This window comes from Rosa chinensis, chromosome 2, assembly GCF_002994745.2.
Source record: "Rosa chinensis cultivar Old Blush chromosome 2, RchiOBHm-V2, whole genome shotgun sequence".
Lineage (NCBI taxonomy): Eukaryota > Viridiplantae > Streptophyta > Magnoliopsida > Rosales > Rosaceae > Rosa > Rosa chinensis.
The window spans coordinates 88,320,786-88,460,001 of NC_037089.1; the positions used below are offsets into that span (position 1 = coordinate 88,320,786).

Below are 139,216 nucleotides of genomic sequence, written 5' to 3' on the forward strand. Positions count from 1 at the left end.
AAAACATCCTCCCCTAACTGAAGATAGGGGCAGACAAAGAGATTTATCGCCGCCACCATAATAGAGAAGTAAGCGAGAAGGTTTGTCGCTGTCGCTCACCGAAGAGAGGAAACGATGATATTTCTCTCTCTCGAGAGACAGAGCCATTCTATCGGAAGAAGTTGAGCTTTAGTCTGCATGGTCACAATCCCGCTACTATTTCAAACCTCAATTAATCCGGCCCAAATCCTATTAGTGACTCTGCTATTATTTCAAATCTCAATTAATTCAGTCCAAATTCAATCGAGAAACCATGAATCGAGTCATATGACCTAATTTAATCTTAGTTTTCTTTTTCCTTTTTTGTTTGTGGAGATTAATTTCTGATACATCAAATCCAAAAAGAAACCTTTCAGCATAAAAAAAAAAAGAAAAAAGAAAGAAGAAGCGTGCATCAAATCCAACCATTCCCGTCACAGAGAAAGAAGCAAAAGAAATCCATTCCTGCTGCGAATCAGGATCAGGAAACCGACGTAGACTGTAACAAAGAGCCATGGCTCGAGCCAAGCCGCGCCTGAACGCGCGAATGTGAAGACCACACTCGAGATATCTCTACACCCTCTTTCTATGGTTTGTGTGTGTGTGTGTCTCTCTCTCCCTTGCCCTTCCAACTTCAATTCAATTCAATCCAATCCACAACCCTCTCCTTCTCTCTTTCAATCCCTAAACCTCATCGTCTTCTACTGAGGCCAGACGCTCCCCCCCCTCCTATTTCAGGTCTTTTTCTGTGCCTTCATTGCTTAGGGTTTCGCTATCCTTTCTTGTCAAAGGCTTAATTTATGTGGGCTCTGGGTGCCCGTCTCTCAATTTGTATGCGATTTTTAATTTCGTATTTCAATGTCTGCAATTGCTTTGGTTTCAGCTGTTAATTGCGTCTTTATTTGTTTCAATTAGGCGGCTTACATTTGTTGGTTGGCTAACACTTTATTTTGGTAAATTATTTTCCATTAACACTTTAACTGTTCTCTTACTCCCTTAAACAACAATTTACATGACATAAAGCGTTTGACAATTTACATGACATGTATCCAGTTCCCACTCATATACTAATTCCAGTTAGCTCCATTGATTTGTCCACCATATAGTTGCGATTTTGGATTGAGTCTGTCAGTTTGGATTGTAATGCACTTCTGAATTCGAACCCCTCTCTGTAATTATAATGCACCTCATAAGATGGCTCTTCTTACCCTGCTCTTAAAACAGAGAGACAGGCTATTTTTGTGAGTTACGAGTCAGATTAAGTAATCTCTTTACTGTCTTTGGATGTTTGCTCTTAGGTTGCATTGAAAGGGACGCCATTTGTTGAAGGCTATACTATATGATTATATAATCTTTTTAAGGAGCTTGTTTTTGACATCTGGTACCAAATGGCGGCTGATCAACGCAGAAAAAGATTAAATGGTGCTACCCTTGTCGGTTGCAATTCTAGGGAGCAACATAGAGCAAAAAAGAAAAATATGGGAGTAAATGAAGATGATTCAAACATTAATCCTCACATTTCTCTTGAGTGGGATGGAAGTCAGAAAATGGTGGTTGCCAAAAGGGATCAAATTGGCATAAGTTGGAATGATCTGAAGCCGTATATTGATTCTACTACCACTAGCCACAATATTCCGGCAGATGTTTTTGTTGTTCCTCATGGCATTTATGAATTGAAAAATTTGGAAGATGTGCTTTCATATGAGGTAGCTTTTACTTCATGGGTATCCACAATTGTTGAATCTGAATTCTGTTTCATAGGTGATAATTGTTTTTCTTCTCAAAAGAAAAGAAAAAGGGTGATAATTGTTTTTTGTTTGAAAAATGTTGCAGGTTTGGCAGACACATCTTTCAGAGAACGAGAGAAGTCATCTTATGCAGTTTCTTCCTAGGGGATCAGAGGCACAGCAAGTTGTGAAAGCATTGCTTGCTGGGGATTACTTCCACTTTGGAAACCCTTTCCTTAAATGGCAAGTGTTGTTAGTTCTTACTTGTATTGTGTGGATAAGTTGACTACTTTCAGGATCCATATGCATTTTTGAACTCATATATGCTGGGAAACAGCACGTTGTGCAAGCGTTTTTCTTCATATGAACTACCCCATTTCACTGCATTAGTTTAGGTTCTTATTTTTTTTTTTAAAGAGTAAGGAAACGCTCAGATGCTGAATATATAATATTCGTTGGTACGTTTAATCAGTTTCTACGTGCTTTGGTTTTGTTTGAGAAAATACTCGGTAGTGATTGAGAATCTTCTGATATTACATAATAGTTATTCTCTATCAATCAAAATGTCTTGTTCTCTGTGACCAATTTTGTAAACGTTGCGGTCTTTCCTGTAATTTCTTTGAATTGTTAACCATATCATGAAACCAAGGAAAGAACTTATATGTGGTTTGTGAGTTATTGAAAAGTAGAGCTCCTTTCATGATTAATATTGTAATTCGATGGTTCAATGATGACCTTTATCTGGAATGTATTCTTTCAGGGGTGCTTCACTTTGTTCGGGTAATTTCCACCCGGATGCCATTCTTCATCGGGAACAGTGTCTAATGACTGATAAGAAAGTGTACTATAAGGAGTTGCAGAAGTATCATAATGAGTACGTGAAGCTTTGCTAATTTCTTATAATATGTGTAATAGTATCGCTTAAAGGTGATTTTGCTTTGTACCAAAAAAAAAAAAGCTTCTTCTTCTCTAATATATACAGTCACACTGTTTTGTGCAGTTTGATTGCGTATTTACTGAAGTTGAAGGAGATATATGCAAGATGTGAAGATCCTGAAAAGGAATTTTTGCAGAAAATATGGAGGTCGGTGGGATTGTAGTTTCTGTTACACATTATTTGCACATATAAATTAAATTTTGTATGGTGTAATTGCTAAATTTAGCAGATTTTTCTTGATGTGGATGGATGATAATCTGAAAATCTAAATTTGTGGTATCTTGCAGAAATGGTAAGAAATAAAAAATAGAAAAAAACAAATTACTTGAGTTTTGAAACCTGCACAGGTTATTGAGATCTATGATCTTTTATTTTATTTTATTTTTTCTAATATTTTTTTAATGTAAATATATGGGGTTAGTTATTAGTATTACGTTGTTGTTTTAGTTGTCATTATTAGCAATACTCTTATTTTTAAATTTATGTGTAATAATTTATCATTCCTGATTGATAATCTCGACTCACCTTTTTGGTTGTTCAGTATTTATTGTTTTATTGTAATTAGAAACTTGTGTGCTTTTGGATTTATTGGATGCTAATGCTAGTAATTATGAGTGTTCTTTACGTCTCTTTCAAACTTTTTGGTTCTTGGTTCATGATCTTACTTTATCAATTGATTATCTAATTTCATTCTGGTGTATTTTTCATGTAGGTCAAGAAAAGATATGGAGAAACACAGTTCTTCACATGCAAATGAATCCAGGTTCCGTGATCTTGATGAAAATGCCACGCCTACATCTGAATCTGGTTCTTGGGTTGCAGATGACAAAGCATGCAGTAGTGATAACCAAATTTCATCTGTGATCAAGGGCGGGGAACTTCAGAACAGGTAATTTAGCTTTCTTATGTGCTTTTCGTCCTTTTCTGTTTTCTTAAATTATATGTCTACCAGGCTACTTTCTTTAATATTTGTAGTTGCTATATCTTTGTTACCCATTGATCATTTTTGGTGTCAGGTTCTGTGAGAAAGGCTTCCTAAAGGACAAAAATAGACAAAAATTGCTTACAGAAGATGATGCACTTAATGTAGGAGCAATCCCCAAGAAAGGAGACAAGCTACACAAGCGTAATAATATCTACAATAACGATGGTGCTAAATACATGTCATATGTTAAGGTTGGTGTTCCTTCATTATTTCTGTAATTAACTATACCATTCCAGGGTAACCAAGAAGTCTCCTTTCCGGCTAGAGTTGTCCGTCCTCCTTTTGGGATTCTTCATTCACTAGTTTGTAGGTGTAAATAATGGTCTTGTGGATTTATTTAAGTGGTCCTGGACTAAATCCAGATATCCATTCTTTGTTTGGGTTGAATTTTTTTCGGATAACTGCTAGTGACTTGGCAGTTATTATTATTAAACTAAAATCATGCACTCCATTTGTATTCTTAAATATATATGGGCCAACTGAAGAACCCCTGGAGATCATGCTCTGGGGTTGGATGCTACTCTCTTTCACACATACATCTGTTTTGTTAACTTTTCTTAATCAGCAGTATTTTTCTTGTGTACACCGCTCTGGTTTTTATAGTCTCTTGCTGATTGTGCACTTCTAATTACTTCAGATTAGCAAGAAGCAGCGTGAAATTGTTAAGAGCATGAAGCAGTCTGGCAGAAGCATTCAGTTCAGGTCTCTTAACAGGGTTTTAGGTAATGACTGTAATATACAACCTTATCAAGTCTTCGTGGAAGAAGAGCAGAAGAAGTTGCACGAGCACTGGTTAGTGTGGATATATATATATATATATATATATATATGTTTTGAGTTTTTGGACAAAAATTTTATTGCCTGTCTTCTAAAAGTTTTGTATATGTAGGTTGCAATTGGCAAGAAAAGATCTCCCAGTAGCTTATGCAATTTGGATGGAAATGCGTTTGCAGAGACGGAGAATGACAGTGTCTTTGGAGACAGACATGAAGGAAAGGCTAGAGTCTGTGATGGAGGTTTGTGATTATTGCCTCTGTCCTCTTCCATTCTCAGTTATTGTGTGTTACCAGCTTGAGGGACATCTAGCTGATTCTTATTAAACCTGTTTTGCTGTTGTTGTGTGATATTCAATTTGTTGTTTTGTGATTGGGTGTTCAGCAGGATGAAGGCAATGAGAACCATAGTGTGTTTCAGGATGAGCTTGGGGTGGAGAATCATGAATCTACCATGCATGATGATGAAAAGTCTGTACCTGACTTGCCACAGGGGGAGGATTTCCACATGGAAGAAGATGAGAAGTCTCAGCTGTTTACTGATGGGCATGTGTGCAACATCACAGATATAGAATCAGAAAAACATTTGTGCAGAGAATCAGATAATGATTCAGAGAAAGACATCATTACAGAATCTGATCATTCTCCTCCAAATTTATCTGAGTACTCAGGGAATCTGAGCATTGCACATGCCGCTGTAAGTCAGGAAGCACATTTGTGTTCAAGTGGAGATGCATGGAAGGCAGTCAGCATGCCACATTCTTACTATGATTCTACCACAAACCATGAATATGCATCTGTCAGTGAATTGTCAGTTACGCTTCCACAAGTTAATGAAGAGCATCAGACACACATACTAGATCTGGAATCTGATTTTCCTGTGGGAAACATTGGGAAAGATGTATTGCACAGACAATCAGATAGTGGCTCCTTCAGTTCTTACCCAAACCAAGATCGAAATGAATTGCTTCAATCTCTCTTCAAGGGACAGGGCATGTTATCCTACCCTTTGCAGAAACAGGCTGGGTTGGATTTCCGGCCACCAAACAATGTGTTTATGGGTAATGGTCAGTTTCCCGTGCATTTTGAGGAGCAGCAACACCAGTCACTGCCTCTGGAGCTGGGGCAGAAGAGAGAGAATGGTGTTTACATACCTCAAAACTTAACTGAGAGCATTTACTCTGATGGAGGTAGATACTTAATTCCGAGGCAGGAGCATCTTACTCCGGTCAATTTTCAGGATTGGAATGCCAGTAGTGTTCGGATGCCAGGACCTCTCCAATCTCACTTAAGTGGTGGAGATATGTTGAGTCCGAATTGGTTTTCTGGTGAGCATCCAGTTCATGGGGGATGGTCTGGGTCAGATGCTGCTAGCGTCACAAGTCACAGCATTGGGAGTGGAAGTACTGCGGATGAGAGCTTATTTAGTGTTCTATCTCATTGTAACCAATTACGTTCAGGTAACCCTTATCATTCAGTTGGCTCCACTGATCAGTTCATTTCACCTAGGAACTACGGAATGGTGAGTGGGGTTACTCCGAGGATTGGCAATGTTCTACCACAAGCAGCTCATGCACTTGATTATTTGGGTGGCCGCGAAGCAGCTACTTCTGTGGTGCATGATGATTTGCAATGGATGAACTTACCTCATCAGAACTCTGGTTTACGTGATCCAGTGGGTAAACCATTCTTGAGGTCATGGAACCAATGACATCTATTTTTTGCCGTATTGGGACAGTGCATGTGCTTGATTCAGAGGCAGGACAGGACAAGAAATGCGTATACAAGATGCATGTAAAAGGAAATTTTGACTTGCTATACGTGTTGCAGAGGAGGAGAGGAATGGTGAGGAAGCATGTGAGGTTACTGGAGATTCACAGAAGATGAAAAAGCAAAGCTGGAGATAGGTTTTGTACATACCTATACAAGGGCCATAGCGACCATGTATATATGTTAGATGGGCAGGCAGATAGCAGCAGGGGAGTTGTGGGATTTTTGGACAAATCCAGGTACTCTAATTTATTAGCTGAGTTACAATTTAGAATTTAGTTTTCATGGGGATTTTTTATTTCTTTTCTCTGTTCTCGAGAATCTTTCAATAATTTTGGAGGCTTGAAGTTTTTGTCGAGGCAAATGCTGGTTACATAATTAAGCTCTATTGAGTTGGGTATCGTTTCTTTGTTTGTTGGTATTACCAAATTCTCTCTCCTCTCTTATGGAATGTTGAGTGCAAGTGTTTTTAAAGCTAGTGTTTGCAGCGTCTGAACAGAATGCATTTTCAAGATATTATACCAAACACTAAATTCCATTGAATGCTGTTGAATGCTTCACTGCAAGATGGAAAATATTGTTAATTTTGTTCCACCTCTTGGTCGCAGTGTAGTGGGCTTCTCATCAATGTTTGGGTGGGGCCTGTTTTCCCCTGATTATCCATGCTTGAGAGCATCATAGATCTTTGTCCGATCACACACCGATTACAGCAACGTTCGCACCAAGTTTGGTAATCTTTGGAAATTTGGTTTTACAGCTTGAAAATCAAGATGATGTTGTAGTTGAAAACTCGAAACGCCTCTCCATTGTCAATCTCCTGTCCAACAAATGTGCTTCATGATATATTAGAGACGCAGTTTGATATATCCTTGAATTTGAGTGTCAATATATTGAAGTAGGAACAAGCATTAATTATGATAAAAATGGATCATCGTAAAAAAATGGATTGTTGTAAAACTCATCATGTATGCCGATTCTTGGCATGTGTAATGGAGCATCGCATGGAGGGGAATCATGAAAATGCAAAAGTCAGGCCACAGCTTAGCACAATTAACCAAGGCTAATAATATATGACACACGATTCGATTCGAGTCGAGTCGTCATGACTAACTAAGAAAGGCGTCCAGTCAGAAACAAACAAGCAAGAGCAACAAGTACGTCTCCAGCCAGTTATATATTATGAACCATGAAGAAGAGAAATGAAAGAGACGAAAGAAATGCGGAGTAGGCAGTGGAGCGGAGCGGCATTGTAGGCAACTGTTACAGAGTCAGACGGAGCGAGAGAAAAGAGGAGGTGGCAGTTACAACTTTCTCTTGCCTTAAAAATGAGTGTGTGTCTTGATTGTCTGATTTAAATAGTAGTACACCTTTTTCAAGTTGGCAGACAATTCTGCAATTCAAGATGGGCAAGAGCAAGAAGAAAGAGATTATACGATTAGAGCGTGAATCCGTCATTGGAGTTACCAAGGCCAGACTCATCAGCACCTTGGCCGCTGAAATCGGTTTGTTCCTAGCTACTTCCTCCTATTCCATCACTTCGATCCCAACTTTCTTTCTGCCTTTTCTGTTTCCATTTCCTTCCTCTGCTACATTCTTTTTCTTTACAAAAAACATAACCCAACACACAACCAAATAAATGACTACTAATTAAGAAAATTAGGATCAACTTAATTAGAAAATGCCAGTTCCAGTTTACTTAAATTATCTACAACAGAAAATGAAGCTGATCTATCAATCATTTACTATATATATTAATTAATTGTCGCCGACAGTAGTCTTGGTTTTGATGCAACCATTTAATATTTGGCATGCTACTACTAACTGTTCAAAATTTTGCAGAAAACGATACTCAGGATCGGACTGAAGAACAGAGAATTCCTGATCGGGATGAGTTTTTGAAGCTATGCAAGAGGGTTGAGTACACAATTCGGGCTTGGTATCTTCTACAATTTGAGGATTTGATGGTATGCCCATGCTTTTCAGGATCTTGTTTGTATTATTTTCTCATTACCTCTGACTTTCACTGATTGAGCAACAATGTTTTTTTTCCGACACATCACATGCAGCAACTCTACTCCCTCTTTGATCCTGTACATGGAGCCCAGAAGTTAGAGCAACAGAAACTTAGTGATAAAGAAATTGATGAGCTTGAACAAAATTTCCTCACGGACTTATTTCTGGTTCTATGGCTGCTTCACTTTAACTTGTTTTCCTCATATCACACATACCAACTACACAATACTTGCTGCATGTCACAAACCTAAATGATTATATTTTTGCACAAGAAATTCTGTTTGAATGTACAATAACTGAAAAGCCTGCACTTTTAACAAGGGATTTGCTTAAATCCTTTTACCACAGCCTATATAAAGAAAATTTTAAAATTCTAGTTATGGTACGTACGTACAGGTGATGGAAAAGAGTAATTTTAAGATTGCAAGTAATGAAGAAATTGACGTTGCGACTTCAGGGGAGTATCTTCTACATCTTCCCATTGTGGTTGATGAGTCTAAGGTTTGTACTTGGTAGCTAAATTGTAAACCTATTTTCAATTTATTTGTGCAATATTATATATATCTACATTTGTTAATGTTCCTTTGGCTTTCTACGTGCTTGTCACAATTGCTGATACTGGTATATATTCTGCTGAATGTAGCTTGACAACAAACTTTTGAAGAAATATTTTGAAAATAATCCTGCCGAAGACATTCCAGATTTTTCTGATAAGGTATTTTAAACATGGAAAAAGAGACTGCAAACATTTAGAAGTTGGAAGCCTTCTAAAATCTCAAGACTATATGCTCATATTTAGCTCATCAGTCTTATCCTTACTTCATTTTGGAAATACTCTCTCTCTCTCTCTCTCTCATCAGTATTGTCTTCTCACTTCAGTATGTCATCTTCCGACGCGGCATTGGACTAGATAAGAAAACCGATTTCTTTATTATGGAGAAGGTGGACCTGATCATTTCACGTTTTTGGAAATATCTTTTACGAATAACTACGTAAGTACTTGTTCAAAAGTTGTCTGTTATTACTTTACTAGAATTCACATGGTTTTAGCAATTTGATCATTTTTTTTTTTAATTTTGAATGTTAGTGAACTACTAAGTCATCTAAACTCAATTCTAAATTTGAAACATCCCCCTCTGCATTTTTAGTGACTGTTAATACAAGCCTTGTTGTGGAAATAGCTGTGTAAAGTTGCATTCTTGGCTCATGTTATTTTCTCGCAGGTTAGACAAATTTTTCAAGAAACCAGCCCCTAAGAAGAGGGATTCAGAATCTGATACAGATGAGGATGACTTCTTTGTTGAACGAATCCGTCTTGAAAACATGGAACTAAGGTGTTTTACGTGGCTTTTGTTGTAGTTTACTGCTTAGCTGCATGCTTGCCATTATATGCAGTTGGATTGATCTTACCTCACTCTTGATTACTTGGTTTTGGATGGATGCTGAAATTCTCTATCGTTATAATAGTCGAGTTTTATGTCAATATAGGATTGTTGGAGAGAAAAGATCTCACATTGAAAAAGTGACAAATAAAATATAACTTATAAGTGTGTGGATCTCACCCAATTGTACCGAGGCCTTTTATGATTAAAACCCAACACCTATCGGGTGGGCCTTTTATGATTAAAACCCAACACCTATCGGGTGGTTAAGTTGGGACAATATCGGTACAATGGTGTGCCACAGGCCACGCTTGTTGCTGTTTAACATGGTATCAGAGCGGGTCTCTCTCCAATTGCGTCTCCAATTGTCATGAGCCCGAATTTGGGTTCCTTATATTGCCATCGGAAAATTCCGATTTCACGTGCAGACCTAGAGTTAGGTTGCACGTGAGGGGGCGTGTTGGAGTGGAAAGATCCCACATTGAAAAAGTGACAAATAAAATATAACTTATAAGTGAGACTTGTGTCCCAATTTCCAATGTGGGAATCGGATTGTTAATTAATTTCACGTGCAGACCTAGAGTTAGGTTGCACGTGAGGAGACGTGTTGGAGAGGACAGATCCTACATTGAAAAAGTGACAAATAAAATATAACGTATAAGTGTGTGGATCTCACCCAATTGTACCGAGACCTTTTGTAATTAAAACCCAACACCTATTGGGTAGTTAAGTTGAGACAATATTGGTATAATGGGGGGCCACAGGCCACGCTTGTCACTGTTTAACTAGGATGCCTAGAATAGTTTCCAATCCTAAACGCTTTCCTTCCTTTGTTTAGTCCATTATGGACTCATGATATGGAGGTAAATATTAAACATGCATGTTGTACTGTTTAATGATGGAAGGCTGCAAGAGTTTTCAATCACAAAATCAGTCCAATTTTTTTTTTTAAAGGTTCGTTAATTGCTTTTGGTCGACTATTGTGCCTTCCCTCAGTTAGCACAACACATCAGCAATTACACCATTTTCAGAATACTGATTCCATATGCATTGAACATGGATGGCCTTAATAATTGGAACCATGACTTTTGATTTGATTTGAATTTTGGTGTCATTCTTATGGTGATTGTTGCCACTAAATGACAATTTATATGTCGTGCCTTTCAGCATTCAAAATTTAATTCTACCGAACACAATCCAGGAGCCAACTTTTGATAGGATTATCGTTGTTTACAGGTACTAATCATATTGTTTTGCATAATGTTAGCCTGAACACCATTTGCTTGTTGCATTGATATAATTGTATTTTCTTCCTTTCCGAAGCCTTTTGCTCATGAGTATAATGAATTTTCATCCAAGAGGAATACAATTAATGCACAGAGAATATCTTACATTGGAGAAAGCTCAATTCATGCATGGTACTCATAAGGTATAAGTAGTGGACCCTATTTGCATGCATGGGCAAAAGGGATTGATTGCCCTATTTGATATTGGTGCTCTAGGAAACCATTTGTTGAAATATAATATATTGATAAGTAGAATATTGACTCTTTAGGCAAGCAACTACTGACGAGGATAGTCCAGAACGGGCTATACATATTAAACATTTCAAAAATATTCCAATGGCTGATTTGGAGATAGTTCTTGTGAGTCTCTGATTCTCGTCTGGCCTTTATAGCCTTTTTATAATATTTTGTTTATAATTTTCGCTTGAAGCATGTATGTACAATTGATGACCTGAATCTTTTTCCCTATACAGCCTGAAAAGAAGAGCCCAGGTTTAACACCAATGGACTGGCTCTCGTTCATTGGCTCTGCTATAGTTGGTCTGGTCAGTTTATTGAAAGCAATGATTTTTGTCTCGGTGCACTCTACTTGGTTTATTCTTGTATATTGTGGAATGTGCAGCTTAATTTGTACTAATCCCCTCTCTACAGATTGCTGTTTTTACTTCAATTGAAACGACTAAAGTCGATCTTTGGGTTATATTTGCAATTCTTTCCACATTGATTGGTTACTGTGCTAAGACATATTTCAGGTTACTCTTCTTCTTAATTTCTTATAGTTCATGTTTCTTCACATTAATTGCTAGTTCTGGGGGATATTGTTTCCGTTAATTAGAGACAAGAGGAGCCTCACGTTAACTTATTCTAATCAATGTTTCGGGAGTTGTTACTTATGTATACTGTTGTCATCAATCAAATCACATGCTCATGATTAAATGTTGTCTATGTCTTCATTGATGCTAGATAAACACCAGATTAGGCACACACATCTGATGTAAAACTTCACATCCCTGGATGAGACAATAATAACTGGCACTAGCGTTTACATTATAAACAATTTGAGTGTACCGGCTCCATTCAATTCACTTCATAGTTACTATACTTGCTTATTTCATTTTAATTACTAACACTTGTGAACATAATTTGTCTCCGTAGTTTTCAGCAGAACCTAGCCGATTATCAGAACTTGATAACACAGTCCATGTACGAAAAACAACTAGATAGCGGAAGGGGAACTCTTCTTCACTTGTGTGATGATGTGATTCAACAGGAAGTATGCTGCGAGCTTGACTGTGTGAAATTTTATGAATTTGATAGGTTTAGTTATGTACTCATTTTCACTGCATTTCTTGAATGTGCAGGTCAAGGAAGTAATAATTTCCTTCCTTGTGTTAAATGAAAGAGGGAATTCTACTTTACCAGTATGCATCTGTTATATCTAGCTCTTTTCTATTTCGTTTATCAGTTTCCTAACAATCAGATATTGCAAGAACTTTATGTGCATTATATCTTTGGGCCATCTATTATTTTACAATAGGATCTGGACAAGACGTGTGAGTGGATGATGAAAAATTGGTTTAACGACGAGATCAATTTTGATGTGGACGATGCAGTTAAGAAGCTAGAGAAATTGGGAATTGTTACTAAGGTAAGGCTCCCCTACATGTTCTGTCGTTAATGTGAACAATCGAGTTCCATTGATTTGAACAACATAACAGTGGATGATAATTCTGCTTAGATTGACTAGCTTTGCTTCTTTGTTCTTTCTGACTAAACAGTGATCTGCAGAAATAAGGAATACTGCTCGTAGGATGGTTCAGAATAATAAACTGTCTGTAAACGTGACTATGATTTATGAATGGTTATAGGATAGCGAGGGACGGTATAGCTCTGTTGGGCTGAAACGTGCTAACGAGATCATTGGCACCACCACCGAGGAGCTTGTCCTTAAGGCAAAAGAAGATGCTGCTGCTGCTGCTGATGCTAATACTCCTGCTTCTCCTTCAGCAACGACTCCTGCAGTCGGCACTCCTGCAGTCGGCGCTGACAGCGGCGGCAGCGACAACGCAGACGAAGATAACTATGCTGCCGACACCGACGAGGATAAATATGCTGCCGACACCGATGTACTCCTAAATAAGTGATCATGCACCCTCTCTAAACTTCGTACTCCTAAATATTGGCCACTCGAGATGCTGTTTACAGTCAGCCTTAGAGGCTACATCATGTTTGGTAATCTTTGGAAATTTGGCTTTACAGCTTGAAAATTAAGATTATGTTGTAGTTGAAAAGTCGAAACAAGATCTGAAATATCTGCAGATATTTCATTTCTCTCTCTCTCCAGTGTCAATCTCCTTCCAACAAATGTGCTTCATGATATATCAAGGAGTCAGAGACACAGCTGTACGTTGATATATGCTTGAATTTGAGTGTTACTATATCGGTTATGGCTGTTAATTATATTGAACCTTTGCAGTTGGAACAAGACATGAATCAGCATTATGATTGCCCCAAATAAAAAATGGATTATTGTATAATTCAGTAGGCAGGGAGATTATATACGCTGCTTTTTTTTTTTTTTCTGATTGAAAAATTGATAAACTTGTCGATCTCTTGGCATGTGGTAATGGAGCCATAGCATCAATAATCCATTCTGACCATGAAAATGCAAAATAATTTCTCCATATTAATCCACACGAATTGTAACACTAACTAATGAATTAAAACAAAAATGCAGAATCACGATAATACAACGCTTATTAAATCTCGCGTCCAGTAGTCCGAAACAAGTAAGTAAGTGCAACGAGATATCTGAGTTACATGCATTAGAGTATATAACTATATATGAAGAAGTGAAAAACATGAAAGAAATTAATATTTCCCGCCTAGAGCGGAGTAGAGAGTGACCGGAGCGCCATTGTAGGCAGCTGTTACAGAGTGAGACGGAGACTCACTAATGATGGAGAGAAAAGAGGAGGTGGCAGTTACAACTTTCTCTTTCGCCTCAAAAAACTAGCTACTCTGTCTTGTTTGTGCTTCTCTTTCTCCTTCTGTCTTGGCACTAAACGAATAGTGTGTAATAGCACTCCGGCCTGCACTAACCAGCCTCTGATTTAAGGTAAGTAAATAGCAGAGTGTGACCACCTTCTTCAAGTTGGCAGACAATTCAAGGAAAAGAAGAGCAACATGGGCAAGGGCAAGGGCAAGAAAGACATTATTCGATTAGAGCGTGAATCCGTCATTGCAGTTATTAAGCCCAGACTCATCATGACCTTGACCAATCTCATCGGTTTGTTCCTACTTCCTCCCATTCCATCACTCACTCTTAATTTATACCTAAATTTCTGCAAATTTTGTTCCTGTTTCCTTTCTCTGCTACATACTTTTTCTTTACAAAAACCCAACCGACAAAATTGTTTTGGTTCCTCGGAGGTCGATAACTACTTGAGAACTGGCCTGATCACTTCAAAATGACCATGAACATAGAAAATGCCAGTTCTGCACTTTTTATCTCTCCAGGTAACTTAAATTAACTGGGATATCTGCAACAGAAAATGAAGCTGATCTATCAATCATTTAATATATTAATTTTTGCCAACATGCAGTCTTGGTTTTGCCGCAAGCATTTATGTTTCCTTAATTTGGCATGCTATTAACTGTTCAAAAATTTTTGCAGAGCAAAGTTCTGATCGGACTGAGTTTTTGAAGCTATGCAAGAGGGTCGAGTACACAATTCGGGCTTGGTATCTTCTACAATTTGAGGATTTGATGGTATGCCCATGCTTTTCAGGATCCTGTTTGTATTATTTTCTCATTAACTCTGACTTTCGCTGATTGAGCAACAATGTTTTATTTGACACACAGCAACTGTACTCCCTCTTTGATCCTGTACATGGAGCCCAGAGGTTGGAGCAACAGAAACTTGACGATGAAGAAATTGATGTGCTTGAACAAAATTTCCTCATGTACTTATTTCAGGTTCTATGCATGGCTGCTTCACTTTAACTTGTTTTCCTCATATGACCCATACCAACTACACAATACTTACTGTCACAAACATGAAATGATTATACTGTTGCAGAAGAAATTCTGTTTGGATGTACGATAACTGAAAAGTATCTGCACATGTTGACATTGCTTAAAAATCCTTTTACCACACTCTACAAAGAAATTTCCAATCCACAGATAGTATGGGATTTTAAACTAATTCTAGTTATGGTACAGGTGATGGAAAAGAGTAATTTTAAGATTGCAAATAATGAAGAAATTGAGGTTGCGGCTTCAGGGCAGTATCTTCTACGTCTTCCCATCGTGGTTGATGAGTCTAAGGTTTGTACTTGGTAGCTAATTGTAAACCTATTTTCAATTTATTTGTGCAAATTTTAAAGAAATCTAGATTTTGTTAATGTTCTTTGCCTTTCTACGTGCTTTTCACATTTGCTGATACTGGTACATTTTCTGCTGAATGTAGCTTGACAACAGACTTTTGAAGAAATATTTCGAAGGTCATCCTACCGAAGACATTCCAGATTTTGCTGATAAGGTATTTTAAACATGGAAAAAGAGACTGCAGACATTTAGAAGTTGGAATCCTTCTAAAATTTCAAGTTGCCGACCATGTGCTCATCAGTCTTATCCTTGCTTGATGTTGGAAATACTCTCTCTCTCTCTCTCTCTCTCATTTTCATCTTCATTGCTTTCTCACTTCAGTATGTCATCTTCCGACGCGGCATTGGACTTGATAAGACAACCGGTTGGTTTTTCATGGAGAAGGTGGACATTATCATTGCACGTTTTTGGAAATATCTTTTACAAATAACAAAGTGAGTACTTTTTCAAAAGTTGATTTACTGGAATTCACATAGTTTTAGCAATTATGATCATTTTTTTTTATATTTCAAAGTAAGTGAACTATAAACTCATCTAAACTCAATTCTAGATTTGAAACATCCCCCTTTCCAATTTTAGTGACTGGTAATACAAGCCTTGTTGTGGAAATAGCTGTGTAAAGTTGCATTCTTGGCTCATGTTATTTTCTCGCAGGTTAGACAAGTTTTTCAAGAAACCAACCCCTAAGAAGAGGGATTCAGAATCTCATACAGATGAGGACGATTTCTTTGTTGAACGAATCCGTCTTGAAAACATGGAACTAAGGTGTTTTACATCGCTTTTGTAGTTTACTGCTTAACTGCATGCTTGCCATTATATGCAGTTGGATCGATCTTACCTCGCTCTTGATTACTTGGTTTTGGATGGACGCTACAATTCTCTATCTTTATAAATATTTCTTTTTCCAAATTTCTCTTCTAACTTTTGATTTTCAAACTATACTCTGGAGAATGATTTTTGATTCATGAGTGTCTTGCTATAAGTTGAATGGAAAGGATTAATAGAAATAAGGTTAAATGTACTGAAACTCCTCCTACCCCCTCACACTCACAGAGATGCTAGTTTGGAAAAAGTTCAACATTCCAGATCGAGGACGCTGTCCATCCATTTTCAGATTTCTGATTCCATACGCATTGAACATAGATGGCATTAAAAATTGGAACCTTGACTTTTGATTTGAGTTGAATTTCGGTGGCGTTCTTATGGTGATTATTGCCACTAAATGACAATTTATATATCGTGCCTTTCAGCGTTCAAACTTTGCTTCTTAAGAACACAATCCAGGAGCCAACTTTTGAAAGGATTATCGTTGTTTACAGGTACTTTATTTAATAAAAATGTATTAATTATTGTTTTGCATAATGCTAGCCTGAACACCATTTGCTTGTTGCATTGGTTTAATTGTATTTTCTTCCTTTCCGAAACCTTTTGCTTATGAGTATAATGAATTTTCTTCCAAGACGAATACAATTAATGCACAGAGAATTTCTTATATTGGAGAAAGCTCAGTGCATGCATGAGAGTATCATAAGTTATAAGTAGTGGACTCTAGCTATTTGCATGCATGGGCGAAAGGGTTTGATTGCCCTTTTTGATATTGGATAGGAAACCATTTGTTGAAAAATAATTTATTGATAAGAAGAACATTGACTCTTTAGACAAGCAACTACCGACGAGGATGGTTCAGAACGGGGAATACATATTAAACATTTCAAAAATATTCCAATGGCTGATTTGGAGATAGTTCTTGTGAGTCTCTGATTCTCATCTGGCCTTTATAGCCTTTTTATAATATTTTGTTTATAATTTTCCCCCGAAGCATGCATGTATGTGCAATTGATGACCCGAACCTTTTGCCTTAATTTACAGCCTGAAAAGAAGAACCCAGGTTTAACACCAATGGACTGGCTCTCGTTCATAGGCTCTGCTGTAGTTGGTCTGGTCAGTTTATTATAAGCAATCATTGTTGTCTCGGTGCACTCTACTTGGTTTAGTTTTGTATATTGTGAAAATGTGCAGCTTAGTACTAATCCCCTCTCTACAGGTTGCTGTTATTACTTCGATTGAAACGACTAAAGTCGATCTTTGGGTTATGTTTGCAATTCTTTCCACTGTGATTGGTTACTGTGCTAAGACATATTTCAGGTTGCTCTTCTTTTCTAGTTCATGTTTAAGTATATTGGTATTGAGAGAGATTGATGAGAGAAGTGTGTTTCATTATAGAGAATAGGAGCCCTATATATAGGGATTACAAAGTGCATAATCTAATGTTACAAGGAATACCAATCCGTGTAGGATTGAGAAATCTAGAACCTTCTCTCCTATTCCTATTCCTAGTTTGATAAGGCACACTAAACTTGATTTTCCTTCAACACTCCCCTTGTGCCGCTCAAACTTGGTGGTGACGCTTCATCCGTTGCCTCGTTAAAAACCTTGCCAGGTAACAAAACCCTGTGGGACAAAAATAATCCTGGTCGAAGGACAAAAAGAGCACAACACGTCCTTCACTCTTCGAGATCGAACATGTAGACATCATAACTCCCCCTGATGTCGATATCTCCCCCTGATTGCTACAATCGTGGGAGTTCGGATAACTTTCTCAATCCGATACTCTTCACATGTTTCTCGAAGGTGGATTTAGGTAACGACTTAGTGAATAAGTCCGCTACATTATCCTCTGATCGGATTTGATTCACTTCAATCTTTAGAAGTGATTGTTGTTGCTGATTATAAAAGAACTTAGGCGATATATGTTTGGTGTTGTCGCCCTTGATGAAACCTAACTTCATTTGTTCAATACAAGCTGCATTATCCTCATAAATGCATGTAGGTTCATCTGTGGTAGACTTCAAACCACAACTTCCTTGAATGTGTCGAATTACAGACCTTAGCCATACACATTCACGTACAGCTTCATGTAGAGCAATAATCTCTGCATGATTTGAGGAAGTAGCAACAAGGGTCTGTTTTGTAGACCTCCAAGATATCGCAGTGCTTCCCATGGTAAAGACATAACCAGTTTGGGAGCGACCTTTGTGAGGGTCAGAGAGGTACCCTGCATCAGCAAAACCCATCAAGACATCATTGTCGTTTTGATGGAGGGAGATAGGAGGACGCCGACCACCATGAGCGGTGGCGGCGCCGGCGGCGGCAACATGGCCGGCGGCCATTCCATGGACGGGGGCGTTTTGCCTTTTGGAGTCCAATCCCAATTTTCCGTCATTCCTTTTCTCTCTGTAGGGATAGAATAGGCCTATATCAATCGTACCTCTTAGGTATCGAAAGATGGTCTTTACACCAATCCAATGGCGGTGTGTTGGCGCAGAGCTGTGTCGAGCTAACAAGTTCACTGCGAATGAGATATCCGGTCTTGTGCATTGAGCTAAGTACAATAATGCGCCTATTGCACTCAAATAGGGCACCTCGGCCTCTAATGGTTCTTCGTCCTCATCCCTTGGACGAAACGGATCTTTTCCGGGCTCAAGACTACGGCCGATCATGGGAGTACTCGTAGGCTTTGCTTTATCTTCATTAAAGCGCCTTAAGATTTTCTGAGTATATGCAGACTGATGGATCAAGATTCCATCACTACGGTGCTCGAGTTCTAAACCGAGACAAAACCGTGTTTTCCCAAGATCTTTCATCTCAAATTCGGATTTCAAGTATTTAGCAGTTTCCTTCAACTCATCTAGAGTTCCAATTAGGTTCATGTCATCGACATAAACTGCTACGATTGCAAATCCGGAACTTGTTCTTTTAATGAACACGCATGGGCATATTTCATTGTTAATATATCCCTTCCCAATCAAGTAGTCACTTAGACGGTTATACCACATCCGTCCAGATTGTTTTAATCCATATAGTGAGCATTTTAATCTTATTGAAAACGCGCTCTGTGGTTTAGAGCCACTTGATTTGGGTAATTGAAGTCCATCTGGAACCTTCATATATATCTCTGAATCTAGATCCCCATAGAGATTTGCTGTAACCACATCCCTAAGCTGCATGTCAAGTTTTTTCGGAAACTACCAAACTGACAAGGTAGCGGAACGTTATAATGTCCATTACGGGAGAATATGTCTCCTCGTAGTCGATTCCAGGGCGTTGTGAGAAACCTTGCGCCATAAAGCGGGCTTTATATCTTACCACCTCATTTTTCTCATTACGCTTTCTAACAAATACCCATTTATGGCCAACAGGCTTTACACTTGGGGGTGTCTGCGTTACAGGCCCAAATACCTGTCTCTTTGTTAGTGAATCCAATTCAACCTGGATCGCATCTTTCCATTTAGGCCAATCTGCTCTTCGTTGACATTCTTCAACAGAGCGAGGTTCGATATCATCATATTCTATAATCCCTTTCGCAATATGATATGCAAATGCATCATCAATTGCCATAGAATTTCTATCCATCATCTCATGTACACTAGTGTAATTTATGGAGATCTCTCTATTCTCTGGAGTTGGTTCTGACATTGGAGCGTCCCCCAATGATGTCTCTTGGACATAACCATAATCCGGAATATTCTCATGAGATGGATTATTTACATCGATGATTAATGGATTATTTTGTGCCAAACTCGCTTTCTTTCTTGGGCGAGAATCCATCGAACCTATTGGCCTCCCGCGCTTCCTGGCAGGAGCCGTGGGCCTAGCCACAACGTCACTACCACTTTGGACGTTGGCGCCATGCTCAAGTGCCCTTGAGGTGGCGTCATGTCCTCTAATTTTAGGGACATCAATCCTTGCAGGCACGTTTGCAGCAGGTATGTGTGATCTCGTCACTTTAGCGATATCAGAAAACGCATCAGGCATCGATTCTGCTACGTTCTGAAGATCGAGAATTCTCCGCACTTCAATTTCGGACTGTGCGGTTCGGGGATCAAGATGAGACAGAGTGGGGACAGACCACGACAATTCCGGTCGTTCCTGTTGAACATTGATGTTCTTATCTCCCCCTAACGATGGGAAGACTGTCTCATCGAAGTGACAATCCGCAAATCTTGCGGTAAAGAGATCGCCTGTCAAGGGTTCTATGTAGCGGATGATCGTTGGAGAATCATAACCAACGTAAACGCCTAATCGTCGTTGAGGACCCATTTTGGTGCGCTGTGGAGGCGCAATTGGCACATAAACTGCACACCCAAATATGCGTAAGTGTGAGACATTAGGCTCATACCCAGTCACCATCTGGGACGCAGAAAAGGGTTGAGTGGCAGTAGGCCTCAGACGAATAAGCACAGCTGCATGCAATATTGCATAGCCCCAAGCAGAAATAGGGAGATTGGTGCGCATTACCAATGCCCTAGCGACCATTTGTAGTCGTTTAATGGCGGCTTCTGCGAGACCATTTTGGGTGTGAACATGAGGAACAGGATGTTCAACATCAATCCCAATGGACATGCAATAATCATCAAAAGTCTTTGATGTAAACTCTCCAGCATTGTCTAATCTTATAGACTTAATAGGATGATCAGGGTGGTGAGCCCTCAACTTAATAATCTGTGCTAGGAGTTTAGCAAATGCAGCGTTCCTAGTGGACAATAACATGACATGTGACCAGCGTGTCGATGCATCAACCAATACCATAAAATATCGAAATGGTCCGCATGATGGTTGAATAGGTCCACAAATATCACCTTGGATTCTTTGCAAGAATGATATATTTTCTTTAGTGTCCTTTGCATAGGATGGTCTCGATCCTAATTTTGCTAAAGAGCAGGCTTTGCAGAACGAATGATGGGCTTTAGAGACAACCAATGAGGATTTTGGTTTAGCCATGAAGTCACAATTGACTTTAGAAGTAGAAGGAGGAATCAAACAATGATCCATGGCGTCAATGCCATGTTGTTGCCGTAGGGGGTAGACGGCGCCGGCCCTAAGTGGCCGGTCTTGCACAGTCTTGGCGCCGTGAGGCGCAGGTGCATCTCCTCGAACCAATTTTTGGTTTTTACTTCTCTTCGTTCTGAAAAATGGATGTCCGTGTGAAGTCTTTAATATACGGATCATCATATCACGACCTAGGTGTCCCAGACGGTCATGCCAAAGCCTATATGTGTCAGAATCCCATAAATCATCTCTCATAACATGATTGGATTCAATTATGCGTATAGTGGTTGCATACAACCCACTAGATCGACACATAAGTTTCTCTAAGACTCTTTTATGTCCGTAGTCATTAGAGGTGATGCAAAGGAACTCTTGTCCATTCTCACAATGCGTTTCCGCATGAAAACCATTGGCTCTTATATATTTGAAGTAATAAAGTTCGAAAAATATGTCCATGACATGAGATAAAATAAATCGATACTTTATTAATAATAGCCAATGATTACATCAAAGTTTCGTGACCATAATCTAATCCAAAGAAAAATCAAACATTAGACAAATTGTAGTCACTCAATTCGTTCGGTAATTCCAATTAAATATGACCAGGGAAGTAGAGAGAGATGTCGGTGGAGCAAAGCTCTCTTAAGTACCACTAATCTCAATTACTTTCCTAGACATCATACTTAATTGAGTACGCCTAGAGGAAAAGAGATAATCCAATAAGTCATTTTATTGATTAAGGCATAATTGCCATTACATAATTCTTGGAAATTAAAAGACTATTCTAAATAAAAATCTGCGGCATTCTATCTTCATCGCCAGATTTAAAGTCTTTTATAGCTCGATATCTTGATTACCATTGATCAAGTACTCCATAAATACCATGAAGAGGATGCTCTCTTGATTGAGGTGTATTGACACAATACATATGGTCCCTAGAACCAATGGCGTTGGAATAGTGCAATCATGGCCAAAAAATGGCGCCATGGTGTCCAACCCTATACCCTCAACGTCATGACTCCTATGGTCATGTTAGGGTTTTCTCAATCAATTTGTTATTTTGTGTTTTTCCACAAGCATGCATAAATAATATGATGCAGAGAGCCTCCGAACAATATTTCATAACTCTTTCAAAGTTATAGTGAAGCAGATATTATTCCATCGTGCTTCTATGTTCGGAAAGTTGTGAATGTTACTAAAACGTTCACTAGGCGCAACCCAAAGGTTGTTAGCGTTATCCTCATTCATGTACTCAAACTGGAGGGCCATCTTCATGTGGCGCTTCATCAAGGTAAATGCCCTGGAATTTTCTATCTCAGTTTGTGAGTCTTGAGCGGTTCCTTTAGAACAGGGCTCTTGGATTGTAGGCAAATAAATATCCTGTGCCCGTTGAATCCAATGGAGTAAAATCGAGCTCGTTCAAGTCTTACATCCTGAAAGGAAAGCAAGAACGTATTAGTTTCGGAGTCAATGCTTCCACGAAAACTAATATAAGATTTCTGAGCCTTAATGCTACCAAGAAATCGATTTCCAAGAATATTTGGATTAGACCGAAACAATGATGTTTAAATGGTCAAAATCTATGCTCACGAACGCTCTTAGTCCGTAGCATACGAACGCTCTTAGTTCGTTAAATCGATGCTTACGGACGCTCTTAGTCCGAAGTCTTACGAACGCTCTTAGTTCGTTAATTGCGTGAATCCCCACGATTCCGCTTTTCAAGAATCGAACCCACGTTATAAGAAAGGTGGGATGTAGAAGAAGGGAGGTTTTCAAGTCCCCGAGAAAAGAAGAAATATTTAAATTTCGAATTATAGGAACTTCAAAACTTACTCTTTTGAATACTTACTTGTTGAAAATTCGGAGCAGATTCTGTTCTGAACAGCTTGTACTTCGATTGGTGTACAGATCTGAATATATCTCCGATAAGGCTGAAATTCGGAGGTTAGATGGAAGAGACAGAGACGAACAACTTTGATGAAGAAAGTTTTTCGATCTGAGCTTCCGAACTAGACGTTTCGAGGCTTGAAAGTAGACGGATGTGCACAGGAACGGAAAAAAGATGCAGTGGGTGTGCGTTGGCTTGTTTGCGCAGCAGGGATGCTTCGGTGGCAGCAGGCTGGAACGCAGGGCTGCAGGAAGGGGGGCAGCAGGGGCTGCTGTGCAAGGATTGCAAGCGCGCGGGCGCGCGGGCTGCAGCGAAGGCTCGGCTAGCTCGGGCTAGGAGCTGCTTTGTGAATGAGTTTTGGTTTTCTGCTGTTTTGTGGTTAGAGTCGTGCTGATAACGTGTTTAAGTATATTGGTATTGAGAGAGATTGATGAGAGAAGTGTGTTTCATTATAGAGAATAGGAGCCCTATATATAGGGATTACAAAGTGCATAATCTAATGTTACAAGGAATACCAATCCGTGTAGGATTGAGAAATCTAGAACCTTCTCTCCTATTCCTATTCCTAGTTTGATAAGGCACACTAAACTTGATTTTCCTTCAACAGTTCATGTTTTCTCACATTAATTGCTTGTTCTGGGGGATATTCTTTCCACTATTAGAGAGTAGAGGAGCCTCACATTAACTTCCTTATTATAATTAATGTTGTGGGACTGGATACTTATGTATACTGTTGCCATCAATCAAATCATATGCCCATGATTAAATGGTTGTCTAGGTCTTCATTGATGATAAACACCAGATTAGGCACACATATCTGATGTAAAACTTCACGTCCCTGGATGAGACAATAATAACTGGCACTAGCATTTACATAAATAATTTGAGTGTCTACCGACTCCATTCGATTCATTTCATAGTTACTTGCTTCGTTTTAATTACTAACGCTTGTGAATATAATTTGTCTGTAGTTTTCAGCAGAACTTAGCTCAATATCAGAACTTGATAACACAATCCATGTACGAAAAACAACTAGATAGTGGAAGGGGAACTCTTCTTCACTTGTGTGATGATGTGATTCAACAGGAAGTAAGCTGTGAGCTTGACTGTGTGAAATTTTATGAATTTGATAGGCTTAGTTATGTACTCACTTACACTGCATTTCTTTAATGTGCAGGTCAAGGAAGTAATAGTTTCTTTCTATATGTTAATGGAACAAGGGAAAGCTACTTTACCTGTATGCATGTTATATCCATTTATCAGTTTCCTAACAATCACTTATTGCAAGAGATTTATGTGCATTCTATATTTCGGCCATGTATTATTTTACCATAGGATCTGGACAAGTGGTGTGAGGACCTAATCAAAGAACAGTTTAACGACGATATCAATTTTGATGTGGACGATGCAGTTAAGAAGTTAGAGAAATTGGGAATTGTTACTCAGGTAAGGCTTCCCTAAATGTTCAGTAGTTAATGTGAACAATCGAGTTCTATTAATTTCAACAAAATAAGTGTGGATGATTTACATTCTGCTTAGATTGACTAGCTTTGCTTCTTTGTTCTTTCTGACTAAACAATGATATGCAGAAATAAAGAATACTTGTAGGATGGTTCCGAATGGCTTTTAGTTGCATACTGTCATGGATCAAACCCTAAATTAACTATCTGTAAACGTGACTATGATTTATGAATGAATATAGGATACCCTTGGACGGTATAGCGCTGTTGGGCTGAAACGTGCTAACGAGATCATTGGCACCACCACTGAGGAGGTTGTCCTCAAGGTAAAACAAGATGCTGCTAATGCTCCTGCTTCTTCTGCAGCTGCTGCGGTTGCTGCCGCTGGTTATTAATAAGTGATCATGCACCCTCTCTAAACTTCGTACTCCTAAATATTGGCCACTCGAGATGCTCTTTACACTCGGGCGCCATAGAGGCTACATCATCATCATTTTTTATGGACGATTTTGCTCAGTTATTTCCCTTGGGAATTTCATTTCTTCCACTTGAAGTTGTTTGTTAACAATAATGTTTCTTTTAGGATAAGGCTAGGCCATCATCTTTGATGGAAGATTATAATCAATCATTTCGTTAAGGTTTCGTCCTTAACATACAGTATTTGATTCCTTCTCAGTTTCCAATATCTCTATTACAACTTATTTCCGGAGCTCACAAATAAGTCCGGCCATTAATTGATAAAGAATTAAAGATCACAGTCAACATCGTCTAACTATTAATCTGGAATCTAGTTGTTACTCGCACACTCTGAAGAACTATCACATAGGGCTGCATAGTATCCATTGCTGACGACTATGCATAGTGCAGCAAATCATTTAAGAAGTATCACATACTACGGATCATTATCAATTTCTATACTTTCGTTCCAATTCTATTTACAGGGAAAATCCCAAGCCAGAAATAATGCAGAATAAAACAATAGAATTGCTCTGCTAGTTCTAGCTTTCTGACAGATGGGGAAGTAGCAATACGTACGGTGGCCTAAGAATTAATAAGAGAGTTGTGCCTAAACGTTGCAAACCAACATAGCTATGGCAGCCAAATTAGCTTCCGCAAGATTTGCATTTGTAGTTTGTAACACTTGGGCAAGGATGAAAACAAAATTGGTGTGATTGCAAAAGTAGAGGATGAGTAAGTATGAGAAATAGACACGAGAAACAGTGTAGTTTCAGTTCCAAGACAAGAGAAAGCCACAGGCCACAATCATCATTCAATTAGATTATCCTGATAGTGAAAGCAAATACCCCATACTGCTGAGGGGTCATTAATCAGGACAGGGCCGTGATCTCTTGCGCTTCTTTATACTCCTCAGTCCTCACACACTGGCATCTTCATCCTTCCTTTCCTGCATGCAGTACGTACGAGAATCTCAACAACATATATATATGTCAAGCAATAGAAACATATTGATCTAAAAATTGTGGAGACAGGTATCGATCAGTTTGTCGGGTGCTACAGCTTGACAATTGAATATAATGCATCAAACCTCATTTGAACTTAATACAAATTAATTAGGAGCAGCAGCATGGCTGTGCCTTTCTAGGCTAATAATATAAGTCAGAAACTTGTAGCTAGAAGAAAAGAAAAACATTGTGTCTCAGGCTCCATCAGCTGGCTGCCTCTGTTTGGAGATTGTGGATCTCTTGGAGAAGCAGCGACCTGGCCCTGTTAACGGTGTTAAAGCAGAGGCATATATGTTGATCAAGTTCGTTGATAAGGTGGAGGAAATTGGGGTGGCTCTTGCGCAGCTGCTTAAGCACCTCCTGAATGGGATGCTTGTCTTGAGCTCCCCTCTCCAATCCCAGCCGAATCAGAAGCTTGTCGCCCTCCACCGCCGTATGTAGGCGCCGCGCCAGCCGGTCAATGGTCGCCAGATCATTGTTCAGCACACACGTCCCCTTGGCCGCAGCATCCACTTGTTTCATATGCGCAACCTCCTTGTTTGCTCTGCTGCCGCTGCAGCACAAAGGCCCCGCCACAACAAACGCCGCCAGAGCGTGGGCCGTGATTGCGGCCGCAGAAGCCACTACCCCAACGGCAGTTCCAATGAGGCATATAGCGGACGCAACATTGGCTCGGCGAATGCGGCGAATTTTGGAGCGGGAGGCGCGGAGGCGGCGATCGAGCTGCTGCTTGAGGTCGTTGAAGAGGCGGCGCGTGTCGTCGAAGTTGTGGGAGTCGGGGGCGGGGAAGGGGTTGTCGTGGCTGTCGAATTGTTGGAAGATGTCCAAGGCGTGACTGCACTGAGATTGGTTGAGGCTCGAGTCTGGTTCGAAAACGTCGAGCAGTTGATGGAGAGGGGCGTAAAGGTGACGTGCTCCATAGACGCTGCGGTGGAGGAGCAGACAGAGACGGGTGGCGTCCTCGCTGTGGCGGAAGTAGTCGGAGACGAGAAGAGTGAGGGAGTTGGACTCGGCGCGGCGGAGGGCCTCTTCCACGCACTGTCGGTTGGGCTGAAGCACTCGCTCCAATACCAGTTGGTCTTCCTCATCCCCATCCTCATGTTGTTGATTGACGTGAACCTTAGACCAAATCTCATTGTAGGAAGTGCTTTCGACGGCGAGGCTGTACTCGTGGGACAAGGGTGACCTAGCAGGGCTGCCCTCGGACGTTGATGTTCCTGCAACCAAATGAAATCGATCATACAGCGAGCAAGCAAGCAAAGCAAGTAGCACAAGCAGGCGTACCTTGCGATTGGGAAGGTGGGAGAGGATGAGATGGAGACATGGATTTGCAGCAGCTGAAAATTAATGCAAGACTCGCTAGCTCATAATAACGGCTCTGAATTGAAATAAAATTAATGGAAATGGCATCGCAAGGCCACCATAAGCAATAACTCTAGCTCGAATTCAGCAACCACCGATGCGGCATGGTCATCTTCATCTAAGCTGGGTGCCCAAAAATGTAGAAGAAATAAGGGCAACAACTATACCCAGTTCTGGGGGCAGTGCAGCAGGGCACCAGTGGCTTAACTCAAACCATAATCAACCTTGAATTTAATATCAATAATAGTTTTACAACAAGATACATCTGTGTAGCATAAACAAAACAATCAAAAAAATAATGCAGCTGTTCTTTATACACTTCTTCCGAGATGTTACAGAAAATGAAAAAATTCAAATAAAAGTTATTTTTCTCTTCTTTATTTTTTCTAAAACAAAAAGAAAGAAAAATAGTATTGCACAAATATCACACTCTTTAATGGTTTTGGGTGGATGCACAGAATGGCCTTTATTTTATTGCTCTGAATAACTGACTTCCTGGGATCACAGTCGAGGTTCCTTCCCCCATGATTGTTGTCAAGCTCTTCTCTTTCTCAAGTATCCCCTCTAGTTCCATTACCACATAGCTCATCGCTGGTCGCCTTTCACTCGAAGCTTCTACACATCTTATTATCAACTGCATCAACTTTTCCATAGCTTCAGCTGTGAAGCTCTTCCCCAATCTCTCATCGATGATGCTGGAAATATTGCCGTCATCTTGGATATTTTGCACCTTTATCAAGAGGAGCACAAAAGAAAACTAGTTTAAGATCTTTCAAACACTACACAAATCATGAAATCAAAACGATGTAGCCATTTTGATAATTTTCTGGTAATCTATTCTATAATATATCAAGCAAGATACAATCTCCATTACAAAACATAACAGTACATGTCATGTTCTAAGGTTGAAGAATATAAATTTTAAGTAGACACAAAACATTTATAGCAGCTACTAACCCTGACACAAAACGCCAACCATGTAAAGAAGAGAGAGGCCAATGAAAGCAAATAAGTGTTTAAGAGATGAGGCAGCTACATACCCATTCAAAAATGTTCTGATTCGAGTCAGAAGATGTCAATTTTGCTGCTTCTCTGCCGCTTAACAACTCCATAAGGAAGACGCCAAAGCTATATACATCACTTTTTTCAGAAAATCGTCTAAATTCTCTTACCCTGCAAAATTGAATGTAAATCTGGCTTAAATCTAACTATTCTTAGCAATCTCTCAACAATTACATAAAACATATCAAATTACACGAGTAAGTAATACCCCTGCCCCTCAAAAAGCAGGAATAAGAAAAGGGAGAGTAATACTCTGGAGAAAGGAATATCTCATCAGTAATCACTTGAGAAGATGGGCCTGCCATATCTTTTCCCAAGAAATTGCGAATTCCTGCATCTGCAACCTTGGCAATGAAATTTTCATCTACAAGAACATTGGCTGTTTTAAAGTCCTTATGCACCAGACGAGGACTCAAAGAGTGAAGGTAAGCCAAGCCTGCAAACAGAAAAGATGAATGAGTCCCCATAAATAAGAGAAGTTTGCTTCAAGGCTTCTACAATGATAAGTAGGAAGTTTAGAACAATTGAAAGTCTTAGGTATATTACAAAAGAACTTCGGGGGACCAATACTGATGTTCTAATATATCTAAAGAGAAGAAAACCTGATACCAGGAAAGCCACAAATGCTCACTGATTTTGCAGAGGATCACCTTTAGCTGCCCCTAGAGCTATTGATAGTCGATTCTTGAATTCTAGCTTTTCACGAACATGCTGACCAGTGCCTGCAAAGGAAATATAGTGAATTATCATATGCTCAAATCTAAGTGTTACAGATGGAGCAATTGCATAAATTATGAGGTAGGATTTCAACCAATTGCAGCACTGCATGCATATCATAAAAGCAAAGAATGCTTATTCAAAGTACAGATAGATCACCAGCATATTTTGTGCTCCTGAAATAAAAAATGATGAAAGGATAGAGAGTTACCATATAAGTGACTCGAAACACTTCCACTATGAATATACTCATACACAAGAAACTGCAGATTATTTTCCTGGCAGTAGCCCAACAGAGTAACAATATTCCGATGCTGAATAGCTGAGAGATAGTTTACCTGATATGACAATGCTAAGTTTAAAAACAGAAACACGAACTCAAAGGAGAAAGGATGAAAGAAAGATCCTCATTCACCAATCCATCAAATCCATGAGTTAAGACATGTTTGTGAGGAAAGAAAGTGAAAACACAAGCTCCCAAAGAAACTTGTTCAGAATATACCACCACAACTTGTACAAAAAGTTTTTTTGATTTACTTTTTGTTGGTCAACCCGAAAGCTTTTGGGACAGTTGGAGAAGAGATTTTTTGAACGGACATAGCTAAAACAGTTGTCAATGGCATCTGATTCATAACAAGGAAAATGAGTGTAGAGGACCTAGGAAGATTCTTCAGCAAATAGTTAATCAGCATTCTAACCATACAAGTGGCATAACTAATACACTGAAAGCAAATTCCATACCAACTGCAAGCATTGATTATGAGAAGTAGTCATTCCTTCAAACATGTATGAAGCCAATAACAAACTACCTATCAGACTTCAAAACATATTCATTAATCATAATGCTGCAAAGAATCAACGAGCTCTGAAAAAAAAAATTGCTTCATGAAAAAGACCACATAAATTCACACTAACAACTTTCTTTTGAGTTGATTGTTTTCTTTTTCCTTTAGGAATGAAAAACTGTAGGAAAAGTGACTATTACCTCATTAATAAACTCCTGACTAGGTAATCCAGATCGCTTTTTGATGGCTACAAGCATCCCGTCATGAAGAAAACCCATATACACCTCCCCAAATTTTCCTACCCCAATCAAATTTGTATCACTAAAATTTTTTGTGGCCAGAGACAATTCTTCCATCTGAAAACGCCTTGTTTCTCGTATTGACAACTCAACTCCACCATGTCTTCCCACTGCAAGTTATTACAACAGATACTTAAGCTATTGCTTTTTACAAAAAAAAAAAATTGTTTTCACTAAGAAACATATATGATGCAAGAGTTACCTTGAACAGATGGATCAGAAGAACCTGTCTCAGAAGTTCTCGAAACACTCCTATTGCGAAGACAGAACCCGATAAGTATGATAATTATCCCCACCAATGCCACGGCTCCTGCAGCACCTCCAAGTATTGCTGCAAGAGACGCTGACATTTGGTATGGGAACGGCTTCAACTATGGGGGGTAGTATTTTTGGAAAAGGAATTATCAGACATTGAACCTGGACGCCAAAAGAAGAAGATCATGATTTAGCCAGGGGAAGGTATGCACAGAGAACAAGTGACAATCTTTATATCCATTAGAGATCTTCTCACCTTTTGTTTTTCAGTTTGTAATATTAGCCAAATGTCTTTAAAAATTCTTTTGAGTGGAATTAAACCGGGCGAAATCAGTGTTTCTGAATAAGGTAATTAACTAATTACACCTGAAAGTTCCAAGTGCTGACTACTCTAGTGAGTGGAGGTCAGAAGAAGGCATGCAGTGGTATTATTGAAATCACATATAGAGGTGACTGATCATAAATAGAATTGCAATACTGAGGCAACATATATTGGATTGAGTGCACAACACAACATTTTTCAATATGGTTGTGATAGCATAGTCATCTGAAAAATTCAAACCTGTACTGCCAGAGAAGTAACCCAGCCAGATGCCTAAAAACTGGAGCTTCATTTGCCAATGACAACAGGAATGAGCCTCGCAAAACAATTGTCAACCAAATGAAAAGTCACCCACATTCCCAAACGGAAAGGCGAGCTGAATACAAACAAGTGTTTGTGGTAAAAAGAGGAGCAAGCAAATCAGAGATGGTCAGCAAGAAAAGAAGAGACACCCAAATCCAAATAACAGGGAATTAAGAGGTAAAGTGATGTCCACATCAAATCAAAAGCAGAGAAATCCAGGTATTTGATCAAAGTGGAGACTTGCAGTTGCTATAATTATATATAAATATATATGCAGGTCGGTCGAAATGAATATGAATATGTAGGCAAAATAGAAGCCGGGAAGCATCAATCTTTGATTATATTAAGGGGAAATGCAGTGATGTGTATCATATATCGTTGGATACAGACAATGCCGACAGAAAGTGACCTTGCGCCGACAACACTCCCCTCTTCGGCTCTACCAAACCACCCAATTCAACTTCATCAATGTAAACATATATGACAGTAGACCCACTACTAAACTAAATTAAATACAAACTAAAGCCCTTTCATATTCTTCTGATAACTCAGAGAGAAAAACGTACCCATGCAAGGAAAAGAGCATATATATATGAACACAAGGAGAGGAAGACTGTGTGTGTGTGAGGTTTGTCTGTCAATCCTTTCAATCTTGTTAAAGAAAGAAGAAGAAGAAGATTAATTTAGGAATTTTTTGTGTGGGCTGTAAAGCAGAATAATAGTTGTCTGTCTGGCTGGTACTGCAAGTTGAGAATTTGAGAGAGGGGGTTTTATATTTCTATTTCTATTTGGCTGTTGTGTACAGCAGTACAGGCATCTTGGCTGCAAGTCTGTCTGTAACAGCTTTGCACATTACACTATTAGTTCTAGTCTTCTACTAATTGGAATACTAATAGAGTAATAGTAGAACAAAAACAAAGCCAGCCACAGAGCACCAATACAAGATGGACAGAAACCTGTGTTTTTGATCTTGATCCAAAATGTACATTCTTTAAGCAAATAAAAACTTTTTAAACAAAAAAAAGAAAAGAAAAAAGAATACACACAATCATATAATGTACTACAGGTATACGGTTTTTATTTAGGGTTAATTACATATAAGTGCATATTTGAATGTTCTTTTAGCCATAAGGCCACCAACTATTTTTTTCCCTCATAAGGCCACTATAATAAAAAAGGTATTAAATTTTGGATATAAAAATTAATATATTTACATAAATGCCACTAGAGTAAAAAGTTAACAATCATCATTTATACCCTAAACCCTAAACCCTAAACCCAACAAAAATAAAAACCCTAAACCCTACCCTAACCCCAAACCCTAAACCCAACAAAAATAAAAACCCTAAACCCAACAAACATAAAACCCTAAACCCTACCCTAAACCCAACAAACATAAAACCCTAAACCCTAAACCCTAAACCCTAAACCCTAAACCCTAAACCCTAAAACCCTAAACCCTAACCCTACCCTACCCTAAACCCTAAACCCTAAAATAAAACCCTAAACCCTAAACCCTAAACCCTAAACCCTAAACCCTAAACCCTAAAACTCTAAACCCTAAAATAAAACCCTAAACCCTGTGCTTGGAACGCTGAGACCTCTCGCCGTTCAGGTCGTACCTTAGGTTGATAAAGAAACCAGGCGGTTAGTTTTCTTAGGTAGAAGGGTAAAATGGACAAAGAAAAAATAATTTAAAGAGGCAAGTGGCCTTATTTGCACAAAACAATTTAGGTGGCCTTATGGCTAATATAAGTTTCAAAATGACACTTGTTTGTAATTTTCTAATATAAAGCAGAGTAGTGAACAAAGCGAATAATAGAGAGAGTCTGATTCAAAGCAGCTGGGGCTTGTGATTGTGTTGTGGGGTTGGTATGCGCGGGCAGCCAGCTATGAGCTATGTTGACATTGCTTCTAATCAGGATCACTAGTGACATAGCCTTCTTAATAAATAATACACACGATTCCAAACCAAAAGCAAAGTAACCTCTATGCCTCTCCCTTTCCACTTTATTTTATTTCTTATCTTCACGTAAGCTCTTCGGATTCTCATTCCTCTATCATATCATTAGGATGATGATTACTCTTGTTATTAGTTTATAAAAATGGAATGGAATGGAATGATTGTTGTGTGAAAGGGAGTGCAATTCGCAGGTTTGGGCTTTTGACCCTTCTGGGTCTGGTTCTTTGTCAGACCAATTTCAAATTTCTGGGCCCAGATTTGGAAATGAACGTTGGGCTTTACATACAATAGTTGCATTTTGTGAAAGGGGAACTTGGACTTTGACTTGATTTGGCATATTTCAAAGGCAAGTGGAGGAAACAGAAGCGAGTCCTTCCAATTCCAAGAAGAGGGAGTGAGGAGGTAGAGGAGAAGGAGAAGAAGAAGAGGCCCTGACATTTGCTTCTGCTGTCAGGGAGTGAGGAGGTAGTGGATCATATATGCTCCATTCCAAATGCTTTTTCTGTCATGGATTAAGTTAAAGGTAATCGATCAGACATTTGTGAAGATCATAACAGCCCGAAAGTCATGCAACTTCTACTCATCAGTTCGACTAGAGTATTGTTGACACTCTGGATGGCTGGATGGTTTGGAGATCTATCAAGTCTGCTTCCATCCATGACCACTAAAGCAGTATTTTCTTCACTATCATACCATAGGACGACAAATTTTTCAAATTTTACAGGCTGACCCAGCTGGGCAAGAATTTATTGAATCCTATCATGCATAAAAACACCCCAAGTTTCTGAGCAATCATCTCAGGCTAAAACTGGAGTTTTGGAGGAAGCATTCTGCTGCTGGAGATGTTCCTAATGTAGGTATTCTTGTATGTTTATGATTCATCTATTTTTTTTAGGCATAACATTAACATCTTCTGTGATTTTGTAATGTTTGATGACTGCTAGCTACATGATCCTACTGACTTGTTTCCCACTTTCCATCAATTATTGAGCGAAAAGATGGTATCCATTGAACTTTATGTTTTCATATATTTGGCTGGTTAGGTCGGTTTGCTTTCCCTCCTTCTGGATGCTTAATTAGAGTACCTCTATCAAAGTCTCTTTTTTGTTGCAAGTATGATCATCGATACATTTTTTTTTTCTTCATCCGTCATCATATGTCCTGACTTCATTTCAATTGTATTTATCTGAATTGGTGTTTCCCCTCACTTGTTTCTATTTCAATTCCAAAGAAAAAGTATAATTCCCTTTGTGAAGGCTTAATTGACCTGCCTCATGCTCCCTCGAATTCTGGTTTCCATTCATCACCACGGATGCCTAGTCAGAATGAGAGTGGAGTGCTTTTCAAGCTTTCAGGCCTCAAAAATCTTTTGGGGTCATCACAAGTTAGTGTTGTAACAGGACCAATATAGCATGGAGGCACTTGAGCAAAGCAGCTTTGCCTATTCAGCATCTGCTAGTCACTCTTCTTGAGTCAATGGATCTGCTGGAGCATGAGTCCATGACAAGGGCAGTACGTGGATTGCACTTCTCCTACTTTGGACCTTCTCCTACAAGGGCAGCGTGTAAGGAAGAACGTTCGTTGTGCACTTAATTAATTGCGCATCATCTTCTCTGAAATAGAACAGAGTCTATTCCAAATTAAGGACAGTGAGATAGAAAGGTTTCATACCATTTCCCGCATCCATGCTGATAAAGTGGAGGCTTTGCACACCTCTGATCATCGCCTACAATCACTTCGTATATATGGAGGCTAGCTAGCTCCCGAGTCAATTAAGGAAATGCTTCTTCAGTAGGAGACTTGTCTAAGGACGTGATTGAGTCTAAGGAAAGGTTGCAAGCTGCAGCTGAGAAAGCAGAAGCAACCATGCCATCAAAGAGAGGTAGCTTCAAGCCTTCAAGTGCAGTGCCTTATGTCCTACATTATCCATGTCGTTTGCGCTGCTTGGCTACAGTGTAAAATCCATGAACTTATGAAATTTTGTTGGTCTTGGGCCCTTAATCATCGTCAGTTGGAAGTTGGGCCTTTGGCACAGTAAAGTGTGAAATGGATTGTTCCAGCAAGAATCCTCGAATCTTTAACGATGAACGCAAACTCACGCTTCAATGGACACCAAGCAAATTAAAGAATCTTTTCTGGTTGACTGCAATCACAAACACATATATATATATTTTTAATCTCATTTTTCGTTACAACCACATTTTTTTGTTTTTTTGATAGGGCAAGTAGAATTTCAGAGTAGACAAAGCAAAATCGTATCAGAGAGTGTGATGGTGATGGTGACGGTGACGGTGACGGTGCTGGCAGCTTCTTCTTTCCTGATATCGCTGGCTATCAGTGGCCATCTCAAAGTGAAGACAGAAGAGCAATGAGGTATGGTCTACTTGCTAAATATTCTCAGTGGCGTTACTGTTCCAATTTTGATGCATATTAATTTTGGTTTTTCAGCTCCACCATAGCCAAATTGCCCTCTCCTTATCTTAATTCTGGGAATCATATACGTTGGGTAATTAGGTTTTCGCTATAGAGAGATAGATTGATTGAACAAGGACGGACTAGGATAGCAGGAGTGTAGGCGATACTGGCAATGGAGGCAAAACCAAGCAAGGAAAAGCCATCAAATCCGGTAGACAAAGTGACGATGGATCATGTGCTTTTGGCACTCGGAGAGACCAAGGAACAGAGGGAGCTCAGAATTCGTAATCTGTTCAACTTGTTTGACACTGCAAATGCTGGGTATTTGGACTATGCCCTGATTGAGGCAGGCCTCTCTGCCCTCAAGATACCCCCTGAGTACAAGTTTGCCAAGGATCTGTTAAATGTTTGTGATGCAAATCGAGATGGTCGTGTGGATTACCAAGATTTTAAGCATTACATGGACGATAAAGAGCTCGAACTCTATGCCATCTTTCAGGCAATAGATGTGAAACACAATGGTTGCATCCTACCTGAAGAGCTATGGGATGCACTTGTAAGAGCAGGTATATCCATCCCTCCACCCATCTACACATACTAGTGATATCTGTACCGCTCCATCTTTACAGTGTTTATCATTTTTACTATACATCTTCCTCGATCGTTTTCTTTCATTCATTCACATGTATTTCCCTAATAGAAATTTTATATCTTGTTGAATATTCAAACATGTCATGATGAGATTTTGTTTGTTATTTATCTGTTCCGTCCTTTGAATTACAGCTAAACAGACTTTCATTTGGTGTTTTGTTTTGTACTTCGTTCTATAAGCCACACCAGTCCCTCTGTTGCAGGGATTGAAATTGATGATGAGGAACTTGCTCTCTTTGTTGAGCGTGTTGACAAGGATAATAATGGTGTTATAACATTTGAAGAATGGAGAGATTTTCTTCTGCTTTACCCTCAGGAGGCAACCATCGAGAATATTTATCATTATTTGGAAAGGGTATGCCTTGTTGATATTGGGGAACAGACTGTTACTCCAGAAGTCATGAGTAAACATATCCATGCAAGTAGATATTTGATTGCCGGTGCAGTAGCAGGAGCAACATCGCGTACAGCTACCGCTCCTCTTGATCGCTTGAAGGTTGTTTTGCAAGTACAGACACAGCAAGCTCGTATTATGCCTGCAGTAAGGGATATATGGAGACAAGGGGGCATGCTGGGCTTTTTTCGTGGCAATGGTTTAAATGTCTTCAAGGTGGCTCCTGAAAGTGCCATCAGGTTCTATACTTATGAAATGCTGAAAAGTTATATTCTCCATGCTAATGGTGAAGAAGATAAGGCTAATATTGGGATGACAATTCGCCTTGTTTCCGGTGGTTTAGCAGGTGCTGTGGCACAAGCTGCTATTTATCCCATGGATCTTGTTAAAACACGAATACAAACTTATGCTGGCGAAGGTGGAAGGACTCCAAGTCTTGGATCTCTGTCTAAAGAAATATGGGTTCAGGAGGGACCCCGGGCATTTTATAGAGGCCTTGTTCCATCTCTACTTGGGATTATCCCTTATGCTGGCATCGATCTTGCTGCTTATGATACCTTGAAAGACATGTCCAAGAAATATATTCTGCATGACAGCGGTGAGGATTTCATTCGTATATTAGCATCATTACTTTAATTTGTTCTAGTATTCTGGTGTTTTGGACCAATTCTGCCATAATATGTTACATGCCGTAATGTCTTTGTAGAACCTGGTCCTCTTGTGCAATTGGGATGTGGGACGGTATCAGGTGCTCTGAGTGCTTCATGTGTTTACCCATTGCAGGTTGTCAGGACAAGGTGCATTGTGGAAATAACGATAGCTTGCTTGCAACATATCGCTTCTTCTGTTATTTACTTCATGTGTGGTATTATCTTTCAACTAACTAATTCTGCTACTTGATTTTAGAATGCAAGCTCAGCGCTTGAACAAAGACTCTGCTTATGAGGGAATGGCTGATGTGTTCAGGAGAACCTTGCAACGTGAAGGGTTTAGGGGATTATACAAGGGAATATTTCCCAATCTCCTTAAAGTAGTTCCGTCTGCAAGTATAACTTATATGGTTTATGAGTCTATGAAGAAGAGTCTGGACCTAGGATAGACTTGACACAGTTCGCAATGTCATCTTGATGAAGATGTTGATGAGGAATAAGGTAAGTCCTACTGATCTAACAAATTTTTATTCCCGACATAAATCACAGTGCTAGGCATGGCATTAGATTTTTTGAAAGGGCTTTATTGGCTTGTCCCTATATTTGGGTTGTCCCAAAAACCTATATTAAGCTTTGTGTTCAATGGGACACCATTGTATTGCAGCTCCCAAATGTCTGTAACTTGAGCAACCATTTGGTCATATATGATGTGAATACTTTCACCCATTTTCATGATTTTATCAATAATAGGGTGGAGCTCTATAAGCGGGTACTTTGGGCCATTTCATGATTTTAAAATTGGTTTCACCAATCCTTCCTAATAAACCCAGAAAGTTGAATACTTGAGTAGCAGCCCGGGGATTTAAAAAAAAAAAAAAAAAATTTAAAGGAAGTTCATTGAACCAATTCACAATTACAATCGTTTTGAATGACATTCTTTGTAAACTCGAGAGCTATGACAAATCCTAGAGTTAAGATAAAACAAACCAGAATAGAACCATTGCTCTAAAACACATATATAAAAACAAGCAAAAACTGAAGGTAATTCTTCAACCTCCTTATTGCCAACAATAGAACTATTGTCACGACTTTGAGTTTTGTAGATCAAACTATCATAATATGCAATTTGATCATGCAAGAAATCAGTAGACCAATCAACTCTAGACTTGTCCCAGCTTGTAATACACTACTTGTCAAGGCACGCAATTATGATACTCACAATGTGATTACACTGAAACTCTTTATAAAATCTTTCTACATCTACCCGAAAGTAAAAATAGCATACCCAAAAGACTAACAGCAAAATTGAGCTAAATATCAAGCAAAACACTTGCCCAAATCCAAATCATTGGAGAAATCAAGCCCAACTGGGCTCTACTTTGGGCCCAAAAACAGCCCATCCACAAGGCCCAATCTTCTGATCTGGACACCCAAAAGCTGGGCACCCGGGTATGGCTGACCACCACCAACCGAGGCCACATCTGCACCTTCGGCGTCATCAAAGCCGCCGCCATAAAGGACGTCATCTGCAGCCGCTTACGCCCGACTCACCACCGACCTCCCCAAACCACCAATCATCCTTGGCTTATGAGACTTAAGGCACTCTAATCAACATTCCCCTACAATCCGAGATCGGAAAATCAAGGACGACGACACTCAGACCATGCCAAACCCCGCCTAGCCTAAACCGGCGACTGATAGAAGACCTCATGATTCCTAGATTCCTACAATATATGCCACAAAAATCAGAGATCTGAGTATTTCATGTCAAAGTAAGCATCTTAAACCTAATTAAGTAGTTTATTGTATCACATAATTTAATCTAATTCTCGGATTGCATGTGTTGTCTTTCGATCACTTGTAACCTTTTAAACAACTTCTTTTGTGATAAGTTCATTCGAATACATTTGAGTATTTGTTTAAATCTTAGCTTGGCGATTAAGTTGGCTGGTGGTTTGGCGTGTGTGGCATCTTTCTAATCTCTCACCTGCAAGGAAATTGTGGACACTAAAAAAGGGAGATAGGATTATAAATTTCTAGTTGATATTAACTTTGAAGATTAGCTTTATTTCCATAGATAATCGATGCTTTTGACTAACTAGCACTTAAAATTAGCAATAGCTAGCAAGCTACTGCGAGTGAAGCTTCGTCTATCATTTTCTGATGCCACCTTTTATCTAGATAACTTTTGCCTTTGTACCAATTCTCTTCTTCTTCTTCTTCTTCCACTAATTTAATCTCTTCTTCTTCTTTTTCCACTAATTTAGTAACTAATGATAACGTTGCATATGTCATGCACCCGTGCGAATTAAGTTTGAACATAGATCATGCATGCATGCGTTGTCAGGCATGATCGATCCTACTGAGTGCGTTTGCTAGCATGGAATTAAATTGCTTTCTGTAAAGCTAGCTAGGTTCCCTTTTCAAATCTTTCCACGTAAAAATAAACATACAAAGTCTTGGTCGAGAAGAAAAACAGGAATTTCATTTAAATAACTAATATACTTGACAACAAAGTATCTTAAACCTAATCGAATAGCCTCTACGTCATATTTATGAATTTACGAAAATTCTTTTATGCACGTCAGTACAAGTAATTCAGCAGGTCTTATCTCTTAATAATATATCACTTTTTGAAACTTTGGCACATGCAGTTTTAAGATAAATACATGGAAATGCCGTTGCTTTGGTCCCGTTGAAATCTCTGGCCCCCCGCACGCTGTTTTCTTTCTCTTTCTCTCTATTTTCTTTAATAGAAATTTCTGTGTTAATACGTGCCAAGAAAGAAAGAAAGAACGCTGTCGTTTCTGTACGTTGCTCTAGAGATTCTCATCCGATCCCGCGCGCTGGGAGACAGATCCCAAGCTAAGCCAGGTTAATTAGCGAGGGTACTTATGTACGTCAATTGGTTCGGTTGGCAACTGGGACGGGATGGGAGAAAAGAGAGAGACAGAGAGATATAGGAGCTAGCGAGAATCATATTGATCAGTATGATCAGAATATTGGAATGGCATTTGATGCTCTTCTCCATATTCAATACAAGATGATGTACGAATAGCTGGGGGTTTGATCTGTTTAATTAGTGGGACAGAATTCATCTCTTCTCAATATATACCCCTAGCTAGCTTCCGGCCTCATAATTGATCGACGTACTGCTTGAGAGCTATAAGATCAACTGCTTAATTGTTCTTGAGTTTCTTAATTACCTTGTTATATATGAAAGCTGCTGCTTCTTCTGCTAATTTCCTCAAGATCCATTCGAAACAACTGTACGTGCGTTCGTATTCATTCTTCAATCTCCCAAACTGCTAATTTAGTTAGAAGAAATTAAAAAAGAAAAAGTTTTCTTTCTCGTTTGTTTAATGACTGCTTTTGTAGCCTAGAAAAAAGGTCGATCATCAATCCGATCATGTCATCTGTTCTAGCACGAACAGGGCGACATCGCCAACGTTATGAGAACAATTTTCGCCTTGTTTCTGGGTACGTCCGTACGTATACTTATATATATGCCCTTGTTAATCTTGTCAATTTACATTTTATTTTCATGTTCGCCCTAAATTATTTTGTGATACTCTTGTTAATTTATTTTCGAGCTTTCTCTCTTAGCTTAATGTTTCTGGCTAAACTTATTGGTGCATGTATGCATGTTTATTTTTACTGTTGGCACTGCTTAATCTCTGATTCATATATTGGCATCATATTTTTCTCATCCTCTCAAGTTTATGGAAATAATAACCACGTGGTGTGGTGTGGTGGATGAGCGGCCTAGTCTGGAACCCCCAGGTCTAGCGTTCGATTCCCAGCTCCACCCCGTGGCCAGCAGATTTGAGGGACCTGGGTTTGTTAACACCTAAGGTTCGTGCGTCTGCGGTGCAGTGATTAGTCTGGCAATGCTGGGATACACTGCATGGGTGGGAGTGTAAAGGCTCTACTGTCGTCTTGCCCCTCAAAAAAAAAAAAATGTTTATGGAAATAATAATAACATTAGAGTGCCTACTGATCTTTTAGGAGTGCTAGCTAATAAGAGCTCAATCTGTATTATATATATGGATAGGATTATGGTGTTGTACAATTATTGCTATTCTAATTTGTACGTAGATCATTACTTGCTGATCATTAATTATATGTACGGTTACATACAACAGATGTATCCCTTACCGGATAACAGAAGACATCAATGATGAGGATCATAGCAGCAGCAGCAATACCCATATTGAAAACAAGATACAAGTTCTCATGGTTTCTTCACCTGACCGCGACGACCGAGTGTTCCCTAAAGTACATATCTAAATGAATTTGTGTCCAATGAACTGAAATATGTTTAGCATGAATCAGTTAAATCTCAGACGGCCATGCCAGCTGGTTGTTTGTTTGATATTTTTTTTTTTCAGTTTAATCAAAATCTATTTAATTATCAACTATATATCTATACTGGGGCGGATCCACATAGAACCTAGCTTGGGCACTTGCCTAGACTGGATTTTTAATTTTACATTGATTTAGTGTAGGCAAGAGATGTGAAAATGACAAAAATAAGGCAAAACAAGGTGAATTAGGGAAGAAAATGGCAGAAATTAGGCAAAAACATGGCAAAATCAAGCCAAAATCTTCACAATTGCCTCTAAAATCTGCAGCTTCTCTCTAATTTTCCTCCTTTCCCCTCCTGCCATTGACTTGCCTTACCTGGAAAAAATTTCTGAATCCGCCCCTGTATCTATATACGTGTAGGGTGGATGGGAGGATGATGAGACTGTTTTAGAAGCTGCTTGTCGGGAAGCTTTCGAGGAATCAGGGGTGAAAGGAACACTAAGAGTATGTTCCCGCCATTGTCTTAAATATATCCTGCTTAATTTGCTTTGCTTAACTGCTGGAGTGCTGGTTATTAGCAACTTCTGTTTTTGTTAATTTCTTTGCATGCATACAGGGTTAGTAGTTACTTGGGAGAGTACGTACGTAGTTTTTTTTTAGAAGTTGTATTCACCACTTATGTACATAAAGAATCGAAGCTGTACATTCTATATTAATTTGCATGCATACGTAATTAATTATGAATGAATTAGCTAGAAAGTTTTACTTTACAATTCAAGCTAGCTTATGAATTAATTATAATATGTGTATATAGCAGGAAACTCCTCTGGGAGTTTGGGAGTTCAGAAGCAAAAGTAGGCAGAACATGTGCAGCCTGGAAGGAGGCTGCAGAGGCTACATGTTTGCATTAGAGGTAACTGAAGAGCTTGACACCTGGCCAGAGCAGCAAAACCGTGATAGAGAATGGGTTAGTGTGTGTGTGTGTGTCTATATATATATATATATATATATATATATATATATATCTAGATGCAGTAGATCAATAACAACTATTAATCACTGATATATCTTGGATTTATATGTATCTATCTATATATATTGTAGCTAAACATAAAGGAGGCATTTAGAGTGTGCCGGTATGAATGGATGCGTAGGGCACTGGAGCAGTTTCTGAGAGTTATGGCGTCAGATAAGGATGATGATGATGATGGTACTGTGGGAAAAGCAGCTGTAGTACCAGCTGATGAAGTAGTAGTGGATGATCAGATCATGAATCAGATGACAGAATTATCAGGAGAGTACGATGATCATGAGAATACATTAGATGAGGACTTAATTGACCCGAACCTTGTGGTCCTCGTCCAGCCATGATCTCCATGCCAATGCCATTGCCGTCGCCGGTGTTATCGTTGCCATTGTCATCCAGCAACGTCAGATCATGATCATGTTGTGGCTGAATGTCAAAGAGTGTCGACGTCAAACTGCTGCCTAATTAAAGGCATGTGATGGCAACACTAGCTACAAGGAAAACCCCTTTAGAGACAAAACTGTTTTGTCACCAATTAGTACAATTTTGTCACTAAAGTAACTAGTATGGGTGACAAAATGATTTTGTCGCTAAATTTGTCTCTAATACAGTGTGACAGATTCTCATTAGTGACAAAAGTAAATTTTGTCACCAAAAAAGATCATAGACAAAATCTGGTTCGTCTCTAATCTACTCCATAGTTGTCTCTCTTGCTGTGTAGAATTCCGTGGAATTCATGATTTATGGTGGGAAATTGACTGGATCCCAAATATAATATTTTCATCTTCAGTTTTTATTAAATTAAATAACTGAAACATAATCGAAACCAACCACCAATTTCAAACCAAAAAAAGAAAGAGGAACACAATTAAACTTCTTTTATTAGATTAAAAAAGAATTTTACATTGTACCCATCATAGTTAAAAGAACATTCGACTAACAACAAAACAATTGTATTCAAACTTCATCTCCCTCTTTGCTCAGCAAAGCCTCGTCTCACAAAAGTGTGTCTATGATTAATCATGCAACCTCACAAAAACACACTTGTTCATTAGCGTAAACCATAAGATGGGAGCTTTCATCTATTTAATCATGCAACCTCACAAAAACACACTTGTTCGTTAGCGTAAGCCATAAGATGGGAGCTTTCATCTATCCTAGCATGTGAGATCCTTGTTATAGCAGAATAGAAGCCAGGTCGGAAGCACACATTCGAAGAAATGCCCATGTCACAGATGACAAGTACTTAGGACATCTCTGAAATAAACAAGGTAACAAATAGTTTACAATTTACTCATGGTAAAAATGAACAAATTCAAGACATCATTGAACTTTACACGAAAGTTATTAGGCATATATAATCAAAGAAACAATGGAGGAAATTGTACATAACTAAATAGGTGGGAGAAAAAAAGCAAGAAGAAGAAAAAGAATAAAACATCTCAATTAGAGTCTGCAGGCTATCCAAATCAATGAATCATAATTAGTTAAAAATGCTTGTTTATTTATTATGTAATGGTGTCCTAACATACAGCCAAAATGACAATGGTTCAGTAAGATGAGTGACCTGGAAAATGTGTGCAGAGGAGGCTGGTGCATGAGAGCTTTTACTTAAAGCGATATGCGTATCACTTCAATTGAAGCATGTAGAACCAAGTGCCTGTCAATATAGACAAGAAAACCTATAAATTAAAAACCTGCCAAATTACCTTTAGATTCTTTTATCTGCAATGGCAGATTTTTGCCCCATGGATGAACAAACATGAATAGGTTCACCCTACAGTCTAATGAGTAAACTTTCACGTACCCAACAAATACTATGAACCATAAATACTAATAAGACAAAGGTGGGACTACAAAAAGACAAACACAGTTCAATGCCATGGGTTGAATATGATCTAACGGTCTTAAAATAACATAACCATTCACCAAAAGCAATTAATTAAGATACAATTTTATTTTCATGATACAAGTAGCATAATTGGGAATAAACAACAGTTGAAGTGCAAGAAGAAGCATAATATAGCCGTATGTCTTCCACATCCCTTGACTGCATGCTCAATTTAAAATACCTTCAAGATTAGTGTCATAAATAATTAAATCCAGAGGAAGAAAAACTGAAATAACATGTAAACCAAGAAAGTCCCTCAAAAACCTGATAGAATATAAGTTGTTTTTCATAATAAGTACACATTTCTACATTGTTAATCAAATTGGGCATAGAAATTGTAGTGGTGCTTATTGCTTCAGCAGAAACTACATGATGGTACAACCAAAAGAAAAAAACAAGAAAAGGAATAACTTAGGAGCAATCTGCATTCATATAAAAGTCCAGTCATTGTTTAGTTCTTAGTGATACCCAGTGAACAACAAACAAAGGCAATCTGATAATGTCAAAACACAAAAGTTTGAGTTCCTTTTGCTGGTAGCTAGGACCTTCTGTCCTATAGAGTAGAACAACAAATTCAAGTTGGCTCTGCACAAGCATTTGCCAAAATTAATTAAAAATATTTACATAAACAACTAAGAAATTCTTATGAAAGAATGTTCTATTAAGATTCTTACCGATTCAGTTTAGACCTCTAATTCAATTTAGGAACAAAGTGCTATGTTCATACAACAAACACCACAAACTAGGTATAAATTAAACATGCCTATGTGAAATTTTATATTAAATTAGCTACAATATGTATCTTCTAAACTTCTAAAATGCCCATGTGAATTGTTTATGAATTAAACATAAAATCAGGGGAGATAAAAGCATGAAAAAGAATTAACAGCGATAAACTTTTATTAGCACCATCAACATAAAGAACTCCAGTTAAGCTAAGATAAGCTAACCCAAAAAGCTACAGTTCTTACAGAAGTAACAAAAGCTTTGGCTCCCTTAGATTTAGCCGGAGTGGAACTATGAGAAGTGTCCACATTACAAATGTCATCATATGACTGAGGATGAATCCCCTCGCCAAAGCCAATAGGACTTTTATATAAACTGCATAAAGATCCCAATTTGGGTGAAATTTACACTACTAGAAATTTCCCCAATGGGGACCAATTTGTAAAAGTGGCTTTTGGCCCAACACACACTGATTTTGGTGGCTAAAGGGCATTAGCCACTATGCAGCCACTAATTGGATATCAGTCTCCTATATTGCAGGTGCTATTGGTACAAAGGCCACCATAAAAAAAACAGTGTGAACACAGAAACCAATGCAGCTCTTCACACTATTATGTAGGCCTGGGATCGGTTTGGCTCGGCTCGGGAATGGGCCTGTACCGAAACCGAAACCGAGTTTATAATCGGCCCGGTTCGGTTCGGGATGCCGGATTTTTCATCAATCATACCGATCAGTGCCCAAACCGAATAGTTCGGTACCAATCGGTTTCAATCGTACTGTGAACCAAAGTTTCCAGAAACCTGAAAAAATGTAGCAGACCAGCAGTAGGCAAATTTGCCTGCCTTCATACTAAAACAAGTGGATCATAATCATCATATAGCTTAGACAGTTCAATAGCTTACACAAATTGAAATCACTCAAATCAGTTCAGTAGCTTACACAAATTGAAATTCATTAGCCAAATGCCTAAATAAGTTCATGAAAATATGAAATGATCAAGTTGAAAACATAAAACTGAATTCTCTGAAACAGAAAACAAGTTACAGAAAGTTAGAAAACAAGAAAGAAACAGACACGAGTTCTTATGAAATGATCACCATCAAATCATCCACTCGCACTTTACCCATTGATTCAGACTGAGAGGTTTGAAGAATCTGAGAGACTGAGAGAGTGAGAACAAGGTTGCTAATCGACTTGGATTCAAAACGAGGCTCTTAAATTCTTCACGGGAGATTCTGATTTGGTCTCTAATTCTCTATGAGATTCTGAGAGTCTGAGAGCCTTCGCTTTTTTTCGATGACACCGAGTAGGGATGGAGGCTGAGTTGATTTAGGGTTGGGGTCAGAGTTGAATGATGAAAACGCGAAGGAATTGGGAGTATAGGGCTGAATGATACGACAAGTCGTACCGAGGCTAGCAACAAGCGAAAACGCGAAGGAATTCGGGTCGGTTCAGTCAATTCGGTATGAATTTGACCCATACCGGTGCCGACCCATTTACTATGATATCAGTACAGTTCGGATCGGTATTCCGGGGAGAAGTCTGTTCATACCGACCCGATTGGTTTCGGCTCGGATCGGTCGGGATCGGTATCGGTTTCTCGGTGTCAAATTCCCAGGCCTACTATTATGGAATTAGTGGGTCTTTCACCTTTATAATCACACTGATAATAGTGGCAAAATTGGTAAGTGATGTCGCTCAAAGCAAGCGCATAATTTAACCCTGAAAATATCGTTAGTAGTATAAGCAAATAGGGATCGTTCTATCCGGGGATTGAGGGTACACTTGTAATTGTGAAACGAATAAAGAAAAGTATTATTTACAAAAATAAAATAAAGAATATAAATATATACAATTGTATAAACAAATAAAGAATTAAAATAATAAAGTATTATTTACAAAAATAAAATAAAGAATAAATATATACAAGTAAACACAAATAAGGGGGGATTAGGATTCTTAAAATTAAAATTAAAATAAATAAAATAAAGAAAATGTAAAAACATATATACAAGGGTGAAACATAAGGAACAAATATCAAAATTAATTCCATGTAATCAAATTCGATTCAAATCCTATAATTGTTCTTCCAAGTCATGAGAGAGGAGTTGATCATGTGAAACATTCGAAAGCAAATGATTTCCCATATTTTACTTTTCAATGCTAATTAACCTAAGCGAAAGCACCTAGATTAATCCTATCAAACATGCAATCAAACCCTAGAAAGCTAGTCAATCATGTCATGTTTAACGCATTACACATAGAGAAAGGCTATCAACTCAAGTGTACAACTTAGTATGAATAAGTTCACCTAATTGCAATCCTCTTCAATTGAATTCGATTTTTGTCCAAAACTTTTACTACTTTGATTCAAGTTTACACAAAACGAAAAGTCGATTTCATGTTCTTAAACCTAGCACCAATTACATGCAAATCCTATAAGTGTCGACCCAAATAAGATAAACATATAAAAGTTTTCTATCAAGCAAATTCAATCGAACAAACTCACATAAGCAACTTAGAATCACAATTATGGAATTCGAAAACTTTATTTAAACATAGAAGTTGGGTTTAAACTCTACCCTAAACATTATTGTTAACTAGAAACAAGTTCATATGAAATCAAACAAGGAAACCAAAAAGGTTACAAGAAAAAGGAACGAATTACACCGTGAGTGGAGATGGAGATGGAGAGCTAGATGGTTGAATCTTGAATCTTGGAAGCAAGCCTTCAAGGTGGATGATGGAGGATATGATCTTCACGGCTCCTTCTTCTTCTTCCTCTCCTTGCTTGAAAACGCAGAACTTTGCAACTAGAGAATGGAGAAGAAAAATGGAAAGGAAATGGAGAGACAAAGAATATGAAATGGATGAAGGAATTGGTGGGAAAATGGAAAGGAAATGGAGAGACAAAGAAGATGGAATGGATGAAGGAATATGTGGGAAATGGTGACTAAGGAAAATGGAGAGGAAATGGAGAGACAAAGAAGATGGAATGGATGAAGGAATTGGTTTTTTTAGAGTGAGAGGAGAAGTGTATTTATAGCCCAAAAAATGATGAATGGAGGGTGGAGATGAACATAAATGAAGGGCTAGATATGTTAGACAAATTTGTAAAAAATATCTTCCCACTTGTTTATCACTTGTTCAACTTGAATTGATTTTCCTCCTCAAGATTTTCCACTTGCTTGCAACTTTGATTTTCCTCCTCAAGATTTTCCACTTCAAGTTTGACAAAGGTTGTTAGCAGATTTGGAGGTGAATTTCTGCCCCTTTATTCCTTCAATTTTTATCTCCACTAAGAACTTAATTTTAGCCTTCGACTTCTTCATATGAAATTATCCACCATGAGTGTAGATTACTGTGGTAAAATTTCAGAATTTATTGCCATGTGGTTGGGCCGGAAATGCTGCTGGACCTCTTACAGGTCCAGTTTTCCGGTTTTGCTTCTGTAGAAAATTGGGCTGATTGTTTGAAGGCCTTCCACTCATATTTTTCTCTGGCACTCTTCATAAGAAATGATCCTTTGGGTGTCTAGAATGGATCTGGAAGGTTTCAGCTCATTTGAAGTTCATTTGGTCAGGCGGCCGCTCCTTCTTCTTTGCTTGGCTCTGATTCTCCTAGCCGGAGTAAGAAAATATTCAAGGTTGACTTTTTAGTGCATTTTCATTCTTCTCCATCATTTCTAGGTAATTATGGCCGTAACACTCATTTCTTCTTCATCTACTCCAATGTACCTAAAAATAGAAATTAAGTTAAAAATCGATTCGTTAAGGAATAACTAAGCAAAATGTGAGGAATTAACATTTAAAATATCACATTAAAATGCGCCTATCAGTAGGCTATATTAAAAAAAAAACACCAAATAATTGGTGCATATATGATCTTGTATTGTATTTTAAATGTATTATACAATAAATTTACAAGTTAAAAATACATCCATAAGAAACTATACACTACTAGAAGTGATACTCTTGTAAGATTCGTCAGTGATTCACAGGGTTCCTTAAGAGTTAAGACTCCCTTTGCAGCTTCTTGACCTGCAATTTTACAAGCGCAACTTTTTTAACTTATTGCGCAAGAACCAAAGGCTGGCAAAACACTAAACAGAACCATATCCACATTCATTCAGGGAGATAAAAAGTTATGCAACTTTAAATGACTGCATCGCTCTGATATTTTCATACTAACATGGATTATAATTTACGATGATCCAAAACTATGTAGGCAAGCGTACCTTATCAAACACGGGAGAACTCCTTAGCGGACTCCAAACACATATCTTCAGATTTCATTATTACTTCTAACTGTAAGTATCAAAAATTAATTCATCACAAAGTATTAACAGCAATAAGCATTACATTAGCAACCATGAAAAAAGTTGGGTCCAGGTTTCCAGCATTATACTAACTTTAAGACTGTCCTAACTCCAGACCAAGAAAACTCTTGACACTGAACATAAATTAATTCATGTGGATAAATACTTATTGAAAAGACCAGAGATGGAAAGTAACATTTGACACACTCTGGGTACAAGTTAAATGCAAAACACTGATAGATAACTGCACATAGAGACTATCCTAAAAGCTTGCACAATGAATCGACTTTGGTTAAATTGTCACTTGATGAAATTGAATCTACAACAGCATATTGAAAATCATTAGATCAATAAGATCTTACCAAATAATCCAACGTGCGAAGAGAAAATCATTTTGTGTTGGATACATGATCCATAAGGCGTCCAGGTGTAGCAACCTTTAGGGGAATATAACAGTATTAAGTACTAACAAAGTTACACACAAAGTTGACAATTTCTACATCCTTTACGGATTCTTATGTTGGCACAGAAATACGTATAACAAACTAAATTTATGTTTCCCATCAAGAAAATATATATTATCATATTCAAAAATTTACTTAATAGTCGCCATAGGATAACAACATGAAAACAGACTTCATTAAACCATACCTTCTTTATGAGCAATGTCTAACTGTCAACAAACCAAGATTCTAAAAAGGCCAGACATTCAAGTAAAATATAGTATAGACGTTAAGGAAATCAAGCCTCCCATACTAGAAAAACACAAACTTACAAAAATGTGTGGCCATTTTGCAAGCATAATAGTCTGTTGGACCATATTCACTCCTCCAACAAGGTGAAAGGATTAGGTAAAAGAAGTTAAGCAACATAAAACAATGATTAAATTTACATAAATCAATAAGAAACTATGATGCAACCATACCACTGGGTTAATTCCATAGCTTTAGAAATGATAATGTTATCATACATTATAGATGTAATATAAAGCACCAAAAACACATGACTAAATTGTTCAAAACTATTTGTCCTACATAAGAAAAATCTACAGGATAGAACTTGAGCCACTACAAAACAACTACAAGAAGCTAGCATGAAATCACTAGTTTGTAGCCAGTACCTTGATATCCCAACAATACCCGAAACCCTTCATCTGTGTGTGATGACATGTGGTACCAGCCCTAGTTCTGCCAACTCAGCAACACTAACATAAGAAAGATGAAAAGTAAAAAATTGCAGAGGATCAATACACAACAAGCTCAACATAGTTCCAAAAAAGAAGAAATAGCAATATCTTGATTACCATAATTAAACACCAAGTTTCCAAAAAAAAAAAAATTTGAATAAAAAACAGCAATTAATTATGAATGCATTGTCTGCATCCCCAAGTAATAACCTGGCAGCTTCATCAAGGGAGATGGATTCTACCTAGTACCTACAAGCTCATAAGTCAAAATCAAAGATCGAACCAAATTTCCAAAAAAAGAAAAAAAAAACTTACTACAAATTCAAAAGAACAATCCTTTCACTTACTTTTGGATCATTATTGGCGGAAAATTGACATGGAAAGTATTGAAGTTCTCTTTCAGACCCATTTCCTGTTATAACACCAAAACCAAAATCAGTTCCACATTTCCCAAACAATTTTTTTATAGATAAAAAGAAAAACTAATAGATCAGATTTGATTCTTCATAAACAATGACAAAACAATACCTTAAGCTCCTGTATAGCATTAGAGATTGCCCAAGATCCTTTCCAAGAATACTAATTCTTTGCCTTTCGTGCAAGAACTTATAAATCAAATCACCTAATTACAAACCCTCAATTTGGGGCCCCAAATCAAAAACCCCCAAATTCCCTAATAAAAAACTGACCCCAACGCTCTAGAGGACATTAACGATATCGTAGATCCGCCGCCTCTCCATAGCTGCAAATTTGGGGGAACATCAGATCCCAATATCGAACGCATACGGAAATGTCAGAGATTACAGAAATATAATAGCGTAATCTTGAATCGGCGTTGTCTAGGCCGACGGAGGTCACGCCTTGATGATCGTACAGGGCAATGAAACTGAAACTCAAGATTGGAGGTCAGAACAACAGATCAGACAAATTAGAGAGAGAGAGAGAGAGAGAGAGAGAGAGAGAGAGAGAGAGAGAGAGAGAGGACGAGGAGAATATGAGTGGTTGCTAGAACAAGGAAAGACGAAGAGATAAGGTTTTAGTTTCAAACCTCAAAATTAGCTGGGTAATTCAGGCTTTTCAAGCTGGGTCACATAATATATTCTTGTTTAAGAGCAAACTTGGCACTGATGTTGGTGTTAAAAGCCAATAGCCATTGATGTACAGTGGAATAACAAAATAAGTCACTGAAGTTTTATAATAGTGTGATACTGTTTCAAAATGCCACTGATAAGTTTTGGTGGTTACTAGTTAGTCCCTATTGGGGAAATTTCTAGTAGTGTTATGATTTTCAGTTACATGATCTCAAAAAATTTTGCTGATGAATGAAGAATGATAAGATTTACCTGAAGTGGATACATCATCCTCTTGCTCAGTTGCTCTAAAACACACAATTGACAGACTGTCGACCATGGCCACCACCTACAATCCAAATTCAATGAATATAAATATGTAAAATCAGGGATGGCTATCCCACTGTTAGCTAGAACAGAAAATTGAAGGAAAGAGAAGGGAAAGATCGACCTGTGCGGTGGCAAAGAACAAGATGGTGACAGTACTGAGGCCTACTTCATTTTGGGGCTGGGGATCGTGATGAAACCCTAGGAAGGTCTGAGTCGAATTTCAGGGGAATGTGAATGCCGTTGTTGATGACGGAAGCCCCGCTCATGGCTAAGAGGAAGAGAATTGGTGCCAAATTTCCTCCCAAACGAATGCATTCTTCTATGACTATTTTCTCAGTACTTGGAGTTTCTCAGCTGTCAGCTAATGCTATTAGCTTCATTCCTGTGTTTTGGCGTCCTCCTCCAGCAGGATGGATTAAAGTTAACACTGATGGTTCTCTCAAGAACAATGGTAATGCAGGGTGCGGTGGTGTCTTTCGCGATTCAGGAGGATCATTTTTAGGGGCTTTTGCCTCTTCTATATCCTTTGCTAGTTCTATTGCCGCTGAAATTCTTGCAGTCATTGAGGCTATACAATTAGCTTCGACACGGCACTGGAACCATCTTTGGTTGGAGACAGACTCTACTCATGTGGTTCGTTTGTTAAACTCATTGCTGGATGTTCCATGGTTCTTACGTATTCCTTGGGCTAATTGTTTGTTATTGCTTAAACAAATGAATCTGAAAGTTTCCCATATTTATAGAGAGGGAAATAGCTTAGCTGATGCCTTTGCTGACTTTGGAGCAACTCATGTTTCAAAGCACTGGTGGTCTGAGGTACCTGATTTTGCTTCAGAACGATTTCACCGTGATCTTTCTAGGCTTCCCTTCTTTCGGCAAGTTTACTTTTTTTTTTGAGAAAGATTTTGGCCTAGTCCCTCTTTCTCTTTTGTAATTTTTCTCTTTCATTCAATAAAATTTCGAGTAAGGGGACAAATTACTCCCTTATCTCGCTTCCACCAAAAAAAAAAAAAAAAGGGGAAAGAGGAAGAGTAACCTCGTGTTGTAAATTACGTACTTCCCAGTAACAGGAGCCCATCCCAGCACTTCAATAGATAGCAACACTGTGATCCCTGGAAAACCTAGAAAGAAAACATAATCAAAATTTGATTTGGGGCTCCAAACCATCCCACCAAAATATACCCAAACTAAATCAAACCGCACAATAACAAAACTACAATTGACGAATATGAGCGAGGATAGGAGAAAACAATGGCAATATCATTTTCCATGGAGCAACACCAACACCATGTTATTGGTCATATCAGTTCATTGTGATGGCATATGGCTTTCGAGCCAAAAGGTTGCCATTTTTTTTTTTTTTTTTTGAGAAAAAGGAAATTCATTAATAAACAAGTATGTTACATTGAACGGGAGTACCCATCTGTGGACTCAAACCACAGCACCCCTCCCAAACCAGAACAAACTGGAACCATAGTGGCGGAACTGCCAAAAAACCGGCCTCTGTGAGCCAAACAAGCCCAACATCCAACCACCTACAACACCCAAACCTGCGGACTACTAAGGGTAGCATCCAACCTCTAGTGTAGAGATACAGCCCTACCACCAATATAATGATAAATCGCAACTCCCTCTCAAGCACCGTGATCCAAAACCGCCGGACCCCGTGCGAGGGTAATTCATCATCACATCGATAAATAGGCGGCACGGCCACCAGACCGAGCCATAGAGATAGCACTACCGACCAACCAAGATACCCAAAACAATGGCATCGAACAACCTAAGAACACCCAAACCCCCGCCAAAAGGTTGCCATTGACATTATTAGATCCATGCAACTACATAGACCATGTTGGTGCTCGTCCAAAAAAAAAAAAAATGTTGATGGATCACGACAGTACTACCGTTACTCCATCGATCGATCCTATTCCTGCATGAATTAATATATGTAACTGCCTCGATCAATTAATCTCCATGTAGACTATATATATATATATATATATGTATGTGTGTGTGTTGTATTCCAATCATGAACAGCATCAAATCGAAAAAGGAAACAATCTACACGAATCATAATCACAACTTTGCAAGGAACTGGCCGCCAATGTCGTCGTCATAGCGTCAACAGCTTTCACAGGAAAAGGGAAGAGAGCGATCAAGCCATTTTCAAAGCTGCTAGGTTTTTTTTTTTTTTTTTTTTTGTAACAGTAGACTGCATTTAACAGTGGAATTTTCGACACAGACTTTTTTTATTTATAACCAAGAATCCAACACTGTTTTTCAAACTTCAGCTTTTTAGCTCTTTCAAATCCTGATATGAGATCATATGATATAGTTGTGGAACCCGCATTTCATGATTTATCTCTCTAACTCTGTTCATTTCATGACCTAAAATCACGCATGCAAATCAATAAAATGGGTGATCTGCATGTATATACGCACTGCTGGCGCTGATGGATTGTCGTTATTTTTCTGTGTGTGGCCGACAGCTAGCTAGCTCCAAATTGAAAGATGTAAGGGCATCTCTAACCCTTTAGTCAAAAGCTAAAGTCATTTGGAAAATTTGACACCCCCTAGTGTCATTAATATTCATTCATAATAATATGAATTTATATATACATAATAATCTTATATAATATATTGTCGTTTAAAATTTGTTTAGCAATTTTTTCAAGTTTTTCTCGTTTAAAACTACATTACTCTATTATTAGCCATTGAATTTAATTCATCGCAATTTTCTGACTGTCAGATTAGAAATTAAGTAATTATATATTTATTTTTTAATTTTTGGTATCAATTAATCTTGGCATTCCATTTTGAATAAAATTCATGAGGAGTGAATCAGAGCCGCTCATTTTAAATAGCGGAAGGTGGGGCCCAACCTTCTTCCCCTAAGCCATTTTGGCTTTTTACCTTTCATTCCTTAGTTATTTTGACTCAAGGTATGACTCAAAAGTCATTTTGACACCCATTTGATTTGAGTTGGAGACTTGGAGATGGTGAAAAAAAAAAAGCCCCTCAGTCATTTTGGCTTTTGACTCTATTGTTGGAGATGCCCTAAGGCCTCGTTTGGTTCGCGGAAAGGAAAGTAGTTCCTTTGTCTTTCCCATGGGAAGGGAAATGAACTTTCCGAAGAACTTTCCATTCCGATGTTTGGTAATGCAAGAAAAGTTATCCGGAAAGTTGTTAAAAAGTATGTAATTAATGGAATAAAATAATATGTTGTGAGTAATAAATGCAAGGAAAAAAGGGGGGAAAGTGATTCATTTGGAGTATGGAAGGAACCATTCCCTCCCTATTTTTCTTTGCTTCAGGAAAGCATTTCCTTTCCTTTTGCATTCCAAACACAGGAAAGGAACAATTTTACTTTCCTGATGCTTACTTTCCGCAAACCAAATGAGGCCTAAGAGTTTGGTTGGTAACTTTGAGTATGGGCCGTTGAGCATAAATTATCTGCAGCCTTAAGTTTTGGGTATTGTGGGTAAAGTGTAAGCCCACAATACCCAAAACTTAAGGCTGCAGATAATTTATGAATGGGTTTGGAAAATCTCTTCCGGTGGCGCTCCTCCCTCCGCGTCCAAAACGTGTGTAACCACGACTTCATTAGGAGGGAGATGTGATGATCAACTAATTGATAGCTAGCTAACGTCATCTGGCACTCCATCTGGTAGTGGCAGGAACAGTTAATCGAGTAAGCTTAACATGCAGAATCAGTCATACCTACTCACTAATGTTTGTTACTTTCGTATAATTACAAAACGGAAAATGAACACATCACGCGGGCATCAATAATCAAATATGCATGATAATTATTCTGAATAAACCAACCAGCGGGTGACAATTTTGACTACTATATATATATATATATATATATATGTATATGTAATAACTTCCTTGTGGATGCTAAGAAAAAGAATCCATTCTGGATGATATTTGCTTCATTTGCTTGGGTTGGGCCGAGACAGACGTACACACGCGCATCCAGTCGCGCGTGCCAATAGACGACACCAACAAACAGGTGGCGCAGAGAAGGTGGAAAGGGAAATGTCAAATCAGATTTGGGCCCCCAATCCTCATCCTCCTGCTCCTGCTCCTCCTCCTCCTCCTCCTCCTCTCCCCTCCTCTTGAATTCTCCAAAATTTTAAGCTTTTTGGTTATAAAAGTCATACGATTTGGGACTGCACTGTTCTTTTCGGCTGTTTTTGATTAGAATCTATTATTCGTTATGTGCTTAATTCTGCTTGCTTCTGTAATAAAAGCTTGCAAATAAATGCTCTCTTCTTCTTCTTCTTCTTTTATATTGGGGTGAGAGAAAATATATAATAGCAGTAATGCTTCACAAATGAAAATAATAATAGAGTGAGCCAACTGCGCTCTGTGAGTTTTTCTTTTACTTACTCTCAGACACACACACACGCTCACACGGCCGGGGTTGAGGTCTCGAGCCTTTGCAAACATATAGAAATAGGGACATCAGAATTAGAATAGAGTTGAATTCAATTGAATAGATAGATAGCCAATGGAGCCAGAGGCTGCAACTTCGACCCCTCCCCGTCCCAGAAGCCGTCCTCAGGTTCGTTCGTTCAATCTCTAAGATCCATTGCTTTCTCTTCTCATCCATCATTATACTATATCTATGCCTGCTTGCTCTTTAATTTCTGTTTCTTTCAAATCTCCCCTCTTGTTTTTGTTCCACTGCTCGATTTGTTTCCGAATCTTTTTGTGCTTATGCAATAACTGGTACTAGCGATTCAGTTTCAGAGATCTTAGCTATTTCAGATTTCGAATTCACCATTACTTTTGCCTCTAATCACCATCCTCAAGTTTCATTTCATTGCTTCAGCTTACAGTCTATGAGTTTTGTGGCCTCTTGTGAATAAGTATTATTTATTTTCTACGATAAATGATGTGAACTTCTTGGAATTATATCTAATCTTATCTTGGTTTGAGCGTGCTTCACTTTGACTTTTCTAGTCTTCTCATTTAGTGAATAGTGAATAGTGAATATTGATGGTCGATGATCATAGTTTTACAACATCTCTTTCATTGATTAGTTAGGTTTATGTGCTTTTTTCTTGTTTGTATTTGAAATTATCTATGCCCAGGATTTATAGCAACTAAACAGTTGCTTTACATACCTCACATGAACTGGTTTTCAACTAACTAGGCTTAGCCTTGCATAATATATTAAGTAGCATGTAGCCTCAGTCATACTCCCAATGGTATTGATTATTTACCAGGTGGAAAACTAATGGAATGCTATCTCAGTCATCACCTGGTATTGCATAATATGCATGCGATTTTTTTTAATTTGGATTATTTTCTCCTCGCCCTGGGCTGGAATGTAATTCATTTAATACCAACACTGTAACTCTTTTACCTCTTGTTGCTTTGCAGCTTTCATGGGTCAATCTCTCCAGAAATCTATTACTTGCATATCAGAGCCTTGGTGTGGTTTATGGGGACCTCAGTACTTCTCCTCTCTATGTTTATACTAGCACATTTCTAGGGAAGTTGCCGAACCATCACAATGAGGAAGCGATATTTGGTGCATTTTCCTTAATTTTTTGGACCCTTACACTGATGCCCTTGCTGAAGTATGTCTTTATCCTATTGAGTGCGGACGATAATGGTGAAGGTGCGGTTACACTTGAAGTTTAAAATAATCTTTGTGTGGATCCTCAGGCTTTTTTCATCTCAATTTGGTCATGTATGTTCTAATTGGTGTCAGGTGGGACATTTGCTCTTTACTCATTGCTTTGCCGCCATGCAAAGTTTAGTTTACTTCCTAACCAACAAGCAGCTGATGAGGAACTCTCAGCCTACAAATATGGTCCCTCGTCACAGGTTGCAGCTTCTTCCCCTTTGAAGAGATTTTTGGAAAAGCATAAAAGGTTACGAACAGCCCTACTGGTTGTGGTATTGTTAGGTGCTTCCATGGTCATAGGAGATGGTGTGCTCACTCCAGCAATTTCAGGTACAGTACTTGTTTGCTGCTGTCCTATATATATCTAGTACTTATTGATGTTGTTTAGTTTAGTAATCTGGATTCATTGATGGCATGGCAATTACCTCCTTATTGTTGCTGATACTTGCATCAATGAGTTTCATTTCATGTTTTCAATAATTTCATGGTTAAGGAGTTAAATCTATGGACAAATCTCTTCCACTTGCAGTTTTGTCATCAGTATCAGGGTTACAAGTTACACAGGAGAAATTAACAGATGGTAAGCATTCCTCATATTAGCTGTTCGCTGTTGTTGTTGGTTTTTTGTTTTTTTACTATAGATTGTCTAACATACAGTTACTGTTTGCAGCTGAACTCCTCTTGCTTGCCTGTGTGATTTTGGTTGGACTGTTTGCTCTGCAGCATTGCGGTACCCACAGGGTGGCATTTCTGTTTGCACCAATTGTAATAATCTGGTTGATATCGATATTTTCTATTGGGCTGTACAACACAATACATTGGAACCCAGCTATTATTCGTGCATTATCGCCATATTACATCATCAAGTTTTTCAGGGAGACCGGTAAAGATGGTTGGATTTCTCTTGGTGGGATTCTTCTCTCCATAACTGGTATGATGTTAGTTGCACCTTAACTTCAGTAGAAGTGGTTGACATTTTAGATTTACACACTTTCATGTTGCTATTTTAAATAAGCTAACTGCTGGGCATCTCTATGTTTAATTAGGTACTGAAGCTATGTTTGCAGATCTTGGTCATTTCACTGCCTTATCGATAAGAGTAAGTTTATAGTTTTACTTGTGTATTATGCAAACAAAAACATTCAGTTCCGCATGGGGTGTTCTATAGAATTGAGTGTTGGACCAATTCTGATAAAGGTATAAATTAGTTATGATGGAACTTCACAATATTTGGAGCAGCAGGTGTTCATTGTACTTGAGAACATATGGATTGGATTATATTCAGATATTTAGAAATTCATAATTTCATCTTTAGGATTAAATTCTATGACAGCAAAGAATTTCATCCTAATTCTTTAGTTTGTTTACGAGTTTACTCTAAACCACTCTTACTTTGTAGACCTTGTTCATGATGAGGTATTATATGGTGTATGAAATTTCAGAAGTGAATGTATTAATCTTTTCCTTGCCTATGCAGATTGCATTTGCATTCTTTGTGTATCCTTGTTTGGTAGTACAATACATGGGTCAAGCTGCTTTTCTGTCTAAACATCCTGACTCCATTCGTTACAGTTTCTATGACTCAATACCTGGTTAGTTCATTTTGACATATATCACAATTACTTCCAGAAATTTATTTCAAATTCAAGTTGGTAATTTTGCTTTATATCCTACCTTATCCGACAGATCCAGCATTTTGGCCCATCTTTGTTGTTGCCACACTTGCATCTATTGTTGGGAGCCAGGCTGTTATAACTGCAACTTTCTCCATCATCAAGCAATGTCATGCCCTTGGTTGCTTCCCTCGAGTCAAAGTTGTCCACACCTCAAAACATATATATGGGCAGATCTATATCCCAGAAATTAATTGGATACTCATGATTCTTACACTTGCAATAACTATTGGATTTCAAGACACTACTTTAATTGGAAATGCTTACGGTATGCTGTTTCCTTAGGACACCCCACTCTGTCTCTCTCTTTCTTTTCTTTTTCCTACAATTAAGTGAGGATGACAATAGTTTCATTTTTGTTTCTCAGGGCTTGCTTGCATGATGGTTATGTTTGTCACGACATTCCTTATGGCACTTGTAATAATCTTTGTTTGGCAAAAAAGTGTGGTTGTGGCTGCAGTTTTCCTGGTTTTCTTCTGGTTCATTGAGGGAGTCTACTTATCAGCAGCACTCATGAAAGTTCCTCAGGGAGGATGGGTTCCTTTTGTGCTGTCATTCATCTTCATGATTATCATGTATATCTGGCATTATGGTACACGGAAGAAGTATAACTATGATCTGCACAACAAAGTTTCATTAAAATGGTTACTTGGCCTCGGCCCCAGCCTTGGTATAGTGCGCGTGCCTGGGATAGGCCTCATATACTCAGAGTTGGCAACAGGAGTCCCGGCAATATTTTCTCACTTTGTAACAAATCTTCCTGCCTTCCACAAGGTGTTGGTTTTTGTTTGCGTAAAATCAGTTCCAGTTCCAAGTGTTTCACCTGAAGAGCGATTCCTCATTGGCCGGATTTGTCCAAGACCTTATCGTATGTATAGGTGCATCGTGAGGTATGGGTACAAGGACATTCAACGGGATGATGGAGACTTTGAGAACCACCTCATACAAAGCATAGCAGAGTTCATCCAGATGGAAGCCGTGGAACCACAATTCTCAAGCTCTGAGAACTCGTCATTGGATGGAAGGATGGCTGTTATAAGCACCAGAACAGTGCAATCAAGTTCGAGCTTAATGGTTACTGAGCAAGAGGATTTTGGTGTGAGTGACTCCATCCAAAGCAGCAAATCTTTAACCCTCCGCAGTCTTGGGTCAGTTTATGATGATGAGAACCCTCAAATTAGGAGGCGCCAAGTCAGGTTTCAGTTACCCTCAAACCCCGGTATGGATCATGCAGTAAGGGAAGAGCTTATGGATTTAATCCAGGCCAAGGAAGCAGGGGTTGCTTATATAATGGGGCATTCCTATGTGAAGGCGAGGAGGTCATCTTCGTGTTTGAAGAAGCTTGTGATCGATATGGGGTATTCTTTTCTTAGGAAGAACTGCAGGGGTCCTTCTGTGGCACTCAACATTCCTCACATCAGTCTTATTGAAGTTGGCATGATATACTATGTCTAAATTATTTGTTAGTTATAGATAGGTTTTCTTCCTAAGGAGCTGTCTCGTAAAGCAGGCTCTTGGGGAAAGTATGCTTGGTAAAGGCAGAGGGGTAAGGAGTATCTTGTTGCGTCTGATTTCATTTGGAAGGTTCTTTGCCCCTGCTTTTTGTTCCGACTTGTATAGATAAATAACATCAAAATCTATCTTGAATTTTAGTCCGTAAATCATTTGGGCTTTCATCACCACAAGTTCTATTTGATGGATTTACTGTGCTTAACGGGTGGAATTGAAGGTGTTGTTTGTTTATTGGTATTTCTTTGAACCGGGAAAGTTAGCTTCACCTAGATATCTAATGGCCAGTTACCAATTCCACCAGCTTCAGTCTGCCAGCATCCAAACGCTATCAATCTATTGACTTTAATTAAATTTTGTACTGATCGAACTAGATAGTCAGGTACAAGTTCAAGTTGGATTACCGACTTCCCTTGTATACATTCAATTTATGCATGCACAACTGCCATATATAGCTATAGCGAAGCTAACAGAAAATCATCAACAGCAACACAGTAAGAAAAGAGAAGAGGAAGATGAAGTCTTGGGCATGCTTTTGTGTTTCTGTTCTAGTGCTACTGTTTGTCAATCATATTAATGATGTTGTGGCGCAGGACACATCATGCCTAAATGAGCTTGCTGCTTGCCTAAGCTACCTTAATGGAACCCGACACCCACCCGACGATTGTTGCAATCCTCTGAAGTCGGTGATCAAGTCGAAGCCAAAATGCTTGTGCAGTATGATAAGCAACCGGGGCACCACTAAAGCCGAGCAAGCAGGCATCAATATCACCGAGGCTCAGCAATTGCCGGCAAGATGCGGTCAACACGTCAACCCCATCTCTTGCCTTTCAAGTAAGCCTCCCTTGATCTCCCTAGTTAGCCTCTCCGTTTATCCCATTCAATTGTTTTTATTTGAATCAATACGTACTGTTATTAATTAATTGCACGTACTTCCTTCAGGTAATTCTCCTAAGAAGTCCAACAAGTCAGTTCCGAATTCTGCAAATATCTATTCATTGCCTTCTCGTGCAAGTATGGTGGCCACAGCGGTGTTTCTTCAGATTATATTGATTAGCATCAAATAGTACACATGAACAGTTAGGGAAACTGCATGGATGCAGCCTAAGACATGCAGTACGTGCTGTAGGCATATGCTCTACTTAATCTTGTTCTTATGATATATGTTATTTACTGGGTGGTTTTCTTTTTTAAACTCGGATATTACACGTACACTTAATGTATTCATGATCGGGTAGCTGTGATGATGCTGAACAATTAACAAAAATCAATTCGAGATATGTCCTCTCTTGAGTCTTGATACATTAATTGTGTTGTTCATTGCGAAATTAGCGATCATTGTTTAATTCCCCTCTTTCTGCTACTCGGAATACTCGAGAGAGAAGCCAAAGAAAGAGGTGAAGTTTCAAATTGTACGTGTTTCAAGTGAACGTGAAAACTAAATACAACGTACCATCACTAATTGCTTGCTAGGTACTATCGTGCAGGCGGGTCACAGCATATAATAATAAGAATAGACATTTTAGGCGGGAAGCGTGAAAAATCATAACCGACTAATAAGCCCAACACGGTTATAAAGCCCAAACCCGAAATTAGAAATTATTAGAAATATCCATGTGTAATGGCCAATGGGTGTGGGTAGATATGTGGAACGTGTGGGGGTGAGCCAGAAATAAGTGATAAAAATCAGGGATGAAAATAAAACCCCCTAAAACCTCCAAGTTGGTTGTTACTCGTTAGTTATCCACTCTCGGCTGGACAGAGACCATGGCTCTGCTCCTCCCCATCCCAATCCCAATCCATGGCGTTTCTTCTTGTTATAGGTCGAGGTCGGCGAGTCGGCTGTGCAGGGTTTGGGGTTGGGGACTGTTGAAAATCCAGAGAGGGGGCCGCACCCAGATGCCGACGCCGACGAAGAACAGCCTGGGCCTTTCCAATTCCACTTTCACGAAAACCAAATCGAGCAAAAAGCGACGGGAGGCGGCTGTGGAGGCAGAGTCGGACGCCATATCGATTCTAAACGAGAGAATTCGGCGCGAGCAGAGAAAGAAATCGTCGGAGGGGTCTCCGATGGAGGCGGAGGAGGCAGACAAGTACTTGGAGCTGGTGAAGCAGCAGCAGCAGAGGGGCCTCCAGAAGCTCAAAGGAGACCTTAGTTACAAGGTCGACCCCTACACTCTTCGTTCCGGTGATTATGTGGTCCATAAGAAGGTCGGCCTCGGTCGATTCGTTGGGATTAAATTCGACAATGCTCCTGCTTCCATGGACCCTATTGAATACGTCTTCATTGAGTATGCTGATGGCATGGCTAAGCTTCCTGTTAAGCAGGCCTCTCGCTTGCTCTATCGTTACAATCTGTATGTCTTCTAACTTCTTACCATATATATATTTTTTCTTTTCAATTAACTTCTTACCATTTTTTTTTTTTTTGGGCTTTTCAATTAATTTTCCACTACTAGTGTTAGCTGGATGTAACGATAGACATTCTTAAGCATATTACATGCTGTGGTACATGTATTGATACCCCCTTGTTGAACATGTTGTCATCTTTCTCTCAGCCCCAACGAAAACAAAAAACCTCACACATTGAGCAAACTGAACGACACCAGTGTGTGGGAGAGAAGAAAGACCAAGGGAAAGATTGCCATTCAGAAAATGGTTGTTGATCTGATGGAGTTGTATTTACACAGGCTCAAACAAACACGCCCTCCCTACCCTCTTACTCCTGCCATGGCTCACTTTGTTTCTCAGTTTCCGTATGAGCCTACTCCTGATCAAAAGCAGGTACTCTAGCTACTATATATGTTTGTCTTTCCATATCATCGCCCAAACCCAAACACCACTCTTTCTCTTGCCCTCTTTCTTACCTATTACTTACCCCTTATACAACAGGCTTTCATTGATGTTGAGAAAGATTTAACAGGGAGGGAAACTCCAATGGACCGCTTAATTTGTGGAGACGTTGGCTTTGGCAAAACTGAAGTTGCACTCCGTGCCATCTTTTGTGTAGTTTCCGCAGGGAAGCAAGCCATGGTTCTTGCACCCACAATTGTTTTAGCCAAGCAACATTTTGAAGTTATCTCACAGCGATTTTCTATCTACCCAAATATCAACGTTGGACTCCTTAGCAGGTTTCAGGTACTACCACAACTTCCGCATATACTTGGCATAAATTTTATACATATATTTGGGAATTTGCAACTTGCAAAGTAAATAAAGGCGAATCACAGTCGGTTGAACTTCAGAATTGTTTTGTATTGGTTAGCATTATTGGACTTGAAGTCATATGATTGTCTTTTATTACTCCGATTCTGAAACACGTAGATTTTTTAAACTGCAACCTCTAGTTTGAAACTGATCACAACTGTTATTTCTTGTAGACTAAATCAGAGAAAGATGAGCATCTAGACATGATAAAGAATGGTCATTTGGACATAATTGTTGGGACACACTCACTTCTTGGAAGTCGTGTTGTGTATAATAATCTAGGCCTGCTTGTCGTTGATGAAGAACAGGTTTGTGTTGAATCTATGTGCTGCTATACAGTTATCTACTAGTGACCTACATAATTTACTTTCTTGTTCTCGTTGCATTCATTTTCCTTCTGCTCCACAGAGGTTTGGCGTCAAACAGAAAGAGAAGATTGCTTCATTCAAAACATCAGTTGATGTTCTTACTCTATCTGCAACACCTATACCGCGAACCCTTTATTTAGCATTGACTGGTTTTCGTGATGCTAGGTAACAGACCTGTCATTGAATTTATATCCATTTCTTGACCTTTCTATTCGTTTCTCTTTAAATTTCAGAACAAGGATAGTTGCAGATTTTATGGAACTATATTGTTGACCTTTGATGTCTTTTACTATACCGAAGCTAAAAGAAGTCAGTGGTTATTTAATTAGTTTTTTTTTTTTTGTCTGTATTTATGAAATATGCTTGTGTGTGTATTTAGCAGTGCTAATCTCTTAAATCACTCTTTGCGGCATTTTACAAGAACAAGTGTAAGAATATGAAATTACAGTTTTCTGAATTATGTTATGAGTTTCATTGACGTCATGATTTCTAGTCACCCATTTGGACATGATTGTATGTTAGTGTCTTAGTGATGGGAAGGATCCCACTGCAGATGGTTGGGATAAGTCTTTTTTTTTTTTTTTTCTTTTTCCCTTTTTTTTTCAGTTGAGTTGTAAGTATAAGAAATGGCTGGTTGTCTTAAGTTCTTAAAAGTATTGTATCCAACACAGCAATAGAGTTCTTACAACAAGAAAATGAAAAACCTAGCTATTAATATGCAAATTAATTGGGAGGAGGAAACCTAAGATATTTAATTTACAATAGGGTAGGGATTACATATTGTTCTGATCTAAACCTCTCTAATTATGGGGCTTGTTGACTGATTGAGACCTATGACGTGCTGGTCCCTTAATTTGGTACTGTTGTAACTGTGTCCCCCTTTTCTTTTCAGCTTGATTTCAACTCCACCTCCAGAAAGAGTCCCTATAAGAACCCATCTCTCGGCATACAGTAAAGAAAGGGTATTATCAGCAATTAAGTATGAGCTGGAGCGAGGTGGCCAAGTATTTTATGTTTTGCCTCGTATCAAAGGTAATCTTGTTGATTACTGATTGATATATACTATATATATATATATATATATATATATATGTTATTCATACGAATGTTAAGCACAGAGTCTTTTGCCATGTACTCATGTTGCTTCCTTGGTAGCATTAGTTTTGCAGTTAGATACATTTTGAGTCTAATCAAATGTATGTAACACGTTTTTTGAGGCTTAAAAATGAATGGGGAATTATATGCATGGTCATTTACCTGTCAACAGGACAACAGAAATTCCATTACTGTTTTATAGCTTGCTGGAGGAACTGGTTTTCCCATAGCACACTTTTGTGATTTCTTGATGTTCTGTTTTTTTTTTTTTTTTTTCCAACATATTTTACCTCTATTCTATGTTGCAGGACTTGAAGAAGTGATGAGTTTTCTTGAACAGTCGTTTCCTGATGTTGAAATAGCTATTGCACACGGGAAGGTACCTTCTTCGTTTTCTTTAGCAATTGATATCTCCTAGGGGAGCTACTATGAGATCAAAGCATAGACCCCTGATGAGAAACTGTCATTTTTAGATAGCCTGGTGCCATGAGTTATAAATTACTTTGTAAAATTGTCATGAAATCGAGGGATCATCGAGATCTGAAAAGGAAAGCTATATGTAATTTGGTATGCATCATTAACTAGAGCTTAGGGTGGGATCCATCAGTTGGGGTTTCTTTCTCTATGCGTCTTTATTCATAGATGTGTCTTTTTGCAGCAATATTCAAAGCAGCTAGAGGAAACCATGGAGAAATTTTCACAAGGTGAAATCAAGATTCTTACATGCACTAATATAGTAGAAAGTGGGCTTGACATTCAGAATGCAAACACCATTATAATTCAGGATGTTCAACAATTTGGCCTAGCACAGTTGTATCAGGTCCTGCTCTTTCTTCTTTCTTTTCTATAATTCTCAGAGGGTGCAACATATGTGCAGAACTAATATTCAAAATTGTTACCTTGGTTGTTTTATGTGCTTTCATTCATTTAAACAAAGTGAATTCCGTGGTTCTTGACTTCCCATCGATGTTACTTATTATATTAGTTTTGCTCTTTGTTTTCCATTAAATGGTAATAGCTGCGGGGAAGGGTGGGGAGGGCAGATAAGGAAGCTCACGCACACTTATTTTATCCAGAGAAGTCACTTCTAACTGATCAGGCATTGGTATGTTTTTTTTTTCCTTTCTTTCTTTTTGTCTTTTAACACTTTACTAATTATAGCAGCAGTCCTCTCAGATGCACCAGAAAACTTTCCTTCTCTCGTTTTGGCCTTTTATCTACTTGTGTTACCATCCATGATATATATACTTGCTTTTCATGATTGCGTGTTATTCTAGATTGAATACCTGCTAGCTTGTTCTATATAAAGTTGTCAACACATATTCTGGAGTACTTAAAGTATATTCATTGTGGCCACGCTCTAGGAGAGACTTGCAGCTCTAGAGGAATGCTGTCAACTTGGGCAAGGTTTCCAACTTGCAGAGAGGGACATGGGAATAAGAGGCTTTGGTACCATCTTTGGTGAGCAGCAGACTGGGGATGTTGGAAATGTTGGCATTGATCTCTTCTTTGAAATGCTGTTTGAGAGCTTGTCTAAGGTATTATCTTTGTTCATGTCATTTGCGCATTATCCTCTAACTGCCAAAATATTAATTTATAGTATCACTACCGAACTAGTCATGGAGGGGTCAAGTTGGTAAAGTTTGTACATTATGGTTTTAACAGAAACACACATGTAAAGACTCTTTTGTTGGCTACGTCTATCGCACCTGTGTGTGTGTGAGTGTTTGTTATGAGTACTTATTTTGAACTTCATGTCCTCTCCCTTTCTATGCCAGGTTGATGAGCATCGAGTAGTTTCAGTTCCTTACTGGTCCGTTGAGGTACTTCTATCCTCATATATAATCACCGTCTCAAGATAAATTTGTTCAAGATAAATGCTGGTTCATTTCTTTAATACCATATAATTCCTAGATGAGATTGAAATGAGAAAATCTGTTCAAGGCTCATTGAAATAAAATAGGCAAATAAAAATTTATATATAAATGGCTTTAGTCAACTGATTTGATGGATACATTTGATTTACTGTTCAGATTGATATGAATATAAATCCTCATCTCCCTTCTGAGTACATAAATAATCTCGAGAATCCCATGGAGATAATTCATGAAGCTGAGAAAGCTGCAGAGAAGGATATCTGGAGTTTGATGCAATATACTGAGAATTTGCGGCGTCAATATGGAAAGGAGCCACACTCCATGGAAATTTTATTAAAGAAGCTTTATGTGAGGAGAATGGCAGCAGACATTGGAATAACCAAGATATATGCTTCTGGAAAGATGGTTTTTATGAAAACAGTTATGAATAAACATGTTTTCAATCTGATAACAGATTCAGTGGTTTCTGATGTCCACCGAAATTCTTTGGTATTTGAGGGTGACCAGATCAAGGTAATTGACATATCATCACCTTATGTTCTGTTTTTTTTTTTTTTTTTTTGCCTTCTCCCTACTTTCTTTTGACATTGCGCTGGTTTGGAAAAAGAAACCAGCCTTATCTTTCAAATTCCTTTCTACTTCTTTTTTAATATTTTGTTTTGCCACACAGTTTTTGCATATGTCATCACGATTTCTTCTGTTTCTTCTCTTGCAGGCAGAACTTCTTCTAGAATTGCCAAGAGAACAACTCCTAAACTGGATATTTCGATGTTTGGCTGAACTACATGCTTCCTTACCTTCCCTCATAAAGTACTAGTCGACTTGTGGAGATTGCGTTGCATATGACATGCTACACACAATGGATTTGCTTACTTACCCAATTGCCATACTTCAACATCGCATATTGGGTAGTAAAATGAGAAAAATCTGTCTCAGTTTTCACTGATTCCAAGTTGCAACTGGTAGACCCTCTGATGGTGCTAACCTGAGATGCGTCTGCATGAATCGGCTGATGTTTAAAGTCATCACGCATTGCTGATGTTTACAATTAGAAAGTTAACAAGCGCATTCCCTCTTCCTTTGCTGGGTTCTGATCGAGACCGTAGTGGCAAATAATTTGAGGTAATTCATCTTTACACTAGAGTTTATCTAGATTATTGGTGCTTCTGACCGAGTTCTCCTTTGCAGGTAACTAGTGAAATAGGTGTTTAAAAACAGGCCCCTACAGAGTTGACAGAAACATCGGTATTCTCATGCATACGCCATTTATACAAGGATCGATCATATATAAATCATGAATGTCATCGTCCTTAAAAAACATTTGTGGAAGTTGCGCTGTTAAATTTTGCATAGCCCAGTTGCAGAGGCCAGAGGGAGGAACAGGCCCACACTTGGTAATCAAATGGCCCTTGAGGTGGTCCACTGCAGAGTGTAGTTTCAGACATTCATTATAGTACGGATTACAGAATGACCTGTTGATTCGAATTGGACTGGATTTTAATTGCATTTTTTTCTCTCTGACTTTTCTTTTGGGGGAGGGGAGGGGAGGGGAGGGGAGGGGTTGGTTGTATTTGACTGGCGGGTCTGAAAATTGACGGTGCTAAATCAGTGGCAGAATGAGGCCAGCCACTATGTCACAATTACTTTTGCCGGCCTTGGAACATATAATAATTTTGAGAGTTGTATAATGCTTCAAAATTAATCCGGAAGGTGTTAAATTCTCATAAAATTTGATTTTACAAAGTACTGTGATATCGGAAACCACTTTATTAACTCGAAATTTCTATACATTTTTTTTTGGGTACAAAAGATTTCTATCCATGACGACATATTATTGTCGAAAAATTGGTCAATATATACTTTTATTGATGGTGATTATGCCAGCAAACACCGGAGTTTTTTTCAGAGAAAAAGAAACGAAAACAATTAAGCCTACATTCCACACTGTTCCGGTCCCACATGAAGCTGAGGCTAAAACCAATAATTTGTGGAATGATCCATAATCCATTACAGTAGAGCAGCAGTTTTGTAATTGGGAGAGAGATGAGCTTTCAAGATGTGCAGAATGGCGGAGGAGGAAAGGGAAAGAATGCATCCGCATCTCCGTCGCAGGCGGTGGCTGCCGGCATATTCCAGATCAACACTGCCGTTGCCACTTTCCGTCGACTGGTTGATGCCATCGGAACTGTCAAGGACACTCCCGATCACCGCCAAAAGCTGTTCGTAACTCTCTCTCTCTCTCTCAAACTTGGAATCCCATACTTGTTGTTGTTGCATATGCTAACTCTGTCACTCCTATGTCAAAATTCACTATTCCAATTGACAGGCACAATACGAGGCAACGGATACTGGGGCTTGTCAAAGACACTTCTGCTAAACTCAAATCCCTAAGCGAATCTGATCGCCACAGCAATGTAAATGTACCTACCTCTCTCTCTCTCTCTCTCTCTCTCTCTCTCTCTCTCTCTCTCTCTCTCAGTCAGTCTGATGATCTGCAAAAATACCATTTTACATTTCTTTCCTTGTTTTTAAATCCATCATTTCAGCCCCGTAAGCAGATTGAAGATGCCAAGCTTGCAAGAGATTTTCAAACCACATTGCAAGAATTCCAGAAAGTTCAACAGCTTGCCTCTGAGCGCGAGTCTACTTACATGCCTTCCTTACCAGCGTCAGCATCAGCAACAGCAACGTATGTATTTCAAATTTTCATTCTAAAACCCTTGTAGTCTGTAATCGGTGTAGATCATGACTTTCTTGTTACAGCTCTGCTGCCTCTGCCTCTGCCTCTGGGGAATATTTGGAACCAACCAGGGATGAGTACCGTCAACCTTTCATTCAGGAGCAAAAGAGGTAATCTACTATCTACAATGAATGACTTGATCAAGCTCTGCTCAATCTTCTTGTTTTCTTTGTCATTGCCAATCTCAACCATCCTTCACCTTCCACATTTGAATTATCATAGTATGAAAAAAGACCAACATTGCCAAGTGTTCATTACTTTAATTTTAACAGTTATGTACTGTCGGACAGATTCATTTTTTTTTTTTTTTTTGGTATGGCTGTAAGCCTTAAAGTTGCTTCTATCAGTTTTTGTGAACCTTGTACATTGAGTGTCTAGACTCTGGGTGACCAAAACTAGTATAGTTTAAGCATCCGTGCATACACATGGATTGATCATATATTATCTTGTTATCTCTATGCACTTCAGAACCTTTCTTCTCAGTTAACTATCTTAAACAAACACGTGCAGACAGGAAGTAGTGCTGCTGGATAATGAGATTGGTTTTAATGAGGCAATAATTGAGGAAAGGGAACAGGGTATTAAAGATATAGAAGAACAAATTGGAGAAGCTAGTGAAATATTCAGGGACCTTGCTGTTCTTGTTCATGAGCAAGGTGTAGTCATTGGTGAGATCCAGATTCCCAGCTGATGGTTATTTATTCAGTTTCACTTTGCAACTTTGCATTCATGGAGTTTTTGTATTTTATTTGATTTATCTGCCATATTGACCTATTATTACAGATGACATTCATTCAAACATTGACAACTCTTCTGCTGCAACGACCCAAGCTAGAGTTCAGCTAGCTAAGGCTTCCAAAGGTGTTAAAACGAGATCTTCGTGGGTAAGTAGCAAACTTTCACGTCCTATCAAGTTCAGTTGAGGCCAACTTGAAGTAGACTTCTGAATTATGATTATTACATCATTGTCAAATTTTGGAATATGAGTGTTTAGCAGTTTCTGCTAGGATATGCAGAGTCAGATAATCTTTTACAGTTCTTCAGTTTAAACTCAAAATCCACCTGCATTTGCTCATGACTTCGGATGATCAGGGGTTTTTTTGTAATAAATATTAAAATAAATAGAATGACTAAGAGACCATGTATCAAAAAAGAAAATAGGGTCCTGTCATCATGCCATCTGGACTATGGACTCTGATACATAAAGTTATAGACTAATGGATTCCCTATGATAAGATACTCGTAGATGTGGGTACGTTACTAGTTAAAAACACAACGACAATGCATTTGGTTGCAGTGAAACCTTTTGCAAAACCAAAACCAAAACTTGCTTGAATCAGTTTCTGGTGTAGCTGAGATTTCTCAGGCAACATGTTAGTGAAGGTCGTGAATATCGACCCTATATGACAGTGCTTATCAATCCCTGGAGGTTAAGATTAAGATAGGTAAGGGGTTTGATCCACTCCGATGAAACAAAAAAAGAAAAGAAAAAAGAATTGGTGTCTTGCTTATAATCTTAGAAATTGGATGCTAATAAACTTTTATTCGTTATCCTAAAGAACAATACCTTATCTTCAGCAATGGTTCATTGTGTGTTGCAGTGTTGGTGGGTGCTGGCAATTGTCGTAGTGGTGATTGTAGTCGTCCTCATCATCCTTATCATATAATGTGCAAGTACATATACAGTCTCATTGAGCCTCTGCGTGACAAAATGACAATGGGTGTGTGCCTGTGTGGTGAATTATTTGCTCTAAAGACTTTTTGGTTGAGTTTTACTTGGTATTAGAGTTAGAAATACATTTTTGTTTCTGTGTCTTTTACTTTGGGCAGGTTTTGGTTGTTTTTATTGGCAAAGTAGCAATCGTGTAACCTCTATAATGGTTCTTCAGCTTCCCAGTTGTAATTTGTTGGTCTTCAATGTGGATTACTAGCTTTTGCTTCTGAATATTATGGTTCTGTTTCTGATTATTAAAAAGTTTTGATGTATTTTCCAGCTATTTTCGTGCAACTCTGTACGGAGTTGATGGAAAGAAACTATATTGAAGGGATGACAGGTCTCAAGGGAAATTGATATCACGAGTCTTTTTCTTTGTCTGTTTTTGTTTTTTTGTTTTTCCTTAGAACATCATCACTAGTGTGTTCTTTTAAGGAATAAGGATTGAGGTTCACCATTGGTTGTGGCCCAACAGTTTTTCCCAGAGCATCTAAAAATTTGAAATTGTCTTCCTCTCATGTTGCTTCTGCTGATCCCCTTCCATTATCAAAATTCAATGGTATTTTTTTTTCGTTATTATTACATTAAACTCCAAGCTAGGATGTTCTCAATACGCTTGTGCTCTTCTGGAGACTAGTGGATTCAGTCTGGTTGGGTTTTGGTTTCAGTTAGGTCCGATCTTATTATTTCCATCTATCCTGACACAAAATAAAACCGTAGATTCGGTGAAGTTTTATAAATTACGTCTAAGAAAACTACAATTTGAAAATAAGAAAAAAACACTAGCAGCGTGAGAGCGAGCCAGAGAAGAGGGAAACTCTAGCTTTCTTCTCTAGCAAACCCTAGACTCTGAGAAAAAGATGGACTATGTGGATGACATAGCAGTGACATTGGCTACATCGTTGACTCTGGAGGATGGCAAGAGACAGCTGGATATTCAACCTTCAAAGGGTGAAGAGCTGCGGCGAACGTAGTCGTACTTGGTTGGAAAGCTTCTGACGACGCGTGCTTTTAATAAGAATTAGTTCAAGGACATGTTCCGGCGAGCTTGGGTTATGAATGGAAGGTATATAATGTAGGAGCACAATGACAAATCCCCTTTCACTATGTCGGATCCATCTGATCGAAATCGGATCCTCGGTGGAGATCCATGGGGATTCGACCACGCGTCAGTCAGTGGTCTTAGCCCCGTATGACAGCAAGCAATTCATCTCTCCTTTGTAATTGATTGTCAACTAATGCCACTGTTGTAGAACCAGGCAAGTAGGTGACCACTGGTGGTGGCTGGTACCCATATAAAGCTTGGAAAGGACTCATCTGAATAGCTGAATGAAAGGCGGTACCATTCTGCCCATGGAATGGCTTGAACCCAAGAGTGTGGTTTTTCTCCCAGAACACACCTCAGATACTGTTCCAGTGTTATGTTTAAATTCTCTGTCTGACCATCACTTTGTGGATGGTATGCTGATGATTTATCAAGTTTGGTACCTTGCAGCTTGAAAATGATTCCCAAAATAGACTGAGGAAAACTGGATCCCTATCAGACAGTATGTGTTCTGGCATTCCATGTAGTCTAAGAATCTCTTTAACAAACAATTGAGCCACAGAGGAAGCAGTAAAAGGATGGGACATAGGAATAAAATGAGAAAATTTGGTTAACCTGTCAATGACAACCCAAATTATTGTTTTTCCTTCAGAAACAGGTAATACATCAATAAAATCCATTGATATGTTGGTCCAAGCTTTGTCAGGAATGGAGTTTGGTTGAAGCAGTCCAGGTGGGAAGATAGTCTCATAATGGTTGATTTGACATGTATGACACTCAGCAATGAAAGTTTTGATGTCTTTTAACATCCCTGGCCAAGCAAAACTTCTTTTGATTCTCTGATATGTTCTAGTTCTCCCTGCATGACCTCCAATCAACCCCTCATGAAATTCTTTGATTATTTTGTTTCTCCAATCATCTTTCTGAGGTACAAACACCCTGGCTTTATAAAAAAGCTTAGAATCATGCATAGCATAGTGCTTTCTGCTCTCCCTGTTTTGCTGTAAGTCCTGGATAATTGTGGCAGCTTCAGGATCCGATAAACAGGTTGCTTGAATATCCAACACAAACCTGTGGATAGGTTGTGAGACACCAGTCATGGTAGATAGATCAAGGTTCCTTGATAGGGCATCAGGTGCGGCATTGTTTTTGCTAGCTTTATAAAAAATGGAATAATCATACCCCATTAACTTGAGTAGCCACTTTTGTTGAGCTGGAGTAGTAATTCTTTGCTTCAAAAAATGTTCAATTGTCCTGTGATCAGTGTAGATTTTAAAGTGATGTCCAAGTAGATAAGGTCTCCAATGTTGGACTGCATAAACTAACTATTGCCATCATCTCCTTGTCATAAACTGATAGGGTGGTGTGTCTTGGGGCCAAAGCCTTACTCAAGAATGCTACAGGGTGACCCTCTTGTGAAAGCACAGCACCAATACCCTTGTCAGAAGCGTCACACTCAACTATAAATTCCTTGTTAAAATCTGGGATTGCTAGAACATGCGTAGATATGAGAGCTTGCTTGAGTGACTCAAAGGCCTTTTCTGATTCTTCACTCCACTTGAAATTGTCTTTCTTGAGCATATCTGTAAGGGGTTTAGCTATCATCCCAAAATTCCTGACATACTTCCGATAATATCTAGCTAACCCAAGGAATCCTCTTAAGCCTTTCAATGTTCTTGGTTTTTCCCATTTTTTTATGCAGTCAATCTTGGATGGATCCACTGCTACTCCTTCAACACTGATTATGTGCCCCAAATACTCTACATGAGACACTCCAAAGTTGCATTTGCTGTCTTTGACCTTCAGAAAATTTTGCTGCAGTTTATCAAACACAAGTTGCAAATGAACTAGATGTTCCTCCAAGCTTGAACTATAAATCAGTATGTCATCAAAAAAGACCAACACAAATTTTCTAAGATAGTATCTCAAAACATCATTCATGACAGACTGAAAGGTGGATGGGTCATTGGTTAGCCCAAAGGGCATTACCAAAAACTCATAATGCCCTGAATGTGTCCTAAATGCTGTCTTACTGATATCAGCTTCACACATTCTAATATGGTGATATCCAGATCTCAGATCAAGTTTGGTGTAAATGGAGGCCTCATGCACTTCATCAATAAGCTCATCTACTACTGGTATATGGTACTTGTCCTTCACAGTGGCAGAGTTTAAGGATCTATAGTCCACACACATCCTCCATGTGCCATCCTTCTTTTTGACCAAAATGACAGGAGATGAGAAAGGAGATACACTTGGTCTAATGATTCCATTGGCTAACATTTCTTGCACAATCTTCTCAATCTCATATTTCTGGAAGTGTGGATACCTGTAAGGCCTAACATTGATAGCTGTGGTGTTAGGTAACAACTCAATCCTATGATCATGCTCTCTAGCTGGTGGTAAGGTTGTTGGAGGCTGAAAAATCTCAACGTACTGATGTACCAACTTAAGGATCTCAGGATGTACTGCTGCCTTGGCACCCTGCACAGAAACTAGACTCAACTGTACTAGTACTGCTTCTTTTTCTTTCTTCAGCAACCTATAGATTTGCAGCTTACAACAGAAGCTTGAGATTTTGTCTCCCATTGTAACACATATTTAACTTGGTTAGAATGAAACTACATCTTCATTGTTTCAAAATTCCAAGTTATGTCTCCCAATGTCCTGAGCCAAGCACTCCAAGAACCACTTCACAACCTGAAACTAGCAGAATATAGAAATTAGCTGAAAATGAGTATTGTTGCACTTGCATTTCAATACTCACCTGGCCTTTAGTTTGCATGAGAGCCCCACTAGCCAATCGCACTTTGAGTGGCTTAATGTCGACAATCTGAGCCTTATATTTTTTGAGTAATGATGGATGAATAAAATTATGCGAGGCTCCAGTATCGATTAAGACATGCACTACTTTCTTGTTAAACCATCCTTTTACTTGCATTGTGTCAGAATTGTCTTGCTCCCCCATCACCTGCAACTGAACCTCCGGTTCAATAGTGCCTTCATTGAGCTGAACATTTTCTTCAGTGACTTCATTAACTGTTGGTCCAGCTAACTCTGTTTCTTCCTGCACTACCTCAATCACCATCAATTGTCCCTTTCTGCAGTTATGACCAGGCCAGAACAATTCATCACAAAAAAAACATTGATTTCTTGCCCTTCTTTCTTGATACTCCGCTTGAGATAGCCTCCTGTTTCCAACAACATTGTTGTTAGTTTGTACAGCAAGTCTATGTTGTACCACTGCTATTGGTTTAGCTTGGTTACGGGAGCCACCTTGTGTAACAGACTTGAACTGACTGCCGGAATTGAAAGTAGGAAATGTTCTTTGGCCTTGATTGAACTTGTTCATACCCTTGTGAGATGCCTCCTTTTCCTCATAGATTCTAGCCAACTCACAAGCTTCATATAGTGTTCTAGGCTTTTGAGCCTTCACATCAGCTCTTATTTCACTCTTTAAACCCCCTAAGAAGCAAAACAACAAGACTTGTTGAGAGAACCCTGGTGCTCTCCTTGAAAGTTTCGTGAACTGCTCTTTGTACTCTTCTACACTTCCAGTTTGAGACATTCTAGCCAATGCAGCCTGGTAATCGATGACATTATGGCCACTGAATTCCCTTATCAAAAGATCAGCTAAGCCTTGCCAGGTATAAGGAAACTCGTGCTTGAACATAAACCATCGATCTGAGGCTTTGTCAGTGAGATGCATAGTGACTATGGCTAGTTTTTTGTCTTCAGGAATTTGGTAAAACTCAAAAAATTGCTCTGCCTTATTGAGCCATTCAACAGGGTCACCACCCCCAAAAACACTAAACTTCAATCTCATTTGCTTCTTGGTAGGCAGATGTGGATCAAAGTGGTGTGGCTGTTGACAAGGATGGGATGGTTGGGGCTGCATTTGTGGTGGAATAAAAGGTTGGAACATTTGAGCTCCCATAGGTGTAGTAGTCTGCATAACAGGCTTCTGGAGATGGAAGCCATACGCTCCACAATGGGGTTGGTGATGAGACTGACACGATTGGTTTAAATATGTAGGAACAGTAAAGGGTAGAGTAGGTTGTGCCATCGATGTAAAACTAATAGGAGAATGTGAATAAGGTCTTGAATATCTCATGGTAAAAGGGTCAGTTTCACTAAAATGTGAGGTAGGAGCATAACCATATGATGGCTGACCAACATAACCAATTGGCTGATTATAACCTGCATGAGCACTCAAAATAGGTCCAACAACGTGAGTATGGGGTTGTAATCCACAATTAGTGTGTTGAAAAAACTGCATCTGAGATGAATGAATATCCTGCACATTAACAGTAGTATCACTCATGGTACTATGCAAAATAGAAGGTTCTCGAGTTCTAGCATAAGTGGTTTGCACAATATCATTAGCATTGATCAATTTAGAGTACACCTCACTAGCAAAGCCAAGCACCACCTCATGTTCACCTAACTTCAAAGGAGGATCCGATGAGGTAGGTTTAGGAATACTACCCATACTCTCAGTGTGAGAGGTGTTGAGACGGCCATAGTAGAGGCAGCAGAACTTGTGGATGAGTCAGGGATCGGCGTGCTAGTAACAGGATGTAGAGATCCAAAGCTGATTTGGGGAGATCCGACCTGTAATTGAGGGTTTTTGGCCTCAGCTCTCATCAAACGTATCTCCTCCAACAGTTCAACGCGTAAGGCAGCCACAGATTCTTGAACAACTACCATAGTGCTTTGAACAGCTCCGGTCTTAGCCTTGGTTTCATCATTGTGAACTTGGAAATCAAATTCCATGTTCATGAGCTCAGCCACAGTGTGAGAAGGGCCTCCAGTGTGCCTTGCACCCTTAAGCTTCACATCACCCTTAGAATCGAGGGCTCTGATACCAGATTGTTAGGGTTCTAAACCTAACTTCTGGAAAAACAAGGACTAAATGAAATGGAAGAAGAAAAATTGCAGAGAAAATAGAAACTTCAATTATCAAGATAACTTTTCATTAGAGATAAGGCAGCTCATAAAGCTGAGGGTGTGGTCATGCTTGACATATGTCAGCGCAACACAGGTCACCAACAGTACGTAAAAACAGCTCACAGATTCCTCCCCGAGGATGAGCTAAAACGGTGCGTATTGAATTAACTAAACTGTGCATTTTAACAAGAGAAATATGAATCCTAAATTCATTAGAAAAGCTGTAGACGGGTACTCTAACACTATACAGGCGCTGTCGTGACTGTAGACTTCTGACCCATGTTGGCCTAGCCTATGCTAGGTTGTCTCTGCCCTTGGCGATTCCAGCTGTAATGTCGTTGGCGCGGCGCAATTCGGAACGAGCCCTAGCTAGGGTTCAGACTACACCAACTGCAGGTCATTCTTTAGTGTTCAAAGCCCATGTTTTGACAGTTGTGTAGCCGATTTTTGCTTCATCATCTTTCGTTAGATTTCCAGTTCCAACACCGAGACCCCACCATGCAGTGATTATCTGGTCACTTGAGTCAGCAGGTGGTGAGGTGGCGGCGGTAAGTGAAGTGCGGAGGAAATGGATGTTGACGATGGCTTGTCACCCAAGAAAGCTAGGTTAAGCCTAGCAGTTGGGAGAACTAATTTGGACACTGGGACAATAGGGCTTGCACTGGTTACCACTGCTCAAGAGTTCCCAAGGAAGAGAAGGTAGCCTAGGGATTCAAAGAACAAGAAAGTCACTGAGGTTGAGGCAAAGAAGTCATCACCCATGAAGCTCTCCAAAGCTTCGAAGAGAATGAAGAAACTTGTTAATGATTTGCTTAAATTTACTATTTCTTCTAATGTTGAGAACTCTGACCCTTCTAAGGAGAATGAGATTATAGTTGCCTAGTTAGTTTCTATTTTTGTATATGCTAGCGAAAGCTCTTCTAGGAGCCTTTGTAGAAGTGTTTGGTTTCATCGTACCATCATTGTGTGTTCAGCGTGTGGAGTCAAGTATAATAGATTGCCTACAAAGCGAAGTGTTTTTGTTTTAGCATAGACTACTTGGTGCCCATATTATCATCATGGAGTAGTCATTTTTATACTCTTTTAACCCGTTTCGGGGTCATATAGATGTTATGCATCCTTCAGTTGATGCGCTTTTGGGAAGCGCACAATTTAACCCTGAAATATCGTTAGTAGTATAAGTAAGTAGGGATCGTTCTATTCCGGGGATTGAGGGTACACCTGTCATTGTCAAACAAATAAAGAAAAGTATTATTTACAAAATAAAATAAAGAATATAAATATATACAATTGTATAAATAAATAAAGAATTAAAATAATAAAGTATTATTTACAAAAATAAAATAAAGAATAAATATATACAAGTAAACACAAATAAGGGGGGGGGATTAGGATTCTTAAAATTAAAATTAAAATAAATAAAATAAAGAAAACGTAAAAACATATATATAAGGGTGGAACGTAAGAAACAAAGATTAAACCCAAGTTTATCATTGAATTCGAATTAACCCTACATTGTTCTTCCAAGTCATGAGAGAGGAGTTGATCATGTGAAACATTCGAAAGCAAATGATTTCCCATATTTTACTTTTCAATGCTAATTAACCTAAGCGAAAGCACCTAGATCAATCCTATCAAACATGCAATCAAGCCCTAGAAAGCTAGTCAATCATGTCATGTTCAATGCATTAGACATAGAGAAAGGCTATCAACTCAAGTGTACAACTTAGTATGAATAAGTTCACCTAATTGCAATCCTCTTCAATTGAATTCGATTTTTGTCCAAAACCTTTACTACTTTGATTCAAGTTTACACAAAACGAAAAGTCGATTTCATGTTCTTAAACCTAGCACCAATTACATGCAAATCCTATAAGTGTCGACCCAAATAAGATAAACATATAAAAGTTTTCTATCAAGCAAATTCAATCGAACAATCACACATAAGCAACTTTGGAATCACAACATAAGAATCGAAATTCTTTATTCAATCATAAAATTTCAGAATATAAACCTTGTTCAAACATAAATGTTAACTAAAAACAATTCTCACGAAACTAAGCAAGATTACAAAGAAAGAGGTTGAATTACACCGTGAGATGGAGATGGGGATGAAGGATGAAACGTTATGGATTCTTGAATCTCGAAAGCAAGCTTCAAGGTGGAGGATGGATGATGATGCTCACGGCTCCTTCTTCTTCTTCTCCCTTGCTTGAAACGTTGAATGCACTAGAGGATTGAGAGAAAATGGAAAGGAAATGGAGAGACAAAGAAGATGAGATGGATGAAGGAAGATGTGATTGAGAGTGAGAGGAGAAGGTGTTTAAATAGGGAAGAAAAAGAAGAGTGAAATGATGAGATGAAGAAAAATAATGAAAGTGGAGTATGAGAGTGGTTTGTAAAATATGTAAAAGATGAGGTAATGATGAAAGCAAAGCATGAAGGTGAAGAAATGTGGAAGTGATGATGATCTTTTAGGGTAGAAAAATTGTATCCAAGGAAAAAGAAATGCTTTCTTCATATGGGTGGGAAACATGAATATGTGGTGTTGAGCTGTTTTCAGGTCAGTTTCTTCCCCTTTATTCCTTCAATTATTTCTCCATCAAAACTTCAGAATGAGCCTTCGACTTCTTCATAAAAAATGTTCCACTATGAGTGTATATCATCCTCAAAAATTTTCAGAGCTTTATTCCATGTGGTTGGGCCGGAAATGCTGCTGGACCTCTTACAGGTCCAGTTTTCCGGTTTTGCTTCTGTAGAAAATTGGGCTGATTGTTTGAAGGCCTTCCACTCATATTTTTCTCTGGCACTCTTCATAAGAAATGATCCTTTGGGTGTCTAGAATGGATCTGGAGAGTTTCAGCTCATTTCGAGTTCATTTGGTCAGGTGGCCGCTCCTTCTTCCTTGCTTGGCTCTGATTCTCCTAGCCGGAGAAAGAAAATATTCAAGGTTGACTTTTTAGTGCATTTTCATTCTTCTCCATCATTTCTAGGTAATTATGGACGTAACACTCATTTCTTCTTCATCTACTCCAATGTACCTAAAAATATAAATTAAGTTAAAAATCGATCCGTTAAGGAATAACTAAGCAAAATGTGAGGAATTAACATTTAAAATATCACATTAAAATGCGCCTATCAAATTCCAAAAAAAATAAAAAATAAAAAATTTGAAAAGAATGTAATAGGTGTTGCTATTATTGTTCGAAACATCAAACATTTATCTTTTAAGTTGTTGCTATATATGTTTTTTTTTTTAATCAACCCTAAATCAGGTGTTAATATATTCATCACAAGCCAAAATAGGTCGCTACATACCCTTCCACTACCATCTATAGATAGATAAGAAGATAATGATAGTACCCACAGTAGTACATAGAAATAGACCCACTCATTAGACATTCAAATACATAGACATAGGGAAATCCTCATTTGGTACTACTTCAGAGGCACTAGAGGTACATAGAGTGCGCATAAATGCTTAGCTTCCTAATACAAGGATTTTTTTTTTAATAATACCAGGAAATTATTGTAATTAGACAAACTAAAAAACATAGAGAACATAAAGTTGGGCCTAAGGCAAAAAAACCCCAGCAAAAAATAATCAGTTCAAAGCATCTCTAAGGAAAGGCCCACTCATAGCCCATCAGGCTCGGCTTGGCCCAGGCCCAGCTTCCATCTCCAACATGCTAAACCAGCACAGCAGTACCAGCACCTCTTTGCCGACCCATGCCATCACGACTGCTCCGCCATGATTCCCGCAGCCACGACCAAATCACCATGAATCACGCTTCCATAACCCGTGTTTCCAAGAACCTGCCCCAATCTATGCCGTCGCAGATGTCAACCTTCAAAACCCGCAACGTCGTCAATCTAAGAAGCTGCAAACGAACCACCACAAGTGGTCGAGTTGGTAAGAGCCTCCAGGTATGGAACCCCCACACCCGGGTTCGAATCCCGCCGATGCTTATTGGAGTTAAATCCCAATATATTCTTGGTGGCCGGGGGGGAGGAAGCGTTCTGACAAGATCCCCTGAGCACGGATTAGTCTCTGGGCCTAGGAAGCTTTTGAGGACACCGTGTGATTGACAAATTAAAAAAAAAAAACAATAAAAAAGAAGCTGCAAACGAGACTCTCAATGCACCGCATGGCCATCGCATCTCAAAGATTTCACACTCTAAACCTGAAGCCAAAAACCAGCCTGTAAACCTCGAGCAACACTCTTCAAGAGTTCCCTGAACGTTAGCATCAATCCCCGTCCGTCAGGAGCACTCGCAGCGTAGGCTAGGCTTATGCCAGGGCTGCCATTGGACGAGAGCAATCTCTTAGTTTAAAAACCGCCGCCGACCTAGGGTTTTGGAGAGGACAAGAACGAGGTCCGTAATCTTCGAAAGTCTTCTCGAGGTAAATGTTGTCATGTATGTTCCTTATAAAAGCCTCAAATGAGTTTAATCACATGTTTGAGGTTTTGATACTTATACAATTTCAAAAGAATGCAATAGATTGTTGCTATTATTGTTTGAAACATCAAACATTTATCTTTGGGCTAAATACTGTTTACCACCCTGTGGTATGGACCTCGCATCAATTCAGTCCCTCGACTTTCAATTTCATCAAAAACACCCCTGCGGTATTATTTTCTCGTCCAATAGGTCCTTCCGATTCAATTCCGTCAGTTTCTAACGTTAACTGCTGACGTGGCATTCCAACTCAGCAAAAGTGGGACCCACACGCATGTGAAATTCCCAAAATGACCCTGGGCAACAGAATATGGAAAAATCCAAAATTAATTCCAGTTTTGAGGTTGAGGAGATTCGAACCCCTCCCAAACCATATGCAAATGAATGACCCAACCACTAGACCACTTGCATAGTTTTGGTATATTGCAAACAAAAATAGTATATATCTACATAATATTGTTTTTTTTTTTTTAAATCTCCACCCACCTCTCTCCTCCGCTTCTTTCTCTTGGGGAAGTTGCAGTTGGCCACCATTGGGGAAGCTTCTCCCCGAAGCGAACTCTCTCCATCCCAGCCACCATTGAGCTCTTCCTAACCGATGATAGGTGATTATCCAAAATCGCCAAACCCCTGTTCTTCTTGACTCTAACCTCCTCTGCTCTTGGCTTCTCTATCCTCGCTACCACAACCTCTTTCCCTCCAAGAATCCTATCCCTCCTCGTCACCACCTTCTCCTTTCCGTAACCCAACCCGCTCCCAAACCCTAACCTCACCAACCCAACCAAAACCCCAGCACGACGGCGCAGGTCAACACGACGAATTGCAGCGTGGAGGGGCGGCGGGAGAAGACTATCCTGCGGTCAACGTCGACGGAGATGAGGGTCTGGAGGTTGTTCATGGCTTCAGCGGCGGAGGCGAGGAAGTGGCAGAGGTAGGAGTGGGAGGAGTGGTAGAGGCTGTTGAGGTTGAAGGTGGCTTGGAAGTTTTCAGGGTCAGAAGAAGTGTAGAAGGCGGGCTTGGCGGTGGGGACGGTGGTGGTGGTGGTGGTGGTGCTGTTGGAGTTTCGTCTGCGGTCTCTCTCTCTCTCTCTCTCTCATGGCATTCATGGCAGCCGTTTTATCCCCGACAACACCGTCTACGGCGGCCCACAGTCCCAGAGCCCAGACCACCGAGTCACAGTCACCCAAATCAAGCAAAAGCACAACAGGGGTGAACCCATCATAATGGTCACCGCCTAGGACTACCACTTAAAGGTTCACCTCGACTCCCCCGGAATTGACATTGTCTTGGCCGGCGACTCTGCTGTGATGGCTTTCATGGCGGAAGAGGAAGAAGAAGAGGAGAGGAGGAGAGAGGTAGGTGGAGATGACAAAGTGTTTTTTTTTTTAAAAAAACACTATTATACATATATATATTATTTTTGTTTACAATATACCAAAACTATGCAAGTGGTCTGGTGGTTGGGCCATTCATTTGCATATGGTTTGGGAGTGGTTCGAATCTCCTCAACCTCAAAACTGGAATTAATTTTGGATTTTTCCATATTCTGTTGCCCAGGGTCATTTTGGGAATTTCACATGCGTGTGGGTCCCACTTTTGCTGAGTTGGAATGCCACGTCAGCAGTTAACGTTAGAAACTGACAGAATTGAATCGGAAGGACCTATTGGACGAGAAAATAATACCGCAGGGGTGTTTTTGATGAAATTGAAAGTCGAGGGACTGAATTGATGCGAGGTCCATACCACAGGGTGGTAAACAGTATTTAGCCCTTTATCTTTTAAGTTTGTTGCTATATATGTTCCTTACAAAAGCCTTGAATGGGTTTTATCACATGTTTGAGGTTTTGATACTTATATTTAAGTTATTTGTTGATATCAAAATCTGGATGTTGACTTAACTCTAATTTAATTAGTATTTAGGGAGTTCTGTTGGAGAGGAGGACCTGAGCTAGATCTCTCTAACAGTCCGGCTCTGTAATGTATAAAAGGCAAAGGGTCTTCAAGACACCGACTAGTGTGATATCAGCAAAAGATTCTTATTTTAAGGAATATCCTAAAGTACACCTATGTTGCTGTTTACTTTGCTTACAGGTCAGAGGAAGTTGATTGTGCTAATGCTTACCTGATCAATCATATCACATCGTACTCCGACTTGAGAGATCATGTCCGATTGTTTTAATCATATGTTGTATCAAATGAATGAATGATTTATAATGATGAACTTAATTGGTGATAAATATTTCTTTTCTTTTTAATTGAGATCGAGATAATCAAATCAATAGCTGTTGGCTAGAGTCTAATATGTAATTGAATATGATAACGGATAAGAAAATTCTGAAACTCTATCAAGTGAACACTACATATTACAAATCTATATGAGCTAGCTATTTTAGTGAACTTACAAACAAAGAACAACTCGGTGTCTTCTAGGGAGAAAAAAATAATTGACTACCCTCTCATTAGCTTGCACGCAATTGTGAGACCAACCAAATGTCACTTCCTAGCAAGTAAATATGAGTACCTTCTTAACCATAAGTCACTTGAAATATGCCAGTCACATTCAAGATAGTTAACAATTCCCTTCGAAGTCATAATCTAAATAAATTGGCACTTTAAGACCATAAATTGACCCAAATGCCCAAGAAGGTCCAACGCTTGGGTTGGACTAGCCAAACTCAGTAAGTGATAAGTGAAGGTGGCAAGACACCCTCCTTGCAAGTCCATGAGTAGGAGCCCAAACTTAGCCTCAGGCCCCTAAGCTCAACTCCAAGTCCAAGGGAGGCAGCATCACTGTTTTCAACACCGCAGACCAGGCTACCATCATCGACATTCTGCTCCTAACAGTTGCTGCATCTAGCATCGATCCTACCCCATAAGTAAACCTCCAACCTAGCAGCTGGAGATCTATCACCCCACTCAAACATCACAACCACTAGAGTTGAGGAGGCCAAGCAATCTGATCAACAACAAACTTGCAGTCCAACTTGGATTCGCCGACTTTGTGCACCTTGACATAAGTGATCTGGTCCTCACACGCCCTAAACAAGCTAGCACTGCAAACCACTCGTCGACCACACCACTAAAGGTTGGGCATTTGGGTTCGATCAGAATTCGACTCCCTCCCAAACTTCTCACCCCCAACTAATTGGGATCTCTTTTCATCTCCACAAACCAAAACAGCCACCGCCCACACTTCAAGATAGCAACCTGTCAAAAGTTGTACATCGATACTGGACACGACATGCAGATCCGCGGGATATGCTAGAAATCCCTAGGGTTTCTCTCTAACCTTGTACGTAACAAATATATAATTTTTTTTTTTTAGTAAAGCCACGGGGGAGAAATAATATATTTATCACAAGCCAGAATAGGTCGTTACATACCGTTCCGTTGTCATTTAAAGACAAACAAGAAGCTAGTGGTAGTACCCAAAAGTGGTACGTACATATAGTCCCACTCATTGTACATTCAAATACGTAGAGATAGCGGATATCCTCCTTTGGTACTACTCCAGAGATGCTAAATAGACATTGGGTGCACAATAATGCTTAAAATCATATTTACGATGAACCGTTAAATTTTCAATGAAAATGTAAAGAAAAAATTTAGTAGGAATGAAGAATTAAATTCATTTAATAAAAATTAAAACCCAAAGCACCATTTGAGCAGTTGATGTTTGGTGTCGTTAATACCGCGGCCGCAAGGTCCAAGTAGTCATTTTGTGAGATCTGAGAGGGCCGATCGAAATCCACCCACCGTCGCGGCCAGATGGTCTGACCCCCCAAACAACAGACCCTCTTCTTCCCCTCTGGATCACGGTTTGGGCCCAAGTTGGAATCTGCCCGAGCCGTGAAACGATCATGGCAGCTCTAATGTACCAGATATTGTCGTCCTCAGCGCTGGTATCTCTGGGACTCTATCATATGGTGGCCACCACCCGCAACTACCTGAAATCTCCCCAGTCCTATTCCGCTAAGCCCTATCATCCCTTTCCTCTCTCATCTTCTTCCCCTAATCATCGCCTCAGGTACGTCCAGCTGTTCCTCATCACCGCCTGCCTTATCGTCGCCGTCGTCCACCAGTCGGCGGCCTCCTTGGACGCTGACCCACTCCTCAAGGGCCGCACCCCTGTCCACCGCTTCACCTCCCTCCAGTCCGCCGCTGCTCTCTTCCTCTTTCTGCTCCTCACGCTCGCCATCCTCCTCTCCGAGTGCGCCCCTTCTCTGCTCCCCCTCTCCACCGATCTCATCTTCGGCCTCGCCGCCGCGCTCTTCTACATCCACTCCTTCATCTCTCGGGAAGCTGCCTCCGTCCAGACCTCCGATCTGCAGGCCAAGTGCGATTCCGTCTCGGGCCGGGTCTCCGCACTGGCCTCCCTGCTCTGCCTTGTCTTGGCCTGCCAGCCCAAGCTCTTTGTTGCTGATGTGGGTTTGGGCGCTACCATGTCCCTGCAGGGCCTCTGGGTCTTGCAGACCGGGCTCTCCCTTTACGCGGATGCCTTCATCCCTGAGGGCTGCCACAAGCTACTTGATGTCGTCAGCGGGGTTGAGGGTTCAACCAAGTGCGACCTGGATGAGTCCCGCTTCAGGGCAGTTGCTATTTTGGATCTCTTGTTCCTGGTGCACGTCATGTTTGTGTTGCTCATTATGCTGGTCGTCCATGCAGTGGTTGCCAAGTCTGTTGGCATCCGCAAGTTGGCTTCTTACGAGGCCTTGCCTACCGCTGTACCCGACAACAACCACAATCATATTCAGATGAAAGCCTTGAGCGGCACCCAGGCTTAGGCAGCAGGCAGCAGGCTACACTTACACACTTCACTCTCAAGGAAAAGGAAGAGGATTTCAGATGTTCCTAGCGGTATCTTTGTTAATTTAATTTTAATTTTAGCTTCTTCTTTCTATTCTGAAGATTCTGATAACATGTTCCATTGTGTATACCATTACAATTACAAGATGCTTCCTTTCATTGATTGGGAACTTGTTTGTAGCTAGCTGCTTTATGTTTGTGTATCCCTGCATGGATGGTCTGATCCATGTGCTTCCACTCTTCTTTTCTTGTTGTGTCTGTTTTTGTCAATTAGGTAGATCTACTTCCATCTTTTGTTTTAGCAAGTTACGCCCTACTAGTTTTAGGTCCTTTTGTTTTAACAGTTTTAGGCGGCTGGCTGCTGTATATTTTCACTCTGTTATAATTTATGTGGGTTGGTTTTGATATGTGGATGGAACTGAGTTCAAATAGTTCATCATTTTGGGGTAACGACTCATTCGAGACATCTCGACTCCTACTACTCAGTATGATGTGATTATAAGCGCACTGCTCAATTCAGAGCTTATCACAACAGACTCACAGAGTTTTTGGTGGGGGGGGGGGGGGGTGGTTTACAGGGAAGGTAATTTAATTGTGCGCATGCTAAATGTGAGGTTACTGATGGACCATAAATCCAACATTTAACAAAAAAGGCATTATATGTTGGTATTTTAAACTGCTGGAATGCTAGTTGAGAATTGCTTACATTTCTTACTGCATTGGATCATGTGATAGTAATCCTCAGCCATCTTTTGAGTGTTGTTACCAACTCTTAAATCTACCTTAGCAATTGGAGCTTTGAAACAGTTGAGTGATTGCTCCACTTTCTACCATTGTTGGACATCCTCTATTTTCTCACAGCATTTTTGTTTTGCTTGAATCTGGGCAAGTGTTATTGCTCAGTTTCTTAATCCGCCTTACATTGAATGACTGTTTCCCTTGGTGTTGCACTGACTATATTATAGCACCAAATGCAGTTTTGTAGCTTTATGACAGTACGTAGGAAACCAACTTCAATGGTTTCAAAATATTTATGGTCTCAAATTTCTCTGAAGGAGTGTTTCAACTCTGTGCATGAACTGATCTTTGTTGGGGTAATAGTCATTGATCAGCATGTACCATAGTTGCCAAGTATATCTCTTTTCTTTGTTTTTTGTATCTCATATGGTCTTCTACGACGTGGCCTTTGGATTTGAATTTTGGTGGTTTAAAACTCTGGAGGTGTAGTGGAATCACTTGACAGGAACTTGTATTTAGCTATTCTGTTGGAGCGAAAGTCTTGAAGAACATTGTCAGACCGGCAAACTATTCCTCCTCTATGGTTCATTTCTCTCATCATTTTTCATCCTCGTTGCCAATATCGAGATCAAGAGATAGATTTTCATTGGGAATACAATTAGTTTGTCTAAAATTTACCAAGCAAAAAACTCGCACGGTTAAAGTAAAAACTAACTTGGTCGAAAAGAAAAATAAATGGACTGTTGAGGTTAACCGTCTCAATTTCGGTTAGTTTGATGAGAGTCTACCACGCATAAAATTATTGACCAAAATGTAACGATCAACGGTCCATCCGATGACAGCGGCTTTGCTTTATTCCAAAGTTTGAAGTCCATGTATGCCTTGGCCGACAGTTGACAAGTACGGCCGTATTAGCGTGCGTTGAAGTATCATGCCCTCTGGCGATTGACCGGACAACTCTTTCTTCTCAAAGAGAGTTCTTTGTCTTCTCTTCCCATTACAAACAACATTAACAAAAAGATAATTCACCTATTTTTGCCTCTGCCAATCTTTCTCTGCATTTCTTCTTCGATCCTTTCGTATCTTCTTATCCTTGCCCTTCCGGATTTGGATCCGCTCTTATCGAAATTCCAAGTTGTGCGACACAGGTAAGCTCCGGAGCTCCCTTTGGTTTTTTATTTGCTTCAGAATTCCATATAATCTGCTGATCTATGGAATTGACGCTTAATGCTAATTATACGAATTTATATTGTCCGAGACCGAGACGAAGATCGATCCTTGATCTGCCATCTGAAATCCTGCAGCTGCCTTTGCTCATTCATTCCTCAAGTATTGTTATCAATTAGGAACAGATTTTGACCCCAGAAATTTTTTTTTTTAATTAATTAATTAATTAGTAGGATCAGATTCGATTTTCGTACTTTTTCCTCTTTGGGCATTCTTCCCTATCTTACTTTACTGTTGTTCCATGCATGCTCAAGTATAATATATCTCTGAGATGGTTACCTTGAGCAAGACCTATTATTTGTGATTCATCTAACTCAACCACTGTGGTTTACTAAGTAATGTGGTTCTGTTCAAGACTTCATTCTTTCGTTTGTATTTTTCCAGCCAGAACAACTGATTCGCAACTTCAGATTCCAATTGCATGCCACAGCTTCACATCTCTCTCTAATCCATGGGGGAGTGGGTCATTGGGGCTTTCATCAACCTTTTTGGCAGCATTGCCATCAACTTTGGAACTAACCTTCTTAAATTGGGGCATAATGAGGTATACTCAGTACTGTATTCTTTTGTATTTCCTGATGTGTTTATTGTTCAACTATACTGAATTGTGTTTGTCCTTAATTCTTATTAAACAAGTTTACGACATTCCCCAATGTCATTGAGATGTTTATGAGCAAAGAAAGAGATACAGATTTAATTAGAACATCATGAAGTACAACTAGCGCACTGGGAGAATGTTATGTAATCTGTGCCTAGTTTGAAATGCAAATTATTGCTGCATTTCTTCAGTTTGAAGTAATTTCAGTAACTTAGCATGCTTTTCATCAGACACAGAGCACTGAGAGAATTAATTATATTTCTTGACAGCTTTCATAAACGTACCATTATGCAAATATCTGAGTTGTTTATTATCTGTTTTGGCAGAGAGAGAGGCATTCAATGCTAGAAGGTGATGGAACAAATGGAAAGCTTCCTTTGAAACCTATTATATACTTCCAGACATGGAGAGTTGGTACAGTCAAGTCTCACAGCGCTTCATTTTTCCTAAAGGTTTTGGATATTCTATTTCATATGGTGATAATCAGATCGGCCTTAATTGTTATTTTTCTGATATGCAGGCTTTTTATTTTTTGTTCTTGGAAATTGCCTAAATTTTATATCCTTCGGATATGCTGCTCAGGTCAGTACAAACTAGATTTTTGTTAAACCTTGTTATCTGTGTTACTGTTTATTCGATGTTAGACTAAAACTTTTACTCGGATGACCAGGTCTGGTCCCGGATTTCGTCTATATCAAATTTTAGTATCAGAATAGCCTATATAGTCATAATTGCAATTACTTTTGATTAGTATATATTTGTTGGATCTGATCATCTGCTACAAGCTTGGCCACATATTTGGATGACTGTTATTTTGGTTGTTTCTAATTTCCTTTTCTTTTGTTGTATACTTGCTTGCAGTCACTTCTGGCGGCACTGGGATCTATTCAATTTGTATCCAACATTGCATTTGCTTACTTTGTCTTAAACAAAATGGTGACTGTCAAGTACGTTAAAATCTGAAGTGAGAATAAATTTACCATAACTGCAACACCATTTATGTATGAGTTTGCCTCTTTCTATTACTTCACTATCTAAGATATCTTAATGAATCAAGACACTTCTCTTTGCAGGGTAATGGTTGCCACAACCTTTATCGTTCTTGGGAACATTTTTCTTGTTGCTTTTGGCAACCACCAGTCTCCTGGTACATGATTTGCTTTGAGTTATAAATATCCGACACTTTCATTACTGTATTGCTATGTGCCAAATCCTCAATTGGTTTGTAAGGAAAAAAAAAAAGATAACCGGAGAAATCTTCCTACAAGCCATGGTGTTGTTAACAATAGCTGTTTCACAGCCAATGCCTGATTCCTGACATGATTAGTTGTTGTGAGAGGCCATTGTATATAACAGTTTCACTAGAGAATTTTTTCACAAACATAAAAACAAAATGTACAGAAAAAAGGATAACTCATGTGAGGAAGCAGCATACACTAGTCAACATATACACCGTTTGTTTTACTGATGGCACAAGTAAAGAACTTGATGTATGGTTCGCTTGTTTTCCATACAGTGTTCACACCAGAGCAGCTAGCTGAGAAATTTAGCAACATTACATTCCTTCTTTACTGTCTGATTTTGATTTTGATTGTTGCAGTACATCACTCCATTTACAGGTAAGAACTGAGTGCTTACTCTTCTTTTTTACTAGTAAGCCTCCATCACATTCTTTTCAATCAATTTTTGGATATACAGGAGAGGAGTACTTCTCCATGCAGTTTGTGGACATGATCTGAGATCGTATTGGCACATGCTGCTTCCTTTTTCCTATGCCATAGTTTCAGGTGCTGTAGGGTCATTCTCAGTGTTGTTTGCAAAATCTCTGTAAGTTAGCTTGCTCATGATATCGTCCTCCTTGTGTGACGCAAGTGGTGAAATCATGCATTACCATTCATATTCTCATTCTTTTTCTTTCTTTCTTTCTTTTGCAGCTCTAATCTGCTACGGTTGGTGATGTCTAGCAGTTATCAGTTACATAGCTGGTTCACATATTCCATGCTCCTTCTATTTCTAAGTACAGCTGGATTTTGGGTATCAGTTATTGCAGAACCATGCTACTTTATTTAACATTTCATGGATTGCAAAGTGTTGCAACTTGTAAATTTGCAATTGCATGAGATGGTGCTTTATTTAGCGTTGGATATATTTAGACTTTCAAGTCCTACTTCTGCAGATGGCTAGGTTGAATGAAGGATTGTCACTGTTCGATGCAATTCTTATTGTTCCTATGTTCCAGATTGCTTGGACATTCTTTTCCATTTGTACAGGATTTGTATATTTTCAGGAGTACCAGGTCCTCTCTCTCTCTCTAAAATATTTCCCCTGCATGTCTGCACCTTTGGCATATGGTATGCGATCATAAGTTTATATGTTCTCAAAACAGGTATTAAATGCACTAAGGACGACGATGTTCATTCTCGGAATGATGTCTGTGTTCGCAGGCATATCTTTGCTGGCACCTGATGAATCCAAAGGTACTTTGATAGGGTTTTTAGATCTTTAAAGTATGCACAATATTAAATCAGAATTTGCTCTCTGAATTTTCAGGTGGTGACGTCAAAGATAATTCATCTTTAGTTTCTGTAAGCATTCCAAAAGAAGTGGACAGGTACAATACATTCATTGATGCAATTCCAAAAACTATGGATTTTGATTTTTCAGGCAATCAGATTTTACGTTCATAAAACGCATCTGAGAAAGGTTTTGTTAATAAATCAAATACGCAGTCTGTGGTACGGACTGCCTTCGTTGTGCCCTTCCTATATCCCTCATGGATTACCATCTCTCTCTCTCTCTCTCTCTCTCTGTTATTTATCCACACTGTTTTATCTTCATAAGATGGAATAAAGAAGAGAATGTGACGATTTGTATGACTACATATGTAATTCTTGATACAATTTTGGCTGTATGAGTATTTTGTTTGTCAATTTTCAACACAGTTTGTCATGTCTGTATGTAACAGGATTGTTGTGCCATCTGAGGATATACAAACCAGGGATACAAGATCATTTGTGCAAGGAATCCTGATGAAGATTTCAGATGCACTAGTGAAGGCAAAGGTGCTCTGAACTGCTCATTAAACTCTCTGATCATTGATGACAAATATGATATGACGATTAAGTATACAAATTTTGTGTCTCTTTGCAGACTGCTTGTGCATTATCTTTAGGATTTGGAGAGGATTCAATCAATGCATCTGCAGTGCTTGTGATGCCTATGGTGTCATCAAAGATAACAGGCTTTAGAGGAAATGGATTTGACCGTGCCAAGATTTTCTCCATGAGAAATTCCGGTTGGACCAAGATCTCTATGGATGAAGATGCTACAAAAATGCTAGAGACAAGCCCTATGCTCTCTGAAAGCCCGTGATATGAGTATTAACATTGCATTAGGGGGAAGTATATCCGTTTTGTTGTCTTTGTAGAGATACATGTTGTTAGGATTCATTGATTTTTTCTATTTATTGAACATCACTGTTTCCTCAGCAAGGTGTAATATGCCACGCCATTGTATATTCTTTCTCATATAGCCGACAGAAATGACATTATGCCATTGTTTGACTAGAATTTTTTTACATTAATGGATGTACTAAGTGGCAAATGAATTATATACTGGCACACAGTATATCATTGACTATTGGCTGTAGTTGTACTGTTTGTCCTGTACACAACTTAGATTCCCTTTGTCATCCAAGTAGAGCCGTTAACTCGGCTATGCCACGCACGCAGTGCCGTTTAGTGAGGGATATTATTTTTTTTGTCATTTTAAGGGATCATTTATTAGTTCAAATTTTCAGTTAAGTTTCAGATTTTTATAAGTAGATTACTTATGTAAATTTTTAGCTAAATTGATGATCGTTAAGGTGTCTAATTTGAAAGTTCAATGGACAAATTGAATCTGTCCAACTTGAATTGTTTATGTTTATAATGGTAAATTATGATTATGAATACCTAATGATTATTAATTTGACCGAAAATTTGTAGAAGTTTACTCATAGAGACCTAAAAGCTTAATAGTCAAGATGTCGAAGTAAGATTGAAAAGTGGGTCTCATAAAAGATCCCTTAAAATGATGAAAAAATAATTAAAAAATGGAACCCTTAGTGGAAGGGCCATATATATATATATATATATATATATATATATATAAAGCTTGCCAGTTTTTAAACAATTGTTTCCGTTGTTCAATTAATTGCGTCTATGAATGTGCAGATGATAATGAATTCATATGCCTCACTAAACTCCTTGGCAACGTGTGTTAACCTCATGACACAGATTATGTAACTGACCATGTCACTTACAATGTATGTAACTGACCATGTTACTGTTATACACGTCACTGACCAAATCACATTGCATGTCACGAACCATGACACTGTGATACACACGTCACTGACCAAATCACATTGCATGTCACGAACCATGACACTGTGATACACACGTCACTGACCAAATCACATTGCATGTCACGAACCATGGCACTGTGATACACACGTCACTGACCAAGTTACTGGCATTTAGACAATACAACAGGGTTTAGTTAGTTACTGGTCAGTAACTTAGCCAGTGACTTGAGGTTAACAGTGACTTGTCCAATGACCTCACTAACTAGGGACCTGGGCTGGCCAATGGTTTCACTGGCCAGTCACTAACTAGGCACTTGAGCTGGCCAATGGCTTCACTGGCTAGTGCCTTAGTCAGTGACATGTGTATAACAGTGACATGATTAGTGACATGCAATGTGACTTGGCCAGTAACTTGGTCAGTGAAATGTGTATAACAGTGACACGATTAGTGAAATGCAAAGTGACCAGGCCAATGACACGGATATAACAGTGACTTTGTCAGTGACTTGTGAAGGAAATATATACAAATAAGATAGCTAAGGTAAAACATAAAAAAGAAAAGAAAAAAAGATAGGTAAGGTAAAACATTATTTGGCTAGGTAAGTACATTAGAAGATATATACATATACAAATCTAAGATAAAAATTATATAAATATTCATGTACCAAAGAGGCAACTTCTAACAATCTGGTTGAGAAATAAAAAGTACGGGAAAAAAAAAAAGAATCTGGTTGAGAAATTCAAAATGTATCCACACTGTCCAAAGAGTAACCATCCAAAATTTGAAAAGAACCTTACACTAGAACAGGTGATCTTGCCTAGATGGCCACAATTTAACATAGCAATCATCTGCTTTTGAGACAATGAGAGGCAGGTTGAGGTGGAATGAAGCCCAGTTGACTCCTCGGTCATGCCCTTCCTAGACATACTTAACAACAGCAACAACACCACCAAGAAGATCTGTGTTCATCTGACTTAGTCGCAGTACATCATCCGCAGGAGACACAGACTTCTTTTTCAGAGAACCAATATCCCAAACACGGACAGTTTGATCCAAGGAGGTAGATACAACAAGGTCTTCTTTAGGATGGAATGAGGCACAGATACATAATGACTGTGGCCTATCAAAACTGAAATATAAGTGCGCGATTGCCTGTTCCATATACAAATAGTCTGGTCATCATTGGCACTCAACATCTACAAAACCCACAATTCCTAAAATTTTCTGCTACATTCTACTTGAACTTGACCAAAGAAACTGCATAGCTATAACAAGTACCACAATAACCCATGAACAATCAGCATGTGCAAGATGCTATGAACTAAGACTACACGAAACATGATTTGAGTATTTGTCACGGTGGCATTTACTGAAACGATGCACAGTAGACCAGTAAGCAACATGTGCAAGATGATATGAACCAACAGTAAAATTACATTGCTACGAAGTACAGTGATTAAAGTATCAATTACAAAACCAACAAATGCAATTCAAAAGCATATAAGATGCAAAGGTGAAAACTGTGCAGAAAATAAGACACAAAAGGTCGAGAACTTTAATTAGCCAATTCAATATATAGAAGGTTATAACATTGGGGTGCCCCAGGAGAATCCAATTTTGCAAATAGTTTGTTTTCTGACAAAACATAAACACAAATAAACTTGACTTGGAGTCTTTCACCACCTATAACCATGCAAAATCCCTTTCAACAATAACAAGACCAATGTTCCTCTAATCTCTGGAAGTGAAACAAACACAATAAGTTTCTCCAATTCACAATTAATGAAGGGAGAAGTGCCAATTATTACTCGTACTGTTACATAAGCATTGATAATACTGTTGGCTCACTACTGTTTCCCTACTTTTAACTAATAATATGAAACAAATTCAACAACAAGCTTATTCTCTTAACAATCTCTCAGACCGTCGACATTACCAGTCATGGTGAGCAACAATAAAATATACCTTCGATCAACCTTGCCAAAAACATCGAACAAAAAAAAAATTGCAATATTTCCATGAACAGCTTCACAAATCATCTAAATTTCAACGAATAGAAACTATAGGAAAAGTAATTCTTATGATAGTAGAGACAACGAAACCAGAAATTTGATCAAGTATGCGAACCTGCGGGTGTTTTCCGTTTGCCAAAGATGAAACTCATGGCGGTGGATTGGAAGAACTCAAGACGTCATTGGCGACGGCAAATCAGGTTCTAAGGCGGCGGCGGCTTTGCGATCGGCAGAAGTGGCTGCAAACCCGGGAGTCGGCCTATATCTATCCGATCACTTGATCGAGTTGAGTTTCCGGTACGACGACCGATTCACTTCCTGCGTTGCTCCGCTCATGGCGTCGCTACTTGTGGAGTTGTGGCTCTACTTGACGGTGCCGATATAGAGGAAGCTCGAAGGCGCTGCTCTGGAATTGTCGGCGAACCATTGTGAGCTGCTCCCTCAGCCATTAACGAGTGTTTGAGTCTCTGATTGGTGCTTGACTCGGTGGCAATAGAGGAAAAAAGCGAGCGTGACGATTCCGACAGACATGGCTGGCTCCGATCACAGAGAGAGAGAGATTTTTGGTAATGGTCTCAGTCCGAATGGATGAGGGTTCAGACGGGCTTGGGTAGAGAGAGCTGAGGTGACAGTTTTTGTAATTAAGTTCAACTCTAGTGGTAAGTCGTAAAGATGTGACATTAATTATCATTGGGACATTTGTGTATCTTGAATTATTATAAGACTCAAAATAACCTATTTTATCATTGGCCCAAAGAAATAATAATAAATAAATAAAGATAATATACACGTGTATTATCTGATTTTTTTGATAGGTGGTAATTAGTTAAAACTAGAAAAATTGAGTGTTGGATTAGCCGACACTTGTAAATAATGTGCCAGCATGGATCGGCTAACCAACCACCCTCACGAAAAAGAGTGCAAGTTGGATAGGAATCAAGGATCAAATTCAGCAATAACTTCGGTTGCGAGTCAAACACCTCTATGCGGCCGTCGGACTACGGTCGTCTCCGATTTCAAGATTCAACCTTGTTCGGATTTTGCAATCAGAAATCTGCGATCGGTCCACTTGTTGTTCTTGAATTGGTATGTACTCGTTTTCAAATCTCAGTTTCAGTTCTGCAGCCTCCTTACTTGTATGTAATTGCGAGCATCGCCAATACACACAGGAAACAATGAATCAAGATTTCTTTTATGAATTGCAGGAGGAGCAGAGTGTAATTCATTTGGATATTCTGACGATTAATCCTAACTATTCATGATAGCGTTTAACACCTACTGTGGATAAATTATCATTCCCATTTCCCAGGCTTATGAATATCTATTTGTTCTCCTATATTTTCCATGAAAAGAAGACCAGAATTCCAACAAGCCAATCATATCATATTGCAATTGTGTCTAATAACAATCTGACACACAAACAAGACTAATTTGGTGAATCCTTGAGAATTGTTGTAACCCTTTTCAGCGTTTCAGTTCTAGACTTGTTTTGGGTGCCAAGAATTTGAAAACAAGACTACATTATGATGAACGGGACTCATAGTACGGGTGAATGTTCTAGCTCTACTTCCCTAAGCAGCCAGCAGGATGTTGATGATGACTGCATGATTGCCGTTGTACTATCAGAAGAGTATGCTAAGTTGGATGGTGCAGTTGCTAGACGCCTTTCCAACCTGGCACCTATTCCGGTATTGAAACTCTCCTCTGTCCTCCTCATCCCTCTATGCATGGACTAATATCATGAATACAACTTTTGTCACTATAGAATTCCAAATTTTATTTTTCTAATGCATCTAACTTACGGGATAACCATTCAATTATCAGTATGTCTTATCAAAAAACTAAAATGTTTGAGGTTTATTTCCTTCCGCAATTTTAATTGAAATTGGTTTTTTCTTTCTCTACCTATGGGCTAATACTATCTGGTGAAGCTCTAGCTAGTAAAGTTTTCATGATACTGCATGTCTGTATCAGAATGGAATGATATGATTACATCCTTTGCTTTTGTTCCCCCTGTTCGTTTTGTTGGAGCAACTTTGTCTTTGTCCTTTTTTTTTTCTGTTCATTTTAGTCTCTTCTAATGAGCAAAAGGTGCTCTTCTTAGTGTCTGATAAGTACTATCTTGATCAAATTCCAGCATATCCCACGGATAAATTCCTACATCCCCAACATAAGTGATGCAAGTTTGGATCATCAACGGCTTCTCCAGAGGTATATTGTGCTTTGAAATTATACTATGCACTAGCTATCTCATGGTTGAAAATTTTCCTAAAAGGTATTCTTATCATCTTCCTTCTAATTTTGGTTGAAGAAGAGGAAAACTTTCAGGAAAATACACACTAGCAGACGTGGCTTTTAGTATTTACTTATGATTTCCGTACACAGGTTGCATGTCTATCGTTTATATGAAGTAAAGGTTTCTGGTGATGGCAATTGTCAGGTATCTGCAATTATAAAGAAGTAGTTGATTCAGTAATGATATCTTTTGTATTATTTTGATTTCTTTTCTCTTCTCTCTCTCTCTCTCTCTCTCTCATTTTTTTATTTAAATTCTTTCTTTCAGTTTCGCGCACTTTCAGACCAGATTTACAAGTCTCCAGATTATCACAAGCATGTGCGGAAAGAGATTGTTAAACAGGTAGTGTATCTTTAAAAGGTCAAAGTGAATCTAAAAATTGGGTTGATAAGAAGAGAGATCAATTTGTCAGAATAATTACAAGAAATTGAGGAAGAGGAAGAATAATGAAAAAATATTCTCAGGGCTACATTGTTCCCCATATTGTATATATAAAAGCCTCATCCACCACCGTTCTATCTCTGCGGTCACTGCTTCTGTAAATCCCTAGAATAATGCCAAAGTTACTGTCAATTCACCACTCCGTTCTCCTGTCTATCTACAGAACATACTTGTCAGGGGTAGAGTCTAGTCTAAGTGACACTGCAGTGATAACTTTAACATTGTTTGACTGACTCTTTGCTGGAGAAGAAATAAATGCTAATCAGATTTCACTTATGTTACGCTACTTTTTCCTGTGTTCAGATCAAAGACTATCGTTCTCAATATGAAGGCTATGTCCCTATGAAGTACAAACACTATTACAAGAAAATGGCAAAGTATGTTAAGTTGTTTTGGGTCATGAGTTCTGTTACTTGATTTGTAAGATTTTGCCCATATCATAAATTTTATTTGTGGTTTAGTTTCATCTATCTTTGTTGTAAAGTAGATCTATGTTCACTTTAAATTTACCACATAACGCAGATCCGGTGAATGGGGTGATCATGTTACCTTACAAGCAGCAGCTGATAAGGTCTGGTATATACATATTTGTCCTAATTATATGCATCACATAGATTATTATTTGCTATTATGTAGTTGATATACCGTTATTATTATTATTATTCTTTTGAATTGTGATTGATTCATCCATCACAGCTTTTTTTCAGTTTTTGTTTGATTTGTGTGTGTGTGTGTCAGTGGAAAAATAGCATTAATTAGATGACGATTACACTGATTAGATTCATTGCTTTTTAATTCTCATTTTTTCCCCAGTCCTGTTTGTTTCTCTTGTTTGAGGCCTTTTACTATGTTGGTTGTTTCATCTTTGTGTCCCTAGTGTATAGACTGTTACACATTAAGGATGGGCTTAATGTGTATTTTTTTTTTCCTTCAGAGCATCTATGTGGTGGTATCTATCCTAGCTCTATTAATTAGTTGTGGTTAAAAACTTAAGATATTGTATTTTGGGTTATACTTTATGACCTTGTTGGATAATATTCAAAATATAGTTGCAGGTTAGTGAGAGATACTTGACATCTATACCATAGATAACATGATATTTGGTATCTGTCTTATGTTTATATATTAAATCTATTAGTCATAAAGTATAAAGAACAGTGAACTATATATATTTGGTAATCCAGCAGCACAAATTCTATTCCTTGTATGAAAATGGTCATGCATTGGGCTTCTCCACTAGTAGGCAATTGGTTTTTGCTGGCTTTAACATGGTATGAGAATGCTTGATCCATATGTTAGCCCCAATGGTCACCTATGCTCCATGTTGCCATCATAATGCATCTACATGTTTGGCTTTGTGCCTCACATGTGAAGAGGCATGTTGAGAATATCATATCCCATGTCAGGAATTCTATGCCTTGCATGAATATATGTGATATTCTGGGCCTCTACACCCATGTCCTATTGGTTTGTTTTAGAGGCTCTAACATTAACAATATACTTATAAACTTCTTGTCATAATCTACGGCATTAGCATTTTAGTGGTGCTGGTTGTTCCAATGCAGTTTGAAGCGAAGATTTGTCTTTTGACATCATTCAGAGATACTTGCTTTATTGAAATTATGCCTCAATTCCAGCCACCAAAACGTGGTAAGTTCAAAGTATGTTTGCTTCTGTGTGCTCAACTCTATTGTTTTTCAAATAGAAACAGTGACACGCCCAATAGGTGCAGTGAAAGAGTGGGTTATTGATATTTCATTTTGTTTCTTATTAATGTTTGTTGTGTTTTGATATTTTTATCCCAGATAGTTAGAACGTTGAATTTGCATTTTAAGAACTACTTTGGGTGCCTTGATATTAATTTATGGGATTGTGGGCACTTGGCTTAATTGTTTCAGCCAAAATCCCTGAAAATAACTTGTGCTTCTTCCCAGTTTCATGATCAAAGAGGTTTATTGTTGTTATATATATATATATATATATATATATATATATATATATATATGTGCATCTTTTCTTAAGAAGTCAAGGAACATAAGAGGAAGGAAACATCAGAATCTTATTATGGTTTTCCAGGAAAAGAGTGCTATGCAAAATGTTTTGTACCAAAACATTAGAATCTAGTCTTCAGAATACTTGGTCTCCTAATATTTCATGGTATACCTGATTTTTAGCATTAGGATTCAATATTAAGTTTATTATGGAGGAAAAGATATATACAACACAAGAAAGAGCCATGGACTTATGGGAATTGGGATATTTGTCTCTCAAATAACTGGAGTTAATTTTCAAATTCCTTTAACACATTTACCATGGGTGATTAAGCAAGTTTGAGCACATGTAAGTTCAGAGGAATAAATCTACAGAAATGTTTGTTTGAGATATAAGACATTCTTTTTTAATTTCAAAATCTTACCGTCTTCTTTTTCTTTCTATTATGCAGAGTTGTGGCTGAGTTTCTGGTCTGAGGTTCATTACAATTCATTATATGAAATCCAAGGTTTATTCCCCCTATTTTATCGTCCATCAGAAATCTCATTTAGTAGGTTTCAGTAGGAAAAAGCTGTTTTCCAATATCTTAGTTGCTTGTGTTCTTTGCAGATGCTCCAATTGAACAAAAACCGAGGAGGAAACACTGGTTGTTCTAGACTTCTAGTGGAATCTGACTCCTGAAGTTGGTATGCCACTCACTCAGGAATGTTCCAAGGTTTTAGTGCTGTGCATTTGTTCCCTAGATGATGAATACTGATACGATATTTGGATTTCACAATATACTCAGTAAAAAAAAAAAACGTAAAATATATACACTATTACATGTTGGCCCCTACTGTTGTAAATGGTCCGTAGTGTTGGTTTAGATGTATTTTTTTAATTCTTCTCATTTTTGCAAGAATAAAGACGAGCTATTAAAAGTGATTTTTGTTATTTTTTTTTTAATTATCATTGTGAACTTACATGGTCACAATTCTCATTGGCTGTTTTTCTTAACCCAGTAAGTTGAGCAAAACTCCAAACTTTTTGGGAGTAATGGAAGTGTATTCCTTGGTTGCTCTGTATTTTTATTAATATGGTGTAAAATGAGTCTGGGTGATAGTTAATATCAAGTTTTACTTTGATAATTGTTGGCTTCTGTATACCTCCTGGCTTTACTTCGCTTGCTGGATTGTCAGTGAAGGTAGGTAAGTTCGGTGGTGGTTTATCACATGGTGCGAGATCGGATAGTATCCATGTTTAAACCTCCAGAACCTCATTGAGGGGAGAAAAGAATTTAAGAAATGTTCCGCGTATCTGACCATTTTTGTTGATTATTGATTATTCAACCGTGGATATGATTTATTATTTTAGGTGTCTGCAGTTTTGTTCATTCGTGAGATCATAAACCTTCAGTTAATGTAAGGATAAATTAACACATTGACCACTGAACACCTCACACGCCTTTGATAAAAGAAAGAAAATCAGAGAGCGAGAGTGAAAACGCAGCTGGCGAATCCACTGCTGCATCTCGGTCCGGGAGAGGAGGTTAGTTTAGTAGATTGCACGCCGTTTTGCTTCCATTCCGGTGTCAGTTTGCTTTGGCAGGTTGGTGATGGTTTAGGAAGGAGGGTAAAAGGGAATTGGAGTTGTAGACCCATCTACCAGCCGGCGGAGGGTCCATGTCCGAGATTGGTGTTGGAAAGTTGGTTGTTTGGGGGTTGTGTTCCCTGATCTGGTGTCTGCTTGTTCGGAAAACCTACTTTGTAGTTTGGATAGGAGATTATTGGTGACCCGAAGTCAGATCGATCTTCGGTCTGGTGTCGGCGTGTTGTCGTTGTGTTGGAGTTTGGACTGGTGACGCTGCGGTGTTGGTAGTGGTGATGTTTAAACACAATTTCTCCACCAAAGATTCGGGAAAGGCAAGGCCATCCCCAATTGGAAGAGTTAAAAATAGCCTGGAGCTAATTCTGCACTATTCATCAATGTGACATCAATTATCTCCAACCATCAAGGTTAAATTATAGCCCTACAATATATTTTAATATTTGGATATGTTATATATATACTAGCATTTCTCTACACATGTTCTGCATGTATGTATTTTTCTTTTCAGAAAAAAAATGGATGAAAACAGTTATTGCAGAGAGAGGCTGGTGGGAGAGAAAAGTGAAATTTGTGGGATTTATTTTGTTTATTTTTTTAATAAAAATATAATTTGCAATTGTCATAATAGCCCTTGTGATTTAATTAATTCTCAAATTATTTTAATGTTTTAGGGGCATTTCTGTCAAAAATTTTGATTTTGGCTAACAAAGCCTCTTCTTTTATACACACACACACACACACACACACAATGTTTCTCAGTTACGGATGTCCGTAACTTTTGAATTCTGCGGATTTGCAACAGTAGCCATTGGATCTGCTTAAATGATCATCTACGGCTATGATTAAAATCAGCAAAAAAAAAGGATCTGTTTAAGGTCATACGGGTGGGTTTAAAATGGATACGACCCGGATAAAAAAAAAAAACCCAAACCTAGTTGAATCTCGATTCTTCTCAACTTGTCTTCTTTAGAGCATTTCCAACATTAGGAATTACTTTTTAGTTAAATTTAGCTAAAGATGTGAAATATAGCTATTGATTTAACAATGTTGCTCCAGCAGTAGTAGCTATTTGTAAATAATATACTAAATTTTATCGAATCGTAAACTAACATGTGGACAAAAGATGAGAGAGAAATATAACTTTTGCTTTAACTATACAAGATTTTCTAGCTAAATATAGCTAGCCATTTTAGCTAAAGCTAAATTTAACTTTGGTATAGCTAGTCTGTTGGAGTTGATTTTTGCTTTAAAAATAATTATATATAGCTAAAAATTGAATTTAGCTAGTCTGTTGGAGATGCTCTTAGAACAAGGAATGTGAACTTCATCCGTTTCTTCAGTCCTTCCAGCCCACCTCAACTCCCCAACTCTCGACCAGGCTTCAGTTACTTCAAGGTTGCTGCATACTGAAGAGCTTCACTCTTTCAATCCTTCAAGCCCACCCCGAGTCCCGACCAGGCGACCAGCCGACCACAATCGTCGAGCAAGGCAGTAAGGTGCTGCATTCCTTTGTCTTCTTCTCTCAGAGTCTCAGAGATCGAAGGCTGATTCTCTCCTACTCTTCTTCTTCTTTGGGGAAATCAATTGAATGTAGTGTAAGTAAGATTCAATTTTGTTGTATTTTTTCAATTCAATTGGGGAAATTTTTAGGGTTAAGAATTGATGTTGATTTCAATTTCGTGGGTGTTGGTTTAGGCTTTGTTGACTTGCTGTGGAACACTGGAAGTCTAGAACGTGCTCTCTTGCTTACAATTTATTGTGGGTTTCTCCTTCTCTTTCTTCCAATTCAATGTGAGGAACTGACTCAACTGAGGACTGAGCCACTGAGGAACAATGGTTTCGAATTTATTGGTATGGTTTTAGTTTAATTTTCTTATTGGTATGGCTTTTAGTTTGATTTGTTTTTGTGTAATTGTCAAAGAACACTTCTTCTGACTTAGCAGCTAGTCTTTGCTATTTGTCGGAATTGGGCAAAAGAGTTGAGTCTGGAACTCTGAATCCTCTCTTTCTCGATTCATTCTTTTGGCAGAAAGAATAACTATTATCATGGGAAGGAATTTACTAAACTATATACGGTGGATGATGTTCATGAACTAGTCTCCTTGAGGAAGGAATTTACTAAACTAATCTTTGGTATTTGTTGGCAAATTCTGCTTTCTAATTTTTTTTTTGTTTAATTACATATACAGTTGCATTGATGTTGTTATCAAGTTTTGCAATTGATGATAGTTGGAAATTGTGTGATGCAATAATTCAACACTCTAACATGTTAATTTATTGTGCTCTGTTTCTAGATGTTGTGGGTAATGTTCTCTTGCCATCGAAGTTGACAAGTTGTTAACTTGGCATCAGTTCGAGCAATGGCTCTTCATCCATGTTTAAAATTGAGAAACTCATCATATTTTTCTCTCTTTGTGTACCTATTAGATTGTTGTTGGGATTCTGCCAATAGGATGGATTCAATATGGTTTGACCAGATCAGATAATCATAGGGTTTAGGAGAATAGTGACTAGAATGGTACCCTTTGGACAACAATCTAATACTTTCGGTTCTTTTTTGATCGCATTAGACTGCTGTTCAGATTCTGCTAACTGTTTAGGAAGAAATATTAAGTACTCACTCCCAATTTAGCCAAGTTGAGTGTTTGTCAAGGCTGCAAATACTTATGGGATTTAGGAGTTTATTAGTAGCTTGAGTTTTGGGATTCAATAGTTCAACATAAAACATCACCTTCCATATATCTTCCTTTTTGTATGTTTCTGTGCCTGAGCTAAGTCTGCTTTGTCTTATATTAATTGAACGTACAAATGCTAATACTTGTTACATCGATCTATGTAGATTATAGCATGGTAAGCATCCCCCTGATTTGATCATGTGTCGGAAGCAATCAGGGATTGTCATTGGGCGGCTCTGTGAGAAGTGTGATGGGTCGTTTTGTTATCTGTGGAGGAGTTGGGATTTCTGATGCTTACTATTGCTCATTCGTAGTTTTTGTGGAAAAGGAAGGAAGAAAAACCTCAATGGTGTACTGATGCGCTCTTGGGAAGCGCACAATTTAACCCTGAAATGTCGTTAGTAGTATAAGTAAGTAGGGATCGTTCTATTCCGGGGATTGAGGGTACACTTGTAATTGTGAAACAAATAAAGAAAAGAATTATTTACAAAAATAAAATAAAGAATATAAATATATACAATTGTATCAACAAATAAAGAATTAAAATAATAAAGTATTATTTACAAAAATAAAATAAAGAATAAATATATACAAGTAAACACAAATAAAGGGGGGATTAGGATTCTTAAAATTAAAATTAAAATAAATAAAATAAAGAAAACGTAAAAACATATATACAAGGGTGGAATGCAAGGAACAAAGATCAAAATCAATTCCATGTAATCAAATTCGATTCAAACCCTATAATTGTTCTTCCAAGTCATGAGAGAGGAGTTGATCATGTGAAACATTCGAAAGCAAATGATTTCCCATATTTTACTTTTCAATGCTAATTAACCTAAGCGAAAGCACCTAGATTAATCCTATCAAACATGCAATCAAGCCCTAGAAAGCTAGTCAATCATGACATGTTCAACGCATTAGACATAGAGAAAGGCTATCAACTCAAGTGTACAACTTAGTTATGGAAAAGTCCACCTAATTGCAATCCTCTTCAATTAAATTCGATTCTTGTCCAGAACCTTTACTACTTTTGATTCAAGTTACACAAAACGAAAAGTCGATTTCATGTTCTTAAACCTAGCACCAATTACATGCAAATCCTATAAGTGTCGACCCAAATAAGATAAACATATAAAAGTTTTCTGTAAAGCAAATTTAATCGAACAAACTCACATAAGCAACTTAGAATCACAATTATAGAATTCGAAAACTTTATTTAAACATAGAAATTGGGCTTAAACTTTGCCCTAAACATTATTGTTAACTAGAAACAAGTTCATACAAAATCAAACAAGGAAACCAAAAAGGTTACAAGGAAAAGGAACGAATTACACCGTGAGTGGAGATGGAGATGGAGAGCCAGATGGTTGGATCTTGAATCTTGGAAGCAAGCCTTCAAGGTGGATGATGGAGGATATGATCTTCACGGCTCCTTCTTCTTCTTCCTCTCCTTGCTTGAAAATGCAGAAACTTAAAACTAGAGAATGAAGAAGGAAAATGGAAAGGAAATGGAGAGACAAAGAAGATGGAATGGATGAAGGAATATGTGGAAAAATGGAAAGGAAATGGAGAGACAAAGAAGATGGAATGGATGAAGGAATGTGTGGAAAAATGGAAAGGAAATGGAGAGACAAAGAAGATGGAATGGATGAAGGAATGTGTGGAAAAATGGAAAGGAAATGGAGAGACAAAGAAGATGGAATGGATGAAGGAATGTGTGGAAAAATGGAAAGGAAATGGAGAGACAAAGAAGATGGAATGGATGAAGGAATGTGTGGAAAAATGGAAAGGAAATGGAGAGACAAAGAAGATGGAATGGATGAAGGAATGTGTGGAAAAATGGAAAGGAAATGGAGAGACAAAGAAGATGGAATGGATGAAGGAATGTCTTTTAGAATGAGAGGAGAAGGTGTTTATATAGGGAAGAAAAAGAAGAGTGAAATGATGAGTGGAAGAAAAATAATGAAAGTGGAGTATGAAAGTGATTTGTAAAATATGGAAAAGAAAGAGAAATGATGAAATGAAAGCAAAACATGAAGGTGCAGCAACATGGAAGTGATGATGATCTATTAAAGAGATTGTAGAAAAAATATATCCAAGGAAAAAGAGAAAAGCATCTAGCTTTCTTCATGTGGGTGGGAAACATGAATATGTGGTGTTGAGCTGTTTTCAGGTCAGTTTCTTCCCCTTTATTCCTTCAATTATTTCTCCAACAAGACTTCATTATATGCCTTTGACTTCTTCATATGAAATGTTCCACTATGAGTGTAGATCATCCTGACAAATTTTCAGAGCTTCAATCCATGTGGTTGGGCCGGAAATGCTGCTGGACCTCTTACAGGTCCAGTTTTCCGGTTTTGCTTCTGTAGAAAATTGGGCTGATTGTTTGAAGGCCTTCCACTCATATTTTTCTCTGGCACTCTTCATAAGAAATGATCCTTTGGGTGTCTAGAATGGATCTGGAAGGTTTCAGCTCATTTGAAGTTCATTTGGTCAGGCGGCCGCTCCTTCTTCCTTGCTTGGCTCTGATTCTCCTAGCCGGAGTAAGAAAATATTCAAAGTTGACTTTTTAGTGCATTTTCATTCTTCTCCATCATTTCTAGGTAATTATGGACGTAACACTCATTTCTTCTTCATCTACTCCAATGTACCTAAAAATAGAAATTAAGTTAAAAATCGATTCGTTAAGGAATAACTAAGCAAAATGTGAGGAATTAACATTTAAAATATCACATTAAAATGCGCCTATCAAATTCCCCCACACTTAGCTTTTGCTAGTCCCTTAGCAAAATCAAAACACAAAACAAAATAAAGACTCAACAAAAAGTAAGTAAATGACTCTACTACCCCTAACTGTTGTCTCAGAGACTCTAAACTCATGGCTTTCACGTTAAACACTTAATCAAAATCACATAGATAATTCCAAAGTTAATAAACGTGTGACACTCATATGACTAAGTAAGATATGGAGAACTTAAGTTATACAGTGAATGATAGCATGTTTCGAACAAGTCCAATCCAAACTCACATGACATACTCTCGATTTTTCTCTCAGAAATGGCTATGCTTAAAAGCTTCACACTCAAGTATATGCAAGAGAACAAATTGTAAGGCAACAAACAGCTTGCATATTTCATCAATAAAAGCATTTTGTGAAGAATTTTTATAGACCTCAAGAAATGACTAAGTGCACAAATAGACCTAAACCATAAGCTCGACTGCGTAACTGACTCCACTAACCAAAGACTGCCCATCTCAAGGATCAAGTCAGCACTTAAAACAGGTTGTAATGGGGCTAAGCTAGGGTTTTCGAAATGAAGATTAAGGATACAAAAAAATCCTAAGGACCTAGCAGAGCATATAAGGACCACCTTATGTCATTATTTTTGTAGACCAAATATCATTGTTTTGGGCCAAACCTTCACTCTAACCAACATGGGAATGGACAAAGGCATAATTTTCAACTTTGAGCCTTCTACAAATTTGCAAGTCCAAAACCACACTTCAACATTTTCCCAAGAGTTTTCTTTTCAATTTTTCTTCTCTTTTGCCGCTTTTCTTTCTTTCTTTCTTTCTTTTTTTCAAGGCAAATTTTTTTTTTTTTTTCTTCTTGGATTTTCCCCACCCCACACTTGTCTTTCATCGTCACCCCATACTATGTCATGCTCTACTAAGTCCTTAAGACAAGGGTAGAGATATCCTGTACTAAGTTCATGGTAGGGTAGTGAGGGTGATGAAACAAAGGTTTTCAACGTAGGCTCAAAGGGGTTCATTCTAAGGAGTCCCACGACGGGCACAATTGGGGACACATGCTTGTTTGGCTTTGGTGGTTACCCTAATGCCTTCTATCCTATCCAGGATCAGTGCATATTATGGCATACAAGTTTTGACAGTCACAACAGTCGAGTTCTAGTATTCTCTAGTCCATTAAAATCTATGGCACATGATCATTGGATTTCCAAAGAATGATGAGGTTTTGCAAATACAGCCACGAAATTCTAGAATTATCAATAAGCACTCAAAAAGAAAGTATTTTAGCACAAAAACTCACTTGGGTCAAATGAATCAGACTTAATCCTAGCATGCTTAATGAACCAAGTTACAATCCTATCTCAAATCTTCATACAAGCATCACAATGTCGATTAACCACAGAATTCAATTAAGTCCTATTTTGATTGTGAAAACCTTCAGCCATGAATTCGGAGACATGTTCATCCTAGATGTTAGGAGCATCCTAAGACTCAAACAAACAAAAACACTCTAAAACCAACATTTTTTTTTTTTTTTTACAATTTAATTTAATTTCAACACTTAGGTACGGGAACAGGGAGTCTCGATGTGCAATGGGACTGAAACAGCTACCCTTTTTCAAGACTATGTTTAATCCAATATACCTTAGTGTATCACAACATTTTCTTTTGTTAAACAAATTTTTTTTTTTTTTCTTTATATACTAACTACTAAAAACACAACAAAGCAATAAAAACACAACATTTTCTTTTGTTAAACAAATTTTTTTTTTTTTTCTTTATATACTAACTACTAAAAACACAACAAAGCAATAATCCGTCCCCCATACTTAATTCATGCATTGTCCTCAATGTATAAACAAATATAAATCATGCAAAGCATAAATCAAGCATAGAAGAGAAAATGAACACAACGAAACCTAAAACAACTTAAAATTCATGAAAATAAAATAGAAGGAAGAGTTCAAGAAAGCAAATCTGCGTTTGATGGCTCCTCCACAGATACGGTTGAAATGGGTTGCCTCCCATGCAGCGCTTAATGTTTAAAGTCTTTCAGCCTAGACTTGTACCTCCATTTACTCCTTTGGAGGAGCGGTGTGCGGGCGAGTGGCAGCCCTCTTGCTGGTTTCAGCCTTCGGAGGTGGGTCCTCATGTTGTGATGCAGTAGCGTCCTTGCGAGGAAACCCAGGAGGATAACTCTGCAAGTTATTGACTTCCTGAGCAAGCTTGTTTATTGCAGTGTGACAGCGGATCAAAGAGCAGTTCATCTCAGAGATGTAATCGATCATGCAATTGACTCTCCAATCTGTCACCATAATACCATCGCGGAGAGAGGAACGCAAATCATCAATCAAATCCGACAAGCTTTCCAGGGTGGCCATAGGCCGAGGAGCACGAGCAGCTGGTGAGGAAGAAGATTCTCCGGGATGCAGTCTGGGAGAGCGACGAGGCAGAGGAGGGGGACTGCGGGTACGCTCACGGATAGGACGATGGTCCCATGGACGAGTAAGCCCAGCTCTAGTGGCCGCTTGACGACCTTCTTCTTCCAAAGAGAGAACACGGCGTTGATTGACGCCCCTGCGAGGGGTAACCTTGGTTCGAGCCATGAGGAAGTAGAAGGAATTTGAAACTGCACGCTTAGACAAACCTTAGTAAAATCTGGAGGAGACAAAAAAGGATGTATATGTAAAGCACAAAATAGGGTAGAAATCTCAACAGGCACACGGTTTTAACAAAGCTTCTCCGGGAAGGAGAAGAGTTATGATAGTTCACGGCCCAAGAAACTCCCCCACGTGTAAATATTCCTTTCTTTTCCTGGATTTATGGTATGCTTTCGGCTATAGCTTGTCTGTCACGGATCCTCGAGATTCGTTTGATTCCCCCACGCGTCCTTTCTTTTCCTTGATTCACGGCAATTAAACCTGCTTTCGGCTGTAGCTTGTCTGTCACGAATCCTCGAGATTCGTTTGATTCCCCCACGCGTCCTTTCTTTTCCTTGATTCACGGCAATTAAACCTGCTTTCGGCTGTAGCTTATCTGTCACAGCTCCTCGAGATCAGTTTGGTTCCCCCACGTGTCCTTCACGAGCCAACAGCTTTTCCGTGTTTTCGGGTGACTTTAATCCAACGCGTAGATTTAATCTCAGAGATCGTCGATCCAACGGTGGAGATCTGCTCACTCGTTCTATAAATAGGTGCATTCTGAGCGACTGTTCACTCCAAAAGAAAATTCTTCCGAGTTCCAGTCTTTCTCTCTCAACCCTTCAGCCTTTCTTTCGAAACTTAAATCCTTTCTTCATCAACATGGAACCACAAACTCTGCAACTAATGGAGCAACAGACCCATCAACAAATCGAGGATGGAGGAAACAACCAAGCAGCCAGGACTAATAACCGGTGGGCTCCCACACCGCCTCAACTAAGAATCCTCAAGGGCCTTTACTATGATAAGGGTTTTAAGTACCCAACTCCAGAGCAGATTCAAGAGATCTGCCTCCATCTGAAACAGTATGGGCAGATCGAGGACAAAAACGTCTTCTTTTGGTTCCAGAACCTCAAGGCTCGTGAGAGGCAGAAGTTGAAGGAATTTCGGAACGTTCCGGTTGGTGGATCTCTCGATCTCAATTTTGGTTCCACTGGTTCTACTAGTAATGACAGATCCACTGACAGATCCATTGATCTAAACTTTGGGTCACGTGTCGGCTATGGTGCTGATGGATCGATCATGGAACAACGAGGAGAATATCACCAGGAGATTGAAACCCTTCCACTATTCCCCATGCATGGTGAGGACATCTTGGGCAACATGAAGACTACTTCTGAGGGAGGTGGCGGTTATGGCGGTGACTCTCGCATTTCCCTTGAGCTCAGCCTCAACTCCTACGGAGATGCAGACATGGTTTAGTATAGAGTATTTTTATTATTATTATTTTTTTTTAATTTTTTTTTTTTTTGTAAATAACTGAATTTAATAAGACTGAATGAATGCAGTTTTTTTTTTTTTTTTTTTTATTTTATATATAAAGGACTCAAAAAATAAAAGACAAATATAAATATATATTGGACTCAAAATGAAAGACAAAAATATAAATCTCTTCCCCCACACTTAAATATTGCATTATCTTCAATGTAATCAATTAAAAGCATGCAATGAAATAAGTAAGCATATAGGGATGAAATTTACGAAAATAACAACTAAAACAAATAAGCAAAAACGAAAAATAAAAGATAAGGATAAAGAAAGCAAATCTGATTTGCATGGGTTGCCTCCCAAGTAGCGCTTGTATTTTACGTCTTGCAGCCAGACGGTACCTGCATTAAATAAAGTTAGTAACTATAATTAACAAAGAAATACAAAATAAAAACAAGTATAACTATTAATTACAAACTACAAGTAAAATTAACAAGTATATTGTACAAAAGACACAAGTTAAGTACAAGTGAGTATAAAACGTGAAAAGTATTTTTATAAGTATTAAAGTGTGAAACAACAAAATAATTTACACGTATAGAGTATTCACAAGTATTTCTTTTATTATAAACATTATTGATATCGAATCAAATTCCAAGCGGTAAATCAAGTGGACGTGCGGCCCAAGTATAGTCGCCTAGACACAAACTCCCTTTCAAATCGTTTGGGCAACCTTACTGAAATGGCCAGGTGGGGGAGGACGAACACGAGAGGAAAAATCCATTTTGGCATGAGCTACTCCCACATAGTGGTTTACGCCCATTTGCAAGCACTTCTGGATTCAAAAACCCGTCATGAACGTTGTCCCCTTCCTAGACACCATTCCACATAGGCTATACTTACTAAGATGAAAAAGTTCATAAGTGTGAAGACAGTTCAACAAGTGTTAATAAAGGCCGCCCTCAACCTTAAGGGACCTGAGCTAGGTACCAATAAGGGGTTTAGGCCAATATTAACAAAAGAGACTTCACCTATTCCTCTCAATTTACAACCTACAATTAAAATTCGTGTTCAATAATATAAATAACATCCTAGTTAATTTAAACTAAGTTTCAAACAATTTATATACAACAAATATATACAATAAATGACACAATTTAACAAGTGATTTTTCAATCCCCGGCAACGGCGCCAAAAATTGATGCCGCTCTTGGGAAGCGCACAATTTAACCCTGAAATGTCGTTAGTAGTATAAGTAAGTAGGGATCGTTCTATTCCGGGGATTGAGGGTACACTTGTAATTGTGAAACAAATAAAGAAAAGAATTATTTACAAAAATAAAATAAAGAATATAAATATATACAATTGTATCAACAAATAAAGAATTAAAATAATAAAGTATTATTTACAAAAATAAAATAAAGAATAAATATATACAAGTAAACACAAATAAAGGGGGATTAGGATTCTTAAAATTAAAATTAAAATAAATAAAATAAAGAAAACGTAAAAACATATATACAAGGGTGGAATGCAAGGAACAAAGATCAAAATCAATTCCATGTAATCAAATTCGATTCAAACCCTATAATTGTTCTTCCAAGTCATGAGAGAGGAGTTGATCATGTGAAACATTCGAAAGCAAATGATTTCCCATATTTTACTTTTCAATGCTAATTAACCTAAGCGAAAGCACCTAGATTAATCCTATCAAACATGCAATCAAGCCCTAGAAAGCTAGTCAATCATGACATGTTCAACGCATTAGACATAGAGAAAGGCTATCAACTCAAGTGTACAACTTAGTTATGGAAAAGTCCACCTAATTGCAATCCTCTTCAATTAAATTCGATTCTTGTCCAGAACCTTTACTACTTTTGATTCAAGTTACACAAAACGAAAAGTCGATTTCATGTTCTTAAACCTAGCACCAATTACATGCAAATCCTATAAGTGTCGACCCAAATAAGATAAACATATAAAAGTTTTCTGTAAAGCAAATTTAATCGAACAAACTCACATAAGCAACTTAGAATCACAATTATAGAATTCGAAAACTTTATTTAAACATAGAAATTGGGCTTAAACTTTGCCCTAAACATTATTGTTAACTAGAAACAAGTTCATACAAAATCAAACAAGGAAACCAAAAAGGTTACAAGGAAAAGGAACGAATTACACCGTGAGTGGAGATGGAGATGGAGAGCCAGATGGTTGGATCTTGAATCTTGGAAGCAAGCCTTCAAGGTGGATGATGGAGGATATGATCTTCACGGCTCCTTCTTCTTCTTCCTCTCCTTGCTTGAAAATGCAGAAACTTAAAACTAGAGAATGAAGAAGGAAAATGGAAAGGAAATGGAGAGACAAAGAAGATGGAATGGATGAAGGAATATGTGGAAAAATGGAAAGGAAATGGAGAGACAAAGAAGATGGAATGGATGAAGGAATGTGTGGAAAAATGGAAAGGAAATGGAGAGACAAAGAAGATGGAATGGATGAAGGAATGTGTGGAAAAATGGAAAGGAAATGGAGAGACAAAGAAGATGGAATGGATGAAGGAATGTGTGGAAAAATGGAAAGGAAATGGAGAGACAAAGAAGATGGAATGGATGAAGGAATGTGTGGAAAAATGGAAAGGAAATGGAGAGACAAAGAAGATGGAATGGATGAAGGAATGTGTGGAAAAATGGAAAGGAAATGGAGAGACAAAGAAGATGGAATGGATGAAGGAATGTCTTTTAGAATGAGAGGAGAAGGTGTTTATATAGGGAAGAAAAAGAAGAGTGAAATGATGAGTGGAAGAAAAATAATGAAAGTGGAGTATGAAAGTGATTTGTAAAATATGGAAAAGAAAGAGAAATGATGAAATGAAAGCAAAACATGAAGGTGCAGCAACATGGAAGTGATGATGATCTATTAAAGAGATTGTAGAAAAAATATATCCAAGGAAAAAGAGAAAAGCATCTAGCTTTCTTCATGTGGGTGGGAAACATGAATATGTGGTGTTGAGCTGTTTTCAGGTCAGTTTCTTCCCCTTTATTCCTTCAATTATTTCTCCAATTAACAAGACTTCATTATATGCCTTTGACTTCTTCATATGAAATGTTCCACTATGAGTGTAGATCATCCTGACAAATTTTCAGAGCTTCAATCCATGTGGTTGGGCCGGAAATGCTGCTGGACCTCTTACAGGTCCAGTTTTCCGGTTTTGCTTCTGTAGAAAATTGGGCTGATTGTTTGAAGGCCTTCCACTCATATTTTTCTCTGGCACTCTTCATAAGAAATGATCCTTTGGGTGTCTAGAATGGATCTGGAAGGTTTCAGCTCATTTGAAGTTCATTTGGTCAGGCGGCCGCTCCTTCTTCCTTGCTTGGCTCTGATTCTCCTAGCCGGAGTAAGAAAATATTCAAAGTTGACTTTTTAGTGCATTTTCATTCTTCTCCATCATTTCTAGGTAATTATGGACGTAACACTCATTTCTTCTTCATCTACTCCAATGTACCTAAAAATAGAAATTAAGTTAAAAATCGATTCGTTAAGGAATAACTAAGCAAAATGTGAGGAATTAACATTTAAAATATCACATTAAAATGCGCCTATCATGTACGAGTTAGCATTATTATTTATGTTAGATAAATCAGAACAATTGTGGCTGTTAACCTATTATAATTGAATATAGGGTCCTTGACTAAAAGCCCCAAAATGAGCAAAAATTATCCCACTTACCCGAGCAACATATTTTTATTCCCACTAACCCAATTTAAAGAAAAATGACTATTCTGCCCTCAATTTAATAAATGAATTACATTTTATGCCTCTCCCTCCTCTCTTCTCTCTTCCCCGATCTCTGCCTCAGATCTATCTCTCTCTTTCCCATATCTCCACCTCCGGTTTCTCTCTCTCTCTCTCTCTCTCTCTCTCTCTAATCTCTAACTCCGGCTCGGCGTCGAAATAGGATTTAGGTCGAGGAGATGAGCAGGACCGGTCCATGTCGTTGGAAGTCCGGTGGTGGACTAGTGGTTGTTGTCAAAACACGGGCAGAAGCACAACATCTCTCACCGGAAGATTTCGATTCCGGTTTCAGATGGTTTCGCCTTCAACAACCAAAGATCAAAACCAAAGTCTCTTCAGAGTCTCGCCTTCCTCGTTAAGCAACCAAATGGCGGACTTCAAGAGACCATGGTGGACGTAGCCGCCATCGAACATCTGCATTCTGAGCTTGTTATCCAGCAGCAACTTGTAGTCGCTCTCCTACACCAGATTGAGCCCCCGGATGGCGAGGACTATGTCGCGGTGGTCGTGGTCGTGGTCGATGTAGATGAGGTAGGGTGGCGTGTGGCTGCAAGTCTGCTCATAGGTGACTCGCTTGACGATGCCGTCCGGGTTGAGATGACAGTGAAAATGGGTTATGGCCTGAGTCGAGCATCTCTGCTGGTGAGATTGGTGATTGGGTGCCCAAGATGAGTTTTTTTTTTTTTTTTTTTGTGGTAAAATGTGGTAGAAGTAGGCCTCATCAAAAAGCCCGCGGATCAAGTGGGCCGATGGAGGCCCGCCGGCCCGGAGGGCTTTTAACCCGGCCCGGCCCGTCAAAAAACCCGCAAAAGCCCGCTTTGGTGGGCCGAGGGCCGGCCCGCCTAAAGCCCGCAAAAACCCGGCCCGGCCCGCCAAAGGCCCGCTAGGCCCGGCCCGTAAAAGCCCGTAAAATATTATATATATATATATATATATATTTGTAGTTATGTGTGTGTGTGTTTATAAATATATATACACACACACACATAGATATATATATTTGTGTGTGTTTATATATATATATATGTGTGTGTGTGTGTGTTTATATATATGTATATATATTTATATATGTGTGTGTGTTTATCAGTTTATATATATGTATGTGTGTGTTTATATATAATTATATATGTATATATATATTTATGTGTGTGTGTTTATATATATGACTATATGTATATATATATATTTATATATGTGTGTGTGTTTATATATATAGTATATATATAGAGATATATATATGTGTGTGTGTGTGTGTTTATACTTTATATAGAGATATATATATATATATATGTGTGTGTGTGTTTGTTTATATATAATATATATATATATATATAGATATATATATATATATGTGTGTGTGTGTGTGTGTTTATATATATGTATATATATTTATATATGTGTGTGTTTATATATATAATATAATAATATATATAGAGATATATATATATATATATATATATGTGTGTGTGTGTGTGTGTGTGTGGAAGTTCTTACACTTGTATTATTCTATATAGAATATGTGCATATATATATATATATATATTATACATATCGGTTGACCAATTAGATCGGGTTCAAAACTATGGTGAAATTGAACCAATTTTTAACCACACGCATAATTTATTGTAATAAACTCATCCAACGGTCGGTTTTTCCATTTTCTTTGAATTGATATGAGTTGCTCTTTGGAGTATATGATATATAAATATAGGTTTATAAGAGTAACTAAGTTTGACCTAGTTGATCGAATTCTAAACGATAACCAAATTAGCTGAATTTTCTACAACCACCATAAAACATTACAATCTCTCAATCGAGCGGTTGGTTTTTCTGAATTCATTTTCCATTTCATGGTTGCTTTAGAATGAACCTAAACAATTTAAATGCAATGTATATGTCATACAACTTTAGGAGTAAAATTAGTATATGCCAATGTGTTTGTAATTAAAATTAATTTTTTGTATCTTATGTCCAAGCACATCCGTAGATGGGATATATACAAACGTGATATGAAAAAATAAGCACGTTTTGAGGTTGTCACGCCATTGGTCAACCAAGAAAACATATAAGTGACTACGGTTGACCAATTAGATCGGGTTCAAAACTATGTTGAAATTGACTAAATTTTGAACCACACGCATAATTTATTGTAATAAACTCATCCAACGGTCGGTTTTTCCATTTTATTTGAATTGATATGGGTTGCTCTTTGGAGAATTGGAGAAATAAATATAGGTTTATAAGAGTAACTAAGTTTGACCTAGTTGATCGAATTCTAAACGATAACCAAATTAGCTGAATTTTCTACAACCACCATAAAACATTACAATCTCTCAATCCAGCGGTTGTTTTTTCTGAATTCATTTTCCACTTCATGGTTGCTTTAGAATGAACCTAAACAATTTAAATGCAATGTATATGTCATACAACTTTATGAGTAAAATTAGTATATGCCAATGTGTTTGTAATTAAAATTAATTTTTTGTATCTTATGTCCAAGTACATCCGTAGATGGGATATATACAAATGTGATGTGAAAAAATAAGGACGTTTCAAGGTTGTCACGTCATTGGTCAACCAAGAAAACATATAAGTGACTACGGTTGACCAATTAGATCGAGTTCAAAACAATGTTGAAATTGACTAAGTTTTTAACCACACGCATAATTTATTGTAATAAACTCATCCAACGGTCGGTTTTTCCATTTTATTTGAATTGATATGGGTTGCTCTTTGGAGAATTGGAGTGTGTGATATTATGTAAAATACAAAAATTATATTTATGTTTTTAGAAATAAGAAAGATATATAAATTACCGTTGGATTTGGAATTTTCTACCGTTGGATTTGAGCCACCTGTCTCACACTCTCACACCATCGTATTTGACCTAAAATCAAAACCCTATCGCATCACTATTCAGTTAATCAGTTTTCTCTCTCGACTCACCTGTCTCAGCCGCTGTCTCCAAATCTCCATTGCCTCCACAGCTCCACTCCAGCCCTCCATTCTCCAGCCCTCCAACAGTCCAACTCAGTCTCAGTCTCGACGGCTCGACCACGGCCTCAGTTTCGACGGCTCGACCACGGCCTCAGTCTCGACGGCTCGACCACGGCCTCTCAGTCTCGACGGCTCGACCACGGCCTCTCAGTCTCGACGGCTCGACCACGGCCTCAGTCTCAGCCATCCATTGATTCCATTATGTCTCAGTCTCGCAGATCGACCACGGCCGACCACGAACTCTGTCTGATTCTCTCAGCCTCGAATCCGCCTCAGTCTCCGATCGACCACAGCCTCGAATCCGATCGATCACGGCCTCAGTCTCCGATCGACCACGGCCTCAGTCCGGCGCATCATTCTGTCTGATTTTCTCAGCCTCGAATCCGATCGACCACGGCCTCAGTCTCCGATCGACCACAGCCTCGAATCCGATCGATCACGGCCTCAGTCCGGCCCTTCATTCTGCGTGATTCTCTCAGCCTCGAATCCGATCGACCACGGCCTCAGTCTCCGATCGACCACAGCCTCGAATCCGATCGACCACGACCTCAATCCAGCCCGTCATTCTGTCTCAGTCTCGACCAAGTCTTTTTCGATTGTAATGGAGTTTTGATCTGCCACTTATTAATTTTTGTCTAGTTGTTGTACGATTAATTATTTGCTTGTTTTGATTGTGATCTCTTACATTGCAGGACGAGTAAGAGCAAACAAAGGAAGGGCCGAAGGGACAGTAGCATCTCTGTTTAGCTTGCTCATTCAAAACTCTCAAGTAATATCTAAAGTTTATTTATTTCCAGCTAGAAATGGATGATATTAATGCTGATAACTTGACAGAAGCCGGAGGTTCATCTATTTCTGCATCTTCTAAAAAAACTAGATTCACTAGTAATGTTTGGGAATTTTTTGAAAGGGTTGAAGTTAATGATCATGGAAGTATGGTACGAAAAAATAAATGTTTGGTTTGTCAGACTTTGCTTAGAGGAGGGGGGGGGGGTGCTGGTACTAGTCATTTAAGAAGGCATTTACAAATTCATGAAAGAGGGCAGAAAAGATTAGGTCCTGATAGTTCTGGAAATATCACTAGTTTTGCTTACGATAAGAATGTTGCACGTAGAGAACTTGTTGATTATGTTATTAGAGCTGAACTGCCTTTTACTTTTGTTGAAAAACATGATTTTAAAGGAATGATTCGTCGAGGATTTTGTCCTCAATATGTAGGAATTTCAGCCTCAACATGTAAAAGAGATGTGATGAAAAAATTTACTAAGGGCAAAAATGAGCTTTTGAGTTTTTTTGAAAAGTTTAAAGGAAAAATTTGTTTGACATCTGATGTTTGGTCATCGCGTCAAAAAATGGGTTATATGTCACTTACTGCACATTTTATTGATACAAATTGGTCTTTAAATAAAAGAATAATATGCTTTAAGATGATTGAGTACCCTCACACGGGAGAGTCACTTGCAAATCATATATTTGAAGAATTATTGTGTTGGCGCATTCATGATAAAATATTTTCCATCTCTTTAGACAATGCTACGAATAATGATGTGGCTGCATTTGTTCTTCCCACTTATCTTATGCTTGAGGAAGCGCCTAAAAGATTGTTTCATGTACGTTGTTGTGCTCATATTTTGAATTTGATTGTGCAAGATGGTTTACATATTTTAGGTCCATCTATTGATAAAATAATCAATGTTGTTCGCAGCATGAATTCTTCTAATAAGAGACATGAACTGTGGGTGCGTTGTTGTAAGGATTTTGATTTGCCAAAAAAAAATATTGACAATGATGTGCCTCATAGATGGAATTCTACTTTTGAACTTTTAGAGCTAGCTATAAAGTATAAAGGGCCGTTGAATAGGTATGCTCAAAAGGTGAATGAAAATAGGTCTTGCAATTTAGATGTTCCATCGGAACAAGATTGGTCAATTGCATTTCTAGTTAATGGCTTTTTGGGGATTTTTGCATCTTCAACTAAGATATTTTCTGGTGTCTATTATCCTACATCATGTCGTGTTATTAATTGCTTGATAGATATCCATGCAGCATTTGTGGCATATTCTGATTTTTTTGTCTTTAAAGATGCATTGGCTGCAATGAAGGACAAATTTGATAAGTATTGGGGTACATTTCCCAAAGCTTTCTGTTTTGCTACAATTTTCGATCCTAGATTTAAGTTATTTGCTCTTGGAGAATGGCTAAAATGCATGGGTATTGATCAGCTTGATGTTGATACAAAATTGTTAGAGTTAAGAACCGAATTACAAGCTCTTTATGAAACATATAAGAAAAATATTGTGTCAAATGAAGCACCTAGGCAATCTGAAAATTTAACTTCTTCAACCTCGAGTTTATCTCCGGGTTCTATAGCATTGCCTATTGTTGGTAATTTCTCAATGCAAAGTTTGAAAAGGGCAAAGGTATCATCTTCTTATACTTCAACTACGAGTTCTAATGATTTACAAATGTATTATGATTTACCAACTATTGAAGTTGATGATGATAATCAATTTAGTGTCTTGTCTTGGTGGAAATCAAATGAATCATTATACCCTGTGGTTTCTCTCATGGCTAGAGATTTGCTAACAATTCCAGCTTCTACTGTAGCTTCGGAGTCATGTTTTAGTGCAGGAGGTAGGATTGTATCCGAGAGAAGGGCTAGCTTGAGTCCAAATACAATAGAGGCATTGATTTGCTTGAAGGATTGGAGTTTAGCAAAATCAAGGATGCAAGAGGCTCAGCGTGAAATGCAGCTAGCTGAAGAAAGGAGGCTGATTAGGGAAGGACGACCAGATTGGATGGAAAACAGTGAAGATGAAGTTGGAAGTGAAGCTGAAAATGAATCTGATAATGATTCTGAAAATGAGTTCCATGAACAGGTATATTGTTTTTGTTACTTCATTGCTTCTATTTTTTAATTTTCAGTTTAGCACTACATGTTTTCTGGTTTTTTAATTCTTTATTTAAATGGGTAGGTACCAAGATCAGTTGAATCCCATGAGTTATCAACCAATCTGCAGCCTTAAATTTTCAAGGTCAGTAAGTTGCAGTTTATGTTTGAAATAGTAATTGGATTGGATCCTTAACAATTCTTAGATGCTTTTACATACAAACTTTATATGAAGTTAGACTATAGTGGGTATTTTTATCCGCTTGAATTGGTTCATTTGAAACTTTGAGTTGCTTGCTTTTACTAAAACTTGCAGATTATATATTTGTAATAAGTGGCTCATTTAAAGAATTTTTTGCAGGGCTGTACAAATTATGCAGGGCTGCAGGCAGATTCTAGTGTTAGCCTCAATGATACCAAGTCTGAATGGAAGACAATATGCCTAATTAGATAAACTCATACAAATTGTATTAATAATTTGCTTTTGTTCTAAGTTGTAAATTGGGACACTTTATATTCTGTATTTTTATTTCAATACATTAAAACGGGCGTGGGGATGAGCCTCCTAGTTCGGCTAGGTTCCAAACCCCTTAAAACTTTAGAAGGAAATAAATAGCATCCTTAATATGACCTGTGAATCTGTGATGATCTAGATTCTAAAAGCAGGATATCTTATATCCATTTTAGACAAGACTTTATCAATTAGTTATTAGTTGAATGAGGTTGAGTAAAATTAGTTGTTGTGGACGAAGCTAAATGCCTAAATATTGCATAATAAAATGGTTTCTAAAACTCACATTATAGAAAAGCCCGGCCCGGCCCGAAAAATGGTGGGCTACCCGGCCCGGCCCGAAAAAGCCTGCGAGGCCCGCCTTATATTGATGGGCTTGGATCTTATGATTTATTAGGAAGCCCGGCCCGGCCCGGCCCTGCCCGGCCCGCCATTATTTAAAAATGTAAGTAGGCCCGGCCCGGCCCGGCCCGAGCCCGCTATGCATGGGCCGGGCCGAGCCCGGCCCGGCCCGTTGACGAGGCCTAGGTAGAAGTCTAGAAAGAAAGAAAAAAAGGTTTTATTGAGGGCCAATAGACTACTATTGGGGGGCAATAGATGTTTTAAATTGATGTAATCTTTTTTTTTTTATTTGTCTAATTTTAGGAAGATTAGTTTTATTTGTTTTATTGGAGGGTAATAGACGTCCATTGGGGGGCAATAGACGTCTATTAGGGGGCAATACATGACTGATAGTCGTCTATTGGGGGCCAATAGACGTCTATTAGGAGGCAATAGACGTCTATTGCCCCTCTATTAGGGGGGCAATAGATGTTTATTGCGGGCAAACAAATATTTTCGGTGAGATTTTCAGCAAATTCCGGTGGGCTGCAGATAGTGACAGGAATCGGCGGCATGTGACCGGAATCCGGCTGCTGGTGACCGGAATCCTGCGGCCGGTGACTGGTATCCGGCGACCATTGACCGGAATCGAGTGAAAGTTGACAGGATTCCGGCGGCTGGTGATCGGGCTCCGGCGAAGTCTCCAATGGTTTCTCTCTCTCTCTCTCTCTAAGTAACAAAGGGGTGAGGGTAAAATGGTATTAAAAAAAATTAAAAAACAAAAAAAAAAATCTTAATGGGGTATTAGGGAAGATCTCCTTAGAGTGTTTTAGGTAAGAGGGAATTAAAAAAACTTAGTGGGGTAAGTGAGAAAAAAATCTCTTAAAATGGTGTAATTGGACAAAAACCCTTGAATATAATAGTTAAAGTCGATTATAGTAATGGAATTGTAACAGTTACATAGCAATGGAATGCTGCAAAGAACAAACTTTTTCTGCTGAATTTTTTTTTTTAAAATTAACCAAAACCCCTCCCAAAGAGTTGAAAAAGAAAGCTGAGAAGAAAAAACGGAGATTACCAGCCACACAAATACACCATATAATTAAGCAAACTACAGGTGACTATGCAACAACAAGTAAAAGAAGCCAACATCTTCATGCTTCATAATTAAGCCAGTGAGCCCATGCAGCGTCATATCCAAGTACTACCAAACTTAGAATTATGAGTAAGAGATCGATACTGCACTTGAAGAGCACCTTGTCCTGTAGCGCAATTAAACCAAGACAACCCAGTAGTGCAAACTTCTTAAAATATTATTAATCCAAGCTGTTGAGGAAAACATTTGCGAAGCAGCCCGTTCCACTGTATAAAATAGAGCAACACCTCCCATAGAGAAAAATAGAGTAGCATGGTGCAGGAGTGTACACTTTGGTGGTCTCAGCAAAACATGAAACTGACTCTAAATTTATTGCCTGAAACATAGTCCCCGTCCTATAATTTTTCATTGCAAAACAATGAAACCACATAAAATTAAACTACATGAAGTTTACAATTTTATAATCAAGGCAGTGAATGAATGGCAAACCAATTAAACTAGATTGATAATTACACATAGAATCCCAAACGAAAGTCAGCAGAGAAACCAGTTTGAGCTTTTATCGATTCAAGGCCCCATCATCCAATCCAAATCCAAAGTCAACAGAGAAAGAAGACAGAAAAAGCTTTTGTAAAATCTATACCTGAATTATGAGTGCCTTTGTCCTTAAAACCAAAGGGTGCAGCAACCGTTTTCTCTCTCCCTCTTCAGAAACATCATAGGGAATCAAAATAGTTTAGAGATAGAGGGAGTGAAAGAGCGGGAGCAGAAGAGCTTAGTTCCAGGTGGGTCTTATATGAGACGATCAGATCCATTTCAATCTCCAACCCGTATGACCTTAAATAGATCCATGCCTTCTTGTTTTAATCATAGCCGTAGAGGATCATTTAAGCAGATCCAATGGCTACTGTTGCAAATCCACATAATTTAAAAGTTACGGACGTCTGTAACTGAGAAACGTTGTGTGTGTGTATATATATATATATATTCTCATTTTTAATCAGATTTTTACTTATATTAATTGATATTATTTTTATGATAAAAAATTATTTTTTTGGATGTTTTTTTTTAAAGATAATCGAAAATATCTTTATTTTCGATAAAGGAAAAATAAATGAGAGATATATATGAGGAAGTAAAAGGAAGATGTGAAAAAGAAGGTTGAGGTGATATGTATTTATAGTGTAAAATAAAATAAAAAACAACAACGGCTAGATGACGTTAGCAACATGCATATGTCACAGTAGCACCCAATGGTGGGCCTCCCTTTTCTGATCCATTTGGCCCTAAGGGCTAAAAGACTAACTTTGGGCTAAATTTACCCCTCTCTACTCACCTTTAGCCCTAAGTTTTGGCCCTTTGGCCCTAAGTTTGGTGGGTTAGAGATCATTTGGGCTAAAAAATAGTCTTTTAGCATTTTATGTTGGTGGGTTGGAGAAGGCCTAACCTGCACAAACAATAAAGAGAGAAACCATCGGCTTGTGAGAGGACTGATGTGGTACCTACTAATGGTCATCCGACGGTCAAGTCAGTAATGATCAAGAAGTATAATTATAAAGAGAAGAGTCGAAAATAATTAGTTTACCATAGTGGTGGAGTGAACTCTAGGATTTGCCTAGAATAGTGATAGAGTTAATCTCCTCAGCTCACATCGATGACCATCTTTTGTTAAGTAGAGTATTGGCCCAATAGGCCCAAGTTAGTTATCAGCTATAGGATCCAATTGATGTGGTCCCTGTGCACATGCCAATCCTCTTTTGTATGAGACTAGATGCAGACTATATATGCTGTACCCCATTCTCCAAGTTGGTCAATGAAAATGATGTTGAAAACTTAAATTTCCTTTTTTTTCCAGTTTATCATTTCAGTTTGACTCTATCATCTGGTATCAGAGCATGGCTCCTTCACGAACCGTGCAAACTTCCGCTCCCTCCATCACCCCTATGTCCTCTGCATTTGTCCCACCCCTACCCCCTTCTCCGACAACCTCGGAGACACCCTCTGCCTCCTATCAAACAGGAGATAATACAGACCTGCACCGGGAAGAGTTTCACCATTCTCTTGAGCTACTTGAAGAAGAACTTCACCAATCTATTGATGCAATCAATCACAATCACGCTGCCTTCCAGAGCCACATGACTGCTCAATGGCAGCCCTCCAAAGTACTCTAGTTCAAGCTCTCACAAACCAACACCAACTTGTTCACTCTTCCCCACCCTTATCCACTCAACCACAAACATTTTCACTTCTTCCCCCTCTCCAAACACCATACACCATCCCCCAGATTACATTCGGGTCCATCTAATCCCCAGGACCACACACCCCTTTCACCGCCCAACCCGGCTCTTCCCCACATACACCATCGCCATATTCATCAGATCCACCCTTTTCCATCATTACATCCTTCCCATAACCACACCTTTCCTCCGGCATCTACGTTATCCAACTATCACTCTCACTTCCCGAGTTCTCTACCTCATTCCCACTTACCACCATTATACCTAGATATACCAACCCATATCACCATGACTACCATCACTTTAGCCCACCCAAGATGGACTTACCACGATTTATAGGAGATGATGTTGTTGGCTGGCACACCATGGCAGAGAGATTCCTGTGCACAAAGCGTGTTCCGCCCTCCGAACACATCTCCACCGTGACCTCCTTCTTCAGACCCGATGCCTGCATGTGGATGAACTCCTTCAAGCAACAATTTCTGGCAGCCACTGGGGATCACTTTGCTTCTGCGTTCTTGGAGCATTAGGGTGCCGAAAATTCCTTCAACTTCAAGAGATTGCTCTCCCACCTACAGCAAACCTCTTCGGTGGACGACTTCATTATGGCCTTCACTAAGCTTGCCACTAGAGCCAAAGGCTGGAAAGATTCCAAGTTGTTGCCCATTTTTCTCAACGAGGTGAAACCAGAAATACGCCACGATGTGATAGCTTTAGAGCCTCGCTCTCTGTTTGCGGCACAATGCCTAGCATGGGGTTTCGAAATCAAATTGGCCGATCTATAGGCCTTTTGACCACCTCTTACCTCACCATGGTCTTCCTTCCAAAAACCCAATTACCATTTCAGCCCTTCCTCCACGGGGCAATCTTCCACCACAAACAGCCAAAACACTCTGCAACCTTACCAGTCCCCAACCTCCAACCTGTACCCTAACGTCCCAAAACCCAAACAAGAAGGTCCCTTTTGCAAGTGGTCTCTTAGCGAACAGAGAGAGCGCAGAGCCAAAGGTTTATGCTTCAATTGTGATGAAGCATACTTTGATACACATGTCTGCAAGAAACCAGTGCTAGAGATCCTTGAGGCCCCACCCCAAGCTGATGACACAACTATTATATCAGACCTACCCATAGCGGATACGACAACAAAAGAAGACGAGCCCCTGCCTCTCCACACTATCACCAACACAAAAATTGGAGAGATGATGTGCTTGACCGAATCAATCAATCAACATCCAATCGGCGTATTCATAGATTGTGGCTCCACAATGAATTTCTTGCATCCCGCCATCGCCAACAAATTAGGCCTCAACATTACCCCCACTGAGAGCCTGAAATTTACCTGGCGGCCGGCGAAATCCTTTCCTCTTTAGGCGAAGCGGTTGATGTTACGGTCCATATCCAAGGCTATGAATTCACCAACTCCTTTCTCTGGTTACCTGTACTTGGCTGTGATCTTCTTATGGGAGCGCAATGGCTTGAAACATTGGGATTTATCGGCTGGCACTTCCTTAACAAAGTCATGGTCTTTACTGCAAATGATGGCACCTGTCATATTCTCCACAAGTTGACAACACAACCCAAGCCTATGGATCATTACATACTCATGTCGTTGATACCCCATAATCAGTTGGAATCAGACTATACCTTACCATGCCCAAACATTTCACAATCGGTGGCCCACTCCCCTGTAATCCAGTCACTCCTTGGCCAGTACAATGAATTGTTCTCTCGACTAGTGGGCCTTCCACCAAAGCGGGCCATAGACCATCAGATTCCTCTCCTGGCCAATGTAGGCCCAATAAATGTACAACCATATCGATACGCTCACTCTAAAAAAACGGAGTTAGAAACTCAAGTGCAAGAAATGCTTTTCCAATGGGTTAATCCGCCCTAGCCAAAGCCCATTCTCCTCCCCGGTGTTATTGGTTCCCAAAAAGGAGGGAACTTAGAGATTTTGTGTAGATTATCAGTAACTATCAAGGATCGTTTCCCTATTCCGGTGGTTGACGAATTGCTTGATGCGTTACATGGGGCACGCTACTTCTCCAAATTGGACTTGAGGTTCGGCTACCATCAAATTCACATGCACGAAGACAATATTTACAAGACCGCCTTCCTCACTCATGATGGCCATTTTGAATTTGTGGTAATGCCTTTCGCACTCTCTAATGCTCCCTCTACATTTCAAGCCCTTATGAATCATGTGTTTAAGCCATTCTTGCGCAAATTTGTGTTGGTGTTTTTTGATGATATCTTAATCTATAGTCCAGATTTAGATTCACACATTAAACACCTTGAAGAAGTTTTTCAACTTTTACTAAGTAACCAATTGAGGCTGAAAATTTCCAAGTGCTCTTTCGGTCAGCCCAAGGTCAGTTACTTGGGCCACATTGTCTCAAGTGAAGGAGTTTCGGTGGACCCCGAAAAGATACAATGTTTGAGGGAATGACGCAAACCGCAAACAGTTAAGGGCCTCCGCGGGTTTTTGGGCCTTGCTGGATATTATAGGAGATTTGTTTCTCAATTTGGGCTTATTGCACAGCCACTTACAACAATGCTCAAAGTCAATAATTTCTCCTGGACACCTGAGGCAGAAGATGCATTCCACCACCTTAAAATGGCCGTCACCTACCCCCCAGTCCTTGACTTTCCAGATTTCTCCAAACCCTTCACCATTAAGACATATGCTAGTGGCCTTGGCATCAGTGAGGTATTATCCCAGGACAAGCACCCTATCGCATTCCTCAGCAAGACCTTGTCACCGAGAAATCAAGCACTATCATTATATGAGAAAGAGATGTTGGCTATACTCTATGCGGTTGACAAATGGTGCCCTTACCTGTTAGGCAACCAATTTACCATCTTGACTGATCATCAAACATTGAAACATTTGTTGACCCAGCGAATTTCAACTCCATCACAACACAAATGGTTGTCTAAGCTACTCGGCTATGACTACAAGATAAAGTACAGAGCTGGTCATCTTAACACAGTCCCGGATGCCTTATAGCGTCAATATGAGTTGTGTGCGTTGCAATCTATCTCGACCCCGGTCTTCGATTGCGTGTCCCAAATTCAACAAGCTTGCTCAAGGGATCTGGAAGCTCAATCCATTCTCTCGGCCCTATAACATAACACAACCACCAGAAAAGGGTTTCAATCCACCAAAACAGATTGCTTTACAAAAACAAGCTTTTTGTACCTCAGACATCCAAATGGAGAGCCAAGATTTTGCATGAATTTCACTCCATCCTTACCGTTGGACATTTCGGCTACTTAGGGACCTTTATTCAATTGTCCCACAACTTCGCTTGGCCCGGCATGAGACGTGACATCAAAGCTTTCATCACAGCTTACGACCAATGCTAGCGCCAATCATACAAAACCATCAACCCACCTAGCCTTCTTCAGCCCTTACCCTTCCCCAAAGAAGTGTGGTTTGGTGTATCGATGGACTTCATCGACGGACTACCACTTTCAAACTGATCCAATGCCATACGGGTGGTAGTTGATCGACTTTCAAAGTACAGCCACTTCATTGCTGTAACCCACCCTTACACGACTGCTCAAATCGCAGAAACCTTCATAAGGGGAATCTTCATATTACATGGGATGCCTCAATCAATTGTATCTGATCGCGACCCCATCTTCCTTAGCCACTTCTGGGAGAATTTCTACAAACTTCATGGAACCAAACTCTACAGAAGCTCGGCTTACCACCCCCAATCTAATGGCCAAACCTAGGTGGTCAACCGCTCACTCGAGCACTACCTCTTATGCTTCGTGGCGGAGAAACCTTCCTCTTGGAGTACCCTTCTTCATTGGGCAGAGTGGTGGTACAACGCCACCCACCACCCTGCAATCAAGATGACGCCTTTTCAGGCGCTCTATGGCACTCATCCGCCATCGATCAGTCGCTACATCCCTGGGTCTACGGCGGTGTAGGCCTTGGACATGGCTATCCGGAATTGGGACGATCTACTTCAATTACTCAAGCACAACATGTCCTTGGCCCAAAATCGCATGAAGCAGCAATCCGACAAACATTGGACTGAACGAGAATTCTCGATCGGCGACTAGGTGTTTCAAAAATTACGCCCTTACCGGCAGCGCTCCATCAGCAAGCGTTCCTCCCATAAACTCTCTCCTTGGTTTTATGGCCCTTTCCATATAATTGAATGGATTGACAAGGTTGCCTACTGCTTGGAACTTCCACCGAAGTCGAGGATCCACCTGATCTTTCACGTTTGTCTCTTGAAACTCCGCATCGGAGATACGGAACCCATCTCTCAAGCACTCCCTCAATTTGATAAGAACGGTGAAGTAATCTGGAGTCCAGCCAAAGTATTGGACATGACAGTGATTCAAAGCAAAAAGAAGAAAATTACCTAGTGGCTAGTTCAGTGGACGGGTTTACCCAAGGAAGAGTCTACCTGGGAAGATGCTCAATCTCTCTTGACTCTTTTTCTAGACTTTGGCAGCTGAGGACAACTTGCCACTCAAGGGGGGGGATACTTGATAGAGTTAATCTCTTCAGCTCACGTCGATGACCATCTTTTGTTAAGTAGAGTATTAGCCCAATAGCCCCAAGTTAGTTATCAGCTGTGAAATCTGATTGATGTGGTCCGTGTGCACATGTCAATCCTCTTTTATATGAGACTAGATGCAGACTATATATGATGTACCCCATCCTCCAAGTTGGTCAACAAAAATGATGTTGAAAACTTAAATTTCCTTTTTTTTCCAGATTATCATTTTAGTTTGGCTCTATCAAATAGCTTGATTTAGCCTAATTCAGCTCCCATCAAATTACCTATAGGCAAAACATAAGAATGCTTTATATAGAGGACCTTATGATTTATGAAACCCTAATGGCTTAGCACCCTTGGAGAGCTAGCCGGATTCTCCAATTGTTAGTCGTGAGAGTATGTCGTACGACATCCTCAATGTAGATGCATCACCACACGCTCGAACCTATAAGAGGGCTTTTTTGTCCATTCTAGATGGACTCCTAGTAAGGCATATCTACTTCCCATGGTCATTGGGCTAATGCGTGGCGCAGACTGGACTTATGTTTGGCCGGCCGGAGGTTAGGGCCCATGCCCCAAGGGTATTATTGGGATCTCGTCGCCGGCCTCATATAGGTAAGTGAAATACATGGCTCCAAACCTAGGCTGATGAACACGTTTTGGGAGCCCAATGTGTAGGTTATGAAGACCCTGATGCTAGACGAAGTCTATCACATGGAGACTGCCTCTAGACAAAGTCATTTTGTTGTACATAGCTTATATGTCTTCTAGGTCTATTTGGACTGTATCCTTTGACGGATCCTAACCGTTAGTGGGCAGGTCATGAGGATTGGGCTTAGCTTCAGTGCAGTTTAGTGATTCTCTCTTGTCTTAATGATACCATATGAGATGCTGAAATTCATGCCTCTACAGTGACCTCAACAGCGGCGATTATGAAGACAGATTTGGGTGGTCTCGGTATGCAACTAGTGGCAAAGCTGCAGAGGTGCTAAGGGAAGGTGTTTACGGTGGTTCTAATTGAACGGATGCTGGGTTGTTCCCTGGACTTTCGATTGAGCTTGGTTTAAATTGGGCTATAGAGTTGGACCTATTTTCAGATTCAAGCTTGTTGTGTAAGCGTATGAGGGCTGTTGCATCTTCTTTTGTTTTTTAGTTAGATTGTTGTTCAGTTTTGTGTTCTGTTTTGAATAAAGTCCAATCTATGTTGCTTGTGTTGTTGACTCATTACAACTTTACAAGACACCGTTGATCGAGTGATGACGTTTTTCACCCACATCTATCACGACTATTCACTACTTAGGAGGTGGAGTTGACTCAAGCCTATGTCAGACTTTCATGGTTTCACAGGCGCTACTCGGTTGGTATGTCGATGTCTTCTTACCAATGGTGTTGGCACTTTGTTGGATTAGGAGTCTCCTTGGTCTATGTGACCATTGTTCAAGTCTCATGGTGTATCAGAGATTTAATAGCTCCATTAGCGTCCCTTTGGACTCAGAAAGTTTTGTTCAGGCCGGTTGGTTTGACGTTTGTTATGAGTGTGCTGTTAGTGGATCATGTTTGTATTATTCATATATATCACTTGTAACGACTTTCATATTAATGAAATTATATAACTACAAAAAAAAAAGTTAATAGAAGGATAGGAAACTGTCACTGATTTTCAATATTTAGTTATTTACCCTATTTGAAGCCACTTTCCTTTTGGTTGAGCAAACTGCAAACCTTGCTTTCAGCAGGGGATGACAAAATATCAACAGATACAAAATTCAATAATGCTTAATTAGCACCTTCATGTACTTACATATCAAGATTCAAGACTCTGTTCTTGCATAATCAATGACAGGCAAGACAAAATTGTTGCAACATTATTTCTCATTATGAATTTAAAAAGAAACAAAAAGAAGAGAGGAATTAATTATGAAGGCGCGCAAGGCAGCAAGAAACGTAGAGTTAGGGGAAAACTAAAAACATGCACGGATCGATCACATCGACAGAGACAGAAAGAACAGAATGACAACTTAATTGCGAGGCGCTAGCTAGTTCGACAGACCGATCATAAATGGGGAGATGATCACTTCCAGTTGTTGGCGACAATATCAGCCAAGTCAACAACCCTTTGTGAGTAACCCCATTCGTTATCGTACCAAGCAATGACCTTGACCATGTCATCTCCCATCACCATAGTCAATGAGGAGTCAACTGTTGACGATACATCTGTGCACCTGAAATCGACAGAAACAAGGGGCTCATCGCAAACAGAAAGGATACCTGCCAGCTCCTTATCAGCACTCTCTCTGAAAGCAGCATTAACCTCCTCTGCAAAGGTCTTCTTAGTGACCTGGACAACAAGGTCGACGACGGAGACATTGGGGGTGGGCACACGCAGGGCAATGCCATTTAGCTTTCCTTTGAGAGATGGAAGGACTAGAGCAACGGCCTTTGCTGCACCAGTTGAAGTGGGAACTATGTTGAGAGCAGCAGCTCGTGCACGCCTGAGGTCACGGTGGCTAGCATCAAGTAGCCTCTGGTCACCAGTGTAGGAGTGTGTGGTAGTCATGGTGCCCTTGATGATGCCAAACTTCTGGTCAAGAACCTTGACGAAGGGGGCAAGGCAGTTGGTGGTGCAAGAAGCATTGCTAATGATGGTATCATCATGACTATAGAGTTCAGCATTGACCCCGACCACATAGGTAGGGATGTCGCCTTTTCCGGGGGCAGTGATGAGCACCTTCTTGGCCCCTGCCTCTATGTGTTTCCCGGCACCCTCCCTATCAACAAACACTCCAGTGCCTTCAATCACCAGGTCGATCCCCATGTCCCTGCGCGCGGTAGCATTCATTGAATTAATCAATATCATTGTATTATTCTTAATATTATATGATATATAGCACGGATATCTAGCATTGTGAAGTCTCTGCATGCAGTGGTAACTTACTTCCAAGGTAGGTTGAGGGGATTGCGGCTTGACACAACCTTGATGACCTTGCCGTCAACAGAGATGCCATCATCGCCAACTGGCTTGACGTCAGCGTCGAAGATCCCGAGGGTAGAGTCGTACTTGAGGAGGTGAGACGCCTGCTTCACGCCTCCGGTGTCGTTGATGGCAATCACATCAAGAGGTGAGTCCTTGCGCCCATGCCAGCACCTCAAGAAGTTCCTTCCAATTCTTCCAAACCCATTTATAGCCACCTTCAGCTTCGCCTCCGTTATCCCTCTTTGGTATCCCCCGTTAGTTCCCGCCTAGTTTTGATTCATTTCATTCACAATATTTTCAAGTTACAATTAACGGCATCTCGATCTGTATACATCATTATTAAACAAGCACTGAAATATGCAGTACGTATGCCTTTTAAACTTCATTGTAAGTCCAAATAGGTAGCTGTTTGATTAGTCTCGCTGGTTGTTTTTAAGATCAAATAACAAACCATCATTAATTAAGCAGTGTTTTCTCAAGTATTAATAATGACCATGGAAACGTTATCCATCTATCGCGAGTACTAGCTTTACCAGTAGTACTAGCTATTGGAATGTGAGCGAAGTTGGAACTAATTAAGCAGTACTCACAGCAGAGGTTTGGAAGGCAATGACCGAAAAGAAGTCGTCTGAGGTTCTCCTTCCGAAAGAAAGCGAAGCTGCAGATGAGTTGCGGAGACCTGAGAATTCTGCAAAGCCCTTTCCATTTGCCTGGAATCAAACACTTTTCTCGTCAATTTCTGCATCATCTAGTAATAGATTTATTGAACAGTCTAGCTAGCTTGCTATAATCATCAAGATGTGCATAACTGCATTGCACGGACGCAGGTACTGCATGCTTTAACTAATTTTGCAAAGATCGATCTCTTGTAATTGTGTGTGCGTGTCATATATACATGTGTGTGTGTGTATTGATGTATGAAACTATATATGAAGAGTGAAAGAACTAGCATATAATCTCTCAGCAAAATGAGTATGATAAAGAGGTGTTACGATATATATAAAAGATCAGAGCTACATGAACCTGAGGTGATGGTTTGGCCACGGAAAGAATAGCCGAAGCCATGCTCGGAGCAAGCTTAAAGAATGGAAGCAGTGGTAGCAAGACAGTCAGAAAATTCTCAAGGTCGTTATATATTAGTTTTAATAAGCAGCTAGTACAGCAGAGCAAAGAGTGGGAGTGACTGAAATAAAATGTAGAGAGGATCAGATTATGGATAGCCTATCATTCAACGAATGGCTGAGGTTTAAGCTTTGACACATTTGTTTGTGTCGCCCTTTCCCCTCCACTCCTATGCTCTTCTTCCATTTGCCATCAATCCGCATATCGCCCTCCCGATTCACTTCTCATTTTGAATTCAAATGGACGTTTCGACATTTGGGCTTCGATCAGCCCAATTATGCGCCAACTTGTGTTTTATTTTTCCTTTGGCACACCTTCTGTTTTATTTTTATTTGTAGCTTTTCTTATAGTTTAAATTACAAATAATCCATGATTCCATATGCGATCATTTGGTTTAGTGTTATAATTTATTTATTTATTTTTGAAATGGAGAATACACCCTGAATCATGGGTACGAATAATACAAAAACGACTACTCTGTTTGGACAATAATAGCGCAGAATAGTTTATGTTGGTATGCATATACCTCCCAGGCACAAGTATCGGAAGCACAAGACTCATATCGCCAATGCAGAAATAATGAAAGCTCCCAGTTGAGGGTCTCGATACCTCTAGGGGCGATATCGGGAACCCCAAACATTCCACACTGAAAGAAACAAAACCAAGTTCCCACAAATCTGCTATATTAAAGTCATATCCAACAACCCATAGAGGTAAATGTTTACTATCGCTTTCCATTATCATTATCTTATAACGATACTGACTTAGGCATCGGAGTGTTGAAGGCCGGCACACCCGGTCTTCCCTCTGGCCTTTGTTTGTTTTACAGATAAGCGAGACCGATAGCGATAGTAGTAGACCAAGACTCCCCATGATTTAGCTGTATCAGACCTTCCCCGAGACAACTGAAACATTTGGAGCTAGAAGGAGGGTGCCCTCACTCCTTGCTGGAAAAACAACACTCCTAAATGGCTACCAACACTCCCAATACCAATAGTGACGATCCGCCCTACGAGGCAGCGACCCGTGAGGTCCAACGCACGTTTGAATTCCTAAGCCCGAGTACCGAGACACGTTCGATCATGACCACAGATGCAACCACCGCACTTGAGATAGCGATGCGTGACCTCAGGGAAACACGCGCCCAGGTTGAGGCCGAGCGTGTGACAGCCAGTCGGGAGATTGAGAATATGACAAACTAGAATCGCATCCTCCGAGAGGCACTCCAGCGGCGAGTAGCGAACAATGAGGCATTAGACAGGGCCCATCAGCAGGAGACCCTGATACTGACCATAGGCAGTGTCTCGACACCCGGAACAGTCCTCACCACAGATCCAAGTAGCGGTCTCGCTGGCACATTCGTGCCACCAAGAGCAGAAACTTTTGGAAGCCCCACGGGCCCCAATCCAAGGAGCACAAGTGCGGGACCACAAGTGATTTATCTGAACTCTCCTATTTTCCCTAATCAACTCGGCACAACGCCACCACCGCAGTCCGTACCCGATATAGTGGGAGCATCAGGCACAACTGTAGCTACAACTGCCAATATACCTCCACCAGACCACAACACTCGGTTGCTACTACAGATGAGCGAAACCATCGCCTCCTAGCAGGAGTGGATTGAGAATGTCGAGAGCAGGTCCGGTTGGCAACCGATCACAGCAGGCTTCCAGGGAAAGATAGGACCATTCACTCCCCAGATACAAGCTAAGAAACACCCATGGGAGGCCAAGCCCTTCAAGATCGAGAAGTATAATGGCACCTGAGCCCATACCACCACTTGGAAGTTTTTCAATCCCTCCTGCATGGAACCCGATACACGGATGTGATGGCGTGCTACTCATTCGAGGAAACCATGACGGACGAGGCCTTGCGCTGGTTCCTTAATCTCCCCGCTAATTCCGTCGACAGCTTCCAGGAGCTCGGGGATAAGTTTCTCTGCTGGTTCATTCTGTGCGGCAGTGGCTACCGCACAATGCCTGACCTGTTCAGGCTCAAGCAAAGGGCAAATGAGCAGTTGTGAGACTTTGTTCGTCGATGGAAAAAGCAAGCTACATAATGCCGCTCCCTTGACCCAGCCCTAGCGGCATCGACATTCAAGTAAGCCTTCCAGTCAGGATACTTCTTGTTGCAAATTAACACCAATCCCCCCGCGACATATGATGACCTCCTCGACGCTGCCTCCGATTTTGCACAGGTCGAGTACGACACCTTTGGTCGCAACACCAGCACCAATACACACCCAGTCATTGTGCCTCAACTCAACGACCCCGTCGGGACCACCGATAACAGGATCAAAGACACTAACAGGGACAAGCCTGTCCCATACAATGACAGAACTATCCCACACAATGACAGAACCCCACAAAAGCGACCCGGTTACAACGATAAAAGGGACAAACAATACAGAAAGAGCCCCGAGAAGCCAAAGTACAACTCATCAAGCAGTCGGTATCACGATGCGCTATATGCGATACCCGATACAGGGATAACCAGAAATACGAGGCACCACGATACGAGAATTACACCACACTCACCGCTTCATATGAAGAAATTTGGAATAACCACAAAGACATCAATCCACGCTCGTCACGAGACAATGGCAAATACTGTACATACCATGAGGAAGCCGGCCACCCCACCAACATTTGATGGGCACTGAAAAAATCTATCGAGCACCTCATTCAAAGCGGCCAGCTCTCGTAATATTGTGCCCTCGCAACAGGAGCCAACGCAATTAAAGTCTATGGACAGATTCTAACTATACATGGAGGCACCCCAAGAGCACCCAAGACTCTTCACGCACAAAAGTTGCAATGCCCTCGGGGACAGGAGGTGTTGGGACTTAGTCATGGCTGCCACACCCCACAGGTGGAATGAGACTCGATTGCTTTTAATCGTAACGAGGACACGATAAGGAGACATCATAACGACCCCCTCTTGATCACTATGGTCATCGACCACTATCGATGCCACCGGGTCCTGGTCGACAGTGGCGTGGCAGTCACTGTCATGTCTGGCAGTTGCTACGAATGTTTAAATCGAGACAAGAAGAAACTCAGCCAAGATCACGAGCCCCTAATTAGCTTTGCAGGAGAAATTACACATGCCTTGGGATCCGACAATTTGCGGATCACACTCGGTAGGGGCAACACTATCGCCACTATGACAACTCATTTTATCGTTGTCAACTGCCCATCTTCTTACAACATCATCTTAAGGCAAGACGCCATCTGGGGACTTCAATGCTTTGTCGCAAGGCACATGCTAATGATAAAGATACCTACCCCGGGAGGCACCCTCACCGTCCGAGGCGATCAGGAGCTGGCGAGACAATGCAACTCCCAGAATGTCGCAAGAGGACATGGCAGACGAGAGGTACTCCTAACCTCAGACTTACCCTCCCCATCGGACAAGCCTGATAACCTAACCTAGGGGAAGACCCCAGATGCCTGCGACACACGCGGTAAAAAGAAGGAAGACAAGCCCAAACTCAAGCACCTGAGACCAGATGATTTGGAAGACTTTATATCAGTCTAAATATCCGATACACTACCAGAAAGAAAGGTCAAAATCGGTTCCAAGACTGAACCACACTTCCACGCAGAATTAATCGCCTTCCTCAAGACCAAAGAGGAAGTGTTTGCATGGTCATACGCCGACATGCCAGGGATATCGCCAAAACCGTTGACCCACAAGCTCACCATCTCACCGGACGTTCTCGATCAGACAGAAAAGAAGGACCTTCATGGAGGAAAAATACAAAGCCATCCAAGCCGAGGTAAAAAAAACTCCAGGATATCAGGTTTGTCAGGGAAGTATCCGACCCAACATGGTTATCCAATGTTGTGATGGTAAAGAAACCCAAAGGCAAATGGCGCTTGTGTGTCGATTACACTAACCTGAACAAGGCCTGCTCAAAGGACAGTTTTCCCCTGCCACGAATTGATCAACTAGTCGACTCCACCGCAGGCCACAAGCTCCTTAGCTTTATGGACTCCTTCTCGGGTTACAACCAAAACGCCATGGAACCTTCCGATCAAGAGCACACATCTTTCACCACAGACAAGGGTTTATATTGTTACAAGGTAATGCCATTTGGCCTAAAGAATGCCGGGGCCACGTACCAGAGACTAGTCAACGCCATGTTCATAGATCATATCGGGAAGATAATTGAGGTATATGTGGACGATATGCTTGTCAAGAGCGTCACCATCGAGGACCGCTTCAAGAACCTCGGCATTGTCTTCGACATCTTACTCCAGTACGGCATGCGACCCAACTCGGGCAAGTGCGTGTTTGGCGGAAAATTCCTGGGCTTTATAGTCAGCAAGAGAGACATTGAAGCAAATCTTGAGAAAGTTCAGGCCATCCTCAACATGGCGTCTCTAAAGATGAGGAATGAGGTACAATCCCTCACCGGAAAAGTCGTCGCTCTCTCCTGGTTCATATCGCGCTTGACCGACAAATGCGCCCCTTTCTTCAAGCTCCTTAAAACCCATCACACCAAGAAAATTAAATGGGAACTCGAGCATGACAAGGCTTTCCAGGGAATACGAGACTATCTGGCGTCAGAACTAACTCACTTCAAGCCCATCCCCGGAGAAGGCCTGTATATCTATCTCGAGGTATCAGTCACAGGAGTCAGCGCTGCCCTGGTTAGACGCAAGAACAGTGATGAGCTACCAGTCTATTACATTGGCAAGGGGTTCAACGATACTGAGTCCAGGTATTCTGATATTGAAAATTTTGCCCTCGCACTCCTCACAGCCACCCGGCAACAACGACAATACTTCCAGGCGCACACCATACATGTCTTGACCAACCAGCCTCTGAAGCAAGTCCTCCAAAGGCGGAAGTCATCAGGCAGGTTGGTGAAATGGTATGTCAAGCTCGGCAAGTTCGACATCCACTACACGCCGCGTACGACTATCAAAGGACAAGCCGCCGCAGATTTCATTGCAGAATTCATACCTCAAGAGGACAACGAGCCCCCAAATGAGACTTTATCAGAACCAAGCACCACCCCGACATGGACTCTTCATATAGACGGATCCACCAACAGTAAGCTCAGTGGAGCCGGAGTGGTCTTGACCGACCCAGAGGGGCACATATACAAGTAC

At 39.3% G+C, this 139,216-nt stretch overlaps 14 protein-coding genes and 3 long non-coding RNA genes across 46 annotated transcripts; 12 read left to right on the forward strand and 5 right to left on the reverse strand.

The window, feature by feature from the left end:
• The first annotated feature begins 390 nt into the window (after positions 1-390).
• On the forward strand, positions 391-13,376 carry LOC112186322. Of its 10 annotated transcripts, none has more exons than XM_024324691.2 (17): positions 6,158-6,449; positions 6,819-7,504; positions 7,588-7,712; positions 8,050-8,174; positions 8,277-8,390; positions 8,620-8,724; positions 8,867-8,938; positions 9,103-9,215; positions 9,447-9,557; positions 10,773-10,841; positions 11,161-11,251; positions 11,365-11,436; positions 11,543-11,643; positions 12,047-12,164; positions 12,253-12,312; positions 12,429-12,539; positions 12,760-13,376. In XM_024324691.2, exons 3-17 carry the CDS (start codon positions 7,613-7,615, stop codon positions 13,033-13,035), a joined length of 1,638 nt encoding a protein of 545 aa, XP_024180459.1. In that variant the 5' UTR covers positions 6,158-6,449; positions 6,819-7,504; positions 7,588-7,612; the 3' UTR covers positions 13,036-13,376. The 10 variants fall into 10 exon arrangements, 6 of the variants coding, with proteins under 6 accessions (XP_040370840.1, XP_024180459.1, XP_024180458.1 ...); XM_024324690.2 differs by having other exon boundaries at positions 7,595-7,712; XM_024324689.2 differs by having other exon boundaries at positions 6,819-7,712.
• A 506-nt stretch (positions 13,377-13,882) lies between these two features.
• LOC112186323 lies at positions 13,883-25,125 on the forward strand. 2 transcript variants are annotated; one of them, XM_024324693.2, is made up of 15 exons: positions 13,883-14,180; positions 14,568-14,662; positions 14,756-14,869; positions 15,116-15,220; positions 15,363-15,434; positions 15,602-15,714; positions 15,935-16,045; positions 16,531-16,599; positions 16,939-17,029; positions 17,150-17,221; positions 17,325-17,425; positions 23,969-24,086; positions 24,175-24,234; positions 24,333-24,443; positions 24,700-25,125. In XM_024324693.2, exons 1-15 carry the CDS (start codon positions 14,078-14,080, stop codon positions 24,850-24,852), a joined length of 1,488 nt encoding a protein of 495 aa, XP_024180461.1. In that variant the 5' UTR covers positions 13,883-14,077; the 3' UTR covers positions 24,853-25,125. The 2 variants fall into 2 exon arrangements, with proteins under 2 accessions (XP_024180461.1, XP_040370843.1); XM_040514909.1 differs by lacking the exons at positions 16,939-17,029; positions 17,150-17,221; positions 17,325-17,425.
• Positions 25,126-25,683: 558 nt separating this feature from the next.
• Positions 25,684-27,457, reverse strand: LOC112187530 (UPF0496 protein At3g19330). Its single transcript, XM_024326373.2, has 2 exons — positions 27,205-27,457; positions 25,684-27,137 (listed from the first exon to the last, which is right to left on the reverse strand). Exons 1-2 carry the CDS (start codon positions 27,242-27,244, stop codon positions 26,125-26,127), a joined length of 1,053 nt encoding a protein of 350 aa, XP_024182141.1. The 5' UTR covers positions 27,245-27,457; the 3' UTR covers positions 25,684-26,124.
• A 28-nt stretch (positions 27,458-27,485) lies between these two features.
• LOC112187529 (probable serine/threonine-protein kinase PBL28) lies at positions 27,486-32,083 on the reverse strand. Of its 2 annotated transcripts, none has more exons than XM_024326372.2 (9): positions 31,592-32,083; positions 30,963-31,098; positions 30,348-30,562; positions 30,047-30,255; positions 29,273-29,399; positions 28,995-29,066; positions 28,597-28,780; positions 28,323-28,455; positions 27,486-28,012 (listed from the first exon to the last, which is right to left on the reverse strand). In XM_024326372.2, the coding sequence occupies exons 3-9, from the start codon at positions 30,493-30,495 to the stop codon at positions 27,749-27,751; spliced, it is 1,137 nt and encodes a 378-aa protein (XP_024182140.1). In that variant the 5' UTR covers positions 30,496-30,562; positions 30,963-31,098; positions 31,592-32,083; the 3' UTR covers positions 27,486-27,748. The 2 variants fall into 2 exon arrangements, with proteins under 2 accessions (XP_024182140.1, XP_040370848.1); XM_040514914.1 differs by having other exon boundaries at positions 30,963-31,464.
• Positions 32,084-33,362: 1,279 nt separating this feature from the next.
• On the forward strand, positions 33,363-37,880 carry LOC112190854 (calcium-dependent mitochondrial ATP-magnesium/phosphate carrier protein 2). Of its 10 annotated transcripts, none has more exons than XM_040514910.1 (7): positions 33,363-33,841; positions 33,933-34,870; positions 35,209-35,361; positions 35,437-35,969; positions 36,258-37,046; positions 37,155-37,245; positions 37,355-37,880. In XM_040514910.1, the coding sequence occupies exons 4-7, from the start codon at positions 35,576-35,578 to the stop codon at positions 37,545-37,547; spliced, it is 1,467 nt and encodes a 488-aa protein (XP_040370844.1). In that variant the 5' UTR covers positions 33,363-33,841; positions 33,933-34,870; positions 35,209-35,361; positions 35,437-35,575; the 3' UTR covers positions 37,548-37,880. The 10 variants fall into 10 exon arrangements, with proteins under 10 accessions (XP_040370844.1, XP_024186124.1, XP_040370845.1 ...); XM_024330356.2 differs by having other exon boundaries at positions 34,389-34,870; XM_040514911.1 differs by lacking the exon at positions 33,933-34,870 and having other exon boundaries at positions 33,363-33,845.
• A 1,735-nt stretch (positions 37,881-39,615) lies between these two features.
• Positions 39,616-43,219, forward strand: LOC112185956 (nudix hydrolase 13, mitochondrial). Of its 3 annotated transcripts, none has more exons than XM_024324295.2 (6): positions 39,616-40,367; positions 40,482-40,578; positions 41,244-41,376; positions 41,827-41,910; positions 42,221-42,373; positions 42,511-43,219. In XM_024324295.2, the coding sequence occupies exons 2-6, from the start codon at positions 40,508-40,510 to the stop codon at positions 42,775-42,777; spliced, it is 708 nt and encodes a 235-aa protein (XP_024180063.1). In that variant the 5' UTR covers positions 39,616-40,367; positions 40,482-40,507; the 3' UTR covers positions 42,778-43,219. The 3 variants fall into 3 exon arrangements, with proteins under 3 accessions (XP_024180063.1, XP_024180061.1, XP_024180062.1); XM_024324293.2 differs by having other exon boundaries at positions 39,625-40,367; positions 40,477-40,578; XM_024324294.2 differs by having other exon boundaries at positions 39,632-40,367; positions 40,477-40,578; positions 42,224-42,373.
• A 5,827-nt stretch (positions 43,220-49,046) lies between these two features.
• LOC121051745 lies at positions 49,047-49,997 on the reverse strand. The gene is made up of 3 exons (XR_005806789.1): positions 49,732-49,997; positions 49,289-49,358; positions 49,047-49,091 (listed from the first exon to the last, which is right to left on the reverse strand). It is a non-coding gene; the product is annotated as an uncharacterized LOC121051745 (long non-coding RNA).
• A 492-nt stretch (positions 49,998-50,489) lies between these two features.
• LOC121051744 lies at positions 50,490-51,484 on the reverse strand. The gene is made up of 3 exons (XR_005806788.1): positions 51,084-51,484; positions 50,903-50,967; positions 50,490-50,573 (listed from the first exon to the last, which is right to left on the reverse strand). It is a non-coding gene; the product is annotated as an uncharacterized LOC121051744 (long non-coding RNA).
• A 1,745-nt stretch (positions 51,485-53,229) lies between these two features.
• Positions 53,230-53,928, forward strand: LOC121051746. The gene is made up of 2 exons (XR_005806790.1): positions 53,230-53,297; positions 53,764-53,928. It is a non-coding gene; the product is annotated as an uncharacterized LOC121051746 (long non-coding RNA).
• A 1,945-nt stretch (positions 53,929-55,873) lies between these two features.
• Positions 55,874-60,954, forward strand: LOC112186403 (potassium transporter 4). The gene is made up of 9 exons (XM_024324836.2): positions 55,874-56,528; positions 57,353-57,593; positions 57,687-57,932; positions 58,132-58,182; positions 58,273-58,533; positions 58,649-58,701; positions 59,080-59,194; positions 59,289-59,543; positions 59,643-60,954. Exons 1-9 carry the CDS (start codon positions 56,475-56,477, stop codon positions 60,728-60,730), a joined length of 2,364 nt encoding a protein of 787 aa, XP_024180604.1. The 5' UTR covers positions 55,874-56,474; the 3' UTR covers positions 60,731-60,954.
• Positions 60,955-61,152: 198 nt separating this feature from the next.
• LOC112186405 (non-specific lipid transfer protein GPI-anchored 30) lies at positions 61,153-62,059 on the forward strand. The gene is made up of 2 exons (XM_024324837.2): positions 61,153-61,618; positions 61,727-62,059. The coding sequence occupies exons 1-2, from the start codon at positions 61,300-61,302 to the stop codon at positions 61,849-61,851; spliced, it is 444 nt and encodes a 147-aa protein (XP_024180605.1). The 5' UTR covers positions 61,153-61,299; the 3' UTR covers positions 61,852-62,059.
• A 367-nt stretch (positions 62,060-62,426) lies between these two features.
• LOC112187642 (ATP-dependent DNA helicase At3g02060, chloroplastic) lies at positions 62,427-68,852 on the forward strand. 2 transcript variants are annotated; one of them, XR_005806430.1, is made up of 14 exons: positions 62,427-63,141; positions 63,343-63,568; positions 63,677-63,922; positions 64,165-64,299; positions 64,400-64,524; positions 65,252-65,391; positions 65,763-65,833; positions 66,113-66,274; positions 66,473-66,559; positions 66,819-66,992; positions 67,233-67,277; positions 67,488-67,844; positions 68,047-68,453; positions 68,520-68,852. XR_005806430.1 is itself a non-coding variant. In XM_040514527.1 (13 exons), the coding sequence occupies exons 1-13, from the start codon at positions 62,552-62,554 to the stop codon at positions 68,146-68,148; spliced, it is 2,460 nt and encodes an 819-aa protein (XP_040370461.1). In that variant the 5' UTR covers positions 62,427-62,551; the 3' UTR covers positions 68,149-68,852. The 2 variants fall into 2 exon arrangements, 1 of the variants encoding a protein (XP_040370461.1); XM_040514527.1 differs by having other exon boundaries at positions 68,047-68,852.
• A 356-nt stretch (positions 68,853-69,208) lies between these two features.
• On the forward strand, positions 69,209-72,142 carry LOC112187643 (syntaxin-22). 2 transcript variants are annotated; one of them, XM_024326522.2, is made up of 7 exons: positions 69,209-69,550; positions 69,658-69,751; positions 69,878-70,020; positions 70,095-70,181; positions 70,582-70,739; positions 70,855-70,955; positions 71,673-72,142. In XM_024326522.2, exons 1-7 carry the CDS (start codon positions 69,375-69,377, stop codon positions 71,736-71,738), a joined length of 825 nt encoding a protein of 274 aa, XP_024182290.1. In that variant the 5' UTR covers positions 69,209-69,374; the 3' UTR covers positions 71,739-72,142. The 2 variants fall into 2 exon arrangements, with proteins under 2 accessions (XP_024182290.1, XP_024182291.1); XM_024326523.2 differs by having other exon boundaries at positions 69,658-69,745.
• A 13,959-nt stretch (positions 72,143-86,101) lies between these two features.
• Positions 86,102-87,025, forward strand: LOC112186393. Its single transcript, XM_024324792.2, has one exon. The coding sequence runs from the start codon at positions 86,102-86,104 to the stop codon at positions 87,023-87,025; it is 924 nt and encodes a 307-aa protein (XP_024180560.1).
• A 1,606-nt stretch (positions 87,026-88,631) lies between these two features.
• LOC112186392 (probable magnesium transporter NIPA8) lies at positions 88,632-93,258 on the forward strand. Of its 3 annotated transcripts, none has more exons than XM_024324788.2 (14): positions 88,632-88,933; positions 89,401-89,556; positions 89,937-90,024; positions 90,131-90,192; positions 90,472-90,557; positions 90,684-90,757; positions 91,127-91,229; positions 91,309-91,437; positions 91,545-91,644; positions 91,787-91,906; positions 91,997-92,087; positions 92,161-92,221; positions 92,576-92,672; positions 92,761-93,258. In XM_024324788.2, exons 2-14 carry the CDS (start codon positions 89,464-89,466, stop codon positions 92,980-92,982), a joined length of 1,326 nt encoding a protein of 441 aa, XP_024180556.1. In that variant the 5' UTR covers positions 88,632-88,933; positions 89,401-89,463; the 3' UTR covers positions 92,983-93,258. The 3 variants fall into 3 exon arrangements, with proteins under 3 accessions (XP_024180556.1, XP_024180555.1, XP_024180559.1); XM_024324787.2 differs by having other exon boundaries at positions 88,633-88,933; positions 89,397-89,556; XM_024324791.2 differs by lacking the exons at positions 88,632-88,933; positions 90,684-90,757 and having other exon boundaries at positions 89,496-89,556; positions 90,472-90,556; positions 91,125-91,229.
• Positions 93,259-96,858: 3,600 nt separating this feature from the next.
• Positions 96,859-101,662, forward strand: LOC112188742 (OVARIAN TUMOR DOMAIN-containing deubiquitinating enzyme 12). 4 transcript variants are annotated; one of them, XM_024327925.2, is made up of 10 exons: positions 96,859-97,057; positions 97,177-97,659; positions 98,109-98,182; positions 98,357-98,411; positions 98,535-98,609; positions 99,012-99,085; positions 99,231-99,279; positions 100,274-100,369; positions 101,152-101,208; positions 101,310-101,662. In XM_024327925.2, the coding sequence occupies exons 2-9, from the start codon at positions 97,495-97,497 to the stop codon at positions 101,161-101,163; spliced, it is 600 nt and encodes a 199-aa protein (XP_024183693.1). In that variant the 5' UTR covers positions 96,859-97,057; positions 97,177-97,494; the 3' UTR covers positions 101,164-101,208; positions 101,310-101,662. The 4 variants fall into 4 exon arrangements, with proteins under 4 accessions (XP_024183693.1, XP_024183690.1, XP_024183691.1 ...); XM_024327922.2 differs by having other exon boundaries at positions 96,860-97,057; positions 100,274-100,358; XM_024327923.2 differs by having other exon boundaries at positions 96,860-97,057; positions 97,440-97,659; positions 100,274-100,358.
• Positions 101,663-131,747: 30,085 nt separating this feature from the next.
• LOC112188936 (glyceraldehyde-3-phosphate dehydrogenase A, chloroplastic) lies at positions 131,748-134,155 on the reverse strand. Its single transcript, XM_024328179.2, has 4 exons — positions 133,995-134,155; positions 133,562-133,681; positions 132,933-133,237; positions 131,748-132,816 (listed from the first exon to the last, which is right to left on the reverse strand). Exons 1-4 carry the CDS (start codon positions 134,034-134,036, stop codon positions 132,069-132,071), a joined length of 1,215 nt encoding a protein of 404 aa, XP_024183947.1. The 5' UTR covers positions 134,037-134,155; the 3' UTR covers positions 131,748-132,068.
• Positions 134,156-139,216: the final 5,061 nt, after the last annotated feature.

Coding starts and splice junctions, on each gene's coding strand:
- LOC112186322 (XM_040514906.1), top strand. CDS start 1,407: ATGGCGGCTGATCAACGCAGAAAAAGATTAAATGGTGCTACCCTTGTC. Junction 2,620..2,745: donor TTGCAGAAGTATCATAATGA/GTACGTGAAGCT, acceptor TGTTTTGTGCAG/TTTGATTGCGTATTTACTGA. Junction 2,830..3,394: donor TTTTTGCAGAAAATATGGAG/GTCGGTGGGATT, acceptor TTTTTCATGTAG/GTCAAGAAAAGATATGGAGA.
- LOC112186323 (XM_024324693.2), top strand. CDS start 14,078: ATGGGCAAGGGCAAGGGCAAGAAAGACATTATTCGATTAGAGCGTGAA. Junction 14,870..15,115: donor TCCTCATGTACTTATTTCAG/GTTCTATGCATG, acceptor GTTATGGTACAG/GTGATGGAAAAGAGTAATTT. Junction 16,600..16,938: donor AGGATTATCGTTGTTTACAG/GTACTTTATTTA, acceptor TTGACTCTTTAG/ACAAGCAACTACCGACGAGG.
- LOC112187530 (XM_024326373.2), bottom strand. CDS start 27,244: ATGTCTCCATCTCATCCTCTCCCACCTTCCCAATCGCAAG. Junction 27,138..27,204: donor CCCACCTTCCCAATCGCAAG/GTACGCCTGCTT, acceptor ATTTGGTTGCAG/GAACATCAACGTCCGAGGGC.
- LOC112187529 (XM_024326372.2), bottom strand. CDS start 30,495: ATGTCAGCGTCTCTTGCAGCAATACTTGGAGGTGCTGCAGGAGCCGTG. Junction 29,400..30,046: donor GTCAGGAGTTTATTAATGAG/GTAATAGTCACT, acceptor TTGTCATATCAG/GTAAACTATCTCTCAGCTAT. Junction 28,781..28,994: donor AGCTCTAGGGGCAGCTAAAG/GTGATCCTCTGC, acceptor TTCTGTTTGCAG/GCTTGGCTTACCTTCACTCT.
- LOC112190854 (XM_040514911.1), top strand. CDS start 35,576: ATGGAGGCAAAACCAAGCAAGGAAAAGCCATCAAATCCGGTAGACAAA. Junction 37,047..37,154: donor ATATATTCTGCATGACAGCG/GTGAGGATTTCA, acceptor ATGTCTTTGTAG/AACCTGGTCCTCTTGTGCAA. Junction 37,246..37,354: donor TTGCAGGTTGTCAGGACAAG/GTGCATTGTGGA, acceptor ACTTGATTTTAG/AATGCAAGCTCAGCGCTTGA.
- LOC112185956 (XM_024324293.2), top strand. CDS start 40,315: ATGAAAGCTGCTGCTTCTTCTGCTAATTTCCTCAAGATCCATTCGAAA. Junction 40,368..40,476: donor AAGATCCATTCGAAACAACT/GTACGTGCGTTC, acceptor CTGCTTTTGTAG/CCTAGAAAAAAGGTCGATCA. Junction 41,377..41,826: donor ACGACCGAGTGTTCCCTAAA/GTACATATCTAA, acceptor ATATACGTGTAG/GGTGGATGGGAGGATGATGA.
- LOC112186403 (XM_024324836.2), top strand. CDS start 56,475: ATGGAGCCAGAGGCTGCAACTTCGACCCCTCCCCGTCCCAGAAGCCGT. Junction 57,594..57,686: donor TGCGGACGATAATGGTGAAG/GTGCGGTTACAC, acceptor AATTGGTGTCAG/GTGGGACATTTGCTCTTTAC. Junction 58,183..58,272: donor ACAGGAGAAATTAACAGATG/GTAAGCATTCCT, acceptor TACTGTTTGCAG/CTGAACTCCTCTTGCTTGCC.
- LOC112186405 (XM_024324837.2), top strand. CDS start 61,300: ATGAAGTCTTGGGCATGCTTTTGTGTTTCTGTTCTAGTGCTACTGTTT. Junction 61,619..61,726: donor CCCCATCTCTTGCCTTTCAA/GTAAGCCTCCCT, acceptor TACTTCCTTCAG/GTAATTCTCCTAAGAAGTCC.
- LOC112187642 (XM_040514527.1), top strand. CDS start 62,552: ATGGCTCTGCTCCTCCCCATCCCAATCCCAATCCATGGCGTTTCTTCT. Junction 65,834..66,112: donor TAGCTATTGCACACGGGAAG/GTACCTTCTTCG, acceptor GTCTTTTTGCAG/CAATATTCAAAGCAGCTAGA. Junction 67,845..68,046: donor TTGAGGGTGACCAGATCAAG/GTAATTGACATA, acceptor CTTCTCTTGCAG/GCAGAACTTCTTCTAGAATT.
- LOC112187643 (XM_024326522.2), top strand. CDS start 69,375: ATGAGCTTTCAAGATGTGCAGAATGGCGGAGGAGGAAAGGGAAAGAAT. Junction 69,551..69,657: donor CCCGATCACCGCCAAAAGCT/GTTCGTAACTCT, acceptor TCCAATTGACAG/GCACAATACGAGGCAACGGA. Junction 69,752..69,877: donor ATCGCCACAGCAATGTAAAT/GTACCTACCTCT, acceptor CCATCATTTCAG/CCCCGTAAGCAGATTGAAGA.
- LOC112186393 (XM_024324792.2), top strand. CDS start 86,102: ATGGCAGCTCTAATGTACCAGATATTGTCGTCCTCAGCGCTGGTATCT.
- LOC112186392 (XM_024324788.2), top strand. CDS start 89,464: ATGGGGGAGTGGGTCATTGGGGCTTTCATCAACCTTTTTGGCAGCATT. Junction 90,193..90,471: donor CCTTCGGATATGCTGCTCAG/GTCAGTACAAAC, acceptor ACTTGCTTGCAG/TCACTTCTGGCGGCACTGGG. Junction 92,088..92,160: donor GGCACCTGATGAATCCAAAG/GTACTTTGATAG, acceptor CTGAATTTTCAG/GTGGTGACGTCAAAGATAAT.
- LOC112188742 (XM_024327922.2), top strand. CDS start 97,495: ATGATGAACGGGACTCATAGTACGGGTGAATGTTCTAGCTCTACTTCC. Junction 100,359..101,151: donor ATTCCAGCCACCAAAACGTG/GTAAGTTCAAAG, acceptor TCTATTATGCAG/AGTTGTGGCTGAGTTTCTGG. Junction 101,209..101,309: donor TTCATTATATGAAATCCAAG/GTTTATTCCCCC, acceptor TGTTCTTTGCAG/ATGCTCCAATTGAACAAAAA.
- LOC112188936 (XM_024328179.2), bottom strand. CDS start 134,036: ATGGCTTCGGCTATTCTTTCCGTGGCCAAACCATCACCTCAG. Junction 133,238..133,561: donor TTGCCTTCCAAACCTCTGCT/GTGAGTACTGCT, acceptor AATCAAAACTAG/GCGGGAACTAACGGGGGATA. Junction 132,817..132,932: donor CCCCTCAACCTACCTTGGAA/GTAAGTTACCAC, acceptor TACCGCGCGCAG/GGACATGGGGATCGACCTGG.